This window comes from Ixodes scapularis, unplaced genomic scaffold, assembly GCF_016920785.2.
Source record: "Ixodes scapularis isolate PalLabHiFi unplaced genomic scaffold, ASM1692078v2 PGA_scaffold4__175_contigs__length_147842914, whole genome shotgun sequence".
NCBI classification, from domain to species: domain Eukaryota; kingdom Metazoa; phylum Arthropoda; class Arachnida; order Ixodida; family Ixodidae; genus Ixodes; species Ixodes scapularis.
In genome coordinates, this window is record NW_024609879.1 from 4,114,760 (window position 1) to 4,258,938 (window position 144,179).

Consider the following 144,179-nt stretch of genomic DNA (forward strand, 5'->3'; position numbering starts at 1 on the left):
ACATCGCACACCAAACACAAACATGCAAACCACACGCCGAACGTGGAAACAAACTTGAATACCCTTGCGACTATGCGTAGTGAGGATATGAAAGCTCCTAGGAGTTTCCGATGTTTCGTGCAACGAAAAAATTAATCGAATAACGAATGGCATCGGATGCCACTTCGACATGCAAAGCAAAAAGCAAGACGGACTTCATTGCATCCGGGAGCGACCATCGAGACGGGCGTCTCAATGGAGGGAAATTGCACTAAGTAAGGGAAATTTTAGGCGTTCAATGAATAAGGGAGAAACGTGAAACGGCCCGTCACGTCTGCACTACAGGCGGTCGTCCTATGTCCGGAGGCGCTATTCCGGAACGTGTATCGTCTCCTCGAAGGTCCTAGCGACTCTGCTCGTAACAACGGCAGAAGCTGAGCACTCGTTCTCTTCACTACGACGGTTGAAAGCATACCGGACAGCGTCCGCTTTGAATGAGTGACTGCTGGGTCTAGTGCTTTCGACTGTTCACCGCGACATCAATTGAAGTTCAAGTGGTGGACATCCTGGATATTCTTTGCTGTGAACGCAGGCGGGTGCGTCCCAATTTGTAGGCGCTTGGCATAAATGGAATGATCAAGAGAGCCTGTAAATTGCTTTATGGAATAACTAGTCACCATGATGAATTAACCTGAGACTGGGGCGCAGAAGAAACATCAAAACGTAGAAGGGTCAGAAAATAGACAGGACGACATCTCAAGCTCACAGCTGTGCTGAATGGATCAGATTAGATTACAATTTATTATTATTTAAGAGTATAGTTAAAATGTGTTCTCGGCCTTCTCTTCGGGTATTGAGGTCGGTGATTTTAATAATTTGCATGTACTTACATTACTGGAAGTTTTTTTGTTTTTTTTTTAAAGACTATTTAAACTACTTTAGCCTCTAGGCAGCCGAGTTTTCTCCTCACACACGATGGCTATGAGAGGCGCCTCCATGAGGCAATAAAGCCCTGGGAGATCACGTGGTTGGCTCTGACTGCTCGGATTGGGTCGCAGGAGCCGGAACTTTTGTCGTCTGTGAAGTGACATGGAACGGAATGTACGGTAAACAACTTGCATTTTATAAAGACAAATGCCTAGAGACCTAATTTCGCCAATTTCACGATTTTGAGTTTGTGACGGCGTCCTGTCTATTTTCTGTCCCTTCTACGTTTTGATGTTTCTTTTAGTTTCAACATAGTTAATATTCAATAGCTGGCCTGCACCCTTACGATTTTGTTTTCCTAACTGGCCACAGCTACTTTTTATTCGCGGTTATCTCTAGTCGAAAGCCCGTAATTTTGATCAGTACACAAGGTGTGCGTGAGCGCAGCGCCACCCGTTGCTTACAGCGCAGTTGTTCTTATAATTTAATATTCCTTGCATCACTGACACTGTGTTTTTATTATCACTATGTGTGCGTTTTATTTTGGTCACTTTAGTTTGATTTAACGATGTACTTCAGTGAAAATAGTTTGTTACAGTTTGCCTTGAAATTTCCATCCTATAACCCATAAACGTTTCAAAATATCCGTTCTCTATACATCTGAGATCAAGTTTCGCATCCCATTAAATAAGCATGAAAGAAGAAATATTGACTATTTTATTTATTTGAGCATTTTCTACCCCACAAACATTTTTCCGAAAGAATACAAGTTGGAGATAGTCTGCGCTCCCCCTTTGCTCCGTGCCCCGTGCAAGACCGACTTCCTGAGTAGGCTAACGAGCGAGACAAAAGGGGGGGGGGGGGGAGGTCTCGACCCCCGAACCCCCCCCCCCCCCCCCCCCTGCCTACGCCACTGCTTTTCCCAGTTCCCAATGCCTGGTGCATGCGTGCTCCCCGCCTCCTTCCCATTTCTGGGAGGGGGGTCCATGGATGAACGCCGCCTCGTCATTGTCCTCCAGATGGATCCCGACTACCGAGTGCGGTACTCAGATAGTCAAAGGCGCCGTCTTCGCCATGGCCCGGGGGGGGGGGGGGGGGGGGGGGGGGGGGGCATGAACGTAAGAGGCAATGAAGCGTCTGAAGTTCAAAGCCAGTTAGTGGTTGTTGTAGTCCATTCATTGAAAAGTAAACATTTCGGCGAAAATCTGCCTGATTAGGTGAGTAATAACAGAAGCTGGAGGCGCTTTAACCAACTCTGTTTAAATAGCCCGACGTTTCGCAGCCTGCTCGGTCGCTTGTTCACGGGTGACTAATTTGGCTGGGTGTTCGTCTTTCTCTTCGTCTCCTTGTCGCTGCGGTTAAAATCGTCCTCTTCTTTTTGTGACTCCTCGAAGTCCGTGAAAATAACTGCTTGAAGGGTACCGATCGACCGGTTCAGGTTGTTCTTTGTATGCTGAATATTCCATGACTTTAGAAAGATTAGTTTTTTTTTTCCAGTTTCTTCGGTGTCTAGAACGAAACTGCTGTCTCTCTCCACCAGATCGCGACCAGACACGGCACGACTCACACGTACCTGTATTGCTATGCTAAAATAAACCTACGCAGTTAAATCAACCTTATCTCGACCACGACACCACTGGTTTATGATATGGTGCTTTCTACGTGTATTTGTCTTGTACCAAAATAACAAAAAGGTTATCGAGCAAGAAATATATATATATATCAGGCTGCGGACGATCAAAAGCATTGCACCTTTGAGAAAGCAGGATCATTGTGCGTTCTTTTGACTTTCTACTTTGTTCGTCAATTACGTCATGGCGAACCTGAGAGTAAATCAGAACGTGAAAGAAAAAACAACCCCCCCCCCCCCCCCGAAAACTAGAGAAAAGTAACGTCATATTGCGAATGAGTCAGAGTCCGAAAAATAGTTTAGAAAATCAAGCTGTTTTTTTAGTAGGATTGGGGTTACATCTATAAAGAAGTAGTTAATTAAATTGCACTTTGTATTTACAAATATTCGCTCTTCTGCATTCTTACCAGTCATCGGGTGCAGTGATAAATTAATCTTATTTGTTTAAAAATGCACGCTGTATTAAATAGTTGGTTAAGTAAATGTAATCTTTATTAAATCCAACCAATCTGACTAAAATAAAATAAATTTGATATACTTGAATATTTTTTTTAATCGTGCTTTCTTTTCACTCTGGAAAAGTGAGTAAAAACAAAGCGGTATCAAAATGTTTTTGTTTTGTTTTGCTGCTGTTGCAGCGGACTAATAATGGGCGTGTACATTCCCGTACGTTTGGGAAGCACAGTAGACGCAAGCGTTAGTTGTAACGCAGGGTGGTCGAATCTGCAGTCGGAGCAGTATATCGGCGAAACAAGAAGTGGGTTCTCCTAAAGACTGGTTCAAGCATTTGCTGTTGGGTGCGTTGGAGTGTGTGGCGCCGTTTCTGAGCACCGTCGTCGTTGTTCATAAACACCTGCCGCCTTTGACACGGGAGACTGGAACACAGAATAAAATGGAACATCCTGCCACCTCTTGCCACTTTGGCAGAGCGGACGCCGGAGAGGAGGCGACCTCCTCTTCCGCCTTCGCTCTGTTAAAGTGGCAAGGTGTGGGAGGAGCTTCCCGTTCAGTCTCAATCTGTCACCGATAATAGTTGAGATGGGGATTTTACAGCACGCTCAAAAGAAAGGTTGTTGCTATTACACCTTTTGTCAGATAATGCACCCCAAAACTTCAGTTGGACGTACAGCGCACTGAAGTCGGCCTGACGGCGCCAACTTTTACGTCAGGCATGATTACGGTGCGATAGAACACATTGAGCAGCTAAAATGCGTATCAAAAACTGCAGAAAAAAAAAAACGAAAAAAAAAACAAAAACGGAGGATTTGCAATAGGCCTTAGAAAATCCCGATTACTTTCGTAGCAGTCAGTCACACGTACATTCGCTATTTTATTAACCCTTTCGTGGGCGGTGGGAAGTATACTTCCCAATATAAAATTGTCATAGGGTAAATATGTCCGAAGGGAAGCTCGCGTCCCATCCGTGGCATGTGGATTTTTTAGTTAGGATTTTTTTTTTCACTAAGAAAAAATGTGTTGTGTCTTTCCCACCAGGGGAAGTACTCTTGTTTTTATTTTATATCCCGTCAAGTGCGTGCGCCGCGGAGGTACGGGGTGCCGGAGGCTTTGTTATTTCTTCGCGTTTGTCCCCGACCCCAGGTATTCATGTCCAGCGATGAAGGTAACTGTGTTTGTCAGGTACCCAGACATTCTGATCTCAAAGAAAGCTATATGCTACCGAGTTACAAGCGTAGTATGATTTAATGATTGAATGAACCAACTATTGGATGCATGAACGAATGAATATGGCAAACGACATACATGTCTTCATACAAAGTGGCATTATATCTACAGCGAGAATTCTTGACGTGCGTTTTCCATATATTTACTCGATTACATTTTCTGTATTCAGATGAGTCGCCACAAGGGTACGACTCAGGAAGAGGCGCTAGAGCTGTTCTTCAGCCTCCCTGAAGAGTGCAGCGATTCTGAAGCCGAATAAGACAGCGACGTCGAGGGTGAATTTGAGAATCTAGAAGAAACATCTCTTCAACTGAAGCGCAAGTATTGGAAAATGAAGCAGTGCAGCCTAGCATCAGTGAGGCACGTTTTGATTCCGACAAAGAAACGCACGACTAGGATGAACTCCACTACGCGACCGTGACACTGACACGGAAGAGGTGACAATAGATTCTAGCGACAATTCGAGTGTATTCGCCGGCAGGACACCTATCTTTAATGTGGAGCCATCCGTAAAGGCTAACATTACATAAGCAGATTCAGAGTTGGTGTGTTTCGAACAGATTTTCAGTGATGGGATTGTCAACGACATTGTCAAACAGACAAGTCTCTATGCGTCTTACGACCGTGTGAAGCGCTCTAACTTCAGAAAAGTAAACTCCGCCTTCAGAAACTGGGAGCCACTGACTCAAAAAGAGTTCGGGGCCTTCATCGGATGTTTGATTTTTATGGGTATTCATCAGCTTCCTCACTCCTCAAACGAATGGAGTTCAGACCCAGCTCTCAACGTAAAGGCAGTCTTAGATGTCTTCCCTGCAAAGAGAATCGAGATTGTCGAAAATCTGCATGTCAACGACAACGCGTCTACGAAGTCTCGTGGAGAACCAGGCTGCGACAAGCTCCACAAAGTGAGAGCCCTGCTTGATGAAATCAATAAATCACGTAACAGGACCTACAACCCATCATCGAAGCTTTCTGCAGACGAGAGCATGATACCAATGAAAGGCAGATCGAGCTTGAAGCAGTACACGCCGATGAAACCTGTGAAACCATGCAGGGTACAATGTCTGGTGCCTGGCAAACTGTGCAACGGGTTTCGTTTGGAAATTCAGCATCTAAACTGGAAAGGTCGACACTCCCACTTCCCTCAGACTCGGTGAAAGGGTTGTGCTCGAACTTCGCTTTGTCATAAATCACATCCCAAGCCTTGTGGCTGTTGACAACTTTTTTACGTCAATCACGCTCATGGAGGCCCTTTTTGCTGGTGGAATTTTTGCGTGCGGCACAGTCAGACCAAACCGCAAGGGACTTGCTTCTACGATGGTTAGGAAAGAAGGAGGCTATGGACTGGGTTCTTCGAAGTTCACAGTCAAGGGCAATGTCGCCACAACGAAGTGGATAAACAACAAAGCGGTGACGATGCTTTCTGCCGCTCACAACCCAACTAAAATGTCAGCTGTCCCAAGAACACAGAAAGGTGGGACGAAGACGACTGTCACCTGCCCCGAGGTTGTTGCGACGTACAACCAAATAATGGGAGGCGTCGACAAGTTCAACCAGCTGCGGGAGATGTACGCCATCGGACGCCGCGCACTCAAGTGGTGGCACAGGTTTTTTTTTATTTCCTCGTGATCCTTTCAATTGTCCATGATTTTGTTTTGTACAAAACCGTGGGGTTGCAGAAAAAAAGATCAGCTTTCTTTTAGACTGAAGCTCGCAAGTTAGCTCATCTGTGGGCACAAGTCAGGCAAGAAGAGAGGGAGGGCATCGTCATCCCTTTCTAAGGACATGGGTGTGCCCAAAGAGGTCAGGTTGAACGGAGTGAGGCAACACTTTCCAATCGAAAACTCCAACTACCGCCGATGCAGGAACTGCAGCACCAAGCAGCAGCATGAAAAAAGAACCAGGTACACATGCGCTGCGTGTTCTGTAGCGCTCTGCACAGAGCCATTCTTTCGAAAATTTCACGAAACGTAGCCCACATATGGGGCAGTGGGAAGTACACTTCACACCCACGTAGAAAGTACTACGCTTGTGATAAAAATAAACGTTCTGCTGAATTGTGATACTCTGTCAATGTTATGTGTCAATTAAAAAAATGAAGTTCCACAGTCTTTTTATAAAATTTTCCCACGAAAGAGTTGTACATCTCGGCTGTCAAGCCACCAATGAAGGTTGGTAACGTCGGTATAACATCACTGCGCCGTACGACGTCGAGCTGAAGTTTCGGGATGCATTATATGTGAAAAGGGGTGCAAGAATATACCTATGTTTTCAGTGTGCACGTTCCGTGTCACTCATGGGATTTGGAATAACTTCGCAGATGACCTGAACGTTCTCACGAGAGCGTTGGAGCCGCACAGAGCACAAACCCAAACCGAACCAATAAAACAAACACTTGCTACCTCAATTAGGGTGGGGATGCGGGCTACTTGGTTTCATGCTTAGCAAAATCGACACCGCATAAAAAAACGAAGACGAAGTAGACGGGTGTACAGAGTGCAAGCGATAATAACAAGACAAGCGTGAGCCAGCGCTTGTCTTGCGCAGACTTGTACGCTATTCGCTACTGGTAACGAAATTACTTGTAATCCTTAACATCTATGAGCAATTTTGTAACGGAAAAATTACGCATTAGCTCCTGGTGGTCCATATTTATATCGGAAAAGCTTTATTACCTTATTCACTAAAGTCTTAACCTAGACTGTTCAGAGCCAAAGTGGAAAAATATTGATTAAAACTTTATTTAATATTTAATAGACACGCATAAGTACACTCTCTTACAAACCTCGTTTGCTACCGTCTGGAAATATTTGCCGCCATAGTTAGATGTGCATAAAGCAGTTCTTATTCCATGTTTTGCCAGTTGCATGATGAATTCCAGCGTCGCGATTCCGACAGTATCAGGCACCGCTGCAACGACGCAGTTTTTCCTTTTCTTCAGAGTAAAGAGCACTTCCGCCACTTCGCTGGAGAAACACAATGCAGTGCATCAAGCACCCGCGAGGCACAATATGGCGGCACTCCCATTAAGTGCTTCAGTTAAAAGGGTGTTCAGCGTTGTAGTCGACATCTTCACGAAGCAACGAGGCAAGATGTCTAACGAGACTTTCGAGAGCCAGCTCTTGTTCAAAATACTCAAGGTAAATAATTGGCACTGGTGACAACAAAAAACACTCGAATCACCCTCTTTCCTTTGTTTCTTACTTGAGGCGAGTAATGTTAGTAGTAACAGCACGAAAGTACGCCCCTTCGTCACGCGCACGGCTCAAGAGATTGGCAGTCATCAACAGCAAACGCGCCGCTAAACCTTGTGGCGCTGTCATCTGATCCGTGGATCCCCAGTTCATCGTGGGAAGCACCATCGTCATCGACGTCAACAGATGGGCCAGTCATAAAAGAACAACATCCGGTGACTGCACTCTGTGGGCTCGGTGGCTGTGCCACAACACGGTCCATTAACCCGCTGTCCTACACCATGCAGGTTAGTCTGTCTTACGGTAGCTCGTCTAAGAAATCGAGCAACTATCTTTTAGTACAGCTGCCGAGCCTGCAGTGTTGCATTGCCGTTGCTAGAGAATGTGCTCAAGTCATCCGTCGCTTACTGATGTTGTCTGGAGATGTAGAGACTAATCCGGGTCCTGTTACCTCAAGTGAAATCCTAAGCGAATTGCAGAGGCTGTCTGCATGTCAAACTAAACTCATCGAGGAGGTAAGGGGCCTAAAAAGTCAGCTGCAGATAACCGATAGGACCATATCGGACCTAGGCAGGCGGATGACTGACCTGGAGGGTCATTACCAAGGCTTTTCCACGCTACGTGCTGAGGTGGAGGCCACGGTGACCAGGGCCGTCCACGCGGCTCGTCAGGTCTCTGACCTTGAGGCCCGTGTGGACGACACTGAAAATCGATCCCGACGAAAGAATCTAATATTTTATGGTGTGCCCGATCCCTCACCTACACAGACTTTTGCCCAGTCCGAACAAAGAATCATTCGCCTTTGCTCTGTACTTTTTGATGTAACATTAGACTCGAAAGAAATAGAACGTGCCCACCGCCTCGGGCGTCATTCGGTCGAGCGTCCACGACCAATAATAGTGAACTTCTCTTTTTTCAAAACTAAAGACGCCATCCTTTCGAATGGCCGTAAACTAAAAGGTACTAACTTCAGCATGGGCGAAGATTTTTCCCGCTCAGTTCGCAACGCACGGAAACACCTCCTTGCCTTTGCTAGAAGCAAATCTGCTCCCTTTTCTTTGCGCTACAAAACACTGCGCATCGGCTCAAAACGTTACGTTTTCGATGAATCATGCCAATCAGTCAAAGAAATCTCATAGCAATCGCACCGTCAACGGAAAATTACAACACGCCCCCAACGTGCCCCTCGAACTAATCTTTCTTTTTCGGTGATCTTTACTAACATACGCAGCTTTCTTTCGAAGCGCGAACTCGTATCTGGCGTTGTATTATCTTCTGAATGCAATGTACTTGTGCTTACTGAAACTTGGCTAACCAGTGATGTTACTGACTCCGAAGTTTTAGCGTACCTGCCAAATTTCCGTCTCTTTCGTAATGATCGCAAAGGTACTCGCGGGGGAGGTGTTCTCATTGCCGTAAACCATCAAATACCATGCACTACTATTAACACTTCATCCGATCTGGAAATACTCTGGCTCATATGTCATGCCGCTCCTGAAACAGTGCTGTTGGGTGTCTGTTACAGGCCGCCGCATAATAGTCCCGATTTTCCGGGGCAGCTTAACGATATGCTGTGCCACCTCAATGCAAAACATCCCAATACCCACATACTTCTTTTTGGCGGCTTTAATTACCCATATGTCGATTGGGCTAACCTGGCGCCTACAACAACGAGCAACGCAGAAACGAGAGAATTTATCCATGTTTGCCTCAATTTTAACCTGTCCCAAATATTAACTGAGCCAACACGTGTCACGTAAGAGACTGCAAGTCTCTTGGACCTAATATTAACCAACCGTCCTGGCAGTATGTCGTCAATTACTTACCTACGGGAAATTAGGGACCATAAGGTCATTCACGCTGATTTTATGTTTTCGCCGACGTTGCCCCCTACTCAAAATAAAACAATTCGCCTCTACAACAAAGGAAATTATGAAGCGATAAATAACCACTTAACCAATTTTTTTACTGACTTTGAGGCTGCTTATGAAAGTCGATCCATCCATGAAAATTGGGTACTACTCAAGAACAAGTTTAACGAATTAATAAATACATTTATTCCTAAAATCAGTTTTCGTGTTAGCCGACAGAAGCCATGGTTCACTAAAACCCTTAAGAGGCTGGAAAATAAAAAAAAGCGTCTTTTTCGCTCTGCGAAGTCAAAACCAAACCCATGCGCGTGGGAAAGGTACTACGAGGCCGAAGTAACATATTTAAACGCGATCATTGAAGCCAAGCGCTCATTTTTCCTTATTGACTTACCAAACATATTCATCAATAACCCAAGAAAGTTCTAGCAGGTCATAAACCCTCAGCAGACTCCCGGTTTAACTCTTGCCGATGAATCGGGGAATGTGCTTAGCGATAGTGAGTGCGCTAACATGTTTAATATCGCGTTCTCATCAGTCTTTACTCAAGAGCCCGACGCACCACTCCCACCCGTAATCGTAACTATTGAATCGGAAATGCACCCCATCTCATTTTCCACTGCCGGTATTTCGTCTATTATTGATAACATCAAGTTGTCATCATCAGCGGGCGTCGACGAAATCACCTCGAAATTTTTGAAGAATTGTAACCATGTATGTTCATCATTTTTCTCACTTATGTTCTCGCAGTCACTTTTCACAGGTGGCATTCCAGATGACTGAAAGGCGGGGAAGGTCGTTCCCGTTTTCAAATCAGGCAACAAGGACTCTCTATTAAATTATCGACACATTTCCTTAACAAGCGTACCCTGCAAAATCATGGAACACGTCATTTATACCCACGTTATGAACTTCCTGGACTCTAACCAATTCTTTCACTCTTCTCTGCACGGGTTTCGCAGGAACTTCTCCTGCGAAACTCAACTAGCTCTCTTTCTCCACGACTTACATACCTATCTCGACTCTAACTGCCAAACTGACGCTATCTTCCTGGACTTTGCAAAAGCCTTCGACGAAGTACCTCACAGACGCTTGCTACTAAAACTTTCTCGGCTAGGATTAGACCCTGACGTCTTGAAATGGATACAGGAATTTTCGACTAATCGCTCTCAGTCCGTCCTCGTTAATAACCAGTCCTCCAACTGCCTACTAGTATCATCAGGTGTCCCCCAGGGCTCCGTCTTGGGCCCACTGCTATTCCTCATATATATTAACGATTTACCCTTACACGTTACTTGCCAAATCCGTATGTTTGCCGATGACTGCGTTATTTACCAACCAGTTACTAACATTTCTGACCAAATCAATCTACAGGAAAACCTCAACCGCATCCAGGAATAGTGCGACCACTGGCTCATATCACCTAATCCTAATAAATGCAAACTCATGTCTTTTCATCGCCGAACCAACCCTTTCCTTTTCCCCTATTCAATTGCTAACACACCCGTCGAACTAGTACAGTCCTATAAATATCTTGGTGTCACCTTAGGTAGCGACCTATCATGGCGCGCACATGTCACTAACATTATCTCATCAGCAAATAAAAGTTTAGGATTTCTAAAACGCCATCTACGTACCGCTCCTCAAAGCATAAAACTGCTAGCATACAAATCACTCGTAAGGTCAAAGCTGGAATACGCATCCCCCATCTGGAGCCCGCACCAAGCCTATCTCAGTTATGCACTCAAACAGGTTCAGAACCGGGCCACCAGATTCATCCACTCATCTTACTCGTACAAAGTTAGTATCTCATCCTTAAAAGCTGAGTCGGGCCTTTTAGACCTCTCCTCTCGTCGCCAAACTGCTAGCTTATGTCTATTTCACAAGTTTTTCTATTCTCCGCTCCATCACGCGCCCTACATTGTCACCCGAACAGGTCACCCATTGCAGGTCACCCGTCACCGCACTCGGACTGCCACTTTTTTCAATTCCTTCTTCCCCCGTACTGCAACAGACTGGAACGGCCTTCCGGGCGATCTTGCTACAATCACCTGCCCATTAAGGTCTGCTGAAGCTGTGTCAACCATCAATCCAGCGTAACAACCTATTGTTCAAGTTATTGTTTTTTTATATTCTCCCACCCCTTATGTAATACCCCTCCGGAAGGGGTCTTTGAGGAAATAGAGTGAAGTGAAGTAACAGATTACTTTTTGATGTGACGGTCACTTACTTTAATAAATAGAATAATGGAAATTGTAATTAATTACAATTTAGCATCGAGGAATTGTAAATGTAATTGCTTCCTTTTTTTAGTATCGTGTACGAGTCTTGTTATGTGCACACCATTCTCATTCGTCTTTGTGTTCTTTTTGTGCGCAGTGTTGATTTTAATAAGTCGCTATCTTTGGACTTCCGCCGCTCGTGGCGAGGCTCACTGCGCGGCGGTTTCTGAACCGAAGAAGAACGCAGCGCCGCGAGGCTTTTACGCCACAGTGACGTAAAGATGCCGGCAACGGTTGTTATGAAAACTGCCTTGCGGCGCCCGCTTTCATCGCCCATGTGTCCCCTGTTTTCTGTCCCGTTTACATTCGGGATTCTGAGTTCGTATCTGCCACAACGACGAGCGTACTTTCGCACCGGGTGACGTTTTCTGCTCGTCGGCGACGGATTTTTCGGAACGGACCGAGAGGAATCTTCGACACCCAGCGCGATACGTTTTTCCTAATGGAAACCAATCAGAGTTTACCGGAAGTTGCGTTGCGCGGTGCACTTTTCCGGTCCTTCTTGTTTGTTTGTAGCAATGGCGTCGCTTGCGGCTCAATAAACATTCACCTGCCAGGACGAGGAAGGCGGTCAGTCTTTTCGCGGGATGAACGAGTCACCACCATCAGCAACACCACTGTTCCTTTGATGTGCTCTACGTCGCCTGCTACACAACAAGTAGGGCGCGTAGAAAATGAATGCTCGTGATCTTGGAAGCTTTTAGCGTGATCGCATAGCTAACATGATCGCTCGTGTCTACGTTTCGATTCCCGTCGCCTCTTCGAAAAAAGTCTACTCAAGTAATAGAACGTACGCACCTAACGACGAAAGGTAATCTGTGTGACGTTTATTTGAGTTCTATATGAAACAAAACAGCGTCACTTTGCGACGAGCGACTGCGTCCGATACGCTGTAGTCCGTCACCATCGAAACCATCACTCGCTCGGAGGAAACACATTCTTTAAAGACCACAGCCCTCTACTACTATAGAAATAAAACTGGAACCACAAGAGAGCGAAGGGAAACCTGCGGATCCCCCAAACAAGGTCAGCTATTCGTGCGGGAACGGTCCACTTCAAACAAAGTGTCGTACGTTCATTCTGGGCCATTAAAGCGCCGCCGACGACGGTGCACGGCTGCTGCTTTGGTTTGCGCTGCATGTCCTAGGAAACACCGAATCGTCGTAGTCTTGTCTTCTTCTCGGTAAAACTTGCCCATCTTCTCTCTCGGTTCTTCCCTTGTGATGAAACGAGCGCGGTGGAGCATGATCCGGCGTCAAGAATGTCAATTAAGCCTAGTCGTATACTCGTACTGGACGTACAGCCGCCGGCAATATGAAGGTGAACACATTACCTAGTTTCTTGCCTGTTTTACGGCTCCCGAAAGCTATATTAACTCTCAACGTCTCAAATGGTACGCGGCTTGGGAGTCTAAACTTTGCGTTCTAGCCCTCTTCTGGAACAGAGTTTGTTCCAAAACTTGCAGGAGCGCCGAAAACAAGAAGAGGGCTGTTCACTTTCACATCGCTCACGGGTGTACTGTAAGCGACTCCAAGATATTTCCGAGAATGGCCGACAGCAGCAAACGACAATAAATCGCAGCAAAGTGGAAAGTTGAGCCAGTTGGTTCATGGTTCTTCAAATAATTAAAAGCGCCGAAAAAAACAAGGACAAAGAAGTGGAACGACACAAGGCGCCTTGTGTCGTTCCACTTCTTTGTCCTTGTTTTTTTCGGCGCTTTTAATTATTTAAAGGACAATAAATCACACGCTTTCTCGTCGCAGGCGCGACGCTCCGAGAGGAAACGAGAAAACGGCCGCCGCTTGCAGATATAGATGTAAACACCCGCTGTTTCCGCCACCACCGAGTTCGCTTCGGCGGCAGCGATTTGTTCGAAAGTGTAAACGCACCATTGCATTACCCCCCTTAAAGACTGTAGTTGCATGACAAGACGGAGGAGGAGCCGTAGGCAAAAAGGTAACCGTCTTTCAGGCAGTGCCACGGCTGTCGTAAGGCACCACTCTTATTGTATTTTGTGAAACAACAACAACAACAAAAAATAACTATTGGCTTCTTTTTCTTCTTTCTTAGTTGGCGTGTGACTACGGTGAGGGTCCAGAAAAAGAGGGCATGTCACAAGTGAAAATAAATTGCAACAAAAATTACGTTTTTTTTTTTTTTACAGTTAAGAAATAAAAGAGATTTTTGTAAAGTGCCCGCGGATCTCTGACTTCACCTCCGGCACCACCAACATTATATTCTCTTTTTCATATTGTGTCGTTCTGTATCTCCCAGTTTCGGCAACAGGTTCTGGCGTCAAAGCGGCAGGCTTTTCCACTGTATAGAAGGCTATGCTTGTAGTATACTCACGGAGGTCGGTGTCGACTCCTGCCCTCACCCTTGTGCTGTAGCACTTCGAGACCGGCCAGGGCTGCACTGCCCGCCCTGACGGGCACATGGAGGCTGCTGCCGCTCATCAAGGAGTAGAAGATGAGCACGAGAGCGAGAGCGGCCAACGCCCACAGGTAGGAGCGCGACCCGATAATGGCGGTCACGTGTTCCAAGATGGTGGACGACTTGGGCTGCGCTCCGGAGGGCATCGCTCCGGATCTCCTAAAGGGAGGCATCGGGTCTTTGTGAGTACAGAAAATGAAAGAAACATTGGAAGAAGAGGAGGTGCAGGACTGAATTGAGTGGTCCGCGTAAACAAATGCGACGCAACACTTGCTCATGGCACGTGTCTCGCGCGTTCGCATAACAATTGGTATCAGTGCTTGCAATTAAACCCCCTTTATGTCTTGAAAGTAGCGCAAGGTGCGTCTATGCACGAGACACGCGCAACGTGCAGCACTTGGGAAGATCATGGCGGCACAGCGCAGCACTGAGCTAGATTTCAGACGCCATGTTCTACCCAGAAGGGGCACTCCGTCGACACCTGATGATGGCTTAGGTTTCATTTTCTTAATAGACAGAGCAACGATTTTCTAGTTTACAGAAATCAAGTGAAGCAGATTTTCGAGTCTTTCTGAATGAAAATCAGGAAAAAAGGAATCTGTGCGATCAGCGTAAACAGAGCTGAAAGAGTTAAAAAATATTTCTCATGTATTTTTTACAGCTACACCATCTAGAACAATTGTCTTTGGTCTATTCGTTCTTGCTGCATACGAACCGACGCATTCACAAAACGTTTGTGGATTTGAAGTTAAATCGGACTCCACCGTTTCTCGATGCGCCTCGCTATCCCGATTTAATAATATTTTGAAGTCCGCTTTTCTTGAACTTTCGGCGCAGAAACGTTTTTTCTCTTAATGAGTACCCTTAATCTAGCTGATAAACAGGAAGGAAATTCCGCTCTGTGGTTTCTTTTAATGGGGTATATTTGTCCATAAACTCTTTAAATTACTATAGTGAGTATGGTGACCTCATCGTTGACACCCTGGCAGTTAAGAACCAGTCGACTTCTGTGAAGTGGTGATAAAGTCCAATGTAATCTTCCTTGGAAACGTTACAGCTCTTGTACAATATGACATGATGTGGTTACATGGGTCAGGCCTCATAAAATTGAAAACAGACATGTACAAATTACTCAAAAAAGGTAGTTAAGTTACTGAGTATCGACGCCAAAAGTAATTAGAGTAGAGTAGAAATTACACATTTCTAATAGTAGTTGAGTAGATACCAACTACTGTAAAAAAGTAGCGAGTTACTTTGAAGTTACTTTCGAAGTTACTTTTTTATATTTTTGTGTTAGCAAAATGAACAGCAGTTTTGATCCGTGAAAAATCCTGCGAACCTAAAATAAATGCGGTCATTTTATGGCTTGCGTTTTCGCCAAAATAGTTTATTCGCTCGCAGAAACAATTGACTTTCAAAGTTCTTCCCGCAGAGTTTTCCACTTTTCCTCCTAAAGATGTCCCCAGCCAAGCTAAAAAGACGTTCCACCGACGCGCTGGATGGAACGACAGCGTTGAATATCAGTAACAGGCTGTGCAGGGTCGGGTAAGGGATTGTCGGCATTTTAAGTGTCTATGACGAAACATGTGAGGTTTGCCTCGACTGAGGGTCTTTTATAACAAACTCTCCTCCTTTTTTTTTTTTCTCTTCGGCAAGTTGAGATTGTTATGACTGTCCCCTCTTCATTCCCACGACGTTCGGACAGTACGCTGAGCGGGTGCACCTGACCGTCAAGGGTTCAAGTCTCGCGCCACGACGATGAGATCATCCGGACGACTGCGCGTCTGGTTGCAGTGTTAGTGCTACGCTACTGAAAAAAATAAAATTCTTTTGAAACAAAGTATGCTTCGCCGCTGACGCCTCGCCCAACAAAACGATCTCCCAAGGGTGACTCGCAATCCTCGCTGGCGACTCAGGTATCCTGACACGCCCGACACGCCTGAGAAGTAAATCGTTTTCAACAAAGAGGTCTTTCTGAAGGTCGAAAGGACGTGAAGGATTACGTGAACAAGCATCGTCGCTCGTACAGTTGCAGCTGGAAGCGGGAACGTGCTCCCATGAACGGATTATTCGTGTCTGCGTTTGTGTGCGGGGGAGTCCGGCATTGGCAAGGGAGTATGCGCTGACGACGAGGCGACCATGGGAACAGGCGCCCAGCTGCGAGGTCATTCCAGTGGCGCCTCTCGTGGAACGCCCGAACCGCTTGAGTCAGAGCTCCCTAAAGGCAGACAACATGAAAACAACAACCCTCGGAGTGTCCCCGTCTTTTACAGTTGCAGCTGGAGGCGCGGCGCCTGAGTGTATTACCGGATTAGGTCAATACCCGACCAAGGCTTGCTAAGTATCTCTTCCTGCGTTCGTGCGCGCCGGGGTTATGCTTTGGCTGCTGGTCGCCACCTTGGCCCAAGGACGCATGTGATGCAGTTTCTACGGCTGTCGAGTATAAGTGCGTGGGAACGGAATGTGAGGGGGCCCCTTGTTCGGGAAGACCACTTCGTCTGCCGGCGTCTTATTTCTTTCTGCGCTCAAAGTTTTCTGATGAGCAAAATTAGCAGTCGATTTCGAAAGTAGTGAGTAATTTGAGTAGAAGTTACCTGAAAAACGTAGTTAAATTAAACTACCAATTACCCCCAAAAAGTTGTAACTGAAAGTTACCAAGTTACTCGGAAAAGTAGTTAAACTACAGTAGTTTGAGTAGAGTAGTTGAACTACGTTCAAGTCTGATTGAAAACAATATTTAGAGCGGGGTGAGATTTATCTATCGCTACCATCGGCACTTCCCTAGAGGTTGCGCTTATATAATCCGGGTTCAAAAAAAGTGAAAGCCGTTTACAACTCCCCGTAACGCCAAATTGGAGCGCAGCTCTTGAGGAGGAGGAGGGAAGGGTACTGAGGGGAGGGTAGACCCCTTCTCCTCTTCCTCCCCTCATTCTTTAATATGCTCCGGGGGGGTCACGTGACCTCGGGGGGTGCCACGTGACTTCGGGGGCGAGGGGGGTCCCGTGACCTCGGAGAGGGAGCCACGTGACCTCGGGGGTCACGTGACCTTGGGGGGTCATGTGACCTGGGGGGTCACGTGACCTTGGGTCATGTGACCTGGGGGGTCGCCTTGGGGAGTCATGTGACCTTGAAGTGATCTTGGGAGGGATCACGTGACCTTGGGGGTGACATGACCTGGGGGTCACGTGACCTTGGGGTGATCTTGGTTACGCGGACGGCGACGGCGACGCCGACGCCGCATGAGCCGGAAACGGGCGCCTAAGAGCTGCGCTCTAAAACAAACGTCGGGAACTTTCCCTCTGTAGTTATGAGTTTCATTATGCTGTTTAAGCCCAAGAAATCAGCAAAGGTAGTGAGCAGATTGCACTTGTTTGAGACATAAAAGGTATTCGACAAACTGTTAAGATTCGTCCAGCGTATTTCCGCGGCATTAAAGTCTCCCAAGATTAAAATTTAAAAGAGTGCAGCTTGTTGACCGTTTCTTCCATGTTAGTGAGGCAATTGCTTAATTCATCCGGGGTAACTTGCAGAGCGAGATAGAAGATGCCAATCAAAATACGCTTTTGGTGGTTGCAGTAAACCTCCAACCACAGAGATTAGGGGTGGTTTTCGAAATCCTAACGCCTGGTTGAGACGAGAGCTTATCCAGGGCAATCATGACACCACCACGCATTTCGTTCCCTCCAGAGCTGTCATGATCGCGATGATGCACGCCACAGCTTGAAGGAAGTACTAGGGAGTTTTCGTAGACCGCGCTGACCCCTCCGCTAAGCGTTCCGCAACGAAGAAGTTGCTACTGCGCCTGCGCGCCGATAGCCTTGACTGTGGAGTTCCCACTATCGTAGCGGGTTGCGGAGGGCCTTGCGGGACGGCGAAGACGATCTACGAAAACTCCCTAATGAGAAGATGATATTCCTGTGCCCAACCAGGTTTCCGTCAGACAAACCACTGAAATGTTTGATAAAGTAACATTTAAAAAAAGTATAAGCTCTAGTTGGTAAGTCTCGAACATCATCATCATCATCGTCCCCATTATAATCCTCATAATAATAATATTAATAATTATAATAATAATATTAATATTAACAATAATTGATTCAACAGGAAACCAGTAACACAATAGAAATACGGGTATGTCAAAGCCATAGGAGGCTTGAGGGACAGGACCCGGCAAGTCGAGCGACGAAACACTGAGCGTTCTACACAGGAAAACCACGAAATAAAATAACAAAGTCAGAGGATGTAAGGAGCACTGGAGCGACGGCAACGTTATAAAGTTAAATTATTTAACATGCTTTTTAATGGTTTCTTCGTGCTAGCTTTGATGACGTGCTCTGGAAGATTGTTGAAGGTGAAAGGCACATAATACGAAAGAACTCTTTTCCCGTAACGCGTAGCACAACGAGGGGTTATAGAACGTGATGTGTGGCGAAAGTTCCTGTGGCCTACAAAAGGGGGCTTGAAATCATTACTCCAGAGGCGGCGGAGTACCACACTCTGCACAAAAAGGGAAGAGAAGTTCGCCATCAGCGGAGTTTCAAACGCATTCACTCCAGAAGAAAAATCCAGATGATAGCCGACGCCCTTCGAAATGGCCCTCAAAATACGGTCAATTTGAGTTTGCCACAACTCTGAAGAGTTGCCAAATAACGTGATACCATACCTTAGTATACTGTAACCAATGGCATGCACGATTGATTTCCTTACGAAAAACTGCCTAAACACTCTGTGATTAACAATGAAACAGCTTATGCTACGAAGTTTATCACAAATGCACGACAGGTGAGAATTCCAAGACATATCTGAATCAAATAAAACACCCAAATTCTTCACTTGATCTACCTATTCCAGTGGGGAACAGTTGCAGACCGAACACCTTGAGTTGTGCAAAGTCACTGGAGAATCAAGGACGACAATTTTCGGGGGATTTCTAAAGCAGACTCATTTTGTTTTCGGTGAGTATCTTGTGATGAAATTCTCGTCAAACCAGTCGGCAATTCGCAAAGAGTGATCCTGTAGAAGCTGTACAGCATGACAATAATTCAAATGGCATATACAAGTGCGGTGTCGTCTGCACACTGAAAAATACTTCAACTAGTCACTCTGGCTGACATGGTGTTCCTAAAGAGGTTAAAAAGTAAAGGTAATAATACAGATCCCTGCGGAACACCCGTGCACTCTGAAAATTCTCAACAGATACAATTCGGGTACGATTCGAAAATAAGCTTTCTAGGATGGCAAAAAAAGGTCATCGGAAGTCGAAATTATACAGTTTCTGAAGGAGCACTTTATGACTTACTTTTTCGAACGCCTTTATCGCGTCTAAAAAAAGGGGGCGTGCAAAAAAATTATTTTCGAAAGTGCTACGAATTATGTCAGAAAATTTTACAAGGTGTGGCTGGGTGCCCCTTCCAACCACAAAGCCATACTGACTCTGGGAGGTAGTAGGGAGTTTTAGTAGACAGTGTTTCCCCCTCCGCTACGCCCTCCGTTACGAAGAAACGGCCTTGGCTGTAGAGTTACGGGTAGGGGAGGGGCTTAGCGGAGGGGGAAACACGGTCTGCTAAAACTCCCTAATATCAGAGCCATGAATGAAACTAGTCATCACAGTGAAACGATGTTTTTCTAGTATCTCGGCAATACATGACAGGATTGAGATGAGACGATAGCATTGCTATTTATCTGGCGATCCTTCCTCTAACAGCAACTTAGCAATCGCCATTTTTAGATCGTCAGGAATAACACCGGAAACTAGAAATTCATTTATCATGCACAGAAGAACGTGTTTCACAGCGTCTAAGTTTCGACATAGATCACAAACACGGATTGAATCCGTACCAGGGGCTTTGTTCCTCTTTATATTGAATAAGATGGACCGCAACGTGCATAAGTTGAGAGGCGGTAAAAACGCTGAAGCAGGTACCGTGTAATCCATGATTAAACTGGCTGACGCAATCCTTTGGTTTCTGGCATTACTGAAGGGGCCGCAAAGAACGCGTTGAAATTGTTGGCTACTGACTGTAAGTTTAATCCGAAGTGCCTTTGTAGGGAATGAATAGGTCCGTAGGGTGTGCGGCGTCTGAATTCGTTATTAAGCCTCCAAGTTTGCCCTGTGCTAGACTTAGTCTCATAGAATTTCTTTTGAAATTACCGCCTTTTGGTAGACCTTATATGTGCCTTAACCTGTTTCTTTCGCACGCGAATTCGGCTCGTAATTTCAAGTTATTCGGCGCACGGCGAGAACGCATCTTTAGCGATTCCTTTGTCTTAATGGCAGCCATAATATTTGTATTGAACCAAGGCTTATATGAACTCTGCCTAAAAGTGACCTCTTTTTTTGAAGCAGTATAAAAAGACTGCCATGTTTCAACGAAAGCGGGGTACAGGCAAGATAGTTGAACAGTCATGAACTCATCCCAGGAGAATTCAGTGACTAACACATCAAATTTCACTGTATCTGTAATTATTACCCGTTCATCGTTTTTTCTGACATGTTTCTGTTTCATTTCCTGCGGCTCTAGGCGACAGCCAATAAAGTAGTGGTCAGAGAGTTTTTTCTGTAATTACAGCAGATTTACCCAGTATATCCGGAGCCCTAAACTTAATGTGATCTATTCATAAACTAACTAGTGTCTGAGACAGAATCTCCTTCCTTGTGGGGAGGAGACTTGGTCTCAGAAATAATAGTAATAATAATATGAACTATTATTATTATTATTTTTTTATTACTATTATTAGTATTAACATAAATTTTAACAGCCCTTCCTGAAGAAATTTTCAGCCTTACTGGTAAAGTACAGTTTAAAGACCGGCTTCGTCATTATGCTTGTGAAAGCTAATTATTCTGGTGTTGTTTTGATTTTCATTGGGAGTCGGGTTCGCCGTAACTTATGTTCGCGCATTTGCTTCTATGTGTGTTATCTTTTTTTATCCTTTATGCGTACTTGCTTTTGATTTGACTTGGCTGGTTTGCCGTAGCCTTGTTTACGCGTTTGTTTATGTTCTTTTTTTTTCACCCATCCGAACTTGGAAAGTGCAGTCCTACAAGTCATTGTGGGCTTAGACGGACCCGTCATTTGATATACCGAAAGCGTTTTGTGAATAGAGCAATTACTATTATTGTTATTTTTATTATTATTATTAATAAATTGCCAGATCGCTTCTTTGAGAGCACAACAAAGATAAAACTGGAAAAAATGCTGACTAATTTAAGCTTGTAGTAACCCTTAGTTGTTCTGTTTTTACTTATCTTCTACATAGTTCTTATCTTATTTGAGTTGACCTTATTCTTTGTATGCTTTCGCCGTTTCGACCTACCGGGTCCTGTCCCAGAAGCCTCCTGTGGTTTGGACAGACCGGTATTTGTATTGTGTTATTTAATACTTGTCTAATAAAATTAACGTTATTATTATTATTATTATTATTATTGTAATTATTATTATTAATATTAATAGTATTATCATTACAAATGCCACTAGTACTTTTCCGGGAATTCCCACAATGCATCTCGTCGACCCCGCTTGCGTCGCGTGGCGCTAGGAATCGTAGGGCCGTTTTGTAAGTTCGCGCCGCTTCATACGCTTCGTACATTCTGGAAGTAGGGTAACTTCTTCCCTTGCATCACTGCGACTTCAGAACACAAAGAAAAGAGAGCGGATACATCGCAAAGCATTCACGTACCATGTTTTGTTAGCGTGTGGCTTTTTTTGTTTTTTTTTTTTGTTTTTTTTTTGTTTTGAGATATTACAATGCTTCATTTTTACTCAGTGGGGATTACCCTAACGTATATGGTCACAAATAGCAATGCTGACCATACCGGAATGGCTCGTGTACCCAACCTGGGCTTAGTAAACATGAACCGCCCTTTCTATTCTTGGGTACTCCCTCACGTGCAGTACGTCGGATAGCCGTGAAGAGAGGCACCGCGTATTTCTGAAATGGTCTGTTGCGTACCTATTAAGCACCGAAGAGGCGGCACGCAGAAGAAAATCGGGAAAACCGATGCTCTAAGCATAGCCTTTCTAGTGCACTCTGGTCGCGACCACCCATGAGTCTTGTGGACAAGCACAAGACAAAACGAAACAAGACATCAAGGAACTGAAAGCGGCAACTGGAGTCAGTAGAATCAATAGCCGATACGCACCCGCTGGCCTCGGCGTCGGGACTTGCAACCTGATTTCGCGAAGCTCGGAGGTGCTCAATGGTCGGGCGATGATGGTTCCGAAACAAAAGAAGGAAAGACAGCGGCACTTGGGAGCGAGCTGTCGACTTCTTCTTTGACGTGTTCGAGAATAGAGAGGGAACATTTACTATACTCTGTTTCCCCTTATGATGTACCGCAGGAAAGGCTACAAGCACGAGCTCCTTGCTCTAGGGCACATCTCGTCTGCACAAGCTCTCGTGCGTTAAGAGCAGCTCGCAACGCTATGAGCTCGCGCTTCTAGCCTTCTCTGCGGTACAACATAAGGTGAAACGGAATATAGAATCTTAACCACTGATTCCTACTATAGGGGACTGGATGGCGCTTAGCTGCTCTCCAAGCTTGGCTCAAGTGAAGCCACCGGAAGTTCGATGCTTGTCCCGGAAGTCGGGCGTGCGCTGGGCTTCCTAGCGCATTCAGTCGATATTTTAGTCCATGCTTTTTTTGTGTCTTTGATCGGGTTTTAATACTCCCGTTCTGGATTAAATCCCGAGAATGAGGCATCTGAACTTGGAACATATTTACACTTGATCAAAGAGAATCTCTAAATGTTTACATTGAATGGCTTCCCATGATACTCCTCGGGGCTGCATGTGCTCTTACTGCGCAACAAGCAGGCTCACTTGAGGGAACAAGCGAAAATCCAGCGCCCTCGACGCTTTTCGAACCAGCACTCGGAAGGGTTAGAAAGCCTACCAAGCGCTTACTTCCGGGACAAGCCGCATACTTCCGGTGGCTTCATACCTGTTTGCTCAATGTGCTATCCAGCCCCCTCTGGTGGAGATCAGTGATCTTAACTGAATCATTTGGAGTTTTTCATTCGCTCATTTAGATGTGCCGTATAAGTTATATATATATATATATATACATATATTTGTAATATGAACGCTGCATGTCACCGTAAAACAAAAATATAAAGAACGATGACATGTAATTAATAAAACACGGGTGTTAAAACTAAAATAAAAACAGTCGTTGCTATATTCGAGGGAAACGTTTTCTGGCATTTCTGAAGTAGTGAAGACCGTGCGATCGGCGCTCAATGTGAGCGAGCGCACGCTACCCATACCTTTAACTTTACTTTAGAAAAAAAAAAATATTGCAAGCGACTCACTTGTGCCCCATGCGTGCAAACATGTGCAGCGTGCGCGTGATCCGAGCTTGTAATGCGCGCACTTGCCCGCACGAGCAGAGACATAGAGGCGGCAGGATGCCCTGCTTGCAATCGTCTATAGACCTTTCCAATGATTACAAAATCGCAGCCCAGCGTGCGATCTCCACAGCTCAGCACGTGCGTGTTCGTCGCTTCGGAAAGCGAGCAGAGCACGCGCCATACGCACGAACACTCAAAATGGCACCGCCCACGTACGCGCTGTTTTCTGGAAATGTCTATACGTGGCTTGCACATGACGTCACTTCCGATGCCCTCCAGAGAAAAGGGAAAGAAGGAGCTCCCCTCTTAGCAGGATCATTTTTTGTGCCTCCCGGATTTGCACAGGCGTCGCTATTCTCCTCCAGAAGATTATAAAAGATTGACCTGCCAATCAAATTTCTTACAAAAGCAGCTTCCCTCTCCTCCTTTTACTTGGTGCTCAAAAGTATGCGATGTGACGTCAGTGCAAGGAGCCTATAAATATACGCGCCATTTCCCTCTCTTCAGCGCTCTACCGCGGAGCCCACTTCCTACTCTGGCGACGTCATGGTAGGAGCGCGAGATCCTCGGGTTTGTCTAGGTGGCACAGAGTGTGAACCTCCATCTAACGGGGGGTCGCTTGTTTACAAATCCGTGGGGGTCTCATCTCCATAATGCCACATTTTGGTTCTGTTTTATTCATAGACGTCCGCTTCCGTGTATTCAGTTGCCACAAATATATTCCCACTCCACGCAATGCAACGAAACCAAACAAACTAGACCGAGACAACAACTAAAAAATGGTTTGCTTACGGAGAAGCCGTAAAACAACAAGTATAGCCCCAAAACAAGCAAGAATGCCAAAGTCCCTGCCCACAGAGTTAACCTGTAGTAGCTCCCGTGCGTTTTATTGGTTTCACAAAGTAGCAAGCCGGCACAAAACGCTGACTGACCTCACTGTTTTTGTTTTGTTTCGTTTTATGAGATGCTTCTTTTTGTGGTTTGTAAAGAAATGGGCAGCCTCTACAGTCGGCGAACAACTGAAGGGCACGAGCTTCTCGGCGGCAGGCACAAATGGTCCGCTTCTTTCACTCTCGTTTGGTCTTGCGAGAACGAGACGGGAATGTTCTTCAGCGAGCCGTATAACCACCCTAATTAGGCGCGCGCTCGTCTCTCGCTGCCCGCGGCGTGGAGAATTCGCTTTACGGCTGTTCCCAGATGTCGCGTGGTGGCTGCGCACCCTGAGCTGGACTCCGCTTCATCTTTAAGCTGACAGTGTGGTGGGAGCCACCCTTGCGCCGGACCAATGAACCGCCTCCTTTTCGTCACCCGAGCCGGCTTTCTCTGCGCGTGGGTACGAGCAGGGCAGTGATCCCGTGACCAAAGTTATGCCTATTCGCGGTGACAAGCTCGCGAGGCGCGCTTCTGTTTTCCTCACTATGGATAGTGCACGCGCTACCCACGCTGTTATGTTTTCATCGTTGCATACAAGTTTGGCATTGCACGTGCTCGCCCACATTGAGCGCCGATCGCACGGTCTTCACTTCTTCAGAAATGCCAGAGGAGGTCGAAGTATCCTCATTATGGGTTGCGAAAAACTCCCACCGAGTGGGGACTCCCAAACTTTTCGCCGCGAATAGCCGCTGACAGGATAAAAACGGCAGGACGTCTCTTTCCGGTTCCCGGCCTCCAGCACACGCTCGTCGTTCTTGAAGATCACGATACGAAGAAGTGTTGTTCAGGGTAAAGGGCTCGCACTGGAGGCAACCGGAAGACCGCTCTGTGGTTTTCATCCTGTGAGGGACTATGGTCCAGCGGGAACGTAGCTTCCATCGCACTGTCAGCTGAGGGCTGAAACGGAGAATAGCCTAGTCTCGCGTGCCACCTCGCAGTTTAGCGGGCCGTGGGTGAACCGGGGGGGGGGGGGGGGGGGGGGGGGGCAGCCCCTCCATTAAAACGGGGCCAAATTACGAGCCTGCTCCTTCGGCGTCCCCCGCCGCGCGCCCAGGCCAGGATGAGCGGGGGGGCCTCTGAGGGTGATCGTTCTCGGGACCGCGCGAACCACCAAAGGTCATTAGTGGCTATATGTGCTTTGCTGGCGGGCCTCCGGTTAGCTGTTGCCAGACCTGCACCGCGAGCATCGAGGATTTATCTGTTTGCACGGAGAATCTCTCTCGTAACCTCATCCTAGCAGCTTTCTGGTGCGTAAATTACTGTAACGAAGCAGTATCTATCACACGAAAATTCGCTAGCATAAAAATAATTTTGATCCTCTGAATGGAGTTGATATACAGAATGTGTTTTTGCGGCATTCTTTGGGGTTTATGGGAGACTGAGTAATTTTTGTTTTAATTTTAATTAATTCTTCTATTTGCGGTCAGTGCGAGATATGTAACTCGGAGATACCAGATTATCCGCACAAGGTTTTGCATTTTACCCCTCTACCTACGCCTAGAAGTCATTGATATTTATAATTGCGAAACATTTTGTATGGTAGCAACGTGAAGCATGCAAGGTTTCCCGTAATGCCCCTTGAATGGGTGCTAGTGATTCGCAGACTTAGCGAACGAATATTCTTCGGATACAACCTATTAGTAACCCTGTACATAGCATGGCTCCGTATCATACAGACATTGTAACACATCAGGTTGCTTCAAACCCTTTAAACTCAAAGGCAGTAGATACGTGCCACCACGCACCTAAACATAAAGCGTCCCTTAATCTCGCTAATCAAAGGCAGTGGATGCACAGCCACCACGCACTTCAAAGCTCGGAGGGGGGGAGAAGAGGTGTCGCTGTTCTTTTTAGAAAGGGTATTGACCGTGAACTACTGAGCGATTATTCTCATAACACGAATGATGTCGAAGTGTTGTCTTTATGTAACAATCAACATTTGTGGTGTCTTTTGTCGCCCAACGGAAGGTAGCATTAGAGCCGTCTTTGAATTCTTTGATGCTTCTTTTGGAAGTTTACATATAAAAATAAATACAACATCCTTTTCGGGGGTGATCTTAATATCAATATGTCTACTGACAGTGTTTTCAAAAGAGAAATGCAAAATCGAGTTTACTTGAACGAATGTGCTAATACGGTTTACAAGCCCACAAGAATTTCATGAGATCCCAAAACTATTTTAGGTTTATTCGTAAATAATTTTCACGCCGGTCGTGTGAACAGCGGAGTTAAGGCCCGTTCACACGATGCATTTTTCTCGCACATCTAGTGTTGCGAAATGTAGTTTCGCGAAATGGTTGCGCCGTCTGAACGAGTCCGAAAAGGACGCACAGATCTAAAGAAAAGTTGCGCGCACACCTCGCTTCTGGAGCGAGCTTTTGCTGAAACTTTGCCGCGTCCTGTTAATCACTCTGAGGGCGCCGCCAATGGCCGCTCAGAAACGCTCTCACGTGACCTTTGAGGGGGGAGCGAGCTGTTTGAGAAGGCCACTTCACTGCCGGTGTTGTAGCCGAGCCAAATCCGAAAAAAACCGAAACCACGAACGATGTATACTGCCGGCCCTTCCGCAAGCACGTCAAGCACCACTGAAGGAAAAGTGAGTAGCATATCGGAAAAAAATCCAGCGATGGACGAAGACAATTAGCGGCAGTTGGCGAGATTAGAATAGTGCTCATAGCGTTGTTGTCGCAACGATACCGCTGGATAAGAGACCATCGAGTAAACTGAAACCAAGTTTGCTTTGTTTACTAGCGAACGTGAAATTATGTGTGCTCTCTGAAACAGTTGGCAGAGTAAACTCGGGGCAGACATGGGCGCCGAGAAGTAACCAGACTGGGCACGTAGCGTTTCTATGAATACCATGTGCATTGATAGGAGCTTTGGCAATGAATTGGCTGCGTACGGGCTCGGCGCCGGGACATGTCCTGCAAGTACAGGTTGCCGCCTCAATCGGCTTAGCGCACACGCGTGATCGCTCCAAGTAGTGCAGTATGTGAGAAAAAAAAATTAAAGTGAATTGACTGCATAATGGCGCAAAGCAGGTCCCCAGATAGATAGCGATCTGATTCAGAGCTCACTCAAAACGGTGCATCGGTGTGTGTTAACTGTTGTTGCACGTGAAGCGGTACGTGTGAAGGAACACATTTCGCGAAACTTGAGTGTCGCGAAACTGTTGCGCGCCTAAAAGATGCATCGTGTGAACAAACCTTTACAAGCTTTGAGCTGAGTGACCATCTTTCAATATGTTGGTGTGTTCAGTCTGCTATACCTGCAAAGGAGACAGAACACCAACCGGTCTTCCAAAATATAGATGAAAATAACCTCAATGCTTCCAGTCGCGAAATTGCAGCTCCTGTTTTGTGTGAATTCAGTGAGTATGCAAGAAACCGCTGATGATGCATATAACGTATTTATAGAGCAATTTCTTAAGCTGCTTAAACATAAACAACACATCTCATATAAAGAATAAAAATATAAAAAAACAGTCGTAAGCATAGGCTAACTTGTCACTTAGTGAAACATTCGCAGAAAAGTATTATATAACCGTTTCATCACCTCGATGCTTTAAAGGGGTATGAAACGAAATGACGTCAGCACGAGTTTTCTACTCCTCACTTCAAAGTCGGCGAGCTAGAAGTGCAATCGTATCGCGCTTTTGACGCCAATAGTTGATGCACGGCCGAGGGTACTGTAGATGCGAGCCTTGCCGCTTGGTGTCGCCAACACGTGACAATCTCGCCCAGAAGCAATATACAAAAATTGTGCACTTGCCCTTAACGTCATTCGTGGCAATGCCGGTACTTTATGTGCCTCGGGTGTTCGGTTCACCGTGCTAGCTTCACACCGCAGAAATAGTAGGTCGAGGTAAACCAGCAAGCAGAAATAACCGCCAGTACCCAGCAATGACGACACCTGCAAGCTACTGCTACGTGGAAAGTTGCGCAAGTTGGAGACTCTTCAACGGCGGAGCGTCTTCAACGGCGGAGCGTTGACCGCATAACACTTGGTGATCTGTTACAGTGAATTAGAGGAGGGGGAGTGAAATCAGGCACCGGCGCACACCATGCATTGCTGTGAATCCGCGAGCGTGGAAAGGTCCCAGGTCCTTCGGCGAGAAAGTTTGGTTTGTTGGTTGGGCAGCACGAAATGGCTGCCCTTCAGATCTTTCCCCCGTGCTCCCTGTCTCTTATGTGGATTGAAGTGCAATGCGGAATGGACTAAAACGACAACGACGACGACAACGTTAGTAGCGCAGCAAATGCTATGCGATGCACGCGCTACAGCCCATGCTTTAGTGCGCACTCTCGTGCCGTCGACACGATGTGCCGCAGCAGTGAGCGCTCGCTGAGCTCACCCCCAACTCTCCTCTAGTTCACTTTAGTTCTGTTTCATGAGCGTGCCTAATCTCATTCCCGTGCACCTGCCTTTTTTAGGGCTACTTCCTTGTCTAGATAAATGCTCTCTCTATTCTGGAAGATGTAAGACAAATCTGTGATGATGAAATTCTCGATGTAACGCCAACTGAAATTCCGTGTAACAGACATGTGAGTGTAACCCAGCCTTTACCAGCATGAGCGTTCTTGCAAGAAACAAAAATCCATACGTGCGAGAGATGCTCGAAGCACTAGTCATCGAAGAGAGTGGAGAGCATGTGTCAGCAGGCCGTCCATCACTGTGCACAGCAATGAAAAACAATATGTGCGGTGTGTTGCTACTTTGGGTGAGTGACTTGTGAGGACAGTCATGGGGAGGAAGTTCTCAAAACAATACCCACGGGATACTGATATCAGTGACTCAATGTGGAAATATATGGCTGGATGGATGGATGAACACCTTTATTGAAAAACAAGCTTAAAAGAGCTCCGATGACCGAAGTCGTCGCAACGCGGTGACCTTACGGTCTGGCGACGGAAATGTATGGAGTTCGCTTGAGCATTTACAGTTTTTTTTTTTTAAATTTGTATTACATTTTCGTTTATGTAGTATATTTTTATCCTGCTTCTTTTTCTTTTCGTCTATGATCTTATCTCGCAATCGTGGAATGCTCGAAGGGACTAAGAAGAAGAGGAGGTGTAGGAAGAAGAAGTATTAAATAGTTGGATAGTCAGCTCTGTGTATGCCCTGTCCTGTCTGTGTGTAAATTTTTAGTGTTCAAGCTGTTTCCCATACACTCTGTCAACGCGGTCACTACAAACCTTCGTCACTGCAGATGGCCAAGTGGGTTAACGTGGTGCCACTAAGTAAGTTACGCTTCAGAGTAACAACACTTACCCATCTTGTGGCTTAAAATCATGGTTGGCAGTTATCTTAAGTTTTATATCGAATTACAGGAAAGGCTTTTCTGTCCACCACAGATGTTCACACAGTTCGCTTTTGAGTGAAGCAATATTACATAAGCTTTCTAAAAACGAATGTAATGCTGAGGAAGTCGCACTTCGGAATCATGATAATCGGCAGTGGTGTCTGCTCTGCACAAGCAACGAGATGGCGGCGCCCCAACAATGTCGTGGAACAGAGTGCCGATATCATACCCTTGTTACGCGAGCACACCTAACTGCAGTTCAGCTAAGCCACAGTTAGCGCACAACACTTGCGGACAACATTCTGCGGCGATGCAGTCGGAGCTATGGGCGAACGTGTGCTTCAGCATCTTGAGCACCCATCAAAGCAGTGCACGCGCGCCCTTCTTTTCTTGTGGTGCCGCAGTACGGTACATGTGGTACCGCGTAGTAGCAGTTAAAGCTGAGTTAACCGCGGTTAAGGGTGCTCGAGTAATACCCCTGTAATACCCTTGTTACACGGGCACATTTAACTGCAGTTACGCTAAGCCACAGATAGCGCACAATACTTGCGGACAACATTATGCGGCTATGCAGTCAAAGCTATGGGCGAACGTGCGCTTGAACATCTTGAGCATCTATCGAAGCAGTGCGCGCGCGCTCTTCACTTCTTCTGAAATAGCTGTCAGAGAGTATGCGGAGGGCAAGTTCGTCTGCTTCTTGTGCAGGGGGGTAGCGGTGACGTCAGAACGCCGAGCCCTGATTGGCTGATCGCGACCCCCTATCTGAGCGTCGTCTGCTCCTTTGCAACGTCGTCTGCTCGCAACGTCGTCTGCGTCTGTCTTACCTTTCTTGCGACTTTTGGAAGTGCAGAGGCCAGATTCACGAAACGATCTTACGCCAAAAATGTGCGTAAGACAAAACTTGAGAACAAATTGGTATTCACGAAACAAAATTTTCTTAAGTTTCGCGCAGGTTACGACGAAATACTACGACAGCTCCGAAGCTGTCTTACGCACTTCTTACGATCAAATCAGCATGGCCGACAGCGTCGCGGTCGCGACGACCCACGGACGTTTGTTTTTCTACGTGCGCTTCTCACGCGTCCCGACTTCAAGCAGCAAGAAAAAGTAAAAAGTACTTGAAACGGACCACGACGAACAAGAACGCTGAATCCACAAACACCCGGGAAAAGCTCCAACGGCCACGATTCCTCCAAAACCGACGAAGCGAGCTCAGCAGTTCGGCCTAGCAGGCACTCCGCGACTCGGCGACCGTCTGCCCACGACCGGCTGGCGTGCTGAATGGAATATGCCCGCGCGACCCTTGTGAACCCTTCCCGTATTATACTTTGATCGCTGACCTCAATTTTAGATTAAGACGTCCATTTCTTCCTCTTGTTATCTCCCTGTTTCCCGAGGCAACGGTGACTCTCGCCGGTGAAAAAGCGGTGAATCTCCGACAGACGCAGGAAAGGTAAAGCAGCCACCGCTTTGACTAGCAGGCGTAAAGCAGACGACGTTAACTGCGCCAACCCGCCGACGCCGTTAAAGAGTGAGGGGTCTCGCCGCACACGAAAGGAGGGGAAAAGTATTTGGGAGGGAACTTGCGGGCACTAACACGCTCACTCTCTGTTGTTAGCAAACAAACCTCGGCGCCTCGGGACACCTCGCCGGTGAGTCCTTTGACTTCCCTCCTTGGTGCGCGTCTGCTAGTTGCTAGACAAAAACAACGTACCGCTCGAGTTATTTCGTCTGTCCTCTCTGACAGGCGAAGTCGAGCTCGCTCGTAAAGACCTGTACTTCCCAAAGTCGCAGGAAAGGTAAGACAGACGCTAGAGTCTAACAGACGCAGACGATGTTGCGAGCAGTCGACGTTGCAAAGGAGCAGACGACGCTGAGGTAGGGGGTCGCGATCAGCCAATCAGGGCTCGGCGTTCTGACGTCACCGCTACTTCCTCTCTCATGCGCAGAAGACGAAAATGCGCCCACTTGCGAGGCGTATAGTGCGGTATCTGTGGTGCCGCGCAACAGCAGTTAAGCTGAGTTAACCGCGGTTAAGTGTGCCCGTGTTATTACACGGGCACACTTAACTGCAGTTACGTTAAACCATAATTAGCGCACAATGCTTGCCGACAACATTCTGCGGCGATGCAGTCGGAGCTATGGACGAACGTGCGCTTGAGCATCTTGAGCACCCATCAAAGCAGTGCACGCGCTCTCTTTACTTCTTTTGAAATAGCTGTCCGAGGGTATAGTGCGGCATCTGTGCTGCCACGTAACCGCAGTTAAAGCTGAGTTAACCGCGGTTAATACCCCTGTTACACGGGCACACTTAACCGCGGTTAACTCAGCTTTAACTGCGGTTACGTGGCAGCACAAATGCCGCAGTATACCCTCGGACAGCTATTTCAAAAGAAGTGAAGAGAGCGCGTGCACTGCTTTGATGGGTGCTCAAGATGCGCAAGCGCACGTTCGCCCATAGCTCTGACTGCATCGCCGCAGAATGTTGTCGGCAAGTATTGTGCGCTAATTGTGGTTTAGCGTAACTGCAGTTAAGTGTGCCCGTGTAACAGGGGTATAAGTGTGCCCGTGTAACAGGGGTATAACAGGGGTATAAGCGTAGCTCATTTATACCCCTGTTACACGGGCACACTTAACCGCGGTTAACTCAGCTTAACTGCTGTTACGCGGCACCACTGATACCGCACTGTACTCTCAAACAGCTATTTCAGAAGAAGTGAAGAGCGCGCGTGCACTGCTTCGATGGATGATCAACATGCTCAAGCGCACGTTCGCCCATAGCTTTGACTGCATAGCCGCAGAAGGTTGTCGGCAAATATTGTGCGCTATCTGTGGCTTAGCGTAACTGCAGTTAAATGTGCCCGTGTAACAAGGGTATTAGGGGCTCTAGGCTAATGCACACTAACGCACACCAGTTCGGAGCACGTGTAGCGAAGGCTCGTGCTGCAGAACTGAGGGATCCTGGGTTCAATCCCGACCCCTGCCCGTTTCGACCTGGATGAGCATCGTACCGGCGTGCAGTCGTGTATCACTACTGCGTGGTGCATGTTAATGACCCCGGGCTAGCAGTTGCACTGCACTGGATACACCTTTAATCCACAGCAAGTCGCAACAACTCAACTTGTTTCGCCCGTTGCAAGTCGCAACGGGCGAAACAAGTCGCCCGTTGAGGCAGACTAAGCTCAGGATGTCTAAAAATACCCACACCCCAATTTGTTTTTGTCAGTGCATTAAGTTTGAAATTATAAGGTTCCACACAGGGCGTGTCTTTTTTTGCGTCTTATTGACTAGTGAACCTTAGACACTTTTGAGCGTCACGCTTTCTGTCAGATTGCGTAAAAAAGCCTCTAGTGCCCAAGAGACTCACTGAATATTGCGTCAAAGTACCACATTCCCATTCTTTAATTCTTTGCCGACAACAGTTACAGTCTAGCCGTATATGTTTTGGTTTTCTGCAGCATGACTGGGCGGCAGCAGCCACCTGAGACATGTGCCGTCACTCTCATTATCACTTTTTATAATCCCTGCCATGAGCCACCATCTTGGGCCCAGCCAGCTTCTGCTGCAACGCTCCGGTTAGCTTCTCAGCCGCTTAGCACCGTGGCGCACGTATCTTCATGGAATCACATCCTAACGTTCCGGATTTCGTGACTCCCATATGCTTTCTTGCTATGCCTTCGGGTCCCGCAGCAGGTCAGAAAACGACAAAAGACTCTTCCGCTTCCCGTCAGGCGAGAACGCTAATTTGAAGTGGGGGCGTGTTTGGCTGGCCTCGCAGCCGATCAGGCTTCTTCGACTGATCTTGGTTCGGCACGAACGATGCTGGGAAGAGTGGCTGCTTCTGAATAAGTATTATATTGCAGTACGTTTTATTCAAATTGCTTCGCGTCGTATGAAGCGTGAAACAAATAAATAGAATGAGAGGTTTGCATGTAAACCTCGAAGCACGAATGTCCGGGTGACTCAACGAAATTTGAGCAAACACTATTGTGTGAAAAGGCACTCAGACGTGGTTGTCATATGAATTTGTTTTTTTATTACATTTCTGTTATCCTTTTTTTTTGTGATACAAAAGGCATAAATGAAGCCTTGACAGCACGATCTTAGATAGGTATGTCACTTGATGCCCCGAGTGAATGAGATGCATCTTGCTGCTGAGGTAGATTGAATGATAACAGAAATATCCTTGGCGTTTGCGGTTTAGAAAGTCATTGATTTAATATCAAGCCATTGTCGTAACTCACCGCCAGTTCAATTTGTTTGCATTACACATTTACATAGATAGCGTCGACGGTCAACTGCATTGTGAATCATCACTGGAAAATTATGCGGAACTTTGCTTGAAGCTTCATCTGGGGCCCTATGTTGCGCTTTTTGGACTCCCACGGCGGCTAGGGAGAAGGAGGCGACGTCAACAACGCAGCAAACGCAAATTGGATGTTGTTTAGTGAGAGTCGCTGATGACGAATTTCCACAGAAAAAAACAAAGAAAAAGTGAGCTTTGTTTTCTTCTGCGGATATTCGTCATCAACGACTCTCGCCCATCAACATCCAATCTGCGTTTGCTGCGTTGTTGACGTCGCCTCCTTCTCCCTAGTCGCCGTGGGAGTCCAAAAAGCGCAACTATAGAGCGCCTGTCCAACAAAGCAATTGTCAAGCCATTACAATGGCTTGATACTATGCTTCAATCTATCTTGTTCCTGTCTCGTCCTGAACATCTTTTATGCAGTTGTCAATAAATCGACGAAATGCTTTTGCATTTATACGGCAATCTTTTGAATGCTCAAAAAAGCGTAAAGGAAAAATTCCAGCGGTTCAAGGTGATGACAGAAATACGTGGCTAAAGTCTCAGAGATAAAGTTCGCCATTGAAATGGGAACACGGCACAGACCACCCCGTTCGAGTGAACTATTGGTATTTCTGGATATTTAGACAGTGATAGGTGACTCATCTTAAAATAAAATATTTTACCTGTGAGGTACGACCACTAACCTGGGAGTCTTGAACGTGAACCACAGAGTAATGGTTACACGAGTGCAACTAGACTGCATCGTAAATGACATCGCAAGTGATATAAAGCGGCTAACCACAGCGCCACACACCTACCTGAAAGTCCTTTCGACAACGCCAGCTACACGGTATGCGCACAGTTTTTGTACAGTGTACTATGCAAAGATCCATTATGGCGACACGGATATGAATGACTTTGAGCGACATGGCGCGGAAATCGGGAGTTTCGGTACTCCGGAACCCTATTAACGCGAAAGCATTAAGTATCCTATGGAGCGAAGCCGGCGTTGTTTGTAGTAGCGAAAAACGGCACCTAAATTCCCATTGGTTGACCGAAACGAAATTCCTGAATTCCCATTGGCTGGCCGAAACGGCGCCTGACTTCCGATTCCCAATAAAAGACAATGAAAAGCATAGCAACGCAATGCTTTGTCACGGAAGCCGTCTCGAAGCCGGCGGGGTTCGCTGCGCCTGCGCAGTGGGGTAGCGTGATGTCACCGCCGGAGCGCCGTGTGTCCATTCTAAACAGAAAGACGTGATGCTCTGCTTGTAGGAACGCGCTGCGTGTAGGAATGTTTTGGCATTCCTATAAGTATGCAGTAATAACTGTCTCTTCCGAATTTGTTTAGTGACTCTAGTCCCCAACATGCTATCTCGGCATTCCCCACTGAAGCCCTTCCCATCTAGTTTCGAGAAACTTCCCTGTGGTTACGAGGGCGTACCACCGAATCAACTCCTCTTTCTCAATTGTTAATGCAAATGAGCCACTCCAGTAAACTAGATCCGTCCCCCTTCCCCGATTCCCAAAAACTATTAGTACGGCTCAGGAACGGCCTTCTCGACTTGGCGACTATGCAAATGAAGACTAAGCAAACCTCCAGAAACACTTTCAAAAAGCCATCCTCGGGTTTATGATGATCTCGGGCTCTCTGTTTGTCTTGCTGTCTATATTTCGGCGAGCAACCGACTAATGCAGGCCTGTCAGCTCGTGTTGGCATGACAAATGAAGTGCAACCGGCCGAAACCACTGTTATTATAATTTCCCTCTTGAATTGTCTTTTTTTTTTTTATTTATACTTCAGTTTCGAGAGGCTTTCACAATCCCGGTTGGAAATATTTTCTTCTTTTTTATTTTTGTTTTTGTTTGTAGAAGTGACTTGACGGTTTGTCCGCTACCTTACAACTTCGATAGCTAGTTGTAGGGTCGGCGTGCGGAACTTTCGTGGCTTAAGAATGGGCAAGTTGTTTTCAATGGACGTTAATGAAGCACCCAGAGCTTTCTTGCTCCCGTTTTTTTTTTTCTTTGTCTTTTTGGGCCTTTTTTTTTTTTTGAAGGGGGGGGGGGGGGGGGGGTTGCGGGTATTGTGCAAGCAGCAGCTGAAGGAAAGGATGTTTTTTAGTGCTGAGCCGGGCGAAGACAATTACGTATCGTTTTATTTTCATTAATGATTTTCGGGGACCACGAAATAGAGATTCATAGCAAGTGGGTGGTAAGATGAAGAAACGATGTTTGAACAGTTGCGCGCGTTCTCGTGAATACAGCAGCGTTATTTCAAAATTTTGTCGCATGATATTTCTAACACTCCTTAACATTTTCTGATGGCTTTTTTTTTTGTCCGCCTTAAACTATGTAGCATAAAGCCGAAGTCTCACTGCTAATATTTCATAAGTTCGCAGACTCTGCCTCAGCCGTGTTTCTTCCATGTATTCGCGACTCCAGCGACCTATAGGGGGCGCCACCACCAAACAAAACATGGCGGCTGAGTCCAGGTCACGTCGGCTCGGCCGGGCCGCCTGAACAGGTGGTGCGTTCAATTTAACATATTTTCTTTTGTTTAATGCCCAATTCTGTATTTGAACTTAGATGGTTAAGTGTAGCCGGTGCACATAAAATTGCAAAGCATAGTTTTGTTTTCCCGGTGTTTTTTTGTTCTTTTTACGTCAAACTTTCGTTTCGGAGATTTCGTTCAAAACCGAAACTATGGCCTTTGGAGAGACGGTAATATACTAATCAGTTTTGATCATGTAAGGAAAGCGACGATGACTACAAAATTGTTCCACCGAGAGTAATTTTCAGCTAACTGGCATGCCTCGACCATGCGACTTATATGTCCGCGAAATCGAGCTTTTGTGCGTATCCGCGTTTAAAGGAGCTGTGCAACGATATTCACTTGGAATGTTTTTCACTATACACGAGCTTACTGGCACTAGTTGGACTCACGGATACTCGCACGCAACGCCACTGGCCAAGAAACTCCTTTGTTGCGGTGAAATTTCAAGGACAAAAGCAATTATTTTCGTTCAATCTCTACTTCGCAAAATTTGATGACGTAACGTGGGGATCCCAGAACACCCAAGTGACGATATTTGAATGCGGTTCATAGATTGGACCCGAGCCCTGCGTGGGCACTCGATTTGGGCTCATGTTAATTACTGTAGTTCAATAAGCATTCGGGTAGTCGCCCGCGTTTAATCGCTGCAACGACGACAACTGCCGAGCCATAACAATGTCTGGAACTCAGCGCGTGCCCTGTGCTTTGCCAACCCCAGCGCGTGGCTATGATCAACATTGGCGGCATATAATCGTCTCCAGATCGCGTGGCCGCTTGTTCTGGCTGCGTGTTGAGGGGGTGAACGCTGCTCGTTTTTTTTTTTTTTTTTTTTTTCTGGGACTTCTATTGCGTGAAGTGAAAAACGAACGCGTGTTTCATAGGTCATTAACGTCAGGGATCTGTTCTAAGCGGTATTTGCGCAAAGTACAAAAATTGTTGCATCGCCCCTTTAAGAAACAGCTCCAGTCGTCTGCTCGGTCAACAACGCAGGCTGCAGGAAAACTACGAAAATTAAGCAAGTGCTTCTTGAGCCAAGGACCCTGTTAACCCGCCGGCGCCCCAATAAGGAGCTTATACTCGTATTTCAATTCAGGTTTTAGTAGCAATAGAGAAGTCATTTTGACGAGCGGGTTATGTATTATATTACGTACTATGGTCCCACTAAAGCGATATGAGTATATTCTTCGGGTTGAAATATGAGCTTACTTGACTAGCTATTAGGTGAACTGCTAAATAAAAGTATATTTGACAGACAGAGAGATACTACTTAAGCCAAATGGTTCTAGCCGGCAGCACGGAGACAAACTGAAGAGAGTCTTCATCGGAGATTCACGGAGAACCTCTCTGCATTGAACTTTGCTTCGAATCCTGAAAGGGTAAAATCTGTATTTTTTGTGGCCGGTCAACCTGAGCAATGTAGACATATATTGCTGCTGGCTTCGACGGGGGTATAATATAGATATTGGAGGCGCGATAGATCAAAATGCCGTGACAGCTTCTAACATTGCGAGACTCGTCCCCCACCTTTTGCAAACGGTTAATTTCCCTCATTCATCACTTGCAGCGAGCAGGTTTTCTTGAATCATGTAATTGCGAAATCAGCCCAACTCCTTCAGTGTGGTCCAGAGGCTTTTTCGGCGAAAAGCAGCCAACGCACCGACCGGCGTGGGTGGCTCAATCTTGAAGCTAATCGAACACAATATAACTCAAGGAAAGCAGCTATCAAACCTTCCCATTCACTTGACTGCAACATTGGTGTTCACTCCAGTGAAACACCTCGTCTGTCATCCTCAGTCCACTGTTCTACATCCCTATAAAGAAACCACTTATCAGTTACCAAGTAGTCGTCACTTTGAATGTGATTCGATAGACAAGAATTTCCGTGATTCCTCCCCATCCAAAAAAAATTGAAAGCACGCGACCGTGTGTTGTGGAGTAAACGGGATTTCAAACACGTGATGGAAGGAAACAATCTCCTGAGGCTTCACCACACTAATGAACACTCAGGCAAACTGAAGAAATTTTCGGACCTTGGTCAAATTACATTGTTCGCCACCGCGCCGACAACACGTGTCCGGGAAAGCCACCAGAGACGCTGAGGGGCGCGGAGCGACCTGGTCCGGCTGGTTCCCGGTTTTCCCTCTTGGTGGCGTCCGTTTCGCTGCAGTCACGAATAGACCAACTCAACTCTTTGACGCCACACCACTGCGGTGGCGCTGCTGTCGGTACTGCGCATGCGCAGACGCTTCCCTCCCGAATTCGGTTTCTGCGGACGCCCAGTGCCCACACCTGGCGTGGGCAAAACGGGCTTGTTTGTAAACGCCGTGTTGGTGTATAACGGTCCGTTCGCCATGGATATACAAATACTGCCTGCAGACGTGTTAAAAGTAGACATACGGGTGAAGTCAATATCCTATGAATGTGCTCGAGGAGTGTCCGCAGATAAATCTGTCTTCGTGTCAGCACCGAACGCCTTGTCTTCTGTACGATGTATGAGAAGTGTGACTCGTGAACGCTGTAGCTGGGTGGTGGAGACATATCACTACAGCAGCGTTCATTTTAAATTATGTGGCATGTCATTTATCGCACTCGTCAAAATTTCCTAACGGTACTCATTTTTTATCTGCCGTAAAATACGTAGCGTGAGTCAAAGGGATCGGCGGGTTTCGAAGCGACCACATAAAGAGGTATTCTAACGTTTCGAGTTAAAGTTCTGTACCGAAGTTGTAGAAGAATATTGATTGAAGGGACAGTAAAACAAAAGTGAAGGATAGTTTCTCACTTTACATAATATTACTGACACTAGTCGGCCTTAATATCACTAGATACCGGGAAAGTAGCGCCAACACCCCCGTATGCCCTGAAGCAACCAGAGATTGAGGGATAGGAAAGTTGACACCACGAGAAGAGAAGGAAAACGTCTCGAAGAACATGTGCTTTAAAGGGTTTTGTGCTTGATCTGCATTAAAAGAGTAAAGATTTCAGACGTTCTTCTTCTTTTCTCTCGGTGTCACCTTTGGTATTTCTCAGTCTCGCTTTTCTTCAAAATGTTCAATATTCACGAGCTTACTTGCGCCCTTATGATCCCCGTAGGGTCGCCATTGTTGTTTCATGAAAAGAGCATTCGCTTCTGCACCTCTTCATTCGTGTGAGCCGATCTAAATTCTCTGGACGAGGTAGTTTTATTATCACCGAGATGTTTCGCTGGCGCCCTCTTATGGTTCATCATCATTCGGACACGTACAAGCTAGTGGCCGACCTTTTAAAAAAGAGCAGAGCTTGACAGAGCAGAAGCTGGCGGATGTATTTCGTGGAGGGCCTCAATGGAGCAGCAAGGCCACCTACGTTCGCGTAGCGAAGAATCTAAACAAGCTAGTTGAAGAGTACGACCAAAGGTGCCTCCTAGACTACCTCCGCAGTTTCGCGCAATCAATCAGTCGTTCAATTTTTTTTTTTTATTATGGAACGGCAAATAATAAACAGCTATATTTCCGAAACTCTTGTGCCTTGCTTCTTTATCTCGAGTTTGCGAAAATTGTATTTTTTACACTTACCACAGGTCTGCGTAGTCAACAAATAAAATGACGTAAAGCGTTCGATCCGAGAAAGCATCTGTTTAAGACTCAAACATCGATCATTCCCAAGGCGCGCACGTGCGCTCTCGTGACGCGCGCTCTAATGGCACGCGCTCTGGTGTCGTGCGGTCTCGTGTCGCGGCGCTCTCCTGTCGCGCGCTCTCCCGTCGGCGCTCTCGTGTCGTGCGCTCTCGTGTCGTACACCGTCGGCGGCGTAGCGTGCTCGCCTTTTTTTGCGGTGTGGTGGTGGTACAGTATTGGTGTGCAAACAGTGGCTGGCCTCGTGTTTTGCTTTGGTGCTCTGTCGGTCGCAGGTTCCACCATCGTGCACGAAGGTGAGCCTTAACCCGAAGAAGAATAAGAATAAGAAGAAGGACAAAAAGGAAGAGGACACAGATTTACGGACTCTGGCGACTTCATGGCGGCGTGGCGGCGGTGAGGCACAAAAAGAAGCGGAGAGCGAGGAAATGGCGGGACACAGCTGGGAGAGACAACCGGAGGGGTCGGTTTGGGAGCGACCCGATACTTGGGCGCCATATCTGTCCCCGTGCTAGTGAAGCGCTCGGTGCGCCGAGCATAATGTAGTCTGAATAGCGGTTAAGAGTTCAGCGTGCTGGTACATACTTGTAAAAATATCAGCTTGAACTTTAGAATTCAACTTGAACACGAAGAAAGAAAAAAACAGGAGAGGACAGACAGTTGTGTCCTCTCCTGTCCTTTCTTTCTTCGTTTTCAAGTTTAATTCTAAAGTTCAAGTTGGTATATTTACAATATTGTGTTCGCCGCATCGGACAGAGAGTCATCATCTAAATTTTTTTTCCACAGTGGTTCGTACACATTCTTAACGCGATCCGAATGAAATGGGCGCCATGAAAGCTATTCCGCCAGTTGGGATTCCGCCACGCATGCAAAAATCAATTGATTGTTTTTTTTAATCAATTGGAGAAATCATTTTTGCAATCGAACTGTGCTTGTCGGAATGCTTTGACTATATTTCCCGACCACCTTTGTGGCTTTTAGGTGACAATGCTATTAAAACAAAACACAAAACATTAAAACGTCTTAGCGTCTCTGCGCCAACGCGCTGGCTTCCATATTTGTCGGGTTTGAATACCTACCGAAGTGCCCAGAATCTGACGGAGGTCAATCTGAGATTTTCGTTGCACGTCAAAAGATCTCGAATTAAACCCGATATATATATATTTTCACTGGGGCGTGCCAGATGACAAAAGATCTCGAATTAAACCCGATATATATAGTTTCACTGGCGTGTACCAGATGACTTTCGTTGGGTTGGCTTGTACAAACCTAAGATCTGAACATTCGCTTCGCTTCACCTTAGTTCAGAAAGCAGTCAACGCTATGGGCTGATGAAGCTACTGAAGTAGCGCCAAGAGTGCGAGGTTATCCAGTTCGTTCTCTTTCTGTGCTCCTGCGGTCGGGCTAAACTAGACCCACTAAATAAGCTACGCTTCAAAGTAATGACACTTACGGATATTGGTGCTTACAGTCATGATTGTCAGTTATCTGAAGCTGTATCTCGGGTCACAGGAAACGCTTTTCCGTCCTCCAGTGATGTTTAAACAGTTCGCGACAAAGTAAAGCAATATTACATGAGCTTCCTAACACCGAAACTAATGCTCGGGAAGTCACACTTTTGAATCATGATGATCGGCAGTTGCGTCTGCTTTGTACTAAGCAAAAAGATGGCGGCGTCCACAGCAATATCGCGGAAAAGGGTGCTGATACTCGAAGCGCATATCATTTAGTGGCTTTGGGCTAAACCAAGTGCGGTGGAGAATCATAGACCGAAAAAAATTGGGTTGTGTGTGTATGTTTATAGAGCCTAGAACTTAGTCTGCCTCAACGGGCGACTTGTCTTCCAGCGACCTCCATTCAAAGCACGGAGCTCAGGCTGCAGAACCTGGAGTGACTCTGGGTTCAATCGCCATCTGCATCGTGCCGCCGCGCGATCGTGTGTCACTACTACGCGATGCACGTTAAAGACCCCGAGCTAACGCTTTTAATGCACTGGCTAAATTTATAATCACAACGGGTTGTCTTGTCCGTTGTTTTTTTATTTCCCCTTTTCTCGGCGTTTTCAACTATGGGTAACAATGTCGCCGTACGAAACTCCTGCTGTCCGACGGACTAATTTTGAATGAACCGTGACATTTGATATTTAATATGTGCTCCGTGTTCGAGTTTTTTTTTTTGTCTGCACCTTTGATTATGTGTTTCTTACTTATGATTGAAACAGAGTATAAATGTCGGACTTGGGGGTAAACATCATATAAAAAAAAAAATGAAAGCCGTTTACAACTTCCTGTAACGCCGAATTGGAGCGCAGCTCTTGAGGAGGAGGAGTGGAGGGTATATTCCTCCTCCTCCCTCGTGATCATGCCTGCTAGTCCTCCTCCCCTCCTGCTCCCCCTCCCTCTCCTTTACCACCTCCTCGTCCTTCAAGCTCCTCCCCTCCCCTCGCCTCCGCCTCCTCGTCTCTCCCCCCCCCCCTCCTCCACCTTCGTACTGCTTTCCTCCTTGCCGCTCAAGCCGGACAATAAGGGGAGGAGGAGGAGAAGGAAGGGGAGGAGGAGGAGGGGGAGGAGGAGGAGGGGGGGAGGAGGAGAAGGGGGAGGAGGAGGAGGGGAGGAGGAGGGGGAGAAGGAGAGGGAGGAGGAGGAGAGGGAGGGGCGCGGTTACGCCGACGCCGACGCCGACCGCGTGACCTTGAGATGACCTTGGAAGGGGTCACGTGACCTTGGGGGTCACGTGACCTCGGGGGTCACGTGACCTTGGGGAGGCGACCACGTGACCTCGGGGGTCACGTGACCTCAGGGGTCACGTGACTTGGGGGTCACGTGACCTTCAAAGGATCACGTGGGGTCATCTTGGGGTCACGTGACCTTGAGATGACCTTGGAAGGGGTCACGTGACCTTCAGGGGGTCACGTGGGGTCACGTGACCTTGAGATGACCTTGGGAGGGGTCACGTGACCTTGGGGGTCACGTGACCTTGGGATGACCTTGGTTACGCCGACGGCGACGGCGACGGCGACGGCGACGCCGACGCCGACGGCGACGCCGCTCAAGCCGGGAACGGGCCCCTAAGAGCTGCGCTCTAAAAATGGCACGTTTACGCAAAAGATAAACAGAAAACAATCATGGGCCCACTTATTTAAAAAAAGAAATGATATCATTAATTAAGATTGTATTTTAAATGCGGAAACACTTCACGCCTAAACAAATTTAAGTTTGAGCGTACCAAAAGCTGTAAAAGCGAACTCCGTGCTTTTAATCGCTCTATCGAGCACGTGCGCTTCACTGGAAGAGTCATTCAGGGCAGCATGCTCCCGCTTGTAGGTTCCGTTTCGCTCGCACGGTAGAACGAAATACTTTACTAGTAAAGTATTTGGTGGTACAAAGGTTACCTTTTGCATATGTTCAATTCTTCAGTTTTCACCAGTGGCGGATCCAAGGGGGGGGCGGTGGGGGCGATCGCCCCCCCCCCCCCCCCCCCAAACGCCTCGCCGGGCAACCCCCCCCCCCCCCCCCGGGTTCTTCGTCAGCTCGAAGAAAAAACGTAACCAATCGACGCGAGGGATAAAAGATTAAAACAGCGGTGGGTGGACGCGCCTGCTGGGTGCTTCCAAAGTGGGGTTTATCTCCATCAAGGTCACGGTACGTCTTCCCGACAGGGACGCGCCAGGAGTTTCGAAGTGGAGAGACTGTGGGGAGGCGAACCAAATATCAGGGTCCTCGACTGCTGGCACGCTTCCAAACAAGGCCAGCACGTCGAGCACGGGGGGGAAATACCTTCAACATATCTAGTCCCCTTTCTCTCTCTTTCTCTCAGTCTTCCTCTCTCTCTTTGGAGGATGTCTGCGAAAAATTTGTGCCCTGAAAGCTCCCAAACGCAGACGCCAAGCAGCGGATTATTCTTCCTCTCCAACGGCCGCCTTTTCATCACTTTTCGTTTGATGGTTTCTTCATGGTTCTGGGATTGTCTCTTGGCATGTCTTTTTTGGCTTGCTTTGAGATGCTGTCGCCCACGGGCTCACTAAAGGTATCTTATTGGCACGGTGTGCTCATTGCCAAGGGAAGTGCGGAGGGGATGTACCAGGAGGAGACGTTCCAGGGGGGAGGGGGGGATGCAGCTTGTACAACCAGGTGACCAATTGCTTTTCTTCTCAACTGAGAGCGGAAGCAAATGCCCTGGGTACAGTGTAGTCTGGGTCTGAGCTTCTCCTGAAGACGCTCCGGACTTCCCCACGACCTTGGCTTAAACATAAGGCCGCTTTCGTTTTCGCCTCCATCCCTCACTGAGGATCAGCGCCGCAGCGCGGGATACAGAAAGAAGCCGACGAGCGCCAGAAGGGGGAGGTGTTTCCTCTAATGGGCTTCATACTGCCTGCGGTATGACTTCTCGTGCCGGGAAGCTAATAAAAGAAAGATAAACGGTACGAGCACTCTAAAGGCTGAAACTGCTTACAGGGGTCCTCAAGCCGACGCCGTAGGCATTTATTTGTATACAATGCCGTTTCAACTTAAGGTTGCCGTCTTTACTTTTTGAGTTAAACGCGGCTTCTGTGAATGTACCTTTTGTTGAAATACGCGGTGCGCATGCGCGGAGTATTTGATGCGCCTGGGTTCGAGAGTATCTAGTTCTAAACAATCCGCCATCTCGCTTTTCTCGCCTTTGCGCGCCTTGGAGACCATCGAGACTCAAGTTTTGATGTTGCGAACAAGGTGAACACGAGTGATCGTACTGACGACGCCCGTTCTAGATAACGACGTGCACCGCAATCATGCCGGTGAACTGTGTAGCCTTCGGCTGTCGAAACTATTAGCGCCCGGGTTGTGGAACTAGCTTTTTTCGCTTTCCGTGCGGTAAGCTTCATCCCGTTAAGCGGGCAGCCTGGATTCGTGCAGTCAGGAGAGTTGACAAGTCCGACCCCTCGAAGAACTGGAAGCCGAGTCAGCTGTCCAGACTATGTAGCGCCCATTTTATTACAGGTAAGTTGACTTGTCATTTTTGCAAGCGATAGAGCTTTGCGAAGTGCGGCGATGATCACATCTCTTCGATTACAGGGAAGCCGGCGTTAGAGAAGGCACACCCGGACTATGTCCCTACACTGTTTAGCTACTCGCGTCCACGGCCGTCAGCCCTCGGTCGGTTTCAACGCTGGTCCTCCAGATCATCAACCCAAGGTGAGAACCTTTCCTCGTCACACCGGCGATGCGATCTAGTCGCGCGATAACTTTCATCGCGAGCAAAAAGCGACACGATTTGAGCAGTCGCTTGCTGACCCGACTTTTTGCGACGCGATCTAGTCGCACCAGAGCGGCTCAGCCAGTCAACGGCGTTCGGAGCGAGAGTTTTCGAGAAGCGACTCGCCAACGAAGGCGTTGGACTCGCTCATCGCGCACGCCATCTAATCTAATTTTTTTGCGATACGATCTAGTCGCATCGCGTGACTACTTACATCGCCGGCGTGAATGAGCCAACGATGCTCTAATCAACAAAAAAGAAGAAAAACAAAAGCATGTCAAGTTAAATTTGTAAAGTTGTCACGAGAGATTTGAACTTCTAAAGCTCTCCCCCTCCAAAAAATTAAAAAAAAAACTATTTACATTATTGGTGTGGTTTTCATTTCAAAGTTGGGGTCGATTTTACTGCGAAGAAATACTGTCGTGAGGGTTGTTCTTTCGTTTCGGCAAGTTATCAAAAACAGTACACTGGCCATTTGTAAGTCATTCTCATTTCAGAGAAAGCGTGTTTAATAGCAAGCACTAGAACAAACACTTCTAGTATTGTGATGTGGAGGCAGGGGCGGAACCAGAACAGGCAAAGTATGAAGGAATCAGTATGTAGAAATAGCCGGCAGTACACAGGAATGTTGACAGTTGCAAGCTATGAATAGGACGTATCCACACATGGCTACCAGACGGTGCACCCTGAGTACTTCGCCAATTATGTGCCTGTGATAGCAAATGGCAGCGCCTGCACAGCCGCAAGAGCTATATGTTACTCGGCAAACTTTTTTTTGGTTGAGGTGACACCGTTCACAAAAACGGTGTCACTTGTGGCAGTCGGGTGTGGTATGGGGACCTAGGATGCACTTGAAAAAGGAAACCTAGGACAACAGGCATTGCGGACTCCGATCCAGAGAATCGTAACACACATAACCGCGCAAAGGTTCAATCGCTCTCCCTGAGTGGGCAGCGTGAATTACTCGCTTGCATCAAGCGAGTAATTCTACTCGCTTGCCCAATCTTGCACTCGCTTGCCCAATCGGAACTGTACTCATCGAATTTAATATAGTGCTTGCACAATGCCGAATCAATCAAAAAAGAGCCAAAGGAGAGAACGTGCAATGTGTTAGATTTTTTGCAGTGACAGCTGAGGGCAACAACAGACTTCAAGATTTCTGCCAGGTAAAGAAATGCGTGCCCACGAGCAGTGGTGTCTTTCAATACCAATTTTCTGCTGCTCCTGCGGTAAGGAACTTCCATTCCAGTCTCTCTAGCATCTTGTTTGTCAAAATAAAACTTTGTTTCTGCAAGTAGGTCATCCGTGCTGACACTTACCCGAAACTCTACTTGTCGAAATCTTTGTCAAGGTTTTCTCCATTGTTGCGACCGCGAGTAATTCACGTTGCCTCCTTACGGAGGGCGACCGAGCCTTTTTGAATTCGTATGTTCGAACTCTAGGAAATTGCAAAAACCAGGAACCAGCAATGCCTGCTGTTCTCGGTCTTCATTTTCGAGTGCGACACTGTTTTCATGCGTGATGTCACCTGAAACGGTCAAAGATTCCCTGCGTAGTGTGGCCATTTCGTTGAGGGTGGCCCATGCAGCTGTGCGGACACTGCCATCTGCCCATCTGCTATCACGGACGCCATGATGATGATCACGAACAAAAAGTGCAACGCTTGCTAGTCGCGTGTGAATATGCCCCATTGCATCATACAATGTAAAAAGTGGTGTGCATCAGTAGCTAGGTAAATTTTAATAAATTTCTTGTTCGAAATCCGCACCTTCATGTGTGTATGTTCATAAGTAGTGGTGTTTATAGAGACTTTATGCAATTTCGAAACTTTAACTCATTTAATATATTTACTTGATTATCTGTATCATCTTCAGAGGCTGCGACCAGTGGTGAGCCAAGCCAAAGAAGCTCGTGCCCCAGTGTGTCTGAGATTGATGCAGGTACGACGTGAAATAATGCAGAGGCTGAAACTGTTATGCTCGTTAATCACATGTATTGCTTTCCAGAATCCACAGATACTGCAAGCAGCTGCGGGGATGGAGAAGGTATAAGCATCAGTTTGATTTATTGAATCTTTTTTGGAGTGTTGGGTTTCAGTAAATATTTGTCACAATTACTGGCTGTCAGTATATTTGTGTTTATTTAAAGCATAAATATGTTTCCCTAGATCAACATATTATGCCTTGTGCTTGTTACAGTCGCCATGTGCTCAATTGGTTTACAAATTTGCGGTTCTCAACCCACAATGAATGTTTGTCCCCATCAGAATCTGCACTGGGCGACAGCGTCGAGGAGCTACTCACCTCAGTTGCCCCTGCCTCTCCACAAGGCACTGCAGTTCTTGCTTGTGGTGCTAGGCTTTACAGAGTACTGAGTTGAAATGAGGCAGGCGGCTTTGGCATATGCGATCATATGCCTTGTGCTTGTTACAATCGCCGTGTGCTCAACGGATTTACAGAGTCGCTGTTCTCAATCTACAATGAATGTTTGTCCCCACCAGAATCCGCACTGGGTGACTGCGTCGATGAGCCACTCTCCTCAGTTGCCCCTGCCTCTCCACAAGGTACTGCAGTTCTCGCTTGTGGTGCTACGGTTTATAGGGTACTGAATTGAAATGAGCGAGACGGCTTTGGTATAGGCGAGCTTATCATGCCTAGTGCTTGTTACAGTCATCGTGTGCTCAGCTGGTTTACAAAGTCGCTGTTCTTAATCCACAATGAATGTTTGTCCCCACCAGAATCTGCAATGGGCGACTGCGTGGAGGAGCCACTCTCCTCGGTTGCCCCCGCCTCCCCACAAGGTACTGCAGTTCTCGCTTGTGGTGCTAGGGTTTATAGGGTACTGAGTTGATATGAGCAAGACGGCTTTGGCATAGGCGAGCTTATCATGCCTAGTGCTTGTTACAGTCATCGTGTGCTCAGCTGGTTTACAAAGTCACTGTTCTTAATCTACAATGAATGTTTGTCTCCACCAGAATCTGCACTGGGCGACTGCTTCGAGGAGCCACTCTCCTTGGTTGCCCCCGCCTCCCTACAAGGTACTGCAGTTCTTGCTTGTGGTGCTAGGGTTTATAGAGCACAGAGTTGAAATGAGGCAGACGGCTTTGGCATAGGCGAGCATTTCATGCCTTGTTCTTGTTACAGTCATTGTGTGCTCAGCTGGTTTACAAAGTCGCTGTTCTTAATCCACAATGAATGTTTGTCCCCACCAGAATCTGCAATGGGCGACTGCGTGGAGGAGCCACTCTCCTCGGTTGCCCCCGCCTCCCCACAAGGTACTGCAGTTCTCGCTTGTGGTGCTAGGGTTTATAGGGTACTGAGTTGATATGAGAACATGATTCTTATAGGCTCTCCATCAAATGGAGGTGCAGAAAACCCAGTCACTGAAGCTGCTTTAAATTCTCCTAATTATCCTCCGTTTTTTACAGGACCCAGCAAACGAGAAACCATGACACCTGAGCTTTGCAAGATGCTGCAGTCTCAAGACCTCAAGATTGCAAGGCTGCAGCAAGAGGTTTTGAGGCTGCAGGCAGAGAATGCCCGCCTCAATAGAGAAGTGAACGACCTGCTGTCCAGGCAGCTCACACTAAACATGATCTGTAAAAGCAAGAAAGACTGTGCGTTTTATACGGGCATGTCAGATATTGAGATTTCTGAGGGGATTTACGACTACTTAGCGTATTATGCTTCCAGGATGGAGTATTGGGGCATTAACAGGAGGTCACCGGGCGAGAAAAAGGGTCGGTCGCGAGAGTTCGAGCCGAAAGAGGAATTTTTTATGGTGCTGGTTCGGCTTCGAACCGGAATGTCGGGAAAGGAAATTGCTCGGAATTTCGGCATTTCCGAGGGCCATTTCAGTAGGGTGTTTGCAACTTGGATCAATTTTTTGCACCACCAGTTGAAGGCCTTGAAGCGTTTCCCAACGTGTGAAGAGCTGCAAGGCCACTTGCCTGCCGCTTTTTTGAAGTTCCCTGACACGCGCGTGATCTTGGACGGCACTGAAGTGCGCATTGAGAGGGCGTCATCACTAGCGGCCCAGCGGCAGACCTTTTCATCTTATAAACACTACAATACGTTCAAGGCAGTTGTTGGCTGTGCACCCGACGGTTACATCTCTTTTGTTTCAGATCTGTGGGGAGGGTCTTCGTCTGACCGCGTGATCGTTGAGAAAAGTGGGCTCTTAGAACAGCTTCAACCAGGTGATGCCATCATGGTTGACAAAGGTTTTAAACTCAATGACCTGCCACCGGGTGTGCGAGTGCACATTCCTTGCTTCCGGAAACCTGGAGAGCCGCAAATGGCTGAGAATGAGCTCTCGCACACCCGACATGTAGCAAGTGCTCGTGTCATTGTTGAGCGTGCGATTGGCATAATTAAACAGTTTCACATTCTCGACAGACCGTTCCCCATCACAATGATGGACCTAGCTGAGCAAACCTTTCAAGTTTGCTGCTACCTGAACAACCTTCGTGGTCCTCTAATTCAGAACTAAAAACCAGCCGCTAAGAAAAAAAAGCCGCTAGTGATGACGCCCTCTCAATGCGCACTTCAGTGCCGTCCAAGTTCACTCCTTGACGAGATAGTAGCCTTCGTTGTCCGTCCCCCCTTTCTATGTATCTTCCTCATGTCTAATTACCGTTACCAACACGCTCGTTTTGTACTTAAAAACCACTGTTCTGCTGTTTCAATAGACCTTTCTCTCAACTACCCAAACATCAACTCTGCCTCCTTGCACAGGAAATGCTGTCTCCATTTTAATCTCAATGAGCATCGTACCAGCGTACGGTCGTCTATCACTACTGCGTGATGCATGTTAAAGACCCCAGGCTAGCGTTTGCTCTGCGCTGGCTAAATTTCTCATCTACAGCTGGGAGCCTCGTTGCCCGTTGATGCAGACCAAGTTCTAAGCTGTATAAACATACACACAACCCAATTTTTCCGAAATGGTGTCTCTTCGTCTTGGTCAGCATCAGGCCGGATGTGATCTTGGTGACGATGCGCGATGACAGTGTCATAGTTCTCTTGTACCTGCAGCTTGTAAGTTCACTCCTTGACGAGATAGTAGCCTTTAGTCACTCGTTTGCCAGTCGGCTGTTCAACAGACAAACTTCGTCATTGACACTAAACTCCCATGCTCGAACCCTTTCTGTCATCTGAAGAAACTGATGTCTGGTCACGTTGGCTTCCACGGACGGCTTGACAGCATACAATCTTGTGTGGAGACATCTTCACAACAGCAAAATCGCTGGTGGCTCTCCAGTTGTTGAATGTGGAACGTTGCAGTCGCTTAGAAGAGACTTGCTAAAAGTTACCCGTGGCTGCTTGGGTGATGTGGTGCTGTCAACACCGGGCACATTCCGCTGCTCTTCAAGAATAGGAATGTTGAAATAAGTGGTTTTTGATGTACATAGGGGCTTGTTTTGTTGCATTTGATGCTTAGTGTTGTTCTGCTGGTTGTGCAATAGGAAATTGAGAGTTATAATTACTATTGTCACTTTGTTTATCCTATATTCTGTAAAAATGATGAGAGTTCTGGTGTCAATAAACTGTTCGAAACCCGCACCTGAGGGATGTGATTACTGTGCCAAAGTGCTTACCCTGCCACATTTTCCCAAAATTTGAGGAATTTGTGCCAACAGTAAATATCACTTGATACTGAAAATATAATAGCTCAGGCCTCGCTACATGCCACATTGTTATAGTGGGCTTGTGCGAATTTTCATGAGTTTTGAGTATGTACTATTTGATTTCTTCTTTATTAAACGCTGAAAGTACTCTGAAGTTTTCCAATATTTCTCGTGTGCTTGATCTGTTCCGATAGGTTAGCTAGCTTTGTTGAGTGCGCCTCTCGCTGCGCACCGGTGTACTGGAGTGAAGCGACAACCACAAAAAATGGACACCACAATGTTGCACATTTTGCTTTGCCGCAGTGCATCAGCGTGCTAAGGGAAGGCACTCTTCCAGTGCAGGTCTCAAATTTGAGATTTACCAAGGATACTCGAGTGTTGCCAAAAACATATTTATATGGCCAGCTCTATAGGTTTATTTTATGTTACACTCTTGTTTAGTTATTACTGTGGCCGTCAAAAGACCCAACGGATGCCAGTAAAGAAGAAGCATCGCCGACAAGCTTCAGTGCGCCTTTTGCACGTGCGAAAGACCACTGGGGCATGAACACGCGCGTCCCGAGGCTGAAGCTCTGACCAACCGCCATTCTCATTCCAACTGATCCCGGCGCTCGGTCAGTTAGCTAGCTCCGAATTTATAATGATAATTAAAATAGTTTCTATTTTAAGTAGCATGGAAGTCCACGTGTTTTCAGCGCTACATTACCTTTAAATTGCTTCATATCTGTTTGATCGCACAATGAGTGCAGTAGATTGAAACTAAATTAGCTGGAGCAGTGGATAGAAGTTCAGGAAGAACCTTATCAAGTTCATAGGGATTGTTTTTAGTATGCACACTCAAAATATGGGCACCTTAGCCATGACAATACATTGAAATGTTCTTGCACATTAAAACAAATCAACAAGCGTAAAGCTAAAATAAAGGGTTAATCAGCAAACCTGTGCCAGAAACAAAATAAAGAAAGAGCGTTGAGAGAAGCAGAAGCGAATGTCGGAGCGTTGGTTGGCTAGCGAGAGTGCGCGCTGTCATCGGGAGATTGAGTCGGCTAGTCTAGACGTAGGGCAACACCTTGCCCATCTCTTGTGCTCTACGTCGGCATACATCATGTCGGCGAAAGTCTTGTTAAGCCGCTCCGTTAGCCCGCTGGTCTGCAGGTGGTAAGTAGTGGTTCGATGATGGCTGGTGTGGCTGAGCCAAATGATACCTTGCGTCAGCTGCACGAAACACGGAGTTCCTTGGTCTGTAACTAAGATTTCAAACGCTCTGTGAAGGAGAACAATAGGCTCAACAAAAAAACTTGGCAACTTGAACCGCAGTCCTATACGAAAGGACTTTCGTTTCAGCGTATCGCGTAAGATGACCTGTGGCAACGATTACCTATCGGTTCCCTGGCAACAACAATACCCTGCTAACACAAGGCATTGTTATTCCCAGGGTGGCCTCAGTCGTCTGAATGGCCACAGACGTCTCATTTATGTTTCGAAACAGATCATTAGCAGTTAGTTAGCTGCCCACACTGCTGACGCACGTTATTGTTATTCTCAGAGTGGCCTTGGTCGTATAAATGGCCACCGACGTTCGGTCTATGCTTCAAAACAGATCATTGGCAGTTAGAGTTAGCTGCCCACAGTGCCGACGCACGTTATTGCTATTCTCAGAGCAGCATCGATCGTGTGAATGGCCCCCGACAAAAACAGTATATGCTTCGAAACAGATCATTGGCAGTTAGAGTTAACTGCTCACAGTGCTGACACACGTTAGTTATTTTCAGAGGGGCCTCGGTCATGTGAATGACCACAGGCGCACCCATTAGACATTGAAACAGAGCACTGGTACTGCAATTTCGCTCTCTGCTGTGCTAACACACGGTTTTGTTATTCCCAGAGGCCTCAGTCTCGTGAATTGCCACAGACGTTCCATGTATGCTTCAAAGCAGAGCACTGGCAGTGATCTGTTGTCGTTTTCCTTAGAGAAAAAAGAGCTTATTTGCAATTAAAATTCTATTTGTTGCGTAGCGAAGATGTTTAGACAGTGGGAAGGGCCAATATGGCATCTGATGTCTTTGCCATAGATGGGCTGCAAACTTTTGTTGTTGCATAGTTGAAATCTACACTGGTGACTCATAGCACAGTGCACTGTATAGACCAGCTTAGACATTATCGCAACAAAAATAAAAAGTTTGTCTGGTGGCTGCATATCGAAATGCTATACGGCAACCAGCAGAGAAGCATGACAACATGAGACACGGGAGGTCAGTGGTGGACACGAAAAAAAATCCGATTTTAAAGCATATGAGTGGTCCTTAATAGGACCGTTTTGTGTTCCGAGATGTTCCATGCTTTCTCCATGATGGTGGCGGTAGGCTTCGTCAAGGGGCTCGACACCAGACAGGTCACTCTTGGATGGGGTGTCCTCTCCATCCAGCTGAATGACGATGGGCTGGATGTGGGCACTTGTGGCACCGCCTCGTCGGAACGTTGCTTTAGTGTCAATAACGTGCCTCACAGCATTATGCCAATTGTCAGTGGTGACCTTGCCAACTTCTTCGTTGAGGAGTGTCCCCACGTCGACGATCTTGAACGTTGTGTTTCGGGCAGCAACGCCGTTCTTGATCTGGGCCCATATCGGTTCAATGGGGTTGAACTCGCAGTGATACGGTGGGAGCCTAAACACAGTGCAGCCAGCCGTCTCGGCAGCAGTGTCCACACAATACTTTAGGTGCTGTGGCTTCACCAAGGCCACAATGTCGAGCAGCTGCTTCTTCAGCATCTTGGGGTCCCATGAAATTTTTTTTAGACGTCAGCCACTGTCGGATGCTGTCCTTGCGGGAACTCGTCGTCGGCACTGCTTCCAACCGCCGTGAATGGTAAGAAGCGTTGTCCATGACGATAATGCTTCCTGTCGGCAGTTAGTCGAGGACACCATCGAACCCCTTCTCGAAGCGGGTGCCATCCATTTCCTCGTGGTAATCGCCGGTCTTTTGTCCACGGAACACGTCCAGGCAGTCGTCGACGAAGCCTTCATTGCTGCCGATGTGGGTGACCAATAAGACGCCGGCCCTTACCCGATGGCTGCTTGAGGCCAGTTGAGAGACCACGCATGAAAGCGTCGTGAAACGAGGATACGGTCGTGTCTACCCACACCCTTGAGACGGTGTGCCCTGCCGTCACCCACGTCTCGTCCAAGTAGAAGATCCTCCAACCATCTTGTCGGTGACGTGCAATCTCATGCAGGTACTTCTGCTGCCAGGCGACGATGTCCTCTCGTTCAATCAGCCACGAGTTTCATTCCGTGCATCTCGTCAGAAACCCCCCCCCCCCCCAATACACACACACATGAGCCGCAGATCACCTCAGCTTTCTAAAACTCTTCTTCAATCCCTCACCGTCATGGACAACGTAGAATCCAGCGAGCCACTGCTTGTAGGACACATACTTCTTGGTAAGTGTACCTAGTCGCCTAAGGCGCCGTGTCAACATTTCTGGGAAAAGGGCGTGTTTAGAGAAGTGCAGAAGCCCTGGTAGTACTTCTTCATCAAAGAACTTCTCATCAAAGTCTATCGTCTCGATATGCGTCATCCCTTTAGACTCTGTGTCCTCCGGGTCCTCTGTCCAGATGACAAAGTGGCACCACTTGTGGCCAGTCACCGCCATTTGACCTTGCACTTGGAAGAAGTATGGATGCTTCCTCTTCAGTCGCACTTCAAGTCCAACAACTTCGCAGCAGAAGTTTTTCTGCCTGGCGGCTTCCAGGACCGTCTTTCCTTTCTGCGAAAGGGGACACTTTACCTCAAGAAGGCCCTCGTCACCAGCTACCGTGACGATTCTGTCGGGTGAGGCACCAATGAAATTGTACTGTGGGTGCAAATGCAGTCCTGTTTCTCGTACTTCAACTTCAATGTCGGCCAACGTCAAGAGCTGCACATAGGAGGCCACAGCGTCTGGTTCGTGCTCCCTCCCATACGCCATCGCCTCACTCACAGCGCCCGGCTTGGGGTAAAGCATCCGCTTGAGCAAGTAGTCTGGCTTTTTACAGCGCACTGCAGCTGCGAACTGCGATGCAGTTACGCGACCCACTCTTTCTTTGTGCCACCTTGGGTTGTCAGCCTGCCCTACAGTGTCTGCAGTGATCTGTCCCCTCTCTTGACACGACAACACTGGAAGCGAAGCCATGTGCGCCTGCACGGTGTCTGAAGCAGAAGTTGCCCAGAGGTCCTCGTCGTCGCAGATGGGCAACGGTGGCCTGGGCGGCACTGCCTGGCAGGCACCACCAGCGTACCTCAGCCAGAGCATGTCAGGAGCTGCCGCAGTCAGTCTTGCTTTCAGCCTTTCAAGGTTTCTGGATGCGGATGAGGATGAGGCAGGAGAAACTGACTCGCAGGGGTCAAACGATCGCTTTCGCTTGACAGATCCGGGCTTGTTGATGACGAACTTGCGGAACGTGAGGTCGGTCAGGGGCATCAGAGCGGCAGGCTTCTTTGCTGAGAAGACAGTTATTGCTCTTGTTAATTCAAACTGCATTGAAATATTAATTAATACGGCTTTTATTTTAGTATTTAATCTGCATGACTAACATTTTCAATGAACTATCAGCAGGGCTTGAGTGCAGCTCTTTGCATTTGCTTCAATGCCACAGCTCTGCATTTGCTTCACAATCAACCAAATGATATGACTAAACGCCAACCTGTATTTTACACTAACGCCTGCCTTAGTTCGAGCAATCTGTACGATGACAGCCGATTCTATAAAATGTCAAACCCGAGTCTTGTATAACTGCTTGATTGACCCCGTGTCGCGATTCTCAGGCTTCACCACACACGTTTCAACACAGGTGTATGCGCCAGTGGTCTAGTGGTAGTGAATACAAACCTTCTGATGGCACAATCCAAGCACAGGGGACGTCGGTGCAGGAGGTCTGGTTCTTGCTGCAGCTTTCTTCCGCAGAGAGAAGCACAGCCGCAACATGCTGGCAGCTCTGGCTCCGGCTAAAAGTAAAGAGAAATATATATTGGCATAAACATGTTTCTACCACTTTCCTTGGCACAGATGAGTGAAGAGACCTATACTTGACTCATCTTGTAAGTTGTAAACAGCACTCTTAAAACGAGCAACGTACACCTGGAGTAATCAGCTGATCCAAGACGCACTGGAAGCTATTTTCCAGTAGGTAGGGGCAAATGATTTAGGAGGGCGGGCTTTGCCGCCTTGCCTTCCAAGGTTTTCGGGTGCGTAGTTCACAGGGAGGGAGGGAAGGCGGAGTTGGCGTACTACAGTGCTACGCGTTTCGAGTAGGCCCGCAGCATGGGGACAACTGAACCTGAGCCTAACCCAAACCCCGTCCCACCCCTCCTCTCTTCCCCTGTGAACCTCTCAACCGAAAACTAAACAAAATATTTTTATGTGAAATACAACTCCGCCCGCCCGCCTCGCTCACTCCAAGAAACCCTCAAGACAAACCACGCCAGGCGGCAAAGCGCGCTCCACAGGGATCACCGCCCGACAAGTACTGCAGCTACGGCACTTCGCGCGAAGCTTTTGCTGTTACTCTTTTCAATGGGCATCTTTGTACTAAAGGAAGACTTAGCATCTGGATCGATAACATCCTTCACATTGAAAATCAAAGGAGTTTCTAGTCAAAATCCGGCTTCCGTAAATCGGCAGCTCGACGCAGTCGATTTTAGCCGCGGGCGCAGTAAGTATTGATATTAATACCGCTATCGCCCACCGTTAAAACACGAAAGACAGAAGACAGAAGAAAATAAACAAAACATTCAACTCACCCCGCGACGCATTCGCATGTGCCACCCTCGATGACGCCGGTCTCCCTACTGAACCACGCTGTTGCGGTGTACGGGACTTTCTTCATCTAAGGAAGAACGACGGCTCGCACAAGGCACATGTTCGAGTCCTTGGACCAGTTCCACATCACGTGTCGGACGTAACCTTCTTCTTTGAAGGACCATCCCCGATGCGCTTGCCTCAACGAACTGTCCTTTTTGAGGTAGCTCCATACGCGGTCCTGGGTGAGGTTCGTACGGTCCGGGGGATGACGTACCCAGTGGTCCGCGTCAAACGCGAACGGGATGTTCTCATCTCGAGACATCGCGACTCAAAATGCTTCGAAAAGCAGCGAGTGTACCCAAAAAGAAAACGAACCGGTAGCACACAAGAAGCCTAACGTGCACGTTGTTTTCTCTACAAATACTCTCCAACCAAGTGCGCCTCAGGTTCGCCCATCGCCCCATAGGTGGCAGCACATATTCGCCAAAAGGTCCATTGACGGCAGAGCTTTCGCGCGGCTTTGCAGAAGCGAATATTTGTGTGTCGAACGGAACAGAGGCGGGGCTCGCTGGTTCGCAACTGCGGCTTCGAATTCGCTACTTATGGACTTGGGGAAAACGAGCCATTTCAAAGATGCGACTATACATAAATTAAATAGACAGTGCCTGTGCCCGTTCGAGTGAACACCGACTCCCAAACATCCATGCTGCAGTCGTGATCGGCCTTTAGCCCAGTTGAGATTCGCCGACCTTACAACCGCTCTGCCCTATCATATCTCTGCACCTGTCCTCTCGACCCTGACGAATGAGCTAACTAACCAGAAACAAGTAAATGTTCCTTTCATACCGAAAATATCCAGACGAAGTGCAATTAAATATAATTTGGAAGGATCCATTGCTGGTTTGAGGTCTTGTCTAAGTTTAAAAGTTTTATTTGCCGAACTGCAACATGCTTTCAAAAATATTCAACAATTATTCGCTTGCGTCCTCTCGAGGTGCATCCAGAACACGTGAAAACACGAGTTTGGGTTGGCAATGCCGCATGTGCTGCGCTCTAGACATTCCAAATATGCACCGAACAACCGACGAACTTGCCTGGCAGCGTTCATTCGCTCGCTGCGTCAACAGTGTTTTGACGCCGCGAGCAGCGTCGAAGCCGCCGGGCCATTTTTGTCGCTTGTTTGCAACGTACTCGCTCCATTGAAGCAACCGGCGACAATGAAAAGTATGTTTTAAAACCACGTTCTGCACTTTGGTACTGAATGTAAAGTTCTAACTACTATGCCAAGCTTAATCTTAAAGAACAGCCGAGTTTTAGATTAAAACGTTTTTCGCATTGTCATTATCTGTGGGAGTTTCCTCCGGATAGTTGGCAAAGGTTGCCGTTCCGTACATGCTCTGCGGGTGTAACGAGAATATATAAATATTCAAGCAAAAGGAGTCCAAAAGTTGTTGCCTCGCCGGGAATATCTGAGCCATCAAGTTACACTGTCTGCGATTGTCACAGCCGCTGTAGCACCAAACATTCATCCCCAGTAGTTAATCTTTTTTCTATTTCTAGCGCGCTGCCGCGCGAATGGAGTAATCCCGTTTCCTATGAACTACAAAATTCCTTGCGTTATGGTGTTCAGAAAGGATAGTGCCACCACAATTTTCTAGATACCTCTAGCGTGGTCAGTCGAAAGGTTTTAATTCAAAGAGTTCATCCCCGACAGGTAAACCGATACAAAAGCTCTCAAGATCTATATTATGTTATCAGAGTTTAGTAAAAACGATAACTCCACAAAAAATATAAACACTCCCCCCCCCCCGCCATTTTACACCAAGGAACCGCCCCCCCCCCCCCCCCCCCTAAAATGGAGGTCTGGATTCGCCCCTGGTTTTCACGTGACTACACACTTGCTTTTCATTATTGTTTTTGTTTCCCACTGCGATTCAGTTCGGGCTCTTTTTTGTGCGCTTATTGAAAGTATTGTTCTGGAACACGAACCAGACATTATGGTAATTACTGAGACGTGCCTTCATAAAGACATTTTAGATAGTGAAGTTACACCCGAAAACTACAGAATAGTGAGAAAACACAGAGGAGCACGTGGTGGAGGCGTTGCGATTCTAATTAAAAATAATATTAAATTTACTGTTTTGGAGGACGCTGAAGCCATTGAGTCAGTATGGATCCAGATAAAACTTAACGACCATGCCGTTGTCCTAGGTGGAGTTTACAGGCCACTTAATGCTCCAGTCGACTTCTTACTCAAACTACGCGATTACATGGACTCTGCAATACGGTCTCATAGTATTTTGTTAGTGGGAGACTTCAACTTACCAGGAATAAATTGGAATAAACTTTCAGCCGGAACAGCGGAAGTGGCTAGTTGTGACCAACTACTGCAACTTGCTTTCTGTTATAACTTGACGCAAGTCGTCACTGGGGAGACACGAGTGTCTTCCACGACCTCGTCCCTACTCGACCTAATCTTTGTTTCCGCCAACCTAAACGCTGCTCTTCCAAACTGCGAACTTTATCAAACAATATCAGATCACAAAATGATAGTCATGACATTAAACGCAAATCTCGGCACACTCAACTGTCCATCGCGTAAAACATTCCTTAATTGGGAAGCCGCCGCCAATGTTAGTATTTTAGACTACCTTGAAAAGTCATTAGACGATTTAAGTTGCTCCACCAGACATCTGTCGGTACAGAAGTTTTGTGGAATTATTTTGTTGAAGTCGTTTTCAGCACTGCATTAATCAGTTTGTGCCTACTCATACAAAAACGACAAGGAAGAAAAGTCCTTGGATCACTAGAGATATCATTCAAAGAAAGAGAAGAATAAAGCGTTATCGGAAAACCCTCAAAAGTAATCCAAATATCGATAAAAGGGTGCAACTTCATGTCATGAGTCATGATTTGAAAATACTTGTGAAAGACTCGAAGAGCAAATTTTACAACGTCACACTGAAAAAGTTCCTTACTGATGACCCTGCGAAATTTTGGCGTTATATTAATCCGCGTGCCAAATCGGGAAGCGACTCCGGCAACACTCAAGAACGCGTTGAAGATTTTAATTCCTTCTTTTCTTCTGTTTTTACGCGACATAACGAAATCTTGCCGGGATTTAAAGATTTCTCTGAGTATCTTTCAATTGGAGATATTGAAATACACGAAGAAGGAGTTTTAAATTTATTACTTAATATAGACGTGAAGAAAAGGTCCCGTCCTTACGGAATTCCAAATCCGTTCTTAAAAAGATACGGTGAATGGGTTGCTAAGTATCTTACTTTAGGTTATCAATCATCCTTAAATGAAGGTCACCTGCCTAAAGCCTGGAAGATTGCCAGAATTGTACCTATCCATAAAGGCGGTTCGGAGAGTTGTGTAGAACATTTCCGCCCCATATCTCTTATTAGTACATGCTCCAAACTCCTCGAACACATCGTCTCTAAACATATGTTGACTTTTCTAAATGACCATAATATACTGTATGAATATCAACACGGTTTCCGCAAAGGTCTGTCTACGACCACACAACTTGTTGAGACCGTGCATGATCTTGCTCAATCTATTAAGGTGCAACCCCACCGTGCATGACGTTTTGGTGCTTTTTTGACGGCTTATAACTTTTTTCTGTATATCTTACAATTATAAAGTTAATGTCAAATTGAAGAGCTGCTTTTCAACAATGCTTTAATGTCTCGATATTACGATTATTTTTGTTGTAAGTTACTTATTCACCTTTTAATAGACCACAGTCTCTCATATTGAAAAAATTATTTCTCGAGATATAACGTCCCATCGTCCACGATATTTTACGTGAGCGTTCGGTTGGATGAAATAAATGAAAAAAGTAAGCAACGAACTGTACAAATAATGTATATTTTAAAATAAAAAATAAAGTTCGAAATGGTATTATTTTATGGCGCTATAAAAACGGAATCACGTCAACTAAACAAAATAGCGAGACATTAAATTATGAAGCATGCTTCGATATTACATTTTCCAGAACTTCCATACTGATACATAACACGTTAAGAATGTTACAAGACCTCAAACTTTTCCCATTCAGTTACGACAAACTGTAGTTTCTTAATATAAAGTACAGATGGCGACACGTGTACAAGAACAGCTTGATGTGCATTTTCCGTCGTGTGCCGCTTGGAACGCCACGTGAAAGACAGAAAAAGCGCCAGATGTCAGGGTGTCAGATTCTTGGACGCCCGCAGTGAGCGAGCCAGAGATGTCAGAACAACAAGCTCGAGGCTGCGGGTGCACCGCAGCTACTTTTGCGCGCGTTCTACTGTGCGTCGGTACACACGCCCGACGCGATCCAAATGAAATGGGCGCCATGAAATGCTTTCTGCCACTTCAAATTCCTCCACGTATCGAAAACATTGTAATGTTTTTATCACTTGCAAAAATCATTTCCGTAATCAAACTATGCTTGTCGGAATTGTTTGACTATATTTTGTTAAAAAGCCACCTCGGTGGCTTTCAAGTGGCAATAATATTAAAACTAAACACAAAACATTAAATCGTCTCAGCTTCTTTAAGCCAACGCGCTGGCCCATGAACCCATATTTGTCGGGTTTAAATAACGGCCGAGATGCCCGCAATCCGACGGAGGCCTATCTGAGATTTATGTTGCGCGTCAAAAGATCTCCAGTTAGTCAAAATAAACTTGCAATTTTTTTTTTATTGGGCGTGTGAAGGATTTTTGTTGGATTGGCTTGTGAAACCCTAAGATCTGTGTATTTGCTTTGCTCTACCTTAGTTCGGAGCACAGTCAACGCTACGGGCTGATGAAACCACTGAAGCAGCGCCAAGAGCGCGAGGTCAAGCTGTTCGTTCTCTTTCTGTGCCTATGCGGTCGGGCTAAACTAGAGCCACTTAATAAGCCACGCTTCATACACATCTTGGTGCTTAAAATGATGGTTGTCAGTTATCTTAAGCTTTATCTCAAATCACAGGAAACGCTTTTCCGTCCTCCAGAAATGTTTAAAAAGTTTGCGACAAAGCAAAGCAATATTACGTGAGCTTCCTCACACCGAGACTAATGCTCGGGAAGTCGCAGTTTTGAATTATGACGTTCGGCAGTTGCGTTTGATTTGTTACTAACCATCAAGACGGCGGCGCCCACAACAATATCGGGGGAAAAAGCGCCGATACTCTAAGCGTAGCTAATACCCCTGTCAGACGGGCTAGTTTTTAGTGTCACTACAAGCGAGTGCACTTCAACCCGTCGAAACACACTCCAAGTGTGCTGGTGCTACACGGGAAAACTTAGCGTCACTCCGAAATGATCCCAAGGACGATGGGTAATTAATGGGCCGCAAAATATTACAGTGCATACGCAATTTTTCATAAATAACTTCGTCGTCTTATTAGAAACACGTTACCACACATTGTTGCGCTAGGTCACGAGCTTTAATCCAAATTTAAATCCAATTTGATCATTGACGCACCCCACGACGTTGGTGTGCTTGTCGTGGTGGCGACGAAAGCCTTCTTTTGCACATGCCTCAGCTGCCTCGGTCCGGGGTTTTGTCGACCCAGCAGTCTCTTCCCAGCCGGTTGACAGCGACACTCGCGACGGCCGTCACGGCTCTGATCACCATCCACTGGGCATTAGCTATGTGACCATCGGTGGCAACCGCGCACTTGTAGTTCCCCGCTGCGAAAAATATCAGTGCGATTCAATTAGTAGCTGCTGCTCGACGGTCATCTGTCATCGTCGCCGTCTCTCGTCGCGCAGCTGGTCACACTGCGATCACACGGTGTTTTTCGACAAGCGGTATTGTCGTCAAAAACAGTCGTCGGCATCGCGAAGGCAACCGGGTGTTCGCGGAAAACCCGTCATTGTACGGGTTGGTCGAGCCATTGTGGCGCAACAAGCACCACCGCCATTTTCTACGCTCTAGAATCCTGCCCAAAGCTTGTTCCCCTTCGTGCAATAGAAACAGATGTTAAAAGCACGAGCACATCACCCCGAACGATGCTTGCACGAACGTTGGCTGGCACTGCGCAAGCGCGCCTGCTCGACAGGGACGCTGAAAGCCCGGAGCACGTTCTTGTAGCTCCTACACCCGCACTAGCTCGCACTCATAGCGAAACAGAAAGTAGGGTGTGCCGAGTAATACCGCAATTAATCTAGTTGCGCGACTTCCGCTATGTGCTACGTAGCTCGGACCTGGTCACACGTCACTTTGTCGTCACGGTCCGAACTCGAAGAGCGACAGTTACGGCAAAAGGTTGCTTTCGTGTTTCGCGAACGTTCCCATGGGAACCGCGTGGAATTATCACGCGGGCTGTGGCCAATAGGAGCGCGCGGTTCGTAGGGGGAGGAGTTTTCGAGAAATACGAACGTGACCGTTTGTTACGAGGATAGCGCCCCAGGACACTAGGAGCCGCGGAGAAAAACTATTCCCATTTGGATAAAGAAGGGTTGGCTACCGTCTACGCTGTATGCCATTTCCATGAGTACATCGCTGGACGACAGGTCGTAATTTACACAGACCACCAACCACTTTTGGGAATACTGGGATGCTCGAAACTCATACTAAAAGTACGATCCCCCGTATGAGACGATGGTGTATAAAACTCGGTGCCTACGACAGGGAACTAAGGTACAGACAAGGAAAACTACATCAATACGCAGGCGCCCTGAGCCGGCTACCGCTTCCTGCTGATATCGACGAGCCCTGCATCCCAGGTGAGGTGCTGATGCTTGCATGCTCGCCGATTCCCCTACTATCTCCAGAACGCATTGCAGCCCTCATTCAACCGGACGAAGCCTTACCGACAGTATACGAGGCTGTACATCACGGCAGCGTAAAACAGCTCAACAGTGATGACCGCAGACAATACAAAAGTGTCGCCAAAGAACTATCGACGCTCAACGCCAGCTTGACCAGAGGATCAAGAGTGGTCATCCCTAGCGCAGCCAGAGCTCACCCAGACAACACCCGACATCCTCAGGACGTCCTCAAAACGTACATACAAACGTCCTCACGGTTTTCAAGACGTCCTCAGGACATCCTGAGAACGTCAGTCTCTGGATCATCCAAGAAACGTCCTTCTGAGGACTTTTTGAGGACGAAGGATACAAAGTTAGAGGTAATATATACGTCCTCAATTTGCTTGCGTTTAAAAAAAAATTAATGAAATGGCGGTAGCGTACAAAGTTCACGTTTACTGCTAAATTATATTTCACATACAAATTATTACATGTAGTTTTGTAAGTTTAGAACATCTTTTAACTATAGTTTTGATCAAACAATTCTTTAATAAAACCAGGACAAATTACAATTATTATTAGTTTTGTATTTGCGCAGTATTTCGGAATTCAGTTCGATCGGCACCATTCAATCTAGGTGGCGCAAGCTACCGCCTGCTACAAGGCGTACCGTTATTGCAATTATCCACCCATCCGAGAGACCCAAGCAAGCTAAGCCAAGCCAGGACAGAAACAGAAATAGCGTCGAGGTTGATGATGGCTTGATAATGTGGATGCTTGGGCTAGTTAGTAATTCATGCTTGGATGGAACAGCGCGGATACAGTCACACTCACAGGCACACAAGAAGGAAACAGACTCGCAGCGCTGACTAACAACTCAGTGATATATTTCTTCTTCCTCAAATCGTCATCTCTTCTCCTTCGCCGTTAATGAAAACTTCGGAAATTAAAAACAGCGCGGAAAGACGAGGACCAGACAAAGAAGTGACACGGACGTCAATTTCGGTGGGAAAGATGCCGGCGCGTAATCGAATACTTCGAGCTTATCAACTGTGCGAAAGTAGACTTGGTAGCAAGGGCATCTTCCTCGCACGAACATTAACTGTGATTTTTTTCTAGACCATCTAGTTTTCTGCTGTGACTGTCATCACAAATCAATGTTTTAGGGGCAGTGAAAGCAAATGTTGAGTGTGCAAACAAAGCTGACGTGGAGACCATCATCAAAGTGTGGCTGCACCACTCTGGAAAGAAACTGAGAAAGCTGCAGTCAAAAGCCGGAGGTGTTCGACATGATGGTAAGTTTCTCAGATTACCTGTTTTTATTATTAATGCTTATGGAATTGACTTTTTTTTGTAGATCCCGCTGACTATTCGGACTAGTGCTGGCCAAGATGCGAAGCCAGATTGCATGTCTGGTGCAGGCATTGAAAAAGTCATGTGTAACAGTTGCTCTTCAATAAAGTATTTTTGAACAGTTACCTTTGTTTGCAATAATTAATGGCAGGATCATGCTCATAGTTACAGGCTAAGAACAGAGGGCAAGGAAAAACGCAGAGGAGAAAGCAGACGGGATGCTGGAGGGGAGAGGTTTTCTTTTCTTCTCTTAAGCATTCCGCAATCTTTCTTCCCCCTTTCCTTTGCCCTATGTTCTTAGCCTCTCACTGACTAGTAATCTAGAATTTGTGTGGGAATTTAAAATAGTACACAACAATGAATTTCTTTCTGCAGGCAGCTCTTGCAGGCACGTTCAGGTTCAAAATCCAGTTGGAGAAAACCTAAAAACAAAACTAAAGATGGCAGTTTGGGCCAGTTGGTTCATGATCGAATATAGGCGCCAAAAAAACAAGGACAAGAAAAGAGGTAAACACTGACGCCACGGTCTGCCAGTGTTTACGTCTCTTCTTGTCCTAGTTTTTTTGGTTTTTTTTCGCCTATCTTCGAATACAAATGAAAGCATCCAAACAGCTCAGTGAACAGCTGCACGTGTAGTGCATTGTCCTAAAAATGTACTAGAAAAATTCTTGGCTGCCCTCCTGACGACGTTCTGAGAATGTCCTGAGGCCGGACAATAGGACGTTTTTAGGATGTTTTCATTATCATTGGAGGAGATCCTCAGGACATCATAATGTAATCAAAAGGTTGTCCTGAGGACATCCTGGGGATGTACAAGTGTTGTCTGGCAGGTACTTCATTTTCTGCATGCTGGTCATCGAGGCATGGTGACAATGAAGGCGGATGCTCGTGGCTACGTCTGGTGGTATGGAGTAGACAAGGATATCGAGGTGCAGGCAAGGGCATGCTGAATTTGCCAACAGCACCAATAGGCACCGCCCAAGGCACCTGTTCCGGAATGGCAACGACCACCGGAGCCATGGGACACTCTACATGTTGACTTTGCCGGACCCGTTGAAGGAAAAACGCTATTGATAGTTGTTGTTGCCTTCAGCAAACGGCTCAAAATTCGCCAAATGAACAACATAAACTCCGGTTCACGGATCCAAGAACTCCGAAACTTGTTTGGAACGTTCGGAGTACCACATATGATTGTCAGCGACAACGGTACATTGTTTGTATCTGCCGAGACCGAACAATTCTTACAGAATAATGGTATTCATCACGTAGCAAAGGGTCCATACTATTCGGCGACCAACGGCCAAGCAGAAAGAATGGTGTATGAAACTAAACAGGCCCTATCTAAGGACAAAACAGGAAGCTTGTCATGCCGGCTTTCTCGATTCCTGCTTAAAGGGGCAGTGACACATAAAAACCATATTTTTTTTTATTATCCGAAACGATTGAAAATGATGCCGGGACATTACCCTCAAAATTTGAAACTTGGGAATTCAGTATTTCTGAAGTAAAGAAAACAATTTCCAAATGCCGAATTCGAAGTTCCCGCGCGATCCGCGCCAGTGCGTTGACGTCAAATATTGCGGAGTCCTGAGAGTCCACTTTCTTTCACGACTCCCTGCTGTCGCCATCGCGACCCAAAGCGAGGAGGAAAAGAGCGAGCGCCGGCGGACCCGTTTTGAGCGGTGTCGCCTGTTTTCCCTGGGAGGATACAAATCCAGAAGGCGGCACCACAACGGACTTCAATTTTTGGTATTTCAAAAAGAAGGGCCGTAGTGCGTTCGCAATTGCGTTAAAAAACATGTTTTACGATTGCCGTCATTAAATGTTATAAAAATATCGCCTCCAAAGCTTCTAAATTGCATGATTCTTGACGTCACGAATCAAAAGAAGCGAGGAGGCGAAAAGCGAGAGCGAAAAGAGGGCGCCAAAAATAAAAAGGCGCGCGCGCGCGTGGTAAAGTTTTTTTTTCGTGATGCGTTTTTTTTTTGCGTGCCTATGACTACAACGTGCATCGTTTTAGACAATAACCAAAAATACGACCCTTGGGGTGTCAGTGCCTCTTTAAACAAGATACCACAATCAGTCTCACGACAAGAAAGACGCCGGCTGTGCTCATGATCGGTCGAGAATTGTGAACAGCAATCACAGGTCTACAACCGCAGAGAGAGCGAGATGAAGAAGCGACACAACCAGTCACGATTTCGATTAACCACAACGTATTCATTAGAAACTTCAGAGGAACACCGTTGTGTTCCTCTGAAGGAACTTGTGTTCCTCTGAAGGAACCAGGAACAGTAGTAAAAAGACTCGAATTCCGTTATTGTGTTGACAAACGATGGCACTGTACGAAGGCACGAAGATCATATCAGAAATCCCGCAGAAGACGCTCCAGGACAAGTGGTCACAATACCATCTTCAGCAAAATGCATCAGTAACAATAGCTCACAAGCTTTACCCGCGCAGTGGACCATTCCGATGGTTGTGCAGCCATCAACAGCAGAAGGACAGGAATCCACAGAGGTTCAAACTGATGATCATCCTGATGGTTCCGTCATCTACCTCTAGACCGCAACGTTCAAGGCGACCTTCTGATAAATATGGCGACGGCATTTAAATGGGGAAGGACTGTGATGGTCAGTGGAGCTCCACGCGACCATCAAATAACAGAAACGGTGTGCGGTCAGAGCGCGTGTCTGCAGAGCGCGATCTAGACACACGAGCCTCCGATGGCGTAAGCCAGTTGTGCCTGAACGCTGATCCGCTCCTGGTCAATAATCCTAAGTATTCAGGCGGTAGCCACCTAGTCTACGCGAATACGACACGACCTCTTTATTTCTGTCACAAAAATGTTTTGTAGCGTGTATCAGTGGTATTGCCACGCGCTTTGCCGAGCGAGAGCGTGGTTGAATGGTTACCGCTCTTGGCTCTCGCCAAGGGGTTCAATTCCAGGGAGCGGACTCCTTTTTTGTTTATTCTTTGAACTTGACGTTCTCGTAAGTTCGAGAACCTTAATTGTCATGTGATCGGGTTACGAATGTCCTACGCACTGAACGTTCTATGCCGGATCTTTCAAGAACTAAAGCGGGTACAAAAGATGCTCCGCGTGGCGGTTCGGAGTCAGTCTCCCCAGCGCTCGATCCTGCTGTTTCTCCGACATCGACGCCTGCAACGCTAGCCTTTCCCTGTTTTATTTTGAGCACAAGTTCCCCCATTAAACGTTTAGCTTCTTCAATTATTCGCCGCTTGATCATTTGTTATTCGTGACAATATCCTGCTCCTTTTAGTTGGACTGCATAAAATAGCCGTGCGATGTTTTTTTGCCGTTTTGTGTTGTTACGTGCTGATAAACCATTCTGGTAAACCAGAATTGTGCAACTGTATAATTGTCGTTGTCACTGACGTCAATACAAATTACGCAATGCGGAAGTATCTTCAAAAGTAATGCAGTTACATTTCTAAGTATTTGTACTCTACTCAAGATACTTTACAGTAAAAGAAACTTGAGTAGTATATTAAATACTTTATGAAGCAGGTATTCAGTAACTCAACTTAAATACTTTTATCGAGTATTTTGTTCAACACTGGCTTCAACTCACCCCCCAAGCCGGGCAAGTTCCTGGTGCGAGCTGCTGTTGAAGAACTTCGCCAATGACACTTAAAGTTGTTAAAGCGCCATCTGTAGTCCCGCCAAGCAGTACCGTTCCGTGTTAAGTCAAAACCCCATATAAAAATGCTGTCCCTCTCTGAATTATTGTGTCGGAAATGGGTTGTTCGCCAACGTTTCTAGGTCCCTTTTTGCAAAGGCATCTCTCACGGATCCACCACTCCCAACCTTTTAGTGCCCAACTCGCTCGAATTGATTTCACGCATTAGTTTCTTTCAATATTGTTTTTTCTTGCCGCACTATTTTTGCACTCTACATCGAAAACATGTATTTCAACCTAGATCCAAATGGCCTGATCAGTTCAGTCTCTGACGCCATTCACGACTATGCACCCGTTGATTTTAAGAATGCCTCTGGGGTTTGTATTTACGGATTCGTTGACTTACTTCATATTTGGCTTCAGTCACCCTGAATTGAACACGAAGAAAAGATGTATCGCTAAAAGAAGGGCGCTTGCATCGGCTCTTGTCTCACACCCTGTTCTCTGCAAAAGTTTTCTCATATTCGTTGAAAGATATATAATGGCGTAAATGGACAACTCGTCTCCTGGCTACCATGTCTTCAGATACGTCGATCACTACTTATTTATTTATTTGCATTACCCTCAGGGCCCGAAGGCATTACAGTGGGGGGAGCGAAGTTGGGATCAAAACAATGCAATGTGTAATTATTCACACTCAAAAAAACAAAAGAAAATATTGGTTTGAACAGACCTAAAATGTAGTGTCAGTGATGGGTGCAATTGGTTCGGAAAGGTGGCTCCAGTCAAGGGACGTGAGAGGAAGGAAAGAAAATTGAAATGTAGGTGTGAGAGCGATAGGTACCTTAACCTTGTGCTGATGATCATGACGAGCAGAAATATAAAGGGGACGGGCGATTAATTTGTCGCTAAGCACAGAGTTATAAAAAAAGGTCACGCGTCTTTTACATTATCCCTAAGACGAACTGAAGGCGAAAGCCCAAGCGCCGATGCATTAAAGACAGGCACATGATTTAGTTACTTCACTTTGCTTTCTCTTAATTCGCTTTGTCATCTATCTAAATTTCATTGCCTCTAATTCGTCTGAGTGATCACCTAAACGTCATAGCGAACCTCCGAAGGTAGCGCGCTCTCTGACGACTCACCTTTGGCGCCGTTTCATTGGCTCAACCGAATTATGGCGTCGGCTGTGGTCCCGGTGACAGCGAACCTCCGTAGACGGCGCTCTTTAAACAAAGCACTTTTGGCGCACTTTTGGAGTATTTTCGTCACTTTCATGTCGTCGACGTGTTTTCGCTCAAGGGCTTCGAAGTTCGACAGAACGATGAGACATATAAGGCTTTCGCCTTAATCAATTTTGTGATTTAAAGAGAGGCGTGAAATCTTACGTCGTAGGAAGAGGGGCGATTATTCAACCTGACTTGTCTCCCCTAAAGTATTCCAGACGTTTTTTTTTTCGCTTCCTCGTCTGGTTCTATCTTAATGAAGAACCCTCGAATGGAGGGATGCAGTACCTCGATCTGCGGCTTTATGCTAGTTCCTCTGGTCTTTGCTGGTCTTTCCAGCAAATGTCAGTTGAACCTGTACTTCCTTTTTCTAGCGCTCACTCGAAGTCGGTGACACAATGTATCATCAAATCACTGGTTTTATCACTTTTGCGAAGTCCTGTCATCACTGTTTACAAGGAAGTTATAAAACTCAACACCAGAGGCTTTTCAGGCCGGCTTCCCCGTAGTATTTCTTCGCCCTGTCTTGGAGAGGCTTCTCATCAGGCTTGAATGCCAGCCCTCTGACTCAAAAAAAAAAAAAAAGTTCTATTTGCAGTTATTTATTACTTGCATAATTTCGCTCATCGGTTAAAATCTAGTGCATCATGGGTCGACCCGAACGTAATATCAATAGAAATATAAATAGTTTTGTTTTGCTTCATTTAACAAACAGTCGAATCCGTTTCAAGGAAGCCCCTTTGTGCTTGTGTGTGAGTACCGGCAGTACACCGGAGTACACTTGACCAAAAAAAAAAAAAAACTACAACAAAAACAGTAAAATCAAATACACAAAACGGGGCACCTTCGCCGTTAAAAGTATACAATCAAGAATCCTTGAGACTGAACAGGGCAAACTATTTCTAAACAGAACCATATATACATTTTTATTAAAATTGCAAAATCAAAAAGAAAAATGACGAAAGCGCTGCAAATTCCTGTTATGGCAAACCATATATATAACAGCAACATGTGCTTTGTATTTATATGCGCTACATTGACAACAAATCATTATTTCTCTTTTTGCTATTTTAAATGACGGGACGTTTTGAAGATCATCCGGTAGTCCATTGAAAAGACGTGGTATATAATATTGCCTTAGCCTGTTTCCATGATTTGTGAATATTCTCGGAAAAACAGCTCTTTCAGATTTCCTGAGTTGCTTTTGTTTCGTTGCCTCTGGCCACGGTGCTTCTGGCTTAAATCCGGTGTGAAGTAATATCCCGTCAGAATAACAAACCTCAAACAATTGTCTATTGGCAATAAATTCAGGAAGGAGAGCTGCTCTTCAAATGGAATATGCTCAAGCCGGGTTCCATAGACAATATTCTTTACATTCTTTTTATCATATTATTCATTTTTTTCTTTTTAAGATCGGAACAGGAAGCATATATGGTTATTCAGTATCTCAATTTCGACTCACCCAGCATTTGGTAGGTAGACTGTCCGCCTCAGATTCGGATCCGCGTAATTTCGCAGCCTAGACAGGTATGATGCGACTACCCTCAATCGGCCCATTAAGTGATCTATGTGCACACTCCAATTTAAATTTTCGTCGAGATGTACGCCTAGGTATTTCGTTTCTGTAGCGTACATTAATGGCGAGCAGTGACAATTGCTCGCCATTAATGACAATTCCTACAAACTGTTGTTTGTCAGAAAATCGGTTTCCTAAGATTAATACGTTTTTGATGGGCCCTGAAGTACATTAGAGTAGTTTCTTGTGTTTACGAAAATACAATTTCTTGAAAACCAGGTCATAACTTGGTTGATATCGTGTTGTAGAGAAAACACTGCAATATCGTAGTTTTCGCTTGCCAATGTTAGAGCCGTGTCATCAGCATACTGATAAAGGGTCAAGTTCAAATGCAGCAAAGCCAGGTCGTTCACATATGATATATATTAAAGAGCATTGGGCCTATTACCGATCCCTATGGAACACCGTAGTTAAGGTCTACGGCCTTACTTACATTGTTTTCAATTTTGACTCTTTGAGTGCAATTGTTAAAGTAGTTATTAAAGAATTTAAAATACGGTCCTTTGAATCCCAGATTTTCAAGTTTATGAAGAAATATCGAATGCTTTCGTTGGGTCTAAGAATATTGCCAGTACTTTCTGATCGCTATCTAGTTCCTTGTTCATAAATTCCGTCACGTTTTCCAACAACAGCGTCGTACTTTTTTTGCTGTCGGATGCCATATTGACAGCTGTTTATCAATAGGAACCTGTCACAAAACGAGGTCATGGTTTTAAAACAAACCTTTCTGTTGTCTGGGAGATTACTGGGAACAACGCACTTAGCCTGTAATTTGATATCATTTTTTCTTTTCCTGTTTATAAATTGGTCTAACTATTGAAACTTCCATCCTGACCGGTAATTTTCCCGTATCAAATATTCCATTTAGAAATGAAAGGGTGATTTGCTTCAAGCTGTTGAAATTGACCCTTATGTCTCTGACCCTCATTTTGTCATATCCTGCTGGTTTCGCGATTGACATTGTGTAAATTATGTCCTGAAGATCTAATACTGTTATTTGTGGCATGTAGGCAGAGTTTTGTGAATATCCTAATAAATTTGCTTTCACTGTGGTACTGCTTACCTGACTACGGAGATTTCCCCCCTGTTTAACAAAAGCATTATTGAAGTCGTTACTCAAAGATTCATAGTCGGTTACACCGAAGGTTCTCTTTATACGCTCGTCTACACTGATTCGGGGTGGTTTTGCAATAATTTGATTTACAACACTCGATGTTTCCTTTATGTTTTTACCACTGCGTGAGTTGCGTCATTTGAAACTTCTTTCTCGACAGCCTAATTTTGTTGTCAGCCTGTTTTGTAGTTACCTATACTCTTCCTTTAATAACGTATCGTCGCGATATTTCTTACCCATATTCCATAGCTTTTTTTCTTTTCTTTTTTTTCCCGATCGTCGTTTTTTTTTTTTTTTGTATGCGCCTTTAGCAACTCCGCCAACGAGTTAACAATAACCGGACTCCGAGTTCCTGCGCCGTCTAACATGAAAATAAGTTCATGCCATGCAGAGAAAAGAAGGTGTATTCCTTTTCCTTGAACTGCACGAGCCGATACATAGGTTAGACTGGCAGGTGCACAAATCATCGACTCAGGGAACATAGTAATGAAGTTTCCGAGGCTTTACATGATTCGTATCATATCATAGTCATGCACGCCCATTCCTGAACAGACTGTGTGCCTCATTTTAAAGAGACTGGGACCTCAGGGGGGCATAACAGCAGATACGGCCCAAATATCATAAAGTCATATACCATGAGCAGCGCCAAAAAACAACGTTTCCACTCCCTCCTTGCTTCTGAAAGAGACTGAAGTTCAATTTCTCAGATTGGAGATGACTCTTTCAACCTGACTTTGCATTTTATCTTATCGTGTGTTCTCTTCTTACGGTCTTAATTAGTTTCCTTTTCCTTTATTTTTCCGCATTTAATCGGCTACTCGCTTTTGAAATCCCTGTATGTCTGTTGCTAGTTGAAGATGTGGTTGTCCTCTTCTTCGCTGTTGACCCACACCAACACGCTCTTCGTCCATTAATACTTCTCAGGTAATGGTCAATTACATTTTATCTGGAGTAATCTTGTAATATTATTGAACACTTTTTTAACCGAAAGTTGTTGTAACTGTAATAGATTACTTTGTTGAATAACGTGTACAGGGCAGGCCTGGCATTTAAAAAGTGAACAGCGCTCGTGTACAGCTTTGAGCGACGCCCGTACACCCATAGCTTTCACTTCACAGCCACAATGCAGTGGAGCTACAGCGAATTTTCGGTGAGTACAGATGCAAGGTTTTCGAAGGCATTTTCAATTTCGACGCTTAGGCAGCATCCGAGTTTCAGTTTTTCCTACACATACAGTTTTTTGTTTGTTTTCTTTGACACAGAGCGAAATGTTTTTGAAGACACGAAATGTTGTAATTCCACGTTTTATTCTAGTGTTTGTTTATCTTTCGCGGGTCAGGTGACGTGTAGCTCGCCTGGTGTCGTGAGGTTTATGTGTTCGGGTAGAAGTGGGCAAATCAGTTGGGCTCAAGGGCACTTGGGAGGTGCCAGATCTCGATGGCTTAACGACACTTGAGAGCGCCCGTGTAACGAGGGAACACAAGTCGTGTCCAGACGCAGTTGGCGAAACGCGGCCTCTTGTCTTGGAAAACGGAAGCGTCACGCGACTGGGCCCTCAAAATTGGGGGTCCGGCATCCGCCCAATTGGGGACCCCAGTGTCCTCCGATGGGCCAAGTTCTTCGAACCGCAGCCTGTTTCCCTTGCCGCCAAAATCAGGGGGAACAACGCGGACTGCTTCGTCCATCTTTCGAGTGGTAGGGGGCTGAAAGAAGTCACGAAGATGTACGCGGAAGTATCGCGTGCTTAGGTTAATATCAGCCACGCATTGTGTGCCAGGAGTGAACCATTTTCAAAAGTGCGTACCATTTACAGTAGCTTCTGCTGAAATTATTCGCAAAAGCCATAGCCTGATCGCGTACTCTGTACTGGACACGAGGGTGGAGTAAGCGCGAACTCGGCTGTGCTTAACGAGAGCGAGTGCCTCGTCAGACGAACTCAATTTTTAGCCTTAGGCTTGGTGGCGCAAGCTACCGCCCGTTACAAAGGGTATTGCCATTAACGTCCATCTATCCATCCATACAGAGTTCGGCGAGGACTCAGATCCAGTCCCACACTTCGGGTCCGTAAAATGGCGACAGCTGATGTTGATTGAAGGAGTTTTAAAAGGGTTCCTTAAGAGCGGTCGGCTGGTGCAGATATAGCGAGTCTTAAACAGAATACTTTATTTAAGCAGCAATACAAAATGCTTCTTATAAAAGGAAAGAATTGCATAAGTTGGAATTTCTATTAACCAAATTGCAACGCCGAATCTAACACGGGGCTTCTCGTTTATATTGTGAGCAAGGACCTATCAAAAACTCAATGTTTTAGCAATTTCAATACAGTTGTTATTTTGTCCTTTAACTTTTCGTCCCGGATTCTTCAGATACTCCTTAATTTCTCTGTTGCACACAGGCAAATGCAAGACTTGCTTGTTTTTCATCATCCTCAAACTGGGTAAAAAATAGTTACAAAAGATATACACGAACTAAACATATGTACCTTAGTTACTTACCACGTAATCACCGCGCAGAATTAGGCACGAATAACGACGCGGTACGAGAATTGGGATGCCCTCTTCAAAGAAGGTTACTGGCTGTGTGATTAGTCATTCCATCACGCGTCACTAAAAACATTACTCGCCGTAGGCGTGTACTGGCTACTGAGAAATTTGCGTGAAGTTTTGGGGAACACGAACAGAGGGTCATAATGATGGGGATCACGGAAGAATTTATGTGACGGCTTATGCTTTTGTTGTACGGGTGATCAAATGACTGAGAAACCTTCTTTGTGGAGAGCAACCCAAACGCTTGTGGCTCATTATAAGTTCCTAAATTTGTGCGGCGATTAAGTGTAGAAGTGCTTACCTAAATTTTGCGTCTGTTCAAAAATACTTCATCACTCTTTTTTTTAAATTTCATATAACAAACGATACGATACGGTACGTTCCCCCAATTATTGGTTCGATAGTTCCGAACTACTTCCGTGGCGATGCGGAAGTGTTACGGCGCGAGTTTTATTATTTTATTGCATATACTTGAAACAAAAACGGTCTCCTCGATTTCCCCTATGAATATACGCGAATCCGAATGCAGGTATCTCGGTGGCGCTTGTCTCGTGCTCAGGGCTGACCACTGGAGAAAACACGGCATTGTTTTCTTTGACGTGCGACTACAACAAGCGGTTTTATTCGTCAATTTATATTTACCTTCGTCCCCCTCTCTTTTTTTATAAAAGGGTAGAGTAAACATCAAATCAAACAAAAAAACGTTTAAACGCAAAAAAAGAACAGACACACTAAGACGGTTCGGCCACAGCCCCCAGACCAATGCACTTCCGCCAAGTTTATCCATCCTCGTGCTTGTCCGCCCTCCTTTTCAAGGCGTAGTTCAAACAACCTGTCCAAAGTTACACTGGGTCGTGGCCGGTGTCGGCCCAAGGTCAAGCGTACCCTCGGTCGGGCTTCCTGGCTCGCTATTTGAAGGAGGCGCCCGACAAAGGGACGCATGGCCCCATCCCCAATACCTCCCTATGCTCCCCCCGTCCCCAACGGTGGACCGCTTCCGCCCACGCGGCGGGACAAGGCGACACCGCGTCTTTCAATGCTCTGCCCGTCACTCTTCCGGTCGCTTTTTTTTCGGACAGAGAAAAGCGCATCAAATGCCCGCTGGAAGGCTCTTAGGTTTCTTGTTTCTTTCTCTTTTTTACTCGGGTAGCCATACTATTGAAAAAGGTTGTTCTGGAACCTTGAGCTAGGATGATGGCTGAGTTGTAAGTCTGGCACCCGAAGCGCGTCTTCGACTGGTGTGTTTACCGTCACATCAAAAGTGGTCCCTTGATTTCCACATTAAGACACCACCAAAGTGTTTTGCTGTTGCCTACCGCCATCTTGACGCTCACATAGCAGCAGTGATTGATGCGGCAGACGCTTGTTCTGCTGTAGGTAGCTCTGCTTCCAAGCAGTGTATGGAAACAATGGTGACTGGAACGCGTCTTCCAACTGTTGTGTTTAGCATGTTACCCTAAGTCCACACAGAAAGTGGTCCCGAAGTTGCCACAAATGACGTCAGAGAAGCCGGCGTGTTATGTTGCGGGACGACGCGATCCTGGCGGTCGATCCCAGGAGTCCCGGCAAAACGTAGGAGCGGTTGCTGGTCTCGCTATATTGCCGCGAAGTCCCTAGAGCGGAGATCCTGCTCCTTTACGCTAAGAAAAAAAGGTCGTAGCATACTCCTTCACCGTAATATGTGACTGCTAGTCACTTATGCTACTAACCTCGTAGTAACTTCTGTTAGCAAGGAAAGTGTTAGTAATAGTTATTCCCAAGAATGTTAGTAACATTGTTTTTCTTGAGCTAATTGCCACCGAGCTCAAAAGTTTAGGTGACTGTAACTACCGCCCAAACCAGAGGCCAGATCAAATATTTTCTTTGCTCGCACTGCAGCAGGGCTTTAGGCATTGCATCCCCTACACTTATTGTTACGCACACATTCTACGCGTCATCTATTGGCTGAACACATCACCTACACAAACGGAGCACAAGAAAGCACCGACATGAACCCACGCCAGGATCGATTACTCACTCTGTCGGCTGATCTTCCGCATTTTTTAACCGCGATTTTTAAGGCACGCCTTTCTTCGATGATCCTCTCAGAAACAATGCATTTTACCCGAACTTTTTTTTTTCTCTATGTCATTCCTCAAAATTGATTTTGAATGACGTATACCCTTGGATATTTTCGACATGTATTATACCCGACTCGAGGTTCTAACCTCCTCGATTTATTGTTTTCTAACGCTCCCGATTTTATGTCTAATTTATGCGTTATTCCTGGTATTCGTGATCACCACGCTGTCGTGTCCGACCTGGCCGTTAATAGTTCTCGAGATAAAGTTCACGAGCCTAGGAAAGTTTTCTTTTTCAACAAGGGCGATAATGAAAACATTTCCACGGATCTCCTTAACCATTTTTATCATTTCAATATATAGCAGAGGAGTTGGAAATTTATGAGTTGGGGTTAAAGTTCAAGAAAAAATTCTTCATCTTACTGAGTCTTAAGTACAAAGTATATTAAGCAGATAATTGAGGTAGAAAGAGAATCAATGGGTCACTGGTAAACTTATATGCGTGATCCATTAACGACAAAGAGCATTTTCAAAGTACTGCAAAAATGAATCGGACTACCGTTTTCGTAAGCTACGAGACCTAACTTCACAATACAAGAAAATATTACGAGACTGCCAAGAAAAGATATTTCATGGTTTACCCGTAGATTTTCAAAGTAGCAATTAAAAGAAGGTTTGGGAGTTCATAAAACAGTGCAGTAGAGATAAGCTTGGACGACCAAAAAATCGACAGTATGAAGGAATCTTACCGAATAATGTGTATGACAGAGCTTCAGCATTTAAAGATTTTTGTTTTAATCTGCATTTCTTCCCGAAAAGAATGTCTATCTGCAGATCGCAAATGATCACTATCTTATGATGGAGCAGGTTAGACTCTCTCTTATCAGAATTGGAAAGTTACTCAAAACTATAGATCGAAAAAAAAGCAACGGGTTTGACGACATCTTACCTAGAGTATTAAAATATTGTTCTAGTGCAGTGACCAAGTACCTTTTTGTAATTTACACTAAGCCGCTCCATGAAAAAAAAAATTACCTGATAAATGGAAAGTAGCCAGTATCGTGCCTGTTTTCAAAAGTGGGTCCAAATGTAATGTGTCAAAACTACAGGCCAATTTCACTTACTCCTTTGTGTTGTAAAATGCTTGAAAAAAAAATCGGGTTGTGTGTATGCTTATACAGCCTCGAACTTGGTCTGCCTCAACGGGCGACGAGTCTCCCAGCTGTAGTTGAGCAATTTAGACAGTGCAGTGCAACCGCTACCCTGGAGTCTTTAACGTGCACCACGCAGTAGTGATACACGACCGCCCGCCGGTACGATGCTCATCCAGATCGAAACGAGCATGGGTGGGGATGGAACCGAGGATCCTGGGTCTTGCAGCGCGACCTTTCGCTTCGCGTGCTCCGAGCTGGTGGGCGCTAGCCCACTCGGCCACCGATCTCCCAAATACTTGAACATATCATGTAATCAGCGTTGATGAAGCACCTTGGCTCGATCGAATTTTTGAATGAACATCAGCATATTTCCGACAGAGCTGATACAATTTCACCATAATAGAGCCGTTGAACTTGATAACCAGGCCCAGGTTGAATGTATATTTCTTGATTTTAGAGAGGCATTCGACGCTATGTCTCATTAAATATTGCTACAGAAGCTTGCAGCTTTAAATGCTAATATTACTGCTAGACGATGGATAAAGGATTATTTAACTTTAAGGCAGCAGCTAGTTGTGGTAAATGGAGCATGTTCGATCCGTGCTTATTTACGTCACATCCGGCGTACCTCAAGGATCGGTATTAGGGCCACTTCTTTTTCTTATTTATATCAACGATATTTTATGTTTAGGGTTCGGAGTTTTCGGTTTAAACCCATAAAAAATGATAAAAGTACGCCGAATCCATTTTTGGAAATTCGGTTTTAACCGAAAAAGGTCAGTTTTTAGGTTCGGCATTTTCGATTTAAACCGATAAAATTCGATAAAAGTACGTCGAATCCATTTTATAAACTTAAGTTTTAACCAGAAAAGGTCACTCTGACCTTCCAGTCGTACCGCAGAGCCTTTGCAAAAAAGTGGAACGACAGTGTTTATTGAAATGTGTCCGAATGTATGGGATACACGAATGCCATCACGACGTTTTGGTTTAGTGTCCGCATCATCGATCGGAACGTAAGATCCGAAACGCCCCATGACTTGGCCCCGTACAAGCGTGTTTTCAAACTTGTTGTAAGGACTACTGACTTCATGCAAGCTCTGCCTGTTCTGTTTTGCTTCAAAGTTCAAAACGTCGTGCCGTGTTTCTTTTGGCAGTCACAACTGCTTGATTGGCCGATTTTGGATCAGGCAGCACTTTATCTCCTCAGCCTGCCAGCGTCCAGTGTTAGCGTTGAAAGGGCATTCTCGAAGCTCAGGGTCATATTTACAGAAAAGAAAGAGTGCAAATCAACGAGGACAACCTGGGAAAGTACATGTGTGTGTACTATAATAAGATCCCGTAATCCCGATGTACATGTGAAGTTCCATGTTTTTTGGACATAGGCTTCATATCTGACTTGTTTGTACTTCAGAATTAATTGGGGGGCTAGTTGGTCGAAGATCTAGGCGGTGGTTTTAAAAAGCGCAAAGAACTAAGAAGAGAAGGAGAGGACTTGTCCTCTCCTTCTCTTCGCGTGATCACAAATATCAGAGCTACAAGGATCATCTGATCCGGTGTCCATTGGTGTTTATTTTATATTCACCGAAAAAAGCCGATAAACTTTTGTGTGCATGTATATAAGCAAAAAAACAACTGAATTTTAAAATAACTACCGAAAAAAGTACACCGAATTTTGAAAAAATAGAAACCGAAAACCCGAAACCCTATAAATAATGTGGTATTGAGTCCAAAATGCAGCTATTCGCTGACGATTGTTCTTTGTACACATCAGTGTCTTCTGAAGCGGATGCCACTCAGCTTATGAATGATCTAACACGACTTGAAAAACGGTATGTAACTAATAGAACGGCCTTGAATATTAGTAAATGCGTCCATGTTTGTTTCACAAATAAATGCAAGAAACTGATTAATCAGTACTTCTTCAACGATGAAATCATTAGGACTGAAGCCACATATAAATATCTGGGTGTGATATTCGCTAAAGAAAGGTAATGGACAGCGCAAGTGAACAGGCACGGCTCTCAGTTTTTTTACAGCGTAATTTAAAACATGTAAGTAAAGAACGTAAAGAGGCAGCCTATAAGGCATACGTCACGCCGATTTTGGAGTATCCGTGCCCTGTGTGGGGGACCCGTTTTACCAATTTCGCATAAACGCGCTTGGACGCATTCAATCTGGCGCTGCCCGTTTTTCCTGGGGACATACGATCGCTTCCTTAGAACATCTGAAATAAAAAGAAAACTGGGTTGGACACCTTTAAATGAAAGGCGTAAAAGTCTTCGACTCAAGTTGTTTTATTCAATTTATCATAACCAAACAGAAGTTCGTGCTTCATCGTTTTTATGTTCACCTAATTACCATTAATCAGGAATAGATCATTGCTGCAAGGTTTGGCCATATCCATCCAGGACAAAGCTTGTTAAACACTCGTTCTTTGTTTGGACCATTGAAGAATGAAAATGTTTACCGGCGGAGGTGGTGTACCGTGTGAATGCTGATGAAGGTTATAAAGATTTTTGCCCCCGCAATAATGCCTGCAAGGCACTGCGGGTTGTCCTTGAATAAGAAATTAAGGAATGAATCTCGTAGTAAAACGAAAACGTTCAAGCTGTCGTTATTTGCGAGAATTGATATAAGAACATCTTCATAAATCAATGATCAATCAATCAATATTTTATTTGCACAAATGAAAAGAAAGAAACGCAGCACGCGTGCACGGCCTCCTGCGTTTCCCCTTTTTTCGCTTTTCCGAAAGGATATGGAACAACAGTTGTAATGATTGCTGCGAAGACTTTCCTGGCTAGTAAAGATTACTGACTCAGCAGTCGTGGGTAGTTTCAACAGCATTTACTACCGCCGAAGTAGATAACAGCTAGAAAAAAATTAGTAACGGCCATAAAAAGGTAGTAATTTATGTTATTTTTAAATTTACTTTTTCTTGAAGATGGTACCGCCGTAATGCCCCTGGACTGGCAAGCTGGAGAGCTATATGCAGTCTGCGGCACGACAGACGTTTGCCACATCCAGCACCGTTGCTCTAACACCACCAGGATCACGGTAAGTGAGAGCCTGACACTTCTTTGATGTCATCAGGCGGATATAGAGGAACCACTTTGGAGGACACTCTTAACACACCAGTCAGAGACGCGTCTCAGACATCATAATAGAGAGCAAAGTAGAAAAGAGTCAGGACACCACGACAACAGCTATTCTTCCGTCCGTTAAACCTTTTTGCCAGCATTGCTAGAACATGGAGCCAGGATTGCGTCATCAGACAGTGTGGCACAGAGAGCCTAGATTGAAGAGAAAGTCCAAGTCAAACCATGGGGAGCGTTTGCAACTTAATGGCGGACGCTTCTTGCGCCGACTAGTCTCAAGCACGCATGCGCTGCGTTGTCGTGTGGTGAAGAGGAAAGCAGGCGGAAAGGCAGATAGGCTCGCGTAATGGCGAATTCGGGTAGTCAATCGCCGGCAAGACCGAGCCGGCGGAACCGGCAACCAGAAACGCGCCGGCGGCACACCACGTGACCCTCACCACCCGAACACCAAACGCCAGACAGTGGCAGTTTACTTCGCCTCTTGCACGCGCGACAGCGCTAGCGAGGTTGTCACCCATGTCCCAACGCCTTGGATTGACTCGAGTAGTGGCTGCTGAAGTGACTTCAGATCAGTTTCGTTCTTTCGTTCATTTTTTCTCACTGACCTTCTCTCCCATTTGGGAAGTGACGACACCGGATACAGTCTGGCGCCTGCTCGCCCGCCCGTTTGGAGCTCGGGCGGAAAAAGCGCCGGAAAGTTCCCCGTGCTTGCCGGAGAACCACCACCCGAATGGTGCGCGCCGGCCGGAAACTGACCACGCGAACACTATTGCCGGTTTTCGGGCAAAATAAGTTGCCGTCTACTGACCACCCGAATTCGCCATAAGGCTCACGCGTTCGTCACCTCGCGGCTCGCATTGCAAGCGCAGCCCATAAACCACGTGACCCTGTTTGGGCAGTTGGGCACTTCTTTTAACACAGGCTTCCTGGCATGACATACCGGCGTGGGTGACGCAATCTGTTGCCACTTGGGGATCATTTTTGATTCATAAACGGCGTTGGAAGGAAAGCATGCAATTCTAAGACACGTTTTAAGCGCCGTAGTTGTATATAGGATTGCTTGGCGCAACTTTGGTGGGGAAACAGCAAAGTGTTATACATGTCATCAGAAATGCGTGAGCTAAACTGCCCAGCACTGCCTCGGAGAATCATAAGCACGAGACACCCCATGCATTTTTGCAAATATATCGGGTGATTCAAGGAGCGGCTATAGGCTCTTTAAATCGACCGCAAAATTCGGTTTTTTAACCTATCGCGTTCCGAATTTGTACAGCGTTGGCCACAGGTGGTGCATTTTTTCTATAAAATTCGCAAAGAGCGAGCTTATCCGATAAAAAGTAAAAAACGAAAACGGCTTTACTCCTATGGAAACGCAGCGAAGCCACCGGTCTTTAAACCATTGGGCGCCCTACGGTTTGAAGACCGGTAGCCTCGCTGCGTTTCTATAGGAGTTAAATTTTTTTTTCTTTTTTTTACCTTTTGCTGAGGTAAGCTCGCTCTTTTCGAATTTTATAGAAAAAATGCACCACCTGTGGCCAACGTTGTACAAAATCGGAACGCGATAGGTTAAAAAACCGAATTTTGCGGTCGATTTAAAGAGCCTGGCCGCTCCTTGATATCACCCAGTATAGGAGGTGTTAACTGGACGCCATATTTGAGGGCGATGTTTAGAGCGCATGCTCAGAGCGAGCTCACATTAATAGCCTGCTAAGACCGGCAACCTTGATGGTGCTAAATGCACGCTCCAAAAGGACTGCGGAAGCTCGCCGTCAGCGCGCGCTCAGTAGCAGCGCACACGGATATAGCCGCCAGTGAATACTCACTATATATGCCTCCACCGTTCAACGCAAATCTATTCTGCCACACGCTGGCAAAATTCCATTTACCGGTTGAAGCCGCAATGCAATGAAACTTGAATGAACTAGAAAACACCGTTTTGCAACACACAAACATATAAGAGGGTGCTGGTTACCCAGAAGGGTATTCCCGAGATCGGGAGCAAAATAAGCCCCACGTAAAACCGTCCTCATTGCAAGGTAAAGGCGTAGAAGCAACTCCTAAAATTGCTGCTGAAAATCGCATAATTTTGCAGCGAAGATAGTTTCAGGCATATTTTCATCTGTGACAAAGCCCTCTTTCCCAACCTTTCAACTCGAAACCTCACGGCCACACTAATTCTTCAATTATGCTGGTGAAATCTCGATTTTCGCGGTTTCACGAGACAATACAACAACAAAAATAAAATCAAAGAAACATGCGTTTCGCTTATTATCAAGATTGTAAATAACCAACTCTTGGTTCGCTTAGCTCTACTGTGCTAGCAACTCAGCTGGCACTGCTCGGACAATGTAGTAGTGCGATCGTAGGGAGGTTTACTGGATGAAAGAGAAATGCATTCGCCTTTCCCACGTCTACTCTAGGCTGCGGAACGAGATATTTAATCTACCGTCTCTCCTCTTCAAAGGCTTACGCGAGAGCAGAGATCAAACACGCTAGACCCTGATTATCTCATCAGAATAAGCGTCTTGTGTTCGCTCCATCCATTTGCATTACAAAGCGCTTTCCAAGAACCGTATTCCCCTCCGTACTTCGTTCATCCGCTAGGCCGACAGTGCGGTGCAAACTACAAGCTGGTGGGATCAGTCATACCTCTATTTTTTATTGTACCATTATCACGCTCCCGCCTTTCAGCATGCGCAGAGAGTGGGGTCATGTGACCAAAGGGAGGGTGTTGATAGGTCCGGCGAGTGCATAACCCCTACCGCGCTGTCTGCTTAGGCGTGGACGAAGCATAACCACTGTAGCCATAAGCCACCCGAAATAGAAATAAAAACTCTATCGAAAACAATTCAGGCAAATCAAACATCCGGGGTATTAGAATGGAGGGCAAGGCTAATGAGCGGTCGAATGATTCCTCGTTTCAATTTATGGGCCGCGAAGATGGCGATGAAGACCGTACGGGCGTGCCAATGGCGAAAGAGGGCGGCCGGCCGCTCCTACATTGCCGAGACACTATGAATAATGAAGTCTCGATAGCTCTAGGATGAGGCTCGTGTGATTAGTTCGCAAACCGGTTCTTTTAATTACACTCATCGTCGCTCGCTGCCGCCCGCAACAAAGCGTTTTGCAAAACTACGTCGAGCAACACTATTGGTTTTGGAGAAAAGGGCCACCTCATGGCAAGGAGAGTCCAAACGACTGACTGAAAAACGAAAAAGCTACTCGCCTTCTAGCATATAGCCTTGTTCAAATAGTGCGATCTTTTTTATTGCGATTTCGTAGTTGGTGACGTTAGGTATCGCAGCCTTCGCAGTACTTTCTTTTTGCCACACAAGCCGCGTCACAAATGCGAAAAAGCAAGCTTAATCGCACTATCTGAGTCAGCATTTGTCGCAAAAAAGACGCTCGATTCAGGACGTACGATGGTATCATTTCAGTGGATATTTTTTTGTAATAAAATATAGACGAATGAGACTTCAAATCAACGGGCAAGAGAATTTTGTATTGAAATCAGATTTGCCCAGCACAACTAGGTGGAAATAACAAAAAAGCGGCTCCAGGCCGTTTAGCTACAAAATCCACTTACGAGATGCGTCTTTTTATGGGAATGTTTCTTTGTTTTTGTTCTTTCGTAAGGAGGGAGGGAGTGTAGGGTCTTTGATTCTTGTGGCTTGCTCCACTCTTTTAACGTCTTCAGGTACTTTCTACTATTCTGTGTTCATTTACCCTTTGTTTCGCTTTACCTTTTGCTTTCGAGCTTTTTGTAATGTACAACTATTCCGATACTAGGTCAAGCACGAGCTTTTCGTTGAAGGATACATCTCGGCTGCGCGAGTTCTCGATCAACATGAGCATCTGCCAGAGATAAAGCTATACGAGCTCCGGATTCTCGCCTAAAAAGAAATATCCGCAATAAAAGACAAGCATTTGTTCAGGCTGTTGTAGTAAAAATCGTCAGGAAAGTAAGATTTACCAAATTAACTGGTTATCTTTAATAAAAAAATTTGCTCGATTAATTCCTGAGTCAATTTAGCAACGGGAACGACAGTGAACTTGCTCTCATGTATAAAAAATGCCAGCACGTTTGGCGGGCTGTTGTCATTTTCATTCTTATCCCTTCAGGTCAGGGGCAAATCAAATTTAAATATTCCATTAGCAAAACTAAGTTTACCAAGAGCGCAGAGCACGAGCTCTCTTCTGTTTTATATCTTTTGAAACCCTCCCCGCGTCTTACGCGCACCCTCGACCTTTCCGGTTTGGGCTACATCTGGCCCCCACGTTCAAATGAGTTTGAGACCGCTGATCTGGAATAACCGAAACCCGCGCGCTTGTACTTCTACGTCATCCTAGTGAGATCCAGCGCAGAGACAGACTTAACACGAGTGCCGCGCCGGCGTTCGGCTGAGTTTCGTGGGCAGACAATGCGTCGGAGGACGCCCGTCGTCGTCGGTCCCAATGGCTGAGTCGGCGACATTCGAGTGGGATGACGTCAGGTTGAGGTAGACGGGGCTCTTCACAGGCTTCGATTATTCACCACGGTGTTGGTCCGCCCCGCAGGTGAGGTCAGCAATACGACACAAGCGCGTTGAAAGCGTGTGCAAGGAACTTCGTAGAGAACAACCGTATTCACTTGTGACTTCAAATTAAGTAAATTGTCGCGTTTCAAAACAGTGAAGAATGTCAGAAAAATCGTAGGGAAGAAGCCATCCTTGGCTTGCGAATTTAAATATGTAGGCCAGACTCGGAGATTTATCGATGGAAGATTGACTGAACCATGACGCATTGTAAAGAACGATGTTTTCAATTGGGAATTAGCTAGACACCTCCAAAAATGTAGTCGATGCAAGCTCAGAAACATGTAATTCACGAAGAGGCCGATCACTTTAAACGTGCTGCGAGATAAACGGCTGGAATAGCAGCTTCGGGAAATGGCATCAGTCATCTTTCCATGCAGCTTGGCAATGAGTTCAAAAGTTTATAAAAGGCACAGAGCTGAAAAGTGTTTTGTGCAATTTATTGGACGCGATGGTTTGAATGTTGTTCGCGAGGTCGTGGGTGATTCTAGACTTAATTTGTGTTCCGGATTGTGGCGTAAGTTTTTGTTTTTCCGCGGCTATCCTGAACACGAACCCGATACTATTATTTTGTGTGTGTAAAAGTTTGTACCGCTGTTTACTTGTCTACCTTTGGTTATGAATTTGTGTGTCTCAGCGTGTAATTTGTTCCGACGATATTCGGAGGTCTCGCTCTTGAAATTTGAATGTTGAGGTGCAACCCCACCCTTCGTCAGTGTGAATCTCAACCAACAGATGGCGATGGCGTCGCCTTCCAGACCTGTATATCAATGCGAAAAATCGCGTTTTATGGCGCTTCGATACAATGTGGTATATGTCTATAAACGCGCACGGCTGCTCCAGTCTTCGTGCAAGGGACCAGTTACCTACGCTTCAAGCTCACGTCTCCAGCAAATGTGGTCAGAACAAAACAAGCAAATTGCTCTGAGCTAATGGCGAGACACATACACGACAAAACAACCGACGCGTGTAAAATATAAGCTTGCTGTTGCGTAATTAATACACCGGGGATTTCGGAGGCCAATTTCACATATCTCAATGTGATCCAATTTATATGACATGCCGGACCTTTTGTCGTGCATGTGTTTGGCTCTTTATGGCTTTCCAGAAAAACGGGATGACGTGATAAACTCGGGTTTGCAAAATATTAGCTCGAGGAATTAAATACCACAAAAATTAAAACAAATAGACTATTCATTTTTTTAATCAGGTGTCTTATTTAAGTAACTTGATGTTCATATTGACCAAAACCATATGGGATTATAAAGAAATGACACTCAGGTGTCATTGAGTTTGGCAAACCCAAAGTAGGACTGGTGCGGGATTCTTACGCTTAATAAAATAATGCGAAGGTTAAAATTTCACTCACAGCATTAAATGATGAGAATTAATTTTAATACGACTACAATGATAGATTGAATGACTGGCAGGGCAAAGATTCTGGGTCCGTGGATAGCTTTTGCATAGAGTTTAAGTAATATAACAGTCTTAATTTGCTGATTCATGTGCGCAAGCAGTGATATGCAAAAATTTTAAAAATACGCAAAGGGTGATGTTGTATAAAATGTGCTGTAAGTGCGCACATCGCACGCTGATTAAGACTGAAACAGCGCTACATTTTACACTAGCTTTGAGCGTATCGAAAGCTAAGGATGCATCGAAAACTAACGTCTGTGCACATATACTGCTCAGGCCGTGATGTTTGAATGTTCACAGTACTTCATTACGTTTAGACTAGGTATTACGTATTACACCAGAAAGAAGAAAATATTATAACTCTGAGTTGATAGAAAAACTTCACCAGCTGAAAGCTACCAATCACCTCGGAGCCAATTATGAGTATATTCATGCATGCATTGCCAAAGGCCGCGTGATGACAACGATTTTTTTGCTACGCATTATTTAATACAGTCACAGTTGTTCTTGACAAACAACATTGTTTTCCCACGAAAGAGACCACATGTGAAGTCTAGAATACTCTGTATTGATTGTGGCGCAAGTGGCAAGTACGATAGGTTTTTTGCAATCCACGAAATATATTGCTCCTGGGTTACCTTGGTCTGTAATGCATGTTTTATTTATTTATTTATTTATTGATACTGTCAGCCCTAGACAGGGCTTTTACAGGAGTGGGTAATACAATGTAGTTAATAACATACATGCAAACAACAATGCACAATAAGAAGAAAAAAAAAGAAGAACGGCGGCAGAGAATACTAATACCTGTTGCGACAAAAAGCACAAAGAGAAGAAAAAAAAAAAGATGCTGCTATTATATGACTTGCTGACTAGACAGGCAATGATACAGCATTCGAAGTGCTCAAGTACTTATACAGATTAACGCCAACACAACAAGTGAAAAAAAATGATGGGAATGGACTCTGAGGGTAAGAGTAGAACACTAGATAGGCATCGTGATTAATCAACATTTACGACGCGTGACAAAGTACTAAGCTCTCGACGTTTTTAACAAACTCCTTAATTGAGGTTTGGGTGACAGTGCCACTTGGCAGAGCATTCCACTCCGTAATTGCTCTAGCAAAGAAACTATACTAGAAGCAATCGTTTCTAACAGACGGCTCTCTTATGTACATAGCATGACGGTGCCTTGCGGATTCACCCAAGCGTTTGTCCATGTAGTTAGATTTTTTTATGCAAATTAAATCATAAAAATTAAGAACAAAAACTTTATACGCTCACACTTTGTTCTTAATTCTAGAGCTGGGAGCTCGACACGGCAGCGTAGTTCAGTGGTAGAATCTGTGCGGCTATATTTACTAAATATGAATCTAGCTGCAAGCCGCTGAACCCTTTCGAGTCTCGTATTATTGATTTTTGTATATGGGTCCCAAACAATTTTCGCATATCCGAGAACTGGTCTCACCAATGTTTTATACGCTATATTTTTTTTTATTTCTGGTGTGGCGCTAGCTATATTTCTTCTAAGGTACCAGAGTGCCTTGTTAGCTTTTGATGAGACTTTTTCAATGTGAGTGTTCCATCGTAAGTCACTCGTGAATGCTAATCCTAAGTATTTGTGTTCATCCACACGGAGGAGTTTAGTGCCATCTCAAAAATAATCATAACTTAAAAATTTATTTTTTTCGTGTAACTGTCATCAATACCGTTTTCGAGGGATTTAACTCCATCTGCTACTCATCGCACCATTGTTTAATTTTGCTGAGGTTATTACTTAGTTCGATTTGATCTTGTTGGGTTTCAATGTCATTATACAATACACAGTCGTCCGCAAACAACTTCATTGGAACAGAAATCCTAAAGCGGAGGTCATCTATAAATATTAAAAATAATAGTGGTCCCAGAACACTACCCTGTGGAACTCCTGAAAGGACAGGTGCAAAGCTATACTTATATTCTCCAGACTCGACAAACTGAACTCTCGAAGAAAGATAGGAAGAAAACCAATTTTTAATTATGGGGTTCTTAAATATGGTATCAATTTTAAGCAACAATTTAGGATGAGACACTTTGTCGAATGCTTTTGCGAAGTACAAGAATATTACATCAGTTTGTCTCCGGTTGTTAAGGTGCAACCCCACCCTTGGTTAGTGTGATCCTGAACCAACAGATGGCGGTGGGATCGCCTTCCAGGCCTGTACATCATGGCGAGAAATCGTGTGTGGTGGCGCTTCGATACTGTGGGATATTTTTCCATATCCTGAATTTGACATCCCTGGTCCCTTGCTTGTTTTTCTCTGCACGAGCTTTCTTTGGAACGCGCACGGCTGCGACAGTTCTCGTGCAAGGGGGCCAGTTGCCTACGCTCCGACCTCACGTCTCCAGCAAATGTGGGCAGAACAAAACGCGAAAGTAGTCTTGAGCCAAACGGCGAGGCACACGCACAACAAAACCACCGACGCGTTAAAATATATAAAATTGCCTGTGCGCTGTCATCGGAGACTTCTGAGGTCAGTTAGACATATTTCAATGTGGTTAGATTCATATTGACACGAATGAAGGTGACGAGAGGACGAACAGTCAACTGAAAAATACAGATTTAATCAGCGAACTTGTGCCAAAAAAAAAAAAAAAAAAAGTAAAGAGCGTCGAAGCAGCAGAAAAGCAGGCGGCGATTCGGCAGCGGAACAGAGACGAGAGCGAGACTGACTCGACGAGGTCGCTGGCAGCTGCTTATCCATTCTACATTGCGTCATCTTCCGATATTTCGGCAAAGAAGGTTCGAGCGTCGCGCGCTCGGGGCGAGAATGAACGGCGCTTTCGAGAACAAGAAAGCAGGGCGAAAGTTACGTCTGGTGCAAGAATGAAAGCGAATTTTCTATACTTAGTTTCAGCTTCGGTCCGAGCGCGGCCGATGTTATGAGCCGAAGGACCAATCAAACAGCGAAAGAGGCACAACGTCATGGGGTGCTCTCTGCAGTTGATAGGACCAGCCGTTATTCGCCATCTCTGTGCGCGCTCCTCCGCCGGCTAGTCCTATCAAGCGCAGAGAGCACACCATGACGCTGCGCGTTTTGCGCTGTTTGATTGGCCCTTCGGCTGATAACATCGGCCGCGCTCGGACCGAAGCTGAAACGAAGAATAGAAGTCCGTCACCGAACGTTGCTTTTTCGGCTCTGCGGGCGGCAATATGACGGGCCGGCCCTTTTGTCGTGCATGTGTTTGGCTCTTTGTGGATTTCCAGGAAAACGTGATGCCGTGATAGACTTGGGTTTCCGAAATTCTAGCTTGAAAAATTAACTACCTAAAAATAACAAAATATTTTTTTTTCTGGGGGGGGGGGGGGGGGCGGTCAGGTGTCGTATTTAGGTGGCTGGGTGTTTATTTTGACCAAAACTACGAGACTGGAAAACACAAAAAATGACACTCAGGTTTAGATGTTGAGTTTGGTAAACCCAACGTAGGACTGGCGCGGGAGTCATAATAAAAAATGCCGAAGTTAAAAATTAACTCACAGCAAAAAATGATACAAATTAATTTTAATACGAATTAAGTGATAAATGCAACGGCTGGCCAGGCAAAGATTCTGGGTCTGTGGATAGCTTTGCGCATAGTTTAAGTAATGTACAGGGTGTTACAGAACAAAAAATTACAATTTTTTTTTTAACCACAAGAATAAACCAGGTATCGCCGAACGCTCATTCTCCGCCTACTGTAGTGGTAAAGGTCACAACCAGATGTCAAAGTTTCAGCCCGATCCGATACCTTATTCAAAAGTTATAAGTGATTTTCTGAAAAGTTCAATGGGAATATGGCGGCCGACGGAGTTTTCGAATACATGGGGCTCTGTGACACCAGAAACCAAAAATGGGCAAATGGGCTCCATTTTCTCATTGAAATTTTCAGAAAATCACTTATAACTTTTTAATAAGGTGTCCGTTTGGGATGAAGCTTTGGCATCTAATTGTGACCTAGTGCTACGTTTGGTTGGAGAATGAGCGTTAGGCGAGGTGTAGCTGACTTTTGCGGTAAAAAAAAAAAAAGAAAAACATGTAAATTTATTTTGCGACACCCTGTACATCTTAATTTGGTGATTTATGCGCGCAAGTAGTGGTGTGCAAAAATGAAAAAGATGCAAACGGGTAGAGTTTGACGTTGTATAAAATATTGTGTAGGCACGCACATGGTACGCTGATTAAGAATGAAACAGCTCTACATTTTACACTAGCGGTGAGCGTATCGAAAGTTAAGGGTGCATCAAAAGCTAAAGCATGTACACATATACTTCTCAGGTCATTACGTTTGAATGCTCATAGTACTTTATTACCCTCAGATTTGGTGTAAGTTGTCTCCTGATTGCTTACAAGAGAAAGAAGAAAACATTCTAAGTCTGGGTTGATAGAAAATCTCCACCTGCTGACAGCTACCAATCATCTCGGCGCCGATTATGAGTATTCACTGCATGCCAAGGGTCGCGTGCATAGAACGAGTTTTTCCCACGTGATTTCATATAATCGCAATTGTTCTTGACAAACAACAATGTTTACTCAGGCAAGTAGTCAGATGTGAAGCTTAGAATATTTTGTATTGATTGTGGCACACGTGGCAGGTTGCATAGGTTTTTTTTTACAATCCGCGAAATAGAACGCTCCTGGGTTACCTTGGGCTCTAGTGCATGTAGCACACACAAGAGCACGAACGAGTCGCAGTGGGAAACAAAAACAATAATGAAAAACCAGCATTTAATCACGCGAAAACTGAGGGCACTGCACATATACAGAAGGTAAGCTTTGTTTCACTAAATACATTACCAGTAAAGCATTTGGTTTTATCGTGCGAGCGAAGCGGAACATACAAGTACGAGCATACTGCCCTGACCTACACTGCCAGTGAACAAGCGCACCATCCAAAGCATCGAGCTCGCTTTTATAGCTATTGGTACGTTCAAACCTTTCAAGACACAATTATAATCAGTTCTATTATTTCGATTATTTTTATCAGGAGCGCCTATATGGTGTGTGTGTGTGTTTTGTCGTTTGCGTTCACGTGCCATTTTCTTAGTTATATAACATTTTTTCAGAAGTCCGACAACAACAGTCTGTTTCATCTGTGGGGATTGTGATCCCTCAACATTCTGTCGCGTCAGCGTTTTGGCGCGCCGTGGCGGCCGCGCTGGCGTAGCGAGAGGTGGCGCTGCTTACCACTGTGAGTGATTTCACATTTAAATATTCTAAGCTTAAAAGGTAAAACAAAATGGCTAGGTGGCGTAAGCTACCGCCCGATCCAAAGGGCTCAGCCGTATTCATCCATCCATCCATCCAGTGGCTTCCTCCTCTCCCCCTTGGGGCGATCTCCGTAACGAACCCCCGCACAAAGGAGATCGACGTGTCGCTCCTTGATTGGCCACTTCGCCCCCGCCGTTATCTTAAAACCAGCGGACAGCAGTCTCGCTTCTCTCTTCTTCCTGGGATTCGGCGGCGGCGACAACGGGGAACCTTCCGGCGCACCGGTGAGCGTTTACCCCGTCCTTTGTACCTTTGTGAACGACCGTTCAGCCGTGGGCGATCTCCACACCGACGGCGTTCACCAGCTTATAGCCGCTGTTTTGGTTGTTATTTGTTTCTTTGTAAATAAACAGTTTATCACCGTTACCAACGTGACTGGTGTCTGTTTGCGCTCAACGAGCAGCATGCCACGCGAGTACGAACCCGCTTCACGGTAGAGCGTCTCGCCGCGAACGTGGAACTCCCAAAGGCAGTGGCCCTAGGGAGAACCACAAATTTGGCGCCCAACAAAAGGGCTGACGACCAGAATTCCGGTACGTCTGTGTGTGGCGACTGCTGCCGAGTGACGAGTCCTCGCGCAACCAGCGCTTACCGTGACGATGCAGACCGACTTCTCGGATTTGCTGACGCTGGCGACCGCGGCCGACGCATTCGCGCGGCCCCCACTTCAACGAGAAGCGCCCTACGGCGCACCCCTGGAGCCGAGCGTGGTTCTGACGCCATTGCGAACGGGCGCCATCGCTCCCGGATCTTCCCTGAACACACGTGCTCCGCCGCCGGCACAAAGCGAAGCCTATCAGTCTCCCCACGGAGAAACCGCTGCGGCGCCTCACCACACCTTGCTCGAAAACGCGGCACGTGTGATTGAGAGTCTAACAGGTGCGTTGCGAACGACAACACTCGCACCACAGGCCCAACGGCCTCCGGTCCGAATTCCCGTCCCGACTTATCGGGGTTACGCAGACAAAGCGAGCGCTACGGACTTCCTTGACGATTTACGGAAGTACCAACGCGCGATGGGAATGTCCGATCGTGAAATACTTGAGCGCATTCTGCCAATCGCGCTCGTCGACGAAGCCGCCCGCTGGTTCCGACTTGTCGGTGACCAACCCGGAACGCTCGATCAGTTCCGAGAGGCGCTCCGCCGCGAATTCCTTCCCGCCGACTACGAGAGAAGGATGAGGCGGGAGCTCGAACAGCGAACCCAGCATCCGGACGAGTCCCTGCTGGAGTTCGTACGAGCCATGAAAGAGCTCTTCGAGCTCGCGGAACCCCCGGCTTCCAATGCAGAGCGAGTGGAACGTGTCATACGCCAAAGCCACCCGACTTTTGCTGCGTATCTTCGAGGCAGCCGTTTCCGCGACCTGAACGAGCTCGCCTCCGAGGCCCGGCGCCTTCAGGGAGACATTCTCGCTGCCCGTGCGTACCGGCCTCCGCCTCCAGCGTCAGCGGCCCTCGAACCGCGCTGCGCGTGGAGCGGGGACACGCCATCCCGAGCACCGAGGCGCTACGATTCCGCAAACTATGCGGAAGATCGGGGCCGAGACGCGTACGCAATCTCAGATCGTGCGCTCGACCCGTACTCCTATGGTAGACGAACAAGCCGGCCGACGCCGCAGTTCAGAACCACCGACTCGCGCCCCAACGAGGCAGCGAGGCAGGAGGAAACGAGGATCCCTCAATCTCAGCGAGCCGATGCACGCTACGAGAGCCGGCGAAAACCAAAACGCACGGCGGAACCCCCAGCGAGGCGACGACAGAAGATGTTTTCGGTGCAATCGCCCCGGTCATCTCGCTCGCCAGTGCCCGGAGCGGCCGAACACGGAATCGCACCGAGCGGGAAACGAGCAAAGCCACCGGTAAACGGCCCTTAGACGGACGGACCGGTGGCTAACAAAGAATCAGAGGGTCCCATGGCCACTCTGTAGCCGACCGCCTACAGAATAGGCTTCCCGACCGGCACACCGGCCCCGTTCATTTCTGTAACGATCGCCGGCAAGCCATTCAAGGCACTCCTCGACACCGGAGCAAGCGCTTCGATGTTCGGCGACGAAGTGTTGACTCACCTCCGACAGAATTCTGTCCGACTCCGAGAATGCAACACTGCCTTTCGCCTAGCCTGCGGAACCGCCCTTTCGGCTGGTACCGCGCGGCTGGTCGCGAGATGGGAGAACCGAGTAAGACGACAACGCTTCGTTCATCTCCCTGGCCTATCGGTGCCCATTATTTTGGGCAGAGACTTACTTGCCAAAACAGGCATTGTAATCGACGTCAGCAGCGCAGGCTATCGGGAGGGCACGTTTGCACCCCTGAAACCCTTCTGCGAACCCCCGGCCGTACCGCCAACGCCACCATTGGCGCACGCGACGAGCCGCCGAGAGGAAGCGAGGGACTCCCTAAACCGGGTCATTGACCCCAAGACACCGAGTCCACCGCCGATGGCAGCGAGCGCCGCCCCCATCGGGGAAATGACGCACCCACTGCTCACACAATCATGCAGCGTGTCAGGGCGAGAGAAAGCCCGACTGTCGTCGTTGTTGCGCCGCTATGACGCAATGTTCACGGACCGACCGGGCTGCACAAACGAAGTGCGACATCGCATTGACACGGGCGACGAACTGCCAAGAAGGCAGAACGCGCGACCCGTAAGCTTGGCTAAACGAAAAGCCATCGACCGTGCCCTGGACGAAATGATCGACACCGGAGTTGTCCGGCGATCTAACAGCCCCTGGGCATTCCCCGTGGTGCTGGTCCCGAAGAAAGACGGCAGCTCACGTCTTTGCGTGGACTACCGCCGTCTGAACGACGTCACACGAAAAGACGCCCCGCTACCGAGCATCGACTCGATTCTGTCCAACTTGGGCAGTGCGCGGTACTTCACCACTCTGGACGCTAGCCGAGGCTACCTCCAGGTTCGGGTGGAGCCAGGTGACGAGGCAAAAACAGCCTTCTGTTGTCACCGCGGGCTTTTCGAATTCACACGAATGCCCTTCGGTCTGTGCGGAGCGCCAATGACGTTCCAGCGATTGATCGACCGAGTACTGGGAGAAGCCAAATGGAAACACGCAATGGCCTATCTCGACGACATTGTCGTCTACTCCAACGCCTTCGAAGATCACCTACGTCATCTCGAGGACGTACTCGACCGGCTAAAAGCCGCGGGAATGACCCTGAACCCCGAAAAGGCTCAAATAGCCGAAACCCGCATCGCCTTGCTCGGGTTCGAACTGGATCGCGGGCGCCTTGCGCCACATCCCGACAAACTACAAGCAATCCTGGAGTTTCCTGCGCCAACCGACGTGAGCTCCCTCCGTCGCTACCTGGGAATGGTGAACTTCTATCGCCAATTCATCCCAAACTGCGCGACGCTTCAAGCACCACTGACACGCCTATTGCGAAAGTCCGTGAGTTGGAGCTGGGGTCCCGAGCAGGAAACGGCCTTTCGCCGCACCTCCCGAGCGCTCGCGGACACAGCTGAACTCAAGCTACCCGACTTGAACAAGCCCTTTCTGATCCAAACAGATGCCAGCAATCTTGGCTTGGGCGCGGTCCTGCTCCAACAGCACGAAGGTGTAAGCCGACCGGTGGCCTTCGCCAGCCGCTCGTTGACGCCAGCTGAAAGGAACCACAGCACATGCGAACAAGAGTGCTTGGCCATCGTTTTTGCACTCCGGCGTTTCGACATTTATGTCGTCGGGACCACTTTCGTGATCGAAACAGATCACCAAAGCCTAATATGGCTCTCCCGACTTCGCGAACCCGCTGGTCGCTTGGCAAGATGGGCTTTGATGCTGCAAAAATACGACTACGTCGTGCGGTACCGGAAAGGCAGCACAAACGTGGTGGCGGACGCATTGTTACGTGCCCCCGTAGACTGCACACAGATTTCCGCAAAGACCCAGGCCGAGCCAACGACACTCACAGTGCCAGGCGAAGCCGTGACTCAGTCCCAAAGGGAGGCAGCAGATCTGACCACCCCGGACGAGACGACCAACCACCTAGACGCAGTGAGCGCAGTGGGAATCGTGTTCAGCAAAGAAGAGCTTCTGAAAGCCCAGCAGAATGATCCGTTTTATCGAAAGATGATCGACGGACTCGCGGAAGAGTCGGACGCCGTAGAGGCGGGCGGTGCGACCGCCGGGCGCAACACTACTGGTATTGTAGTAGGCGCCGAGTGCCGGGACGTATCTGGTATTGGTGCGGCACGGAGGATTCATATCTGCTGAGCAATGACGGGCTCTTGCTGAGGTACATACCCTCCGAGAGCGACTCCGACGAGGCGTTCAAGGTAGTGGTACCCCGCAGTCTGAGAAACGCAGTTTTGCGCTACTATCACGACTCGCACGCCGAGATGTGCCCTAGAGCAAGGAGCTCGCGCTTCTAGCCTTTCCTGCGGTACATCATAAGGTGAAACAGAGTATAGATGAGCATCGTCCCGGCGTGCGGACGTGTATCACTGGCATGTAATGGCTGAGACGGAACCTAGGATCTAACTGAACCTTCGTCACCATCATCATCGGTCCGAAGGAGATCGTCACCGTTCTGAAGGTCTCCAACACTTTGCCGGAAACACCACTTTGCCATTAACAACTTTGTGGTAAGTTGACGTTAAAATTTTAGGGTTTCTACCGCTTCGAAGTTAGTGGATGTTTAGTTCCTATGTCTTCAGTTGACCATTTCTTACGGTTTGTAGCTAATGTCAATCACGCAATAAAATCTGGATCGATTACTGATGGCACTTTGTAGTATCAATTAGATATTTTACCTTTTCACGCCAGGCTTCTGGAATTGCATGTCAGTCATCGGACAGTCATAAGAAACACTTTTCGATGCCCTGCAATGAACTACGAATAGGTGTGTTATAAAATGAATCGTTAGTTGTTTAGACAGCAGGAGTTTTGTCTGACAGAGTATGGTAAGGTTCTTACCCACTGTAGACGAGAAATTTAGCCAGTGCAATCTTGTGGATGGTCGTCATTTCCGTGACTAAGAAACATAATAAAAATACAATTGTCCTACATTCAACACACGTGTGTTTAATGTAAAGTTTATAATACCACTTAAATAGATTGTCGTTTCAAAAGTGACAGTAACTTATTGAAATTAAAGAGTAGTGTGAGCTGGATTTTTTAAAATTTCCCTGTAATGCAGAGCAAATACGCACTGTTGACTTATCACCATCAAACATAAACGACAACCGGAAGCAGAGTCGATTTGTGAAGGAAAAGCGAGCATATTTATTGAAAAAAGAACCGCTAGGTACCGTGAAAAATGTCAGCAACTATATTGCCATTGTGGTACGAGCTCAGTGACTATGCACATGCTTATGGCATCCTGTGAATGTAGGATGCTCCCTTTATGGTATCATCCAGTGGCAAAGCCGGGGGGGGGGGGGGGGCGAGGGGAGGGGGGCTTATGGGGCTTCGCCCTTCCACCCCTCCTAAAACCCGGCGGGCCCTAAAGTATACACACAAATTTCGACACCATCCCACCCCCCCCCCCCCCCGCACCCCAAGACACGGACATCCCAGCCACCTCAACCCCCCTCCACCCTCGCCCCTTCAAAAGTTCCTGGCTACGCCACTACTATCAACAGCACTCAATAAATAGTCAACATTATCAAGATAAGCGAAATTTTCTTTATTTTATGCACCATATAGGCAGTGCTTCTGTCTTTATATGCATGCAGACAAAACATACACTGTAGAAAAAACTTGTGTGAAGCCTGCGTTCACAATGCAGACCCCGTTTAAACTTTCAAGGCGTTAACGAATTCCGCAAATGAAATTTTCAACGAAACGCACTAGTTTTGCAAAACGCTGGCAAACTTACGTTGCGTTTTACATCATTCACCTTTGTCGTCCGATGAATCAGTAGTCAGCACTACACAAACCTCAATGAGCTTGTCGATTGTTTTCTTGCCGTTGGGGCGATCGCTGGCGGTCATGGCGGCGGCGCAATTCTTTCTCAGACCGTTGGCTGCTGCCTCCATGCTCGCGGAAACCTTGTTCCCTTTGTGTCAAGGTGAGGTTTTGAATCTTGATGCATGGCAACGCTGAATGAAGGTTTATTACCGTCTTCATAATCTCAGCAAGGCTACTGTACGAGCCACAACACCACCACCACTTTCAAGCTTCTTAACACCGGCACAAATAGAAGCCGAGTCATGCATTTCGCCAAGTGTTATATCGGAGACGTTAAACGCCAGCTCACTGTGCTCTTCGACCCGGTCCTGCCGCCGAATGGGTTCATCGAACAGCACGAAAGCATTCGTGTGCGCGTTGATCAAGTGACCGATCGCATGTCAAATCCCAGCCGTGGTCGATCCGACGAGCATCGCGGCCATGTTCTTTCGAGTTCATCTCGCCAAGGGTACGGTTGTTGAGTTAAAAAAATGCAAATAGTTCCGTGCATTCTTGTTCTTACGTCATTTTGTCGTCAAAACCCGAACTTGAAAAATGACTGTTAGTGGCAAACAGAGGCTTTCTAATTTCACGAACGTTTCCATAGCAAATAGCGTTGAATTGTCACGCGCAATAAAGCCATTGGGATAGCGAAATACCTATGTAGAGACGTGTAAAAACGAAAAAACCGTTTCTTTTTCGTTTTTCTTTTTTTTTTTTTTTTTTTGCACGAGCTCTTCTGCAAATAAAAAAATAAGTAAAAAAGAAGATTATGCCTTCGCGTCCATTTTTTCAGCGCCGAAAGGGAAGAGCATGGCTTATGGGGACTACCGTCGTTATCAGTGTAGTGAGCAAAGGGAACAAAGCATTATTAAAACTGCCCGAAGAAACTTTCCTGAATCATCCACAGCATGTTCAAAACCGGTGCACTCTGCTTCAATCTCATGACTCGTCATATACTACCACAGAGTCGCCGTCAGCTCTGTATCCAGTTGGAGTCTCCTTCACCGGCAAACAGGAAATTTCATTTGCCGCTTATGTTCACGGCGGCTTCACAAAGGATGATCGGTGTCGCAGCGTATCTTCACATATTTTCTTCTCCTAATGTCATCCGCGTCGTGCAGAAACTGGAAAAGCAACGACGCAAACAAGACACAAACACCACAAGGTCGTTACCGCGGTTTTCGCCATGTTTGTTTTCAAAGACCGTAGCGAAAGACGTCGAGGAAACAAGCTGAGATATTTTAGCTAAATTTACCTTACGTCATAATTATTGAAATAATCTTCCGTATTTGATAAAAGGATGATATTATTCTTCTCAGTTTCCTTCCATTTTCCGGAAAGTAGCCTTTTCTCCGTTATTCGCTCGTTCTAACTCCCGGAGGAAAGGATGAAGATAACAAAAAGAACAGGGGGAAATGCGGGTATTTCTTCGCCCCAACTGGGTGGACACGTCGTCTAGACGTAGGGGGATCGTCAGATTCTAGCTCACTGCGTGCGTGAACCCGAACGTTGGGGCGGAGCCTCAAACAAGAATCATTCTAGTTTGAGGCTCCGCCCCTTCTTTCTCGTACGTCACAACTCAAAAGGTACCCATTTTCGACGAGAATAGCACCCCTGGACACAAAAGCGATTGGAGCTTCGCGTCCATCGAATTCGTTTTGAGCGAGTGCTGCTCCAATGCCGTACGGAGACGCGTCACAAGACAGCAGCAGGGGCTTTTTTCGTCATAATGCTTGAGGACGGTAGGGTCCCTAATCAACTCCTTAAGTTCGCGAAATGCCTCTCTGTGACAAGACATGTGAAAACCGACAAGGATTCTGCTTCACAGAAAGAACGTCGGTGCTACCGATGCGCGGGTCAACACGAGCCTCAAAAGTGCCGATTCCAAAAGACTGCGTGTCGGCTCTGTAATAAGACTGGACATATCGAAAACTCGTGTCTGACGAAGAAGCACCAAGGCAGATCAGGACGCAAGAAAACGAATCACAACGTTGAAGTAATGAGGAGGTTGTGAGTCAGCCGACTTGTTCTTCCAGAAGTTCATTTTTTGAACTGAACAAGTAGTCTCAGAGAAGGCACTTTCCCAAATTTCACGTTTCTCTTCAGGTTGAGGGCAAGCCTCTTCAGTTCGAGGTTGCTTCTGGCGCCGCTTGTTCGCTGAGATACATTTCGCTCCGCCTAAGAATCCCCCGAAAATCACGAAGAATGACTTGGAACTTTCCACTTGGAGTGGACAGGGCCTGAAACTTCTTGGGTCGCTTCAAGTGCATGTACGTTTCAAATCAAAAGATTATATCCTGCCGCTGATGGTGATGAAAGGGTCCGGCTGCAACCTTTTGGGCAGAGATTGGTTCAACGCACTCCACATCAGAGTACAGGGGATCAACCTGGTGCAGCAACAAACCACGCCGCCAGAGGTGGACGCAGTCCTTCAAAGACAGGGCGCTTTAGCTATAGCGAGATCGCTAAATATCACGTCCTGCGGCGCACCTTTAAGGCCCTGTTATACTCCGACGTAACACGTGCGCGCGTGCGAGCGCGTCACAGCGACGTCACGTCGGCGAAAACCCGACGCTCTGTACTCCGGCGTCATGGCGTAACCGACGCGACCGGCGGCGTTCGACGCAGCCTGACCGCCTCGACGCCAAAATGGAGCATGCGGTATTCCGCGCCGGCCGCGCCGGCGACGCCGGACCAGGATGCATCACGCGCCGGCTCCCAGCAGGCGTCGCAGACGACAGGAGCACCACTCCGTGTGGCGTCATGTTTGAAGAATCGGACTCGGTCGGTCGAGAAGCTCATCGAGGGAATTCGTCCTCACCCGAGTGTCTACGACTCGAGGAAGCTTGAGTACCGTAGACCGTGCGCTCGTCAAAGATGTACCGCATGTACATGGACCGCCTACGCTTGCGGCGCAGGCGGTGCACCAACAGTGCAAGCCCGAGTTTTCGTCGTGCAAGGTACGTCCACGCCATCGCTCGAACTCGGCGCTCAAGAAGCGCGAGAATTCTCGTCTAAAAGAAACCGGAAATGGCGCACTCGCAGGAAACGCGCCCTCGTAGCCAGATCCTGCGCATGCGCCGCGCTGGCGGCCTACCGACGCGCGCCGCGGAAGTCGCCAGGGCCGCCGGAGTCTAGAGAGTGCGAAGTTTTGACGCGCGCGGCGTGACTGACGTGACGTAGCCGACTTCGGCCAGCGTTCGCTTGCGCGCGCGTTACGTCGGAGTATAACAGAGCCTTTAACGTATCGTTTAGCTACAATCCATATTCCCTATATGGGGAGTTCACTATAAACGAACTTGGGTTACGGATATGAGTGAATGGATAAGAAAGAGAACCCGCATAATAGCCACGGCAGTGGCCGCACCTTCTTCAAGTAGGGTGCGTTCCGAAAGTCACTCAACGTTGGGGGACGCTTTGTTGGAATTTTGAAAAGTATTCCAGCTTTTAGTTAGTTTCCTGTCTTGTTCTCTGCTTATCAATGTTCGCTGACATATAGTATTCGCGAAAGCAATAAGTAACGGACTATCGACAAAAAAAAAATAAACAAAAGAAAACCTCGACGTTTTGCTGTAGCGGAGTAAAATATAAAACAAGCAAAGCAAAAAAGTATTAGTAAAACATGTAAAATAGCGCAAAAAGCCAAGGACAAGAAGTATACAGGACAGGCGCAAGCTTTCAACTAGTTTTATTTAGGAAAAGTAAGCATATACGTATACACACGACAGGCAAAACAGCACCACGTAAAAGTTGATTAATTTTTTACCCGATCACTCAAAAACTGATATTCATTACAATGAAGTACAACAGAATTGTCGCTGACACATGCCTTCCCACTTTTTTTTATAAAAAAAGCTTTCAATAGCTCTCAAGCGACCGTCTCTCGGCTTCTTCCTAGTATCCTTAACTGCTGAGGTCGCAAACAAGTTTTTTTTTGTTCACTTCTCGTTTTTTTCTATTTGTTCTTTTCTTGACACTTCAGTCTGTATTGTTGTCGCAAGTCGTTTCTCGGTATACGTTGCGCCTCAGTGAGGCAATCTTTACTTCCATAAATCCACCTGTTTTGTTTTAAGATTTTCCGGGGGAAACTCTATAGGAACAAAAGGCGCCTTTGGGAAGCGAGGGAAAACCCTTCATTCTACGAATTTTGGGCCGAAATATAAGTCGGCGAAAAATCGTTTTCTTTTTTTTCTTTTCACGAGCTCAATCAAAGTCACAGTAGCTAATCGGAGCTAAAGTCGGAGCTAGCAACAGGATTTGCTTGCTCGAGATAATGTACACATTTGCTCGTGCCACGCGCACGCCACTTCCTACTGAATACTTAAAAATGGCGGAACGTAAAAAAATGTGTTCGAGATAATGAGTACGAGATACCCAGAAATGTAATTAAAATAGAGTATGAACTACTCTCGATCAAAAGTATTTGCAAGATACCAAGATACTTCAAAAAGTATTTGAAATACAGTATTTTGAGTAGTGTATTTGAGATAGGCAGAAATCTGGTTGAAGCACACTGCGCGGATGGCCGAGCCGAGGAAATCTTGCCTTTCAGGTTCTGGTATGGCGGCGGTGACTTGATGCACGGATGCACATTGGTCAACCTTCTACGCAGGAATATGAAGGGCGAACTTGGGACCGTTTGAGAGCAAATCCATCTTATCAGCCGAAAGTGACTTGTTGCACAGTAGCCCGAGCGGTCCGAAAATCGCTTCGTTGAGCCTATGACAAGAGGCGTTGACCCCACCGATGACTTCTTTCCACGAGGCTTCCAAGAGGCGAAACGCGGCGTCCAAGAGCAAGCGATACGAAGGGCGCGAACGGAAACCTGTTCCGAGAAGCTTCGTCATGCAACTTGGAAGTACCTTTCCCGAAGAACAACCGTTACTTTTTCGATTACTTCAATTCTTCAAAATGGCAGATTTTTCGGAGTATGAAAATGTGCCTTCCTCATTGCCCATTATTGGAATAGTATCAACGGATTACAGAACACTCATCTTGTCAGCTTAACAATTTTGGTGGACCATATCCCCTCCTCGAAGGCTCGGTTCGAGAATTCTTTGGTAGGAAGCTTCTCGAAACAAAGGGCACCATTAGGAAGGGGAGGGGCAAGCTCTTTTTGTACGAACTTGGTGGCCAAAGGCGAGCCACACTGGGCAAAAAAGCAATGTTTCGAAGCCTCGCTTAAGATCACAAGAGTCGAACGGAGCAAACAGGATCTAATTTCGTTGATCGAAGGTATATTTGTACTGGTTTGCGCCGCCGCGCCCATGAACAACTCAAACTTTAATTCTGAAAATGGGGCACTATTGTTGAAGGCCGACACTTATATTATCTCTCTAAAAAAAATAAAAAAAAACGTTTTATGTCAAACCTTAGCTTTGAATCTGGTTTCAGTTATCTTGATAGCACTACAATGTCGAAATGCGTTGAATTGGATTTAGATATACTTAAGGAAGGTAGGACAGAGTTGTTTGAACAACCTTCGATCTGAAAGGATTTCGTTGATATCAGGGATGGGCAAAATACATACAAATATGTATCGAAATACAAATACAAAATACTTCGTCAAAAATGTAGTTAATTACAAATATAATTACATTTCCAAAAAAGCATTTAATTACAAGATACAAATACAACCAAATGTATTTGGTCTCCTCCAAATACTTTTTCAAACACATTCCTCAAAATTTGCGTCAGGGACTTCAGGGCACCTGCAATGGGTTTCTGGGTATCTCATTTTAATTTTGCATCGCACACTCGGGAGTTAGTTTTGAGAGGCTCTAGTAAAGCAATACAAATATAATCACAAAAAAAATTTAATCAGCTTGGACGTAATACGTGAAAAAAAGTACAGAGATTAAAGCAGCTTTTTTTGACGATTACATTTCGGTATAGACCAACAGAGAACCGAGACGACCAAGACGCGCAGCACTAGCTAGAGAATTTTTTATTGTTGCCACTCGCACTAGTTACGAAAATCTGGACGACCCGCGCGTTTAGAATGTTCCAGGCAAAAATATGGATGGAAATCAGGCTGGAAAGCATCACAAGTTTCTCACAGGCACGTATTTAGCCAGTCTGCCTGAGAACGTCGATTTCGTCACTATTCTTGCCCTGGACTAGCACCGTAATCACAAAGTCACTAAACGCTTGTGCTTGATTGAGAGACACTGCATTCGGTGCAGAACATAGTTTTCTTCCTGCACTGGACACGTCTTAAAATGAGCAAAATGAGTCGTAATAATAATTTTGAGGGATGTATTTTCGGCCACAAAATTGTATTTAATTACAATTGTATTTGAAATACCCACGTTTTAGTATTTAAACACACACGTCAAATACATTACCCAATTTGTAATTAAATACAAATGCAAAATACACAAAGTATTTGAAATACGTATTTGAAATACTTGTATTTAAAATACTGCCCATCCCTGGTTGATATCTTGGTCCTAACAATCCCAGCTTGAGAGAAACGACTACATAAAGCGGCCACACGGAGAGCCTCACCTCCTTATGTAAAGCTCGAAAGCAATCGATTTTAAAGCGAAAGCATTAACTGGTCTCATGGAGCGAACCGACGTCATCCGCTTTCAAAACAAGCCAAACGTTGGCCAAACGGCACCTAAAATCCCCTTTCCCAAGTGAAGCCGATTTTTGATGGATTATGCTCCCATTGGCTGGCGCGCGTCATCAAGGAAATTAGGCTCCCCTTGGCTCTCGTGTTGCGTAATCAAAAAAAAAGAAAAAAACACCATAGAAGTTTTTTTTTTTTTTTTTTATGGCGGCGCATCTTGCGCAGCTGCGCGGTCACCGGTAAGAGGAGGGAGCGGGGGCGGCAAAATCAAATTTGGGGGTTTTACGTGCCAAACCAACGACGGGCATCTAGCACGCCCAGCGGAGGACTGAGGATTAATTTCGACTACCTGGGAATCTTTTGAAGTGCAACCAAAAGCTCAGTTACTCGGCGCCTACTCCGCGATATGCATCCGTCAGATTGCGGGCGCCTCGGCCGGGAACGGTGGCGGCAGAGCCAGAGTCCGCCCGGGCCGACTCCAGGGAGGCCGCACGGCCGAGCTCGGCGCGGCCCCACCACTTCACGAAAGCGCCCGCTCGTCCGTCCACCGGCGAAACATGGCCATCCACGCCACTACGCCGGAGACAGACTAAGGGAGCGGAAAAACGACATTCATGCTTTCGCATTCACAACTCATAATAAGTGCTTAGGTGTCATCGGACATTTTTTGTTTTTGTTCGAAGATCTAGAAGTTGATAAAATGGACATACCGCAGAATTTTACGTCCATGGTGACTAACTAGTCGTAAACTCGAAAACCGAAGGGAGGGGGGTGGGGGAGGAGACGGGGGAAGGTTGAGAAAATAGTAACGGTTACTAGTAATTTTACCACTTCTAAAAGTAATCTTGTGATTACTGCCAAATAAAAGTAATATAATGATTACGTGATTACTACAAAATGTAAATGATTATAAGTAATTTAATTACTTCTACAAGGAATCTCAAATAGCGGTCAGGCTCTTTAGATCGACCGCGAAAATCGGTTTCTTAACTTACCACGCTACGATTTTGAGCAGCGTTGCCCACAGGCGGTGCAGTTTTGCTATAACATTTGCAAAGGATCCTGCAGAGAAGTCTCCACACCTTTTCTAAAGGAAAGGCGATCCTTTGGAAGAGAGGGGAGGCAGACAATGGAGGACACAGGTTTATGTGTCACATTGACACTGTATTTTCGTAATACGTATTCGAGCGTCTCGCGTGTGCACTTGATGTACGGGACGCATACGCGGTTGAGTGGAGGGGGATGTCGTGTGGCAGTTTTTTTTTTATGGGTGCTGTCCAAGAACCTGGCAGGTACTCGTTCTTTTTAGGGTCTTCTTTGATCGTTGTGACCTTTTTTCAGTGTCTCTTCGGTGTAGTAAAAAGTACTTGCTCGCCTCAAGTGTGCGGAAGCCACGGAAGACTCGTGCGTCAAATGGTAGTTGGACAAAAAGTCCAGGTACCGGCCGGTCTGTATTTTTTTTTATTTTTTTTGTAAACACCGAATGTCGAATGTTCGGTCCCGCTCTCAGTAAGCACGTCCAAGAATGGAAAGCAACCGTCCGACTCCAGCTCGATGGGAACCTGCCCGTGATTCAAATACTTGGAAGACGTCCCGGTCCCCGTAAGAGAAGGGGGTAGCGTTTGGTTCCCGAAGGTAGAAGCATTCTGGTGGGCAGCTCAGTGTGGGATGTGTTCTGGGTCAACACAAAATAAGGTCGCAAAGTAACAATACTTCCCATGAAACGTGAAATTGTCTCTTTGAAAGACAATTCGTTAATGAACTTTTCCCAGAAATATGGGCTCGTGAGTAAATACATTTTGTACCATCCTTTTCTATCTGATGGCCGAGCAGAGATTGAAAGATTTGTTCTCTATATCAATATCGGCGTCAAAGGTAATCGGCACTGGGACAAGAGCAATCTTCGGAAGAGCCGTACCTAGGTCACAGTGTTTTAATGAGCCAACAGGATGAAGGTGACATTTTCGGGATCGCAGAAGCTTGGGAGCGCGTTGTTTTCCAGCCACTTAGTCTCGAGCCCAGTCGGCCAATCCACTTATTTGGGAAAAGTTGGATTCGGGGTTTTTTGTGTTTTCTTTTTATTTGGTAAAAATCGTCCACAAATAACTTTTCAGGGTACATCGGTATACTAGGAAGTTTTACTAGACCGTGTTTTCCCCTCCGCTACGAAGAAACCGCCACTGCGCCTGCGTGCCGATGGCCTTGGCTGTAGAGTTCCGGGTAGCGGAGGGGCTTAGCGGAGGGGGAAACACGGTCTACTAAAACTCCCTACTTTTTACCCAAAACATGGAAGGTCCGTTCTTCGTATGTCGCGTACAGAGCTACTGCTTGAACTGTTTGCCACGCTTCGTACGAAGCACACATCCGTGATTCGTACGAAGCACAGATGTGGAGGGGATTCGCCGTCGTACCGTGACGTAGGCCAACGCCAGCCCCCGTAACACAAGGCCAGGTAGGCAAACGGTACTCTGCGGACGAGACTCAAACCGAGCACCCAGGAGCACACCGGGTCCCAAGTTCCGGATCCGGCGAGACGCACGCCGAAGGGAAGCGTTTATTTCGGCTTTCACACGCCGCACGGGAGAGCCCTAATGCAATTAGCGCCGGGGCTTCCCGACGCGGAGCAGGGCTGGGTGTTGCGGCCGTAATTGGCGGCGCCGGCCACATCAAAGGCGGCCCGGCGCGTTCCCCCGCACCGGTGGCCGCCGCTTTCGGGGATCGCGACCTTCCACGCTCCGTCGCACCTCATCATGGAGCGCAGCGGCCGCTACGACCCACCCGAGCCAATCAACAGCGGCGATCGCAGCACGTGACTAGGCATCTAACGCTCGTAACAATGGCTCTCCTAAAGGTCGCCTAACACTCACACGGTATTGGAATTACTTCGATGGCTCGTCCTTTACGGTTCATCGCAAGGTAGAACTGAGTATGCACTCCGTCCGTCTCCAAGCTGACTACGAGGTGGAAGTTACGTGGTCGTTGGACCAGTCATACCCGTTCCTTTCATCACGTGACTAAGCTCTCGCTCATACCCGCACAGTGAGAGCCGGGTCGGAGGATGAACGAGTTAATTGGTTCGGTGACTGCGTAGGTGCCACCGCACTGTCAGCTGGGACGTGGAGGGAGAGTGGTTGATGGCTTCATCGGGGGTCATGGAGCGCGACCCTGACCTGCGTCGCCCGCGTTCCCTCGTAACCGACCGGGCTCCAAAAACACACAGTGCCTGTTCTCCAAAGGGAAGCCGCGGATTGCCCGACAGCGATCGAAGAAGAACCGTGATTGTTTTTCGTTGTTGTTGTCGTCTTTCTTTTTCTTTCGCGGATCGGTAGCCGGCGTTTCAGTTCTCTCAGAGTGGGGTTTATTCGTGGGTGCCTCTACAACGACGAGACTCGTGACGTGGACGTTATGGGATGCCACCGTAAAAAAATGAAACGGAGGGGGCGGGGGCTGGGTGCTTTCGGGCATGCTCGAGCGATGCTTGAGCCGCCATCTTGCGTGATAGCGTTTCTGTGGTCCGTTCCATACGTTCGGTGCAGTGCTATGATAGACATACCCTTGAGAACGTAAGTGAATTAGAAAAACTTAAACTTCTTCATTCTCTTTGTCGACGTTTAAAGAATCGAAAACGTCTCGCAATTTCATTCGACTTCGATATAAACTTATCATCCAGGTGCTAGAGTTCGTGCTACGGAGAGTTACAAGTTTTGAGATTTTAGTTTTAATAATATTTAAAGGGCAGTTTTAGACATTAATTTTCGTTTTATTTAACATTGTGTATTTATTCTATCTTGTACCACTAGTCTACGCAAAAGGCACAAAATGCTATGCAGGCACCAAGTGAGGGAGAGGGCACGAAAGCGCGTGGGAACGTCAGAATTCCGAGCTCTGTTTGGGATTAGTGAATGTGTAGTCGCAAAGCTTCCTTTGCGCCTACACTTGCACGAGTGCAGTGGAAGCCTTTGCTTCCACTGCACTCGTCAAACGCGTCAGAAGGCGGCGGTGTCTCCTGTACGCGATCGAACGCGTTCCAACAGTGCAGTGGAGACCATGGAGATATGTATGCAAGGTGTTTCTGCAAAAGCGTTCGAGAATCGCAAAAAATGCGCTGTTCGAAAGAAAAAGAAACTCTTTGCGGGAACAAACTACTAGCCTTGGCGGACGTCAGAGATTGCAGAAACATACAAATTAGCTTTGACTGGAGAAGAATTTCGCGTTTCAACGTTGTTTGCTCAGTGGCAAGCGCTAAACATGAGAGACTGTAATGGAATATCGCAGTCTCTCGTCTTAGACTAATATATTCTTCCGGTCACTGAGAGAGAAAATAAAAACGAGTAAGTTCCCGCAGCCCTGAGGTTCCTGTCAACTCTTACCGCGATTAAAACCACCCTTGACATGGCGCTCACCAAGAAAACTGTCAGTCTTTTAGCCATTGGTCCCAAGTTTTGTGTAAAAGTTAAGCCGTCTTGTTTAGATATTTATCGGCGATTAAGAATACGTCAGATGATGTCTCAGACCCAGCAAAAAAGGTACTTCAGTTTCGACCGTTTTGAAAAAACTTTCTTTATTGATAAATTATTCTTTCAAAACTGAAATTTAAAATTCCAAAAAAAAAAAGCAGCGTTACAAAATAAACAGAAGAGAAGAAGTGAAGCTACTTGAAACCAACAAGTCTGGGCTTTTTGCTGTTCTGCTTTTTAATACCTTTTTGAAGAAACATCTTACTTCACTCAACCTGGGTTGTTAAGATCTTTCGACGAGAATCTAGAGCTTCTCCTAAAGAAATTGTGAAGACTTTTAAGGACAGGGTTTTAGGTTTTTAGCTACCATTCTGAATTACAATCGAAAGGAGTCATTTGCTATTACGTTATTGAAAGACCACAAGGTTGACTTTCCACTGAAAGTTATTAACGGGTACAGTACGTGGCATAAGACTGTCTCTGCTTTCCTTCGGAATGATCTGTCTTGTCTAGATTTCAGAAGCCCTTTCGCACTAGGGTCTTGCAGGGATGTAATATCAGATATCCAGCCGTTTCATGCGAAGCTTAGCTCGATTTAATTTACTGACTTCAACCAGCCATTCATTTTTCCACGTTCCGTTTGTTTTTGGAGCAGAATTTAGGTCAATTCTAGTCCCAGTTTAGTATAAAAATATCAAGTTTTCTAAAAATTCTTGAAATTAGTCTCAGATCTACAATGGTAAATTTTAATGATAAAAAGTTCATCTAACGTCAAGGAGTATATATGTGTAGATTAGGAGCTAGCTACTGCCCTAACGAAAACCTATCTAAGAAGCTTAAACCTAAATTTGCATGAGTTTATCGAAGATTGTAACGCTAGTTTAGTTCTTATGAGAAGTTACGTAAATGTTTTTTTCGTTTGTGCCCTTGACTCAAGCTTGGCTGCATTAATCAAGAATACCGCGTGCAACAAGGCGTTTTTTTATGGAGAGGCCAAAAAAAAAACGTAAAGCTCAAAAGTTTCCAGGGATTGTTCAGGTCGTATGCAAAGGCAAAGGTAAAACCGATATACTTCTATGTTATACGAAGCACGTGCCTTCCTCAAGCTCAAGAAAAGGAAGCCAACTTGGCGTAGGATGTGTAGTTTCCATCGTCAGAGAGCAAATCGGTCCAGTGGCACCTACCACGTCTCCAATCGACAAGGTGCTCAAGCTGCTCGGTTACAAGCTCGAACGCAAGCTGGTAGACACCAAGGCCCGCTTTCGCGAAAACCGCCACCCGGACAACACAGGCGCTGGCCCCCGGAGCTCCACCACTGGGGGCGCTGGACTCCCTGCGTCACCGGAAATTAGGTCTGATCGTCTGCATGCTGGGCAAGCAGGAAGCCCCGCCAGGCGCTCAAGTATGGCCTGCTAGAAGTCAGCAGCACATTGCGGTCCCTCGAAGACCACCGTCGCGAAAACCGCGGCTAAGCCTGAAGCTCTTCTTCACCATCTTCATCACCACCCTCATCGCCATCAGCCATCACCGTCAGTCGTCATCACCAGCGATCACTATCAGCCACCACGATCAACTTCACTTGTTTTGTGCTTTCATCTTGTTTAACTGTCGTACACGGCGGTGGGCAAGCAGGTGCATTTCGCGTAAGAGTTTTCACCTCTCTGCTTTGCCTGGTACACCACCGGGTACGCACTTGTTTCTGCGAAAATAAGTCACTTATCACTAATCACTTATACTAATAGCATTGGTAGTCTGTATGTGAGTGCGATTTTGTTACGTAGTGTTTTAGGAGTTAGTGAGGTCACTGCGTGAGGTCTTTTTCTTCAATGTCGTAGGCCTGCCTACACTGGCCTTGTTCTCCCAGTGTTATCTCTGTTGTAGCCCTCTAAGGTGACCCCATTGTGGAAAATCAGTGGCGTTTTAGTCCTTTGTGTCAAACGAGAGTCGTGTGAATTGGGAAGCGTCTTTCCCCCTCTTTCAGTTCGTTCAAACCGTATATAAAGAGATCTATCCAAAATAATATTTTAACTGTGTTTGAGACGTTCTGCTTCTCTTCTCTCGGTGGAAACTTTTGTATTCCTCAGTCTCGGGTTTCTTCAAAAGTTTCGGTATACACCCAGTCACTTGCGCCCTTACGTTTCGCTCGTTAATACTAATGAGCTTCATACTTAACTGAAACGCACTAATTTTTTTTTTTAATTAATGAAAATGGACGTGTGATTCCACTGGGAATCTTGCTAAGCATCATAAAAGACCACTAAATGAACTATTTAAAAAAAAAAGATATAAACCAGACATTTTACGGCGTTTCGTAAGAACGCCCAATTAGGACGCGTTTGTAGGTTTCATTGTCTTTTTGGAATCGCAGAGAAATGCTCACCGCAAAATTTATCGAATAAATTTGCGCCCCGAATGAGCGATTTCCACCGCACTAATAATCTTAACGGCAATCACTAAAATGCAACAAAACAAAATGTCGATCGTTTTTTTTATGATGACCGTGTCCCGCAGTGTATACACACTTCACATTAGGGTCGGCTTGCTAGAATAGCGTATCAGCTGAGACCAGGGTTGCTAAACTCGTCAACAAAAATATTCTTTGTGTTATGACATAATGGGGGGAGGAGCCGAAAGATTGCTGCGAAGTTTCCTTTTCTCACAAACCCGCAGATCCGTCTGTCTTCGTGACGTTTTTCGTTGAGGGGACGAAAAATCCCTACGCGTCCCTAGGCACCGAACAAGAGCAGCACTAGAGAGCGCGTGGAGACGACGGTGGGTTCATACGTGTGACGTCACGACAAAGATTATCAGCTGCGAACCTCATGTTTGACGGTCTCTAAACAGTACGATGGAGGCTTGGGAATTGCATTTTAAAATCAACACCGTCGAAGTTGATAGTCTGGTATCGTTCTTATTTCTGCCGATAAAGCAGAATTTACTCAAAAGCGTCCCTGCCGTTCTTTTGACTTATCTCGGCCAAAGTGTAGCCCGACGTGGCTAGGTCACAACCAGCCGACTACCGTTGTCCACTTTCGGGCGAATTTCGCCTCCGGGCAGTTGTCCCTTCATCGGCGGGATGAAATCATTCTATGGTAGACATTCGAAGATCAGTCAGTTTGGGATTAAGTATGTGTTTATCAACGGAAATAAGGAAATAAAAGTAATGTCAGTTTGTCAATATTGGCGGTGATGCTTCAAGAACGCAAGGACACTAAGCTTGACATCGTCGATTTGAACACGCACCATCAAATTTGTCGTTCACAACTGATAATCCTGACTCCATCGTCAAAGGTATCAACTATAAAATGACGTCACTGAACTCGCGCGCACACTCTATACGTGCCCTGGCACGAGTCTTTCGCTTGTAAGTCTGTCATGGCCGCTCTTGAGTTCATGGAACGCGAGCCGTTTTAATTTCAGAATCTCTTGAACCGTTATTTCGAAACTTGCAGGCTGTGCTGTTCCTCGTCATTGCTCATTGGGACACCTGTAAGCAGGGTCGTCGAAACAGGAGGATGGGGAGGGGGGGATTTAACCCCCCCCTTTCCCAGTTGCGTCGAAAGGGGGCAAGGGGCATAAGGGTGGAAAGGGGGGTGGTGGTATCGCCCCAGCCCCGAACCACCATAGCATTTCAGAGAGTTATAATAAAATATTAGAGGAAAGGAATATCCCCCTTCTCCACCACCATCACCTCCTCTCTCTCTCTGTCTCCTGGACAATTTCTACGGCGCTTCTTGAAACTCCTATTTGTGTGTGTGTGTGTGTGTGTGTGCGTGTGTGTGTGTGTGTGTGTGTGTGTGTGTGTGTGTGTGTGTGTGTGTGTGTGTGTGTGTGTGTGTGTGTGTGTGTGTGTGTGTGTGTGTGTGTGTGTGTGTGTGTGTGTGTGTGTGTGTGTGTGTGTGTGTGTGTGTGTGTGTGTGTGTGTGTGTGTGTGTGTGTGTGTGTGTGTGTGTGTGTGTGTGTGTGTGTGTGTGTGTGTGTGTGTGTGTGTGTGTGTGTGTGTGTGTGTGTGTGTGTGTGTGTGTGTGTGTGTGTGTGTGTGTGTGTGTGTGTGTGTGTGTGTGTGTGTGTGTGTGTGTGTGTGTGTGTGTGTGTGTGTGTGTGTGTGTGTGTGTGTGTGTGTGTGTGTGTGTGTGTGTGTGTGTGTGTGTGTGTGTGTGTGTGTGTGTGTGTGTGTGTGTGTGTGTGTGTGTGTGTGTGTGTGTGTGTGTGTGTGTGTGTGTGTGTGTGTGTGTGTGTGTGTGTGTGTGTGTGTGTGTGTGTGTGTGTGTGTGTGTGTGTGTGTGTGTGTGTGTGTGTGTGTGTGTGTGTGTGTGTGTTTTGGTCGTACCTTAATTCTTTCTTTAGAGCGCAGCTCTTCGGCGCCCGTTTCCGGGTTTCGCGGCGTGGGCGTCGCCGTCGGCGTAACCGGCCCGCTAAATTTAGCGCGAAATTGACGTCACATGACCTCAACACCAATTCAATTCCCAGCTACGTGACTTCAACGCCAATTCACTTCTCCGCTAGATAGTCATGTGATGTCCTTTTCCCTGCTGAATTTAGCGGAGAAACTGAATGGGAGGAGGAGGGGAGAAAAGGAAGAGGTGAGGACGAGGGGCATACCCTCCTCTCCGTACCCTCCCTTATTCCTCCTCAAGAGTTGAGTTCTAATTTCGCATTACAAAGATTTGTAAACGTCTTTAATTTTTTTTATTTCCCTTTCTTCGGCTTTTTTTTTCTTTTTTTTTTTTTTTTGTTATCTCCCGTTTTCCCTCATCTCTCAGACATTACCGACGTCTCTACACAAACCGCGTGTGGGTGACCCCGGTGGCGTTGTCGACAGTGGCGGAAGATGAGCTCTATAGAGCCGCCCGCGTACACCGCGCACGGCTCCACAACATCACAAAGTTCAATCATAGCCTCGATTCCGAAGCGAAGATTTGGGCCTCAAATAACTCCTTCCCAAAGTTGTGAAACGTCACTTTGTCGTCACCAATAACTTCCACAAACGACGATCTTGCGACGAGAAAGTTCAGGGTATTTACCGGCCGCCTAGGTACAATCTACGCATCATTGACTCTATCGCGGCGTAGGGACGTAGGGACACTCGGGCGAGACGTCATCAGTGCAGCCGTTCAATCGGCTGGCACCACGGTGTTGCTCGCACGCGCTTCAATGGAGCTCGCTACGACTTTATGTTTTACCTTCTCGCTGGAATTTGAGCACCGTGAGAGCTTGGATGATTGACACCTCGCTCGGCTTGACGTCAGCGTCGCGAAAGTCCAATTAGCGCGTTCCGCAACTTTCGGACACAAAGTTGTGCTCGACGAGTTTAGCTACCCAGGTGAAAGAAATAACTGCACAGGCTGAGGCGCGCGAGCGTCTTGAGACGCGGTTTGAGTCCTGCTCAGCTTGTGAGCTAGCTTTGTCAATGTTTTTTCTCACCCAGTCTCAGTTGAAACGCTGTTCCTAACAAACCGGCTGAGATTGCTCCGCTGTGAAAAAAAAAGGAAAAAAAAAATAATTTAAGAGAATTCAGTGCACAGGGAGGCACCGGGGGCTCGGGAAGAGATGTCCCCGGATAAAACGTCCCCGGAAAAAAAAAAATGTCCCCGAAGAAAAAAGGCCCCAGGTGGAAAGTAGGAAAAAATTTCCCCAAAGGGACATTTTTTCCAGTGCCGTGCGATCCGCTTCTGACTTTTGTCTATAAATCTAGAGTCTGTCATGTCATTCCTGAATCTGTAACATTGCATGTCAACTGTCTTTGTTTATTTTTTATATTGAAATGAACGTTTATAACACGGTCTAGTCAAAACCAAATTATTGTGTTTGGGGAAATTTGGGAGGTATTTGTGTATCATTTCCAAATAGGTAAAAAGCGCGACACTTAGCACGAACAAACAATCGCTAGTTGTTGTTGTTTTTTTTTTTATAAAAACGAAAGGTTAATGTTCATCAAAGCTATTATAGGCACTGAACGTGCTTATTTGGTGATATAATGCAGATGGTTAAATATCGTGTCCACTAATAATTTTTCTAAGTAAGTTGTGAAAATACGCCGATGTCGTGTTCGCGCTAACAGTGTCGCGATGTGTACCTCGCGGAATCATCTATCTCGTTATTTGTTGGGGCCGTTTTTTGCTACTTGCCACACGGTGCCTTTTTTCCCAAGGACATATGACCGGACCGTCCGAAGGCCATGAGGATCAGGGAAACCCGGAGATAGAAAATACTTTTTGGGACTTAATTTCCTACTTTCCGCCTCGGGCCTTTTTTTCCGGGGACATTTTGTCCGGGGAATGTTTTAACCGGGACATTTTTTTCCAGGGTCATTTTTTCCTACACCCAGGCACCGGAGTTGTTGTTTTCTATAGGAAAGCCAGCCAACAACTTGCTTTAATATTGAGACTTCCAGCTCAGATTGGTGCCGGTGTTATGTTGGTCGTATGGCAAAGTAGAGGTTAAACCAATACTTCCCTTTGGTAGTTGCCATTCGAAGCATGTCAAGGCAGGATTGGTTCAAAACATGATTAACAACGCGGTTCAAACATCCTGTTGGCACTTCATTATGACGCCTATTCAGCTTGCGTATTCCCGGCTTAATGATGCAAAATGTCCTCAAGAATTTATTTCCAAGCAGCTTTCGTGCATTGTTGCAAAAGACAAAAAAAAAAAGTAAAATGCCCGAGCACAAAAAGATTGTAGTCATTCCGTTCTTCCATAAGATTTCACACAACCTAAAATCAATCGCTGATAAGTTTGGTTTACGCATGGCGTTTCGCACAGATATTAGTTTGTAATTGTTGACTCCCTTCGCTTCCGCCCAGAGAGGTTGTTTAAAAGACACAGGGAAAATTGTGTTACATGTGTTTCAGGTGTAGTCTACAAGATCCCTTTTGATTGTGGTTTGTGCTATATAGGTAAAATGAAGCGTTGTTTTAATGATAGACTAAGCGATCAAAAACAAGGATCCATATTCCGAGGTATCCAAGCGTATTCAGGAATGTAAGAGTTGCGTACCATTATGGAACTCGACGACCACAATTGCAGGAGAAAGAAACGAACACAAGCGCCTGCTGAAAGAGTCAATCGCGATAACCAAGCATGGGAATGCAGTAAACGAGCCCTCTTTGTGTGTAGAAGCGGAATAAAAGCAGTTTCTAAATCTCTAGTGGTATGTTTAGTTTTTTTTTTTTAAATTTTATTTGTTTGTATTGTTTTATAGTTAACTCCCTCAGTGAAGGGTCTAGTGCATTTTAGCTTATGGCTTGAACGTCCAACGAGACTGAATGTCCTACGCGCCTGGATGTTCAATCGGTCACGTGACAGGCGAGAGTGAATGTACAACAAGACGAAAGATCCAACCGAGACGGAATGTACAACGAATCTGAATGTCCAGCGAGTCTGAATATCCAACGGACGTGGAATGAACCTTGCTTAGAACTAAGAATGCATTTCTTGTTTTGAATGGTAGGATTACTGATAGTTACGGCGGCGAAAAATGCGTTCGATGAAATGGGGAACCACACGTTTCGGTGCGGAGATCTCGGTACGCGGTCATTCCGGCATACGTGGTCATTTTGGTAGCGGGCTTTTCAGTACCGTGCTTTTCGATGCACGGCTGTTTTGGGGGGCCGCTGAGCTTGTCCCTCTGGCGTTTCCTCTGTGAACTACCATGAATAAAACAAAATTATGCTCGTGTATTTCGTAAACCTTAATACCCCCCCCCCCCCCCCACACACACACACACAAAGAAACAATACATTTTTCGTTCGTTCATACAGGCTGATTCAAGGAGACGCCACGTTCTTTAAATCGACCGCAAAATTCGGTTTCTACGACTTTGTGCAGCGTTGCCCACATATGGTGCACTTTTTTTGGAAAATTTGCAAAGAGCGAGCTTACCTGAGGAAAAAGTAAAGAAAGAAAAAGGCCTAGCTCCTATGGAAACGCAGCGACGCCACCGGTGTTCAAACAACACGGCGCCGTTTCGCACGGAAGACAAGAGATGGCGCAACGAAAGCCGCCAACGAACGAGCATACGGCGCCGAGAGCCGGCGTCTTTAGCAGACAATCTTTTCGACTCAAATGCGGCGCGCGTTCCGCAGGCAGCGACAGTCGCAGAAACAAAAAAAGGCGCGGTAACAACAAGAAACTGCAGTTCCTTGTCTGCTAAAGACAAGAAACTGCAGTTCCTTGTCTTTAGCAGACAAGGAACGCGTCGTATGCTCGTTCGTTGGCGGCAGCTGGCGTCGCGACCGCTTGCGCCATCTCTTGTCTCTTGTGCGAAGCGGTGCCGTGTTGTTTGAAGACCGGTGGCGTCGCTGCGTTTCCATAGGAGCTAAGCCTTTCTCTTTCTTACTTTTTCCTCAGGTAAGTTCGCTCTTTGCAAAATTCACACACAAACAAAAATGCACCATCTGTGGCCAACGCTGCACAAAGTCGTAGGGCGATAGGTTAAGAAACCGAATTTGGTGGTCGTTTTCAAGGACCTGGCGTCTCCTTGAATCACCCTGTATATCTAAATATAAAGATAATTTTTATAATTAAGAAAATTACGTGGAAAAGGACACACATGCTGCAAGATCAAAGACCGAACTCGTATACAATTGACAATCGGTCACGCATTTGCGTTTTAGAAGGTCCTAACTCTGGCGCTGAAACAAATGTTGGGTCCACGAGAGTTCTTAGAATCGTCAATCGTGCTTATCCTCAGCCACAGTCTTCTTTCCGTATTGTACGGGTTGCTGTATTGTCCTTGTTGGTGTCCCTGGTCGCGCAAAGATGATATCCCCCTCGTGGGAGAAAAAAGCCTTATTAAATTGTATTATTGTTAGGTCAGGTCGGTGCAGTGTGTGTAAGTACACTATAGACCTTTTCCGCTTACTCTCTCCCCCGACCGCCAAGTAGGTATATCCGGTATGGGCGACAAAAAATATCACAACGTTTTAACATGCAAATAGTAAAAAAAAAAATATAGAAGGGAGGCAAAACAAGAATGTGTGACGGTTACGTTTATGTCCTAAATGCCTTCTATTGGCGTAGCGACGGCAAAACAATGTTTTCGCCCATACTAGAAGTGACGACAATTCAAGATGGCGGCGCCCTTGCGCAAAAGGTCTGTAGTCCGTTGCAACTCAAGAAGGTAGGGCGAGGGTAAGACGGGCCGGGGAGAAGGAAGCAGACGGAACGCTGGAAAAGGGAGGAGGAAACATTATTCTCCCTTTAGCGTTCCGTCTGCTTCCTCCTCCCCGGCACGTCTTACCCTCGAAATACCTTCTTGAGTTGCAACGTACTATAAAGTGTAAATGTTTCTTTTCTTCTTTTTCACAAAACGAGGATGAAAGCTCTAGATATTTCTGACTGGACTTCTCAGTCCCCAGAAACAAAAAATTGATCTTCATATCAAAATCAGTTATAAAATGCAACGTTCCTTCCATTAAGCCTTTGTGGAGGCGTTATCCTAAAGTGGTGAGCTTTTGTCCGCTGATTGTCGAGAGGTTGTGGCACATTGACGCTTATCGCGACGATTAGTTTCGCATGCTTCGGCCCCCAAAGCGATTGCTGACGCAATGAACCATGTGTTAAGCAACAAGTAGGCAATTTTAATATTTAATTCAACGCTTTTTAGGATTGGCGTCCGTCGTTTCCGATCTTCCTTTTCTGGTGACGTAGCCTGCAGCAATCGCACCGATACGCGTCCAGGCAGCATACCAAGGCTGCGACCGGAATTCCACTAATTATAACTTTATCGCAGAGCCGCTGCGACAGTGCGACCCCGATTTATTCATATGCGCAAATTACAAGTGCACCTATGACCACAGGATCAGGAGGTCAGCCCCTCGCTCGGTGTTCCCAAATTACATTATGGTAGAGTCGCGAGTGAACACATTCACGCAGAACCGGACTTTTATCATTTTGAACGACCCGAGTTTGATTCACTATCGGATTCATGTAAATTATGACAGCTGCATTTGTCATCCTTATTTTTAGAAAGAGGGTTTCACTGTTGACCTTCACTGTCCCCGGCTATCTGCACACCCTTCTCCAATCAACTCTTTTCGACAGTTCGACGGGCGTGCACTTTCGCCCGATCCTCCATCCGACGAACTGTCCTTCTTCTGTCCAGAGACCGATGTACTTTTGACGAATTGGCCGGACTCGCGGCGCAGTACGCCTCTCCTACAAGAATAGAAAGCCACATGGAACGATCAATTTTTATGTTCACACAGGATGCAGAATATTGGTACATCCGGGTGTGTACCTTCTGCTACACGCCGAGATGGATGCGTTCGCGTCCTTTATCAGCAGTCATGCTCCCACGTACCAAGACGTCATCAACTACCTCGACAGGATCGCGAGTTTAGGAGTGCTTCCAGAAGCCAGTTAAATTACACGGGCTTCTTAAAACGACACTACATACGGCACATGCAAAAACAAAAAAATTGCGTACTGCGTGATACTAGTATTATCGCTCTAGTCTGTGACATACAGACCTACTGGCAGGGAATACATGCGTATATAAACTACTGTCAACTGCACTGTACAGTGAGTAGTTGTCTCTTCAAAAGACAAACGAACAAAAATAAAAATGTGTCCAATTCACACAGCTGTTCTGTATTTGCTCTTGATGCGTTAGGTGAGGATTTTATTAAAAAAAGATATTAATATGTTTTTATTAGTCGGAAATTACCCTTGAGCAAACTGCTGATGCCTCACACCAACAGCTCTCAAAGCTCTTTTCAAAAATTTAAATAATGACTCTACACATAGTCAGTGGCGCTGGCGGGTGGTCGTGTGCTTACAATACGGGTCTCCGTACGTAGCTTATTTATAGATTTAAACGGGCAGGGATGAGGATTGGACTAGAAATTTTTAAGATCTCAAGCGCGGCTTTTGTAGACGTCCCCCAATTGCGATGCACTAGAACACCGGGAAACCGCATCCCTATTATATTTCAAATTGGCTGACCTATGTCATCGAAACATTCGAAACATTTGAACTGTCAGTATCAAAGGAGCGTTTGGCGTCGTACAGTCAATACCTTTAGCCGATGCGTACATAGCTGCGCATCGGCACTAAGCTAACTAACCATCATGCCATCTCTGTTGTTCCGTCAACGTCGGCTTCAGTGGCACGACATTTTAGTATGACGAAAATACGGCAATACCTGCAAGAACGCGGATTAAATATACACACAAATCTGTATATTTAACGAGACAAATTATACTAGCACGTGACAGGCGAGAGGGAATGTCCAACGTGCCTGAATGTCCACAGATACCAAAGATCCAATCGAGAAGGAATGTACAACAAGCCCGAATGTCCATCGAGACGAAAAATTCAACCGAGACAAAATGTCCAACGAGCCTGAATGTCCACCAAGCCTGAACGTCCATTACTGGATCTTCCGACTTTTTGCAAAATCCTCCAAGCGCCCCGGCCCGTGCGCGAGGAATTGTGGGAGAGACTGTCCCTCGCCTGGCCGCTCCACCTTGAGATCGCATTGCCTTGTCGCTTGCCTCCTCTTAATCCTCTGTTTTTCGATTCCATTACCTTTTTTTTTATCTATTCCAGTGTATTTTTTATTGCTCCTAAGTGTTTCTATTCCCTTCTGCGCGCGATATTTCTTGTATATATACAGTATTTGTGTCTTTATTTTGCCTTTCTCGACGGGAGTGCCGACGGACAACACGCCGCTTCGCGCGCCGTTCCCCGGGTGAGTACTACCGTTGCTACCGATTCCTATCGCGCTGTTAGCTGTTCATTTTGGTTCATTTGACCCGCGTGCAATCGAAAAGAGCCGTTTATGAACACCCGCGCACATGTCGTAGAGGTAGGCAGAGCTCTGAACCAACAATCGCAACGCGAAAGCGATTGCTCTGGTTGCTTTTTTTTTTTTTTGGCGAAAAAGGCAGTATTTGTTTTTTCTCCATCTGATTTTATTTTAAATACGAGATGACTTTCCCAAAGTTTGTTTCGTTATTTTGCGTTCTGATTTAGTTGGAAGACGATGTGAACTGGCGAACGATGTCGGAGGTAGGAATGAAGCTTAACACATCGATTTGCTCCCAAGACCACAGCTTTTTTCTCGTGTTCAGTCCGATGTAGATCTTTCTTGTTTTATGATTCTTTGATTTAAATACAGAACAAAAGCGCAGATTGGAAGCATCAAATGATAATCAACAGTAATTAAAGAAAATACATCGGAAATCATATTTGCGCGAAAGTTTTGATTTAAAACCGATCTGATTTAAATCACGATTTAAGTCATCTTGATTTTATTCTCCACCCTGGTTGTAGCCCTTGTTCGACTTTTGTGTCGATCACTTTGAGTGTTACCATATCTTATTCCGTCGTAGCCGGGACAGAGGAAATACAACTTTTTTATTTTTTTTTATTTTCCCTTTGGATAATAAAGGAATTGAAACCACTGCATGGTGGTAAACAGGCCTAAAAACACGGACAGAGAAAGAAGCACACAGGACGGGGCACTGCTCTTTAACAAAAATGATGAAATATGGAGATTTGGGAATGTGGATTCGGTATACTTCCTAACAGGTCATTTCATATGTAAATATCTAGAAACTACTCAAGCTACAACAACGGGAGAAAATATAACACTTCTCATATTTTTCTTTGTTATTTTTTTTTAATTAGCGTTCTATCGACGTTATTTATTTTATTTTCGTCGGGCAACGCCTGAGATGTTACGGCACGTTTTTATATCTTAAAAATAAACTCTGCTAGCGAAGCGCACAATGACCGCATGCGCATAAGGCATGCCAGCGGACTTCAGTTGAGTGAGCGCATTTCACTTGAGTGAACGCTCAATTTCTAAGGTTCGTAGGTCAGCTTTTCTCCGCATCCGTAAAAAGGCCGGTGAGCTTTCCTCCTTTTGAGGTGAGCTTTTCTTGGGTGAGCTTATCTCCGGTGAGCGTTTTTCCGGTGAGCTTTTCTCCGCGTTCCGTCTCATTGTAGTCCATTTCCGCCCCCGCAGTCCCCAGTGGCAGAGACGCGCCACACACGTGCGCCCATACTTCCTTCCCTCCATCAGTCCAGGAAGGCGAGGCGATGGCTTCGTGCAGCGGCCGCCCGGAGCAGGACTGCGGGCGCAAAGATGCACGCCGACGGCGCCTGGTTCACACACTCGCGTCGAGTCGGACCGAGTGCGACTCCAACTGCTTGCGACGTGCGGGTTGCTATGGAAACAGCTTGCGACGTACGGGTTGCTATGGCGACAGCTTGCGACGTACGGGTTGTTATGGCAACAGCTTGCGACGTACGGGTTGCTATGGCAACAGCTTGCGACGTACAGGCACTCCACGAGTAGTTGCACTCTCCGGGTTCGTTTCAGTGGCGGCACCGCACGCATGCATGCACTCGCTACACCGAGAAAATCGGGCGTGCGCCAGAATGCAATCCCGTCATGCCTCGCTCCGGCGAGGCCGGCGAGGAGCGAGAGCAGACGACGAGGGTTCGTCTGCTACGATGTGTCGCGGAACCGAAAGGAAAAAAAGTAGATTGTCTGATAGAAATCGCGTCCCGTGGGCAATGGAATCAAGCGCGAACTTGAATTGTGAGCGTCTGCTATTTCGCGAAGAAAGCAATTGACAACCCGTGCTTTATTTGCAGTTTTAAGTCGCTCTACTGCCGTACAGACGCTGAACTATACCAGTGTGTCAAGAAAAGCTCAGAACAAACGCACCAGCGGCCCCCGAGATGTTTATCAACATCCGTGTGCGGGTGAAAAATTGAACATTTGTCGGCAAAACTGGCTCAGCAGAAAACCCTGACTACCAAATAATCATCAGAGAAATCTAAACAGTGACTTTACCCGAAGCTTGGGCAACATCCTCATGTTTACCATTTACCTACGTCAGCTAACTTGCCCCGTCGTATTCTGTTCGAGAAAGCTCTCGTTCTCGACGTCCTCACCAAGGCTAACATCTGATCCACTTGTAATGACGATCGAAATCGAAAGTCCCACGAAAAGTTTTGCTGGATTTTCCAAGAGACTAGTTTTAAGCCGTACCCTTTCAGTGGTTCACGCATAATACCATGCTCAAACGGATCAAACTTCTGCTCGGACAGCATCATCAGTTTTCTTCAGTGTAAACGGTTATAAGAATTGAAAAATCGCAACCAGCTGCTTTGTAGACAGCTGGGTGCGGAAATTTACGCCGTCTGTAACTATCTCTACGACAGCCGAGTTGCTTGAAGTCATCGCAACTATAAACTACAGGTTGTAGCGTTCAACGTTTGTAGATAAACGTTGGTAGTGACTGCACTCTCGCATTCCCACCCATCACTCGAAACAGAAAGGCGCTAGTTCCGGTTTGAGGTCGGTACATTTTCTACAACATAGATGGCGGCAGCATCAGTCTTCTGCACTCGGTGCATTTGGCGAGTTTGTTTGAGTCCAGTTCTCCGTGCAACACTCTGCGAGTGCGCTGCATTCTGGGAGAGAACTCGAACGGGGCCGGTGCGTGTGAAACGAACTCGCTATAAGAAACCGAAACCTAGAAACGCTTCCGAATTGAGCGTTTTTTTAGAACGCCGTAAAAGGCTGTCCCTGCCTTATATCTTTAAACAGCTTTTGATATAGTGCTTTCCGATGATGCTTAGCAATTAAGTTTCTTAGTGGCGCCATATGTTTGTTTTTACTTATTAGAAATAAATGAGTTAATTTTAGTTAAATATCAGAGTAATTTGTGTTTTGTTGCAATCATTGGACGTCCGCAAAGACGGGTAGTTTGTTCCCGTAAGGGGCTACTGTTTTTATTTTGAACAGGAGATTTTTTAGAGATTTTCGCTAGCTTTCGCAGAAACACCTCGTATATAGACGTTTGCGAGTACGTACGTTTCCTGGGCGCCACCACCTTGCTGCTGGTGTGGGTAGATCGTCTGATAGTCAAGCCATGGCCTCCGAGATCCCAAAGCGCGCGCGCGGACGCTTCTCCGGCCGTCCCATCCGACTCGCTCCCCAGCAGTACGGGCGTATACGGTAACTCCGCCGCTTGCCCTCGATGTGGCGATGTCCTACCAGTCATAAGACAGTGGCGAGCATTTAGCGTCGCAGGTGCACTGGTACGGGCTGATCTCGGGCTTCACGGATGCATTCATGAATGACCCGGGACAAGTACGGGCCTTGCATTAAAGTCTACTTGGCAGGCAACGCTGACTATTTTTTTTAGCAGCATGTTTTTGGGAAGCATGTTTCGTGGATCGGGACAACGACCACAGTGGGAAAGAAAGAGATGCTGAAGCATGTATCTGTGCGTGTATTTGTTTTTTTACGCTTCGGTCTGTGTGCAGCGAATGCTCTTCCAGAGGACTGGCGGCGCGGTGTCCCTTTTCGTCCCCGACGGCGCCGCCGTCATACCATCGCCTCTCCCCATGAACACGAGCACAAGCGCGACTACACAACGCGCACCCTCGCCGGCGTAAACCATCTGTACGTACGAGTGCGTGACTCCCCAATATGAGTCATATCTTCCCGTCATAATTTTTGCCCTAAACGTATTTGTGACACAAGCAAACAACAATATGACCCCCGTAGTACACGTAGTAAATGATAACAGAATCTGAAAAGAACTATGACACGATGAGAGCAATTTTCTGGTATTAATCCTTGTGCCCAGGATCGCCTTGCGTTAGCTCTGTTGCACGGTGTACCGCCTGCGTGAGAGAAGCCTAAATCCTTGGCAGCACTACGGCTATTAAATGAAACGACCACTTTACATAATAATTTAATTGGAGGCAAACTTTTCACCGGGTCTGTCAGAAGCCCGGTAAATTTTTTTTTTCCTACCCGCACAACAGTGGGTGAGCTTTTCTCCGCGATTCTCGCCAGGCAGTATTTTGTATTGCCCAACATCAGGCCCGCAGCCAGGATTTCGTTTTCGGGAGGCAAATAATAAAAAGACAATGTATGCACAATGGATTTGTAAAAGCATGCCCAACAGTTTAAAAGCAGAGCTAACAGTCTGGTATACATAAAGACGAACAGAAAGATGGCAGACAAAATAAACACCAAGGTCACAAACTGTGGTGACGCGTAAAACTTGAGCGGTGCCGGAAACGTAGTCGTTAGAAATCGGTCACAGTGTTTGCGGTGATGACGAGCGTTAAAACTCTCAGGTTTCACCATCACGTACAACTTACACCAGCTCGCCTGTTGTAAGCTGTTCTATTCCAGTCACCCCGGCACTCCCAAATAAAGCTACACGTGATCTGGGGGACGAACTATCAATCATCTTATGACCGATGTTTCCCGGCGACAAATAAACGTGTTCCAAGTTGTCCTTTGACGAATCGCCAGGTGCCGAATAAACGGCATCTCTAAACTTTCAACACTCTTTTTCCAACCTGAATGTGTAAGCATTTTAGAGCACAAGTAAAATGTACTGATTAGAAATATATAGCACGACAATGGAATGACCTCAACGTAACAATGACTGTGGAGAGAAGGAAGATCTCAGCGGACGATACCGTCGCGTTGCCAATCAAGATTGACCTCTTTTAACATAACCAAGGTCGAAACAGGTTGCTGGTCACACAAACATAATTTTTTTTAATTTCTAGATAGCAACGTGAAGATAGCAGTCACCCCTGTGACCCGAATTGGATTTCAGCCAGCAAGGTGGCCAAAAGGATACTTGGCTATTGTCCATGACGAGGTCAGTTGCCTGCGTTTCTTGCAGAGGTACCTTCGGTTTGACCTTTTTCTACACAAAGACTGGATCCTAAAAGGATTGAGACGCGTCAGATGAAGGGGACCATTCCTCTTCTATAAAAGCAGCTGAAGCCGGGGAGGTTACATAAGACGTGTCCAGTTCATCCACCCGACCTGCTGCGAACGATTCACCGGACCCGTGAGTATTCCTCGATTTGCCTCGATATTGCGTAAACTATTAACTTTTTTTAGTTTAACATAAACATGAGCAGCCTCGAGTGAAATAGAATTGTGTTTTTAGTGAGTTTTATTTGAGCGTATGCATAACAAGTTGAGACTCAACCTCTCACTTTGAAGTACATCTGTCCACGCGTGCTACGACAGCGAGCACAGTCACGCGTCGATGTGCTGGCACACGCTTCTCTAGCAACGCAATCGTTAGGTACGCCAGGCAAAAACTCTATTCATTCACATTTCATGAGCGACAAAATCTTCGCTTCAGGAGCTCGCTCGACCTGAAATAGGCACTTTGTATCATTTGCTTCTAATCCACGCAAAACAATGGAGCACTATTATCCGCCTTGTTAAGTGTATCACACCGGCAAAAGTAGTACTACACGCGTTATAGTGCAATGGCACGCTGAACGTTTGCACGTTGCACAAAATTTTGCTGAATCCATGCTTCGAACTGATCGCATGTATTCATTATAGAAAGGCACCGATTACAAAAGCGCTAAACTACAGAAGCCTTTAGTAGATATGCTTGGGAGAAGAGCGTGTTGGTTCAAGTCATGGATGAAGAAAGAATAAAACCCGTCCCAGTTTTAATTGTTTTATTCTTTCTTCATCCATGGCTAGTAGAGCGTGCGCCAGAGATTGTCGTTACTAGCAGGAGCTCGTGCCGTCACTTTGAAGCCTGGATTGAGGACACGCCCTCTAAGCACCCACATCCAGATTGTACAGTCTACTAAAACTCGCTAATGACCCTCACAAAGCCTTTTTCGAAGGTACGCGCCATGTAGCAACTGCGACGCCAATTGTCCCAGTTGGCCATGGTTTGGGCTTGCACTCTGAGCATCTGTTGAACACGAAGGATGCGTCAGTGCTCGGCGAGGACTCTGCTCCAACCGCACACTTAGTGACAAAGAAATGGCGAACGCCATGTTGATCGATAGGGTTTTCGAAAGGATGTTATGCTCGCGATAATTTACCGTCATTTGATACAGTCCTAAAGCCGCACCACCCAGTGTCTGACATGTTGTTTCCAATGCGCCTTCCTGCAGGTTCGACATGCAACGCCCTCAGCCGGATGACATCCGAGGCGCGTACTTCGACGTGGCCGGTGGGGACCGCGACGCCGTCCTGCGACGGTACTGGGAGATCTCGCTCTACGTGGCCAGGATCATGGTGTTGGCGGGAGTCGACGGTCAGCCCACCCTCGCCCAGCACCGGGCAATACGGCGGAAGGCAGCGTCAATTTACCTGAACATCAGACCGCTGCCGACTACCGCAAGTGGCGGGTAGTCGGTGCTTCGAGTCAAACGGCCCTTCTCAGGGCCACCCATTTTTTTCTATCGAGGTCCGCTTTGGGGCGCCTCTCCCGTGTCTCTCTAATGTCGTTCCGTTGCAAGTCACACGGTAATCGGGGATAGATTGAAATTATTGCGATGCGTTATGGGGAACTCTGCAGTCGTGGCACAAAGAAGATACCCGCCATGTCAATGCACTTTTAGCGTGGCTTTATTGGCTCAATCGGATTGTGGCGTAGGCTATGCTCATGCTGAACGCGAAATAGAATATCCGGGGTGATTCTTTTTAAACTGAGTGCAAGTGCACAAACGAATAAATATTAATCATGACAAAAAAAAAAAAAAAGAAATACACGAGAATGCGGGAACAACGACAGGTATACTTGTATATGTGTCGTTTTTGCCCGCAATCTCGTCTTTTTTTTCTTTTCTTTTGTCCTGCCTGTAACGATTTTTTTCTTTATGTCTTCTGTTTTTACTGTATTTCACGGGCTCGGTGGACGTTAGGCGTGGCAGTATATATCACGATAGGCCGGCTAGGTAACTAAAATAGCCTAATTAACGTGGTTTTTGGTTTTAAGAGTCGAGTTCAAATGGAAGGTATAAAACTAATAATGTTTAGGCCAATTTGTACAATTTTCCGAAAAAAAAAAGGAATGGTCTTTCATATAATCTAAGTAGTTTTTTTTTTCATGCTAATTGTTAGTTCAAAAAGTGCGGGCCTAGAATCGCGCCTGATTATGAAGGGTGTCCACCCTAACCAATGTGGAACAGAGTACTTCGTCGTCCTCTAGACAGCGTCTGATCAACACCACTTAGACTGACAGGCCTCTCCGCTCCTCCTATGACGTACAGCTTTGGGCCTCGCCGCCTAATATCTATATTTTTCAGTCGTTCGGAAATGCGGAGCGAAAGTTCGTCTCCTTCTTTTTCAGGGGTTGTGCTGACGTCAGAACGCTGAGCTCTGACGTCACCTAGAATGATCAAAGTCTCCTCATCGCCTTCTCTCCCTGCATGAAACGTCATCAGAGTCGGATAGCGCTAACTCGGCTTTTGGGTTCGAGTCCGACCTTCGACGCGCTGATTGAACACGAGCCCCGGCCGAACACTGACGCAGCACTCCTGCCCAATCTCAGGCCTCCATCGATCGGTGTGTCATGATGGTAAGGAGGCCTTCTGCTTGTCTAGGTGGTGTTGGCTCTGATGGGTTCTAATCGAAGGATGGAGGGCGAACCTCAAGGCAGCTTGCCTTTAGGTCTGCCCACCATCCTTCCATCAGAACTCGGCGTTCTGACGTCACCAACCCCAGCAAAAGAAGCAGACGACCTTCCGCTCCGTCTGACGGCGGAGCGCAAGGTAGTCTGAAATGCATTGAATTCGTTTCGCTTGAAGCCGATTTAAAGTCTGAAATGATAATGAACTCGACGAAGCGCACTACGCCAGTTTTCGTCGGCCGGCAGAAACTGGCGTAGCGCGTTTCGTCGGGTTCATTTTTCAGTTCGCAGTGATTTTCGTCCGAACGTGACAGTGTGCGCTGGGGGTGTGGAAGAAACGCGAGAGAAACATGGGCCCTTGGATACCTGCACGGAAGGGAACTTGAGATCAGGATAAGGAGGAAACGGATTCGATAAGGTATCGTTTTGTTGGACTTGCAGGCGTAAATTTTCTTGACGACTACGTTACTGTTAAGGTCTTTGATCTATGCAATACTAACTCCCGGTCTTTTACTCAAATGCACACACTTGGTCATCGATTACTTAACTGGTTTAGGTTCAGTGTTAGAATCCTGCTGAGCACGAGAGCTCACTAAAGAAAAGACAATGACAAACTCCTGCGAAAGTCTTGACGATCTGGACATTCTAAGCTCTGTTTACATTGAATACCGTCTACCTTTGACGACTGCGTATTCGACGAATTCGACGACGGGCGAAAAGCGTTGGTGAGCCGACTAAACCTTACCCGGTGGCTCGGCTCGGCTTCGTCGGGTCGAGATGGCCGGAGAAGCCGGACATATTGGTTGACGTCACGCCCAAGCCACGCCGTTGGGGGGAGGAGGAATTGGAAAGGCCTGTCAGCCTGGATGGTGTTGGTTCTGTCCGCGCTTCCTCCTACCACACGCTGTTGAGATAAAAAAGAGGTAACCGGCATGGGTTTGTCTAGGGTGCCTATATGTTGATCTATCTTAGGGTGACGACTTCCTTTGTTGCACTGAGCGGGCCAGCGTGTGGCGCGCTGGCGCATTCATTGCGTAAAGTATTCGGTAAAATGGCGTCTAACCACTAGCAAAGACTGCAGCCTCAAGCTGGAGTCACACTGAATTACGGCGTGACTCAGAGACTGGGCGGATATGATTGAACAAAAAAAAATTACTTAGATGTCATTTATTTGTCACAGAAAAAGCGCGTGTGTAGGAAGACACATCTAGGTACGCCGCTCAATTATACCTTAATAATGAGGTGCGCTTTGTGCGCGAACTGATGTAATTGCAAACAAATATTGCTCAGGAGGGCCGCGTCGCCGCACAAAGCCAAGTCGCCCATACCGTGGAAGCCTGCAGCAGTCTAATGATGGTGAAATGAGATTGTGCAAAGAAAAAACATTTTTGATGATGGTTCAAGTGGCAATGGGTTCAGGCGAGAGCAAGGGGTGACGTTACGGCTGATGATTCCATCTTTTGTCTTCGCTGCAGCTGCCTGTGCTGCGTGCATTACAGATGGTTGGATGAATGAATCGGGCGGCGGCTTGCTCCACCTGGCCAGTGTTTTTTTTCCCCTAAAATTTATTGACGTGCATATTTATATATATATATATACCTGTTTTCACCTCAAGAACCGAAGTAAAACAAGTCCGGCTCCTCGCGGAGCGTTACTAATTTCGCCCTTTATGTTGATAATTATGATATATGTAGGTGAATTTTCGATTAGATGTATTTTATCTTATAAAGGCGAACACGTTCCGAACGCCAAAAACGTCGCTTTTTCCTCCGACATCCAAATCTCGCAAGAACTACTTCGCGCCGCGTATGAACAATGCGCAAATCTGGCTTTTTTCTTGAGGTGAAAGCGGGTATAAAGATTTATTTTTAAAAGCTATATGCTATCAATACGACGGAGGCGCCTCTATGCAACCGTTTGCACACACCTTCTGCCCTAGGGGTCGCCCGGAATTGGAGAGGGAAATATCTATCCTTCCTTTAACCTATGTCACCAGTCAGATAATCTATTCTTGGTTTTCGTCACGTTCCCAATGTCTAATTTGCCACCTCTATCCCTAAACTGCAGTGCGTTTGTTAAATTAGTCGCCTCTTCTGCTACTACAGGGTGACGTCCTTTACAGTAAAGAATCAAGTGCCTGGCAGACTCCTCCTGTCCACGAGAACCACACAGCGTATCTACCTCCTAATATCTAGCGCTATATGTCTCAGTCGCGACACTCCCGTCCTCGCCTCAAACAAAAACTCACCCTAGGCTTGTTGAAGATGGGCTCCTTGGTGATGTCCTTTTTGAACGACCTGTTGATCCCTTCAAAAATTACGTCATCTTACGGTCGCGCACTTTTTGAAAAAACTGGAGACGACAGACAATTTTTCAAAGATGTGCAATATAGCGCAGCTCGCGTGTCTCCTAACACTATCTTCAGTTTTTAGAGCGCAGCTCTTAGGGGCCCGTTTCCGGCTTGAGCGGCGTCAGCGTCGCCGTCGGCGTAACCACGAGGTCACGTGCCCCCTCCCCTTTCCGCCAGGTCACGTGACCCCCCGAAGTCACGTGACCCCCTCAGGTCACACGGCCCCCCCCCCCCCCCCCCCGAGGTCACGTGACCTCAAGGAGTCACCTATCCCAGTGTACGCTTCCATCCTCCTTCTCAAGAGCTGCGCTCTAATCCGACGTTACAGGAAATTGTAAACAGCTTTCATTTTTTTATCACAGAGTTCAACCTTTCTTAGTCCACGCAGAATCTCTGCGTTCTGTCTTTTACCAGCACGACGTGGGAGGACCAGGAGCTGTTTAAAGGCAGGATGATGTTGCCCTCAATCATCTCTTGAACTGGCACTCAGTTGACTTCCCGTTCGTTCACGGAGATGCGGCCACAGCCACTGATGCACAGGGAGGCATGTTCATCCGTAACAATGCAATGCTTGGCGATTGTCGTTTTTTCACACTTTTGATGACATGGCGAAGCATTGGCTGTGCTCGGCGAGAAGTTCAGTCAGCGCCGACTCAGCGGTCGGCGTTCTGGACCTGTGGGGGTCGGGGCGATGTCAAGCTCCGAAGGCGGCGTCGTCTTGTGCATCTATGATTTCTTAGATGGAGTAGATCGCGGCTGAGTCTGGAAGTTCCTCGACGTGGCCCGCGGCTGTGCCCTTTGTCAGATACGGCGGGTCTTTTCGGAAGTTCGGCAGAAGAGCCAAGTTGCCGCCGTCGTTGAGCTCCGTTATGCCCCTGGCAATTCCGATTCCTTTTCCCAAGAGCAGTTGAACGTTTACTGCATTTAGGGTTTCACATGACAAAACTGTAATGACCCCGCCCGGAACAAACACGGTCGACAGCGGAGGCAAGTTCACTTGGTCGATAAGGAGTCGCATTACTTTTGACGTCGCCTGGCTATCTCCCGACGTATGGGTAAGGTTTCCGCAGCATCAGCTTGTTCGCTCCCAGGTCGATGACGGCAGCGTATTTACAAAGAACGCCCATTTCACGAATGACGTCTCTTGAACAGTCCTTGAGGACGACAAAATTCGATGGACAGGCTTCCCCGCAGTGTTGCCAACCTATTTTTCGAAAATACCGCACGGCAGCGTCCAGAAAATCCTACATTACCCTACGAATGTTTCTTATTACCCTACGTTTTACCCTACGAGGCAAATCTTTGTTCAAATAATACTGTTGCATGGATTATGATGGGTAATATCAATACAGTACAAAGCGACAGGGCACGCATGTACGCGCATACCTGCGTTATTCTAGAACACCATGCTTGCATCTTGTGTGTAGCATCAGCACAACAGTGATTTAGCGAGCGCAGACATCCCTAACCAACATGTTTAGTCGATTTGTCGTGAAATTAAAAACTGGGCTACGCGGAACCAGCACTCGCGGCGTCAGACAAGGCGGCTCATTACAAAAGGGATTCGTCAAACTAAGGTACTATTTGTACAAACTAGGCTTTTACACCAGGGGAGGATAGGAAACCGGCGGCTCCTCCGTATTCGCTAAAATGTCATTCGATGAAACGTCAGTGTTTCGGCTTTGTTCGCTAAAACGTCGTTCGCTCAAGTGAACGCCTCCAGTCCGAACGCCCACGTTTCACCGAATGACACTTTAGCGAATAGTCGGACGCCGCGTTTTCGGGTGGGCCAAATGGGTTCACATTTTTGTAATGAGCCGCCGCAGACTGTCGCCGCGAAACGGCGTAAGCGCAGCGCGGCCCCCGTTATTCGCTACAACGTCGATTCGCTGAAATGTCGCTGTTCGCTAAAACATCATTCGCTCAAACGATATGGACCCGTCCTGGGTGGGCTCGGGATGGTTACGACCGCGGTGCCACGTGTTTCGCAGGTGTAACAAGGGCCGCCGGATGGACCAGTCATCAGAAACAAATTGGCGGGACCATTTCCACTGGGAAGATACCTCTTCTGGCTCCAAACTTCCTAAGCGCAACAACACCTCCTCCTACCTCTCCCACTTGCTCCAGCTCTCCAGTACTCTCCAACTTAGGGAGCCTACATACTCCAACTTGGTGTGTGGTGCTCTCGTTAGCGCGTCTTGCAACTTGGATTCTTTCGTTTTGCATGATGTTGTGGTGTGGCAGCACACGGGTTGTAAAAATATGCAAAACTTGCGCGGCAACTTTTTTTTTTTTTTTTGTTACGCTTGTCGTTGAAGAAGCAACGTCTGAAAATACCCTACTTTTGGCGGGGAAATGGCCGGACGGCCCTACAGCCCTACAATATACCATAAATGCCTAAAATACCCTACAAGTAGGGTAATTACCCTACGGTTGGCAACACTGCTTCCCCGTAGATGTCTACGCGTGCGGTGCACCTTCCTGCTGGTGTGAAGAGATGTCCGCCGACGGCAATATTTGCTTATCTACGAATCCTAGCGTCAAAAAACCTTTCCGTCATGAACTTAGTGTGCACCTCGCGGATCATTTTATTTTTCAACTCCTACTCAGCGCAATTGCCTTTTTAAAATACAACTACGATTGCAATAGTGAGGCTATGATTCCATTAAGAATCTGTTCGAAGAATTTTATTGATTTCCAATAACAGATTCCATTGTCACACAATCGAGAAAAACAGGTTAAAAATATCATTTATAATTTCTCGGATGCAAGCACGCCCTTGAATATTAATATGAGGAATGTTCACAATTACTTTTACTACTGCAACACTAAAGCACTTAGGCAAACGAAAGAAAGGTGAATAAACAAGTGTACCACCCCTTAGCGAAAACTAAGACATTTGAAATATACCACATTCTAATTTGAGTGTATTTGAATTACAGTTTATAATTGTAAGTACACAACAAATAGACTAAAAAATACACTTCTTTTTTTTTTTTACATAACACAAAAATATATTTATGAAAATCTTTTTAATATACCTTTATTTAAGCTACTTTTGATTGAAGTTCTCTTCATGCGTTCTGAAATATGTAAATACTAAATTAGTAGGCCCAAAATACCTTTAACATAGATTTCTTAAAATATTTATTTATTTCATGCAAAATATACTCCAATCCTAACAAAAATGCAGCGACCAAGAATATGTGCAGAATACTCTTAAAATACATGGAAATCGGGAATACTGTTGTGTTATAGTATAAGTATCTTTTGACTGCAATACTTTGGTAGTTTGACTTAAACTACCAAAGTATTGAAAAGCTCGCCTATTAGAAGTTCACTTCAAGCAGATGTGGAGTACACTGAGGTGCCTTAATACATCTGATTAGTTTGTCGATTGAGTTGCGCAGCATCGCACTGATAAATCAGTCCAGTTTATGTTATTTTTTCCTTTTTTCTATGAAGGACACGCCTGATGATTCTCTTGCACACCTTACACACCGATCACAAACGGGGTTCGGGAACTACAACCACAACACTTGCTGATGCTGGAAAAGTTCAGCAAGTGCTGTGAGCAGATATGTTTGGCGTGGTTGTATTAGTTCACTGAATGTGTATACTCACCATCATACGTTATGTGAGTAGCGATTTATATAGTGACGTTAATGACCATATTGTCACGGGTGGTGACCAAAAAGAACAGGAAATAAACAGGAAGAAATAAACGTTTAATGTGGCGAACTTGTGCCAAAAATAAAAGAGTACAAGAGATAATAACAAAGCGTCGCGGGCGTCGAAGTCGGCGAAACCGCAAGATCGAGCGCTGGGGCGAGACTGACTCGACAAGGTCGCGAGCGGCGTCTTATCTAGAGTAGGTCACTATCTCGAAGATTCGGCGGAGAAGGTTCGAGCGTAGCGCACTCGGGGCGAGAATGAACACGCACTTTCTAGAACAACATAAGCGGGGATAAACGATAGAAGTTATGTCCGGAGCAAGAATAAACGAGAAACTTCTAGAAGTCCGTGACCCCTGCGCGCGGCATTACTCCCCCCTTTAAAAGTGCATCGCCCCGATGCAACACAAAACAAAACAAAGCACATAAAAAGAACGGCAAACTAAAGAGTCATTTGAAACACATAAGATCCACAGTCCTATCGAGCGTAGTACGGCTTCAGGCGCACGACGTGGACGACCTCAGGTCGTGGTGGGCGGCGTGACGACGTTCGTGTTCCGTCGGGCATCACCTCGTAGTTCAGATCCCCGAGTCGACGAAGCACTTTGTAGGGTCCAAAGTAGCGCTTCAGGAGTTTCTCGCTGAGACCGCGGCGGCGGATCGGTGTCCACACCCACACCCTGTCTCCAGGCTGGAAGTGGACGTCCCGGCGACGAAGGTTGTAGCGGCCAGTGTCGATACGTTGTTGGGCTTGAATCCGGAGTCTGGCGAGCTGACGGACTTCTTCTGCCCGTTGGGCAACCACCTGGGCGTCGTCGCTTCCGTCGACAGCCGGTTCGTGGGGTAACATTGCGTCCAGCATTGTCGTCACTTTGCGACCATGAACCAGTTGAAAGGGTGTAACCCCGGTGGTTTCTTGCACGGCCGTATTGTAGGCAAAGGTGACGTACGGCAACACCTCGTCCCACGTCTTGTGCTCCACGTCGACGTACATGGAAATCATGTCGGCGATGGTCTTGTTGAGTCTTTCCGTCAGCCCGTTGGTCTGAGGGTGGTACGCCGTGGTGCGACGGTGGCTGGTGTGGCTGAGACGAAGGACTTCTTGTGTTAGCTGGGCCATGAACGAGGATCCACGGTCGGAGATCAGGATTTCGGGAGCGCCGTGCCGGAGGACGATGGATTCAATGAAAAACTTGGCAACTTCCACAGCAGTTCCGGAAGGAAGGGCTTTCGTTTCGGCGTACCGCGTGAGATAATCTGTGGCGACGATGATCCAGCGATTTCCCGACGTTGACGGCGGAAAAGGGCCAAGTAGATCCATTCCGATCTGCTGGAAGGGTGCCATTGGCGGAGGAATTGACTGCAAGAGTCCGGCCGGCCTCGTTGGAGGTTTCTTTCGTCGCTGGCATTCATGGCATGATCGTGTGTATAGGTGGACGGTTTTGGGGAGCTTGGGCCAGTAATACTTTTCACGAATACGGGCTAGTGTCCGGCTGTAACCAAGGTGTCCGGACGTCGGGTCGTCGTGGCAGGCTTGGAAGATCTCCTCTCGAAGGTCGGTCGGGATTACAAGCAGCCACGTCGAGTTGTTGTTGCCGAAGTTCTCTTTGTAGAGAACTCCTTGTCTTATGGCGAAGGTCGGCAGGGCTCGTGAAAAAACACGTGGTATGGCACTCCCACGCCCTTCCAGGTGCTCTATTAGTGCGCGCAGCTCAGGATCGTCTCGTTGACGTCGGGCCATGTCGTCGGTGTTCACTGCGCCCAGGAAACACTCGTCGTCATCGCCGTCGCTGCTGTCGGAAGGTGTTTCGACGGGAGCTCTGGACAGGCAGTCGGCGTCGCTGTGCTTGCGGCCTGACTTGTAGACTACGGTCATGTTGAACTCTTGTAGTCGGAGACTCCATCGCGCAAGGCGTCCTGACGGGTCCTTGATGTTCGCAAGCCAGCAGAGCGAATGGTGGTCCGTGACTACGCGGAACGGGCTTCCGTATAAGTACGGACGAAACTTCGTGATCGCCCAGACGACCGCAAGGCATTCTTTTTCAGTCGTGGAGTAATTTCGTTCCGCCTTGGACAATGTCCGACTTGCGTAGGCGATGACTCGCTCGGTGCCTTCTTGTACTTGAACCAGTACCGCGCCAAGTCCTGCGTTACTTGCGTCCGTGTGAATCTCGGTTTCTGCATCCTGGTCGAAATGTCCAAGAACAGGAGGCGCCTGCAGTCGTCGCTTCAGCTCGTCGAATGACCTCTGGTGTTCTTCTGTCCACTCGAACTTTACGGCGTCCTTCGTGAGGTGTGTTAGCGGTGCCGATAGCTTGGCAAAGTCTCGAACAAAGCGCCTGTAGTAGGCACAGAGTCCGAGAAATCTTCTCACGGCTTTCTTGTCAGACGGCGGCGTAAATGCAGCTACGGCGCGGGTCTTCTCGGGGTCAGGTAGAACACCCTTGTTGTTCACGACGTGGCCAAGGAACTTCAGTTCGTCATAGGCAAACCGACACTTTGACGGCTTGAGGGTGAGTCCGGCGGTCCGTATGGCTTGGAGAACAGCTCGGAGTCGTCGCAAGTGCTCGTCGAAGTCACCGGAAAACACTACGACGTCGTCGAGGTAGACGAGACAGCTCTGCCACTTCAGTCCTGCCAGTACGGTGTCCATGACACGCTGGAAAGTTGCTGGCGCCGTGCATAGTCCGAAGGGCATCACCTTAAACTCGTACAGTCCATCCGGTGTGACGAAGGCTGTCTTCTCTCGGTCCCGTTCGTCGACTTCGATCTGCCAGTAGCCGCTCTTCAGGTCCATCGATGAAAAATATCGAGAGTGGCGCAACCGGTCTAGAGTGTCGTCGATGCGGGGAAGCGGGTAGACGTCTTTCTTCGTCACGGCGTTCAGCTGCCGGTAGTCCACGCAGAACCTAAGCGTTCCGTCCTTCTTCTTAACCAGCACGACTGGAGAGGCCCACGGACTATTTGAAGGTTGGATTATGTCGTCTCTCAGCATCTCTTGAACTTGCTCCTGGATTACCTCCCTTTCTTTGACGGAGACTCTGTACGGCGATCGATGCACAGGGCGCGCGTCGTCCTCGGTAACGATGCGGTGCTTCGCAACGGCGGTTTGGCGTACCTTCGACGATGTCGCAAAGCAGTCACGGTATTCGGCGAGGAGGTTAATCAACTGACGTCGTTTCGGGCCCGGAAGCTTAGGGTCAATGTCGAGCTGTGCTGGCGACGTACTGTCTTGCTGAGGTGGCGAGGATTCGTCAGCAATGGCGGCAATTTCCGCGGAGTTTCGGAGTTCCTCGACGTGGCCAACGGCTGCCCCTTTCGTGAGGTGTTGCGCTTCGTTTCGGAAGTTCGTCATGAGGACCACAGTGCGGCCACCCTGAAGTTCAGCTACCCCTCTTGCGACGCCTATTCCTCTTCCCAGAAGCAACTGGAGGCTCCCCTCGAGCAGAACTTCGCCGCATAAAGCTTCGGTGATCCCGACAGGTACGAAAACACTCGACCGCGGCGGTAAGTTTACGTGATTTGCGAGGACTCGGACCGCGGATGACGTCGCTTCGGGTTCCTCCGGTGGTGAAACAGGTTTTCGCAGAGTTAGCCGGTTCGCTCTGAGGTCGATGACGGCGCCATACTCGCAGAGGAAGTCCATTCCGAGGATAACGTCCCTCGAACAGTCCTGCAGAACGACGAACTTCACAGGGCACGTCTCACCGTGGATCTCGACGCGAGCAGTGCATCGCCCGACTGGTGTGATGAGGTGCCCACCGGCGGTTCGTATTCGAGGGCCTTCCCACGGCGTTGTCACTTTTCGCAGGCGACGAGAGAGCCTCCCACTCAAAACTGAGTAGTCTGCTCCGGTGTCTACAAGTGCCGATACGTCGTGGCCGTCGATTATAACGTTTAGGTTGTTGGACACCGATGCAGGGACGTTGTTATGATCCGTAGCGTCGAGAGAGTGGGAGCGCTCCGTCGTTCTTGGAGGCTCTTTACTACGGTCGTCTTCGGCAACGCCACCTCCAGGCGTTGCCGCACTTAGTTTTCCCGGCGACGCAAGGGCGACAGGCTCTCTCGGCGGGGTCGTGGCGCTGGAGACGCTGAACGTCTGGGCGACGGTGAGCGGGACTCACGACGGAGCGGCGTTGAAGATGGCGAACGTCGGAGATACTCCTCGATGTCACGAGGACGTTCGTCGTACCTTGGGCGCGGGTCGTTCGGGTGGAACCCGCGCAGCCCCAGTTGTCGGTAGGGGCATCGACGGTAAATGTGGCCGGCTTCACCGCAGTGGTAACACAACGGGCGTCGATCGGCCGTCCTCCACACGTCGGTCTTTCGTGGCGCAGCTTGTTCTGGGCGGACGTACGCCCGATCTTCATGGCGTCGGGAATACTGCGGCGCTGGAGGTTCACGTCGAGGTGGCGCCGCATACGGGTGAGCAGGGGGTGGTCGTCGGGTAGCTGCGGCGTAGCTCAGCTTCGGTGGTTCAGGAGCGGCGCTGGCGAAAACTTCTGGCTGTAGCGCCTGCTGCAGTTCTTCCCGGACAATCTCGGCGACTGAGGGCGTAGCCGGGCTTGTGGCAGCAGGTAGCATCTTCCTGATTTCCTCCCGCACGACGTCCCGGATTATCTCGCGGATGTCCGTGGGGTTGAAGCCGGAAGATGAGAAGTCACCGACGCCGGGAACTCGGTGATAGTGGGCGGCGCGTGCTTGGAGGGCACGTTCGATGTTGGTGGCCTCTGTGATGAAACCTTCGACGGTGGTAGGCGGGCTCCGAACAAGGCCTCCGAAAATGTTGTCCTTGACGCCGCGCATCAAGACCCGGAGCTTTTTCTCTTCGGGAGCGTTTGGGTCGGCCCGATTCATCATGTGGAGAACGTCTTCGACGAAGCTCGTGACGCTTTCGGTCGGCCCTTGGGTCCTCGCTCGCAGGAGTTCTTCGGCACGCTGTCGTCGGTGCTGGTTGGCAAAGGTGCGTCGCAGCTCGGCCTGGAATTCTTCCCACGACGAAATCGACGCTTCGTGGTTCTCGAACCAGGTGCGTGCCGTGCCTTCCAGAGCGAAGTAGACGTTCTGAAGGCACTGCTCCGGAGTCCATGTGTTATGGCGAGCAACTCGTTCGTAATGTTGCAGCCAATCTTCAACGTCCTCGTGGACCTCCCCGTGGAATGGCGTCGGAGTCCGAGGTGCGACGGGAAGGTATACGACGGCGGCGGCGGACGGGTTCTGCGACGACTGGTTGTCCATCGTCGGCCTCGTTGGCTGCCTGGTTCGGGGTGGCAGAAGTCCGTATTCCGGGTGTAGACCTTGGGTGCGGCGACTGGTCCGAGTTTCAGGTTCCGCGTTGAGTGGTGTTCTCACCGGGCTTGGAATCGGGCTTGCACTGCGGACCCTGGGTGGGGAACGCTGCACGGGCATGCGGTACCCCGCACCTCCACCAAAATGTCACGGGTGGTGACCAAAAAGAACAGGAAATAAACAGGAAGAAATAAACGTTTAATGTGGCGAACTTGTGCCAAAAATAAAAGAGTACAAGAGATAATAACAAAGCGTCGCGGGCGTCGAAGTCGGCGAAACCGCAAGATCGAGCGCTGGGGCGAGACTGACTCGACAAGGTCGCGAGCGGCGTCTTATCTAGAGTAGGTCACTATCTCGAAGATTCGGCGGAGAAGGTTCGAGCGTAGCGCACTCGGGGCGAGAATGAACACGCACTTTCTAGAACAACATAAGCGGGGATAAACGATAGAAGTTATGTCCGGAGCAAGAATAAACGAGAAACTTCTAGAAGTCCGTGACCCCTGCGCGCGGCAATATTAAATAGTCAGGCAGTAAAGAAAAGCAAAACAACTATTTTAAAATGAAGAAACTACCTTGACTCGCTTCGTCCTGAGTGGTGCTACGCAGAGAAGCAACAACATTTTTCCTAGGAGCCGTTTTTGTGGTCATTGTTTTAGCGATTGCGCCAAATTATTATTAGTTGTACCAATGCGTTTTAGTAAGATATTGTCCACGATCTTCAAAACACTGTTTTCCCCCTTTGGCATAATCCCGAGAAGAAGATCGAATACTTGGAACATTAATAAGTACAGAGGTGGTCACCGGCCAAATGATTATATACCTTTAATATGTAGGCTATATAAGACTCCAAGCAGTCAATGGGGCTGTGATTCAGGTGTCAGTGCCTCATGGTGTTTGTGTTTGTGTTCGTTTCTAACGTGTAGTTGGGGGATGTATTTAGTAGTGCATTCAAATACCACAGGGACAAAATTTACTAACAGAATCCAAAATAAAATAAAAATATTATATCTAAAATCGTTTTCTGATTAATATTTATGATATATTTTGAATACCTTACGCACGTCTTTCGAATATGAACAAAATGATACAGAATGAATAAAAAATGGATATTCATATTCAACATATTTAAACTTCGGTTCAAGTAAGGCCTCTTTTTGCTAAGGGACACTATCTCCACATTTGAGAGAGCCCTGAATAAATATTAAGCGTGAAAATTTTAAAATATAAAATTGATAAGCAACGCGAAAATTATAATAGCGATATTCTTATTAAGAATTTTGACCAGTAAACACAGAGTTATGTAAAGTAACCATTCATAATCATTCTACTCCTCTAGTTTGATGAAATGACTCTGGGATAGCTTTGTTTGAAAATCAGCCTTGCTGGCGCTTAATTAAGTTTTTCTTCTGTGTTAACTAATAAAAACCTTAACATTATGCGAAACTTTCTTTCCGTAACCATCTACACACCGAATTGATTACGCTAGGCTATATAGATCTTTTCGACATCCCCCCCCCCCCCCCCCCCCCCCCCGAAGACGTGAAAAATCAGAATCTCCTCAAGTACGGGAAACGAGCTCATCAACTCCAAAATATTGCAACGCGCGTAGCTGGCCAAGCAGGCAGCGCGCCCGTGGCTTAACGGTCATCATGCTTGCCTCCCACGCGGAAAGCCAAGGTTCGATGCCTGGCCGCGGATACATATTCTGTTGTTTTTGTAATGTCACGTTCTTGTTAATTCGAGAACCTTGTTGTTTATTCGAGGTTATAATGCTCTACGCGCCGAATCTTCTACGCCGATTGTTCCAGAAGCCCACGCGTCTACATAAGGGGCGTGGCGAGCCGGAGTCAGTCTCGCCCCAGCGTTCGATCCTGCTCTTTCGCCGACATCGACGCCTGCGACGCTAACCTTCTTTTTGTTTTAGGCACAAAATCGCCCTATGAACAGTTTCAGCTTCCTCAGTTATTCTGTGTTTCTTCATTTCGTCATCTGTGACAATATCACAAATCCCTCGGCATGTATATCTTTCTAACCAACACTTGCATCTGGAAACATTTCTCGTGACTAGAAAATCAGCTGCGTCATCCCTACGGATAAAAAGAAATGCACTTGCTCAAAAAATAAATATGATTCAGTATTTAATATCGTCCGAAACTCAAACGGAGGCACCCCGCTCACTTAGCAGGAGGCGCCGATCCCGCAGCAGAGGAAGGAGCACCAGTCGGGAAGAGAGTCGCAGCCGATCAAGAGACCTCCGAGGGCCGCAGCCCCAGGCACGCGACCCCAGACCCGAAAGCCCGGCAAGGGAACAACCCGCGGCCACGCAAAAGGTGAGCTGGAATAAGCCCTTAGCCAACTCTCAACCCTCAAAACCGAACGAGAGTAAGGAAATACTACAAATAGCGCAAACAGGGATAGAGCCGATCAAAGCAGAAATACGAGAAATTAAAGATAGACTCGCCTCCCTCGAAAACTGTATAGGTCTACTCATGCGTAAAATAGATGCCTTAGGCAACAAGAAGATAGAGGCCATGTCCACCCTCCCGCGTCAGCAGCCAGCGGAACAAACAGAGACAGAAGCCTCGGAAGCAGACGGCGAGGAAACAGAAGAGAGCCTCCGCCGGAAAAATAGACAGCTCAAACGGGATGTCCGAAGACTTTTTCGAGCGTTAGAAGAGACCCAAAACGGGCAAATAGGGAGAGATATAAACGACTGCAAAAGAATAAAGCATGCCGACGGCCATCCTAAACCCAGCTCGACAGATATCATGGGTAGCACAGCATGGCCCCTAGCCCAGTGAGCGAACCGCATATTCTAATCTGGCAATGGAACTGCCGCAGTTACCAGCCGAAGGAGGGATCATTGACGCAACACATATTAGGATCCATGTCGCAGCCAGACATAATTGCCGTGCAAGAGACCGGCAAAACACCGCGAGTCCCCCGATATGTCACTTTCAAGCCCGAAGGTCAAACGCAGGTGGCAACCCTAGTCGGTAAAAGACACACGGCTATATAGCATGAAGTGGGCCTTCCTCAGGATCAGATTCAGCATTGCCTAGTGGAAATCGTACCCAGGAAAAGCGGCCGGCACAGTCTCTTCATACTTAATGTCTACTGCTCGCCTTCGGTGCGCAATCCTCCCCTTAGTCGACTCCTCCATCTAGCAGCAAACAAAGCCAACAACCATCCACTGCTTATAGCAGGCGATTTTAATGCCCCACACAGTATGTGGGGATACAATAATGACACCCCACGGGGAACGGATGTGGCAAAAGCCATAGAAAATCTATCGCTCGTCCTTCTTACAGATCCAGACTTCCCCACCCGTATTGGTAATAGAGCGTGCCGAGACACTTGCCCGGACCTCACCCTAACCAAGGATGTTGCCAATGCTGTATGGGAAAACACGGGGGTTGAATTAGGAAGCGATCATTACATTCTGTCAACCGAGATTTATGGAAAGGAGTATGAAAAAAAACGTGGCCGCCCCAACCGTAACATCGACTGGGACCTCTTTAGACAGTATTGCGATGATGCGGGTACCGTCGGGGTAGAAGAGTGGAGCCGAGGTATCATAGAGCGCCGAGAGGCGTGCACAACAACGGTCTACGGCAGCGAAGAGTTTCCGGAGGTCGACAACCACCTACTCCATTCATGGAATAGACGTAGAATGCTCATACGCCGTTGGTCCCGAAAGAAAACAAACCTAAGGCTTAAAAGACGCATTGACCGCCTCACAGCTGAAGCGGAACAATACGCTAAGGAGCTCTGCGCCCGTAACTGGGACGATATATGCGACCGCATGCAAGGAGGTCTAGGAACTAAGGAGACTTGGCGCCTAATTCGGCATCTAATCGATCCTACCAAAAGTAAATATCAGGTTTCGCAGGTCGTACAGAAGATCCTCCACCTCGACAGCAGGACGGACGACCAAATCTTAGACAGCATCAAGAATAAGTAGATTGGGCAATGCCCTGCGGCCATCTACGCGGAATACGGAGGAGAAGCGAATGAACACCTCGATCGGGAAATCACGTTGGCAGAAGTGCAATTCGCAGC

The 144,179-nt window shown here is 46.9% G+C and overlaps 5 protein-coding genes across 5 annotated transcripts; 4 read left to right on the forward strand and 1 right to left on the reverse strand.

Moving 5' to 3' along the window:
- Positions 1–7,574: 7,574 nt before the first annotated feature.
- On the forward strand, positions 7,575–8,552 carry LOC120840524. Its single transcript, XM_040211113.3, has one exon. It carries the CDS (start codon positions 7,695–7,697, stop codon positions 8,550–8,552), a length of 858 nt encoding a protein of 285 aa, XP_040067047.2. The 5' UTR covers positions 7,575–7,694.
- A 5,534-nt stretch (positions 8,553–14,086) lies between these two features.
- On the forward strand, positions 14,087–47,343 carry LOC120840500. The gene is made up of 5 exons (XM_040211081.1): positions 14,087–14,178; positions 44,871–45,016; positions 45,092–45,211; positions 47,147–47,212; positions 47,279–47,343. Exons 1-5 carry the CDS (start codon positions 14,087–14,089, stop codon positions 47,341–47,343), a joined length of 489 nt encoding a protein of 162 aa, XP_040067015.1.
- Positions 47,344–47,954: 611 nt separating this feature from the next.
- On the forward strand, positions 47,955–48,928 carry LOC115326816. The gene is made up of 5 exons (XM_040211082.1): positions 47,955–48,072; positions 48,247–48,309; positions 48,484–48,546; positions 48,700–48,888; positions 48,921–48,928. Exons 1-5 carry the CDS (start codon positions 48,018–48,020, stop codon positions 48,926–48,928), a joined length of 378 nt encoding a protein of 125 aa, XP_040067016.1. The 5' UTR covers positions 47,955–48,017.
- An 11-nt stretch (positions 48,929–48,939) lies between these two features.
- On the forward strand, positions 48,940–49,763 carry LOC120840501. The gene has a single exon (XM_040211083.1). It carries the CDS (start codon positions 48,966–48,968, stop codon positions 49,761–49,763), a length of 798 nt encoding a protein of 265 aa, XP_040067017.1. The 5' UTR covers positions 48,940–48,965.
- A 4,468-nt stretch (positions 49,764–54,231) lies between these two features.
- On the reverse strand, positions 54,232–55,877 carry LOC115313619. The gene is made up of 2 exons (XM_040211084.2): positions 55,768–55,877; positions 54,232–55,379 (listed from the first exon to the last, which is right to left on the reverse strand). The coding sequence occupies exon 2, from the start codon at positions 55,357–55,359 to the stop codon at positions 54,247–54,249; it is 1,113 nt and encodes a 370-aa protein (XP_040067018.2). The 5' UTR covers positions 55,360–55,379; positions 55,768–55,877; the 3' UTR covers positions 54,232–54,246.
- Between the last annotated feature and the right edge of the window lie 88,302 nt (positions 55,878–144,179).

Coding starts and splice junctions, on each gene's coding strand:
- LOC120840501 (XM_040211083.1), top strand. CDS start 48,966: ATGGAGTATTGGGGCATTAACAGGAGGTCACCGGGCGAGAAAAAGGGT.
- LOC120840524 (XM_040211113.3), top strand. CDS start 7,695: ATGCAGGTTAGTCTGTCTTACGGTAGCTCGTCTAAGAAATCGAGCAAC.
- LOC115326816 (XM_040211082.1), top strand. CDS start 48,018: ATGGGCGACTGCGTGGAGGAGCCACTCTCCTCGGTTGCCCCCGCCTCC. Junction 48,310..48,483: donor TGCCCCCGCCTCCCTACAAG/GTACTGCAGTTC, acceptor TGTCCCCACCAG/AATCTGCAATGGGCGACTGC. Junction 48,547..48,699: donor TGCCCCCGCCTCCCCACAAG/GTACTGCAGTTC, acceptor CGTTTTTTACAG/GACCCAGCAAACGAGAAACC.
- LOC120840500 (XM_040211081.1), top strand. CDS start 14,087: ATGGCGGTCACGTGTTCCAAGATGGTGGACGACTTGGGCTGCGCTCCG. Junction 14,179..44,870: donor AAGGGAGGCATCGGGTCTTT/GTGAGTACAGAA, acceptor TTGTGGAACTAG/CTTTTTTCGCTTTCCGTGCG. Junction 45,212..47,146: donor CTCCAGATCATCAACCCAAG/GTGAGAACCTTT, acceptor TATCATCTTCAG/AGGCTGCGACCAGTGGTGAG.
- LOC115313619 (XM_040211084.2), bottom strand. CDS start 55,359: ATGCCCCTGACCGACCTCACGTTCCGCAAGTTCGTCATCAACAAGCCC.